The 142,273-nt window shown below is 54.6% G+C and overlaps 1 protein-coding gene across 1 annotated transcript; it reads left to right on the forward strand.

Annotated features, from left to right (window-relative positions):
- Positions 1–22,018: 22,018 nt before the first annotated feature.
- On the forward strand, positions 22,019–84,516 carry NPEPPS (aminopeptidase puromycin sensitive). Its single transcript, XM_038750123.1, has 23 exons — positions 22,019–22,220; positions 32,690–32,774; positions 58,242–58,319; positions 65,216–65,337; positions 66,274–66,381; positions 66,893–67,093; positions 67,447–67,543; positions 67,656–67,689; positions 69,015–69,129; positions 70,328–70,492; positions 71,685–71,789; positions 72,331–72,391; positions 72,587–72,696; positions 74,880–74,943; positions 76,070–76,209; positions 78,241–78,375; positions 80,296–80,515; positions 81,375–81,517; positions 81,627–81,683; positions 82,228–82,335; positions 82,784–82,939; positions 83,755–83,802; positions 84,346–84,516. The coding sequence occupies exons 1-23, from the start codon at positions 22,098–22,100 to the stop codon at positions 84,499–84,501; spliced, it is 2,631 nt and encodes an 876-aa protein (XP_038606051.1). The 5' UTR covers positions 22,019–22,097; the 3' UTR covers positions 84,502–84,516.
- Positions 84,517–142,273: the final 57,757 nt, after the last annotated feature.

Genomic DNA, 142,273 nt, shown 5'->3' on the forward strand with positions numbered 1-142,273 from the left:
GTGTGCAGAGCACTGGACTAAGCGCTTGGGAAGTACAAGTTGGCAACATATAGAGACAATCATCATCATCATCAATCGTATTTATTGAGCGCTTACTGTGTGCAGAGCACTGGACTAAGCGCTTGGGAAGTACAAGTTGGCAACATATAGAGACGGTCCCTACCCAACAGTGGGCTCACAGACACACACACACACACACACACACACACACACACACACACACATGTATTTTCTCTCCTCTCTCTCTCTCTTTCTCTCTCTCTCATCTCCCAGTTGGGCTGATGGTGTCAGGGGATGTTGGGACCCAGAGGGGCCCAGTTGCCGGTTGTTTTAGCCGCAGTAGGACTCCACCCACCCACCTGTCTGACCCCCCGGGCTACGCTGGCTCAGCTCCTGGGGGTCCTGGGAGAAGCCACGGGAAGGGGGTTGTCGGAGCCAATGAGTTGGTGAGGGTTCGGTGGTCGTTGCGCCCTTTTTTTTTAAAAAAAAATGGTATTTGTAAAACGCTTACTATGTGCCCGGCACCATACTAAACACAGGGCCAGATACAAGTTCATCAGGTCAGGCAGTCCCTGTCCCTCATGGAGGTCCCAGCCTTAATCCCCATTTTACAGGTGAGAGAACTGAGGCCCAGTGAAGTGAATTGCGTAAGGTCACACAGCTGAGGAGTGGTGGGGCTGGGATTAGAACTCAGGTCTTCTGACTCCAACCATCAGGCCACACTGCCGCTCAGCTGTTCCAGCAGGGGAAGCGGGCGCGAGAGGTGGGGCCTGGGGAACAAGAGCCTCGATCTGTCAGTGGTATCCACTGAGCTCCTACGGTGTGCGGGGCATTGGGCTAAGCGCTTGGGGGTGGACCGTAGAGAGGAAGAGAAGCAGCGTGGCTCGGTGGAAAGAGCATGGGCTTTGGAGTCAGAGGTCATGGGTTCAAATCCCGGCTCTGGCAACCGTCAGCTGTGTGAGTTCGGGCAAGTCACTTCGCTTCTCTGTGCTTCAGTTCCCTCATCTGGAAAATGGGGATTAAGACTGGGAGCCCCCCATGGGGCAACCTGATCACCTTGTAGCTTCCCCAGCGCTTAGAACAGTGCCTTGCACGTAGTAAGCGCTTAATAAATGCCATTATTATTATAAAGGATCCTGGGCCACAAGGAGTTTGCAGTCTAGCTGGGAGACAGACAGGAGGGAGGAAAAAATGGTGAGTTGGACCAGACGGTGCTTTGCACATAGTAAGTGCTTAATAAATGCCATTATTATTATAAATGATCCCGGGCCACAAGGAGTTTGCAGTCTAGCTGGGGGACAGACAGGAGGGAGGAAAAAATGGTGAGTTGGGCCAGACGGTGCTTTGCACGTAGTAAGCGCTTAATAAATGCCATTATTATTATAAATGATCCCGGGCCACAAGGAGTTTGCAGTCTAGCTGGGGGACAGACAGGAGGGAGGAAAAAATGGTGAGTTGGACCAGACGGTGCTTTGCACATAGTAAGCGCTTAATAAATGCCATTATTATTATAAATGATCCCGGGCCACAAGGAGTTTGCAGTCTAGCTGGGAGACAGGAGGGAGGAAAAAATGGTGAGTTGGGCCAGACGGTGCTTTGCACATAGTAAGCGCTTAATAAATGCCATTATTATTATAAATGATCCCGGGCCACAAGGAGTTTGCAGTCTAGCTGGGAGACAGACAGGAGGGAGGAAAAAATGGTGAGTTGGGCCAGACGGTGCTTTGCATGTAGTAAGCACTTAATAAATGCCATTATTATTATAAATGATCCTGGGCCACAAGGAGTTTGCAGTCTAGCTGGGAGACAGACAGAAGGGAGGAAAAAATGGTGAGTTGGGCCAGACGGTGCTATGCACATAGTAAGCGCTTAATAAATGCCATTATTATTATAAACGATCCTGGGCCACAAGGAGTTTGCAGTCTAGCTGGGAGACAGACAGGAGGGAGGAAAAAATGGTGAGTTGGGCCAGACGGTGCTATGCACATAGTAAGCACTTAATAAATGCCATTATTATTATAAACGATCCCGGGCCACAAGGAGTTTGCAGTCTAGCTGGGAGACAGACAGGAGGGAGGAAAAAATGGTGAGTTGGGCCCGACGGTGCTTTGCACGTAGTAAGCGCTTAATAAATGCCATTATTATTATAAATGATCCCGGGCCACAAGGAGTTTGCAGTCTAGCTGGGAGACAGACAGGAGGGAGGAAAAAATGGTGAGTTGGGCCAGCGGAGCAGTCGGCCAGTCAGTCGTATTTATTGAGCGCTTTCTGTGCCCAGACCACTGCACTTGTGAGAGCGTAATATAAAACACATTCCCCACCCACGGTGCACTTCCATTCGAGAGGAGCAGCTGCGGAGCTTCCCTTCGGGGTGCCCGTGCTGGGGCGGACTGGGCACCGAGCCTGCTTACTGGGAGGTGGTTTGGGAGTGGCATCTTCACCCCCACAAAGTCACAGAGAGCGGTTGGCACAGCGGGCCAATCATCATCATCACCAATCGTATTTATTGAGCGCTTACTGTGTGCAGAGCACTGTACTAAGCGCTTGGGAAGTACAAATTGGCAACATATCTGCCAGATACCTGGCAGAGGGGTCAGCGGTCCAGGTTGGAGAGAATGTCCGCTCTTTCCTCGGCGCCGGCCAGCCTGGGGCTGTGTCCCCGGACTTCTGTGGGTAAAAGAAGATGGGGGTGACCCGCGTCGGCTGGTTATTCATTCAATCGGATTTATCGGGCGCTTACTGTGTGCAGAGCGCTGTATTAAGCGCTTGAAAAAATATAAACGAATGGCATGAAGAGTTTCCTCCCTGCCTGCACCGAGCCGAGTCCCCATCCCTTCCCCACCTGCCAGGAAGACAGGTGGGGCCGGATGTTCCCCATCTGGCCTGAGGATGTGCGGCCCATTTTGGGGACCCCCCCCACCCCCAGGGGAGGCCCCTGAAATGGCCCCGGACAGCAGCGGGCCGGCTTGGCCGGGAGAGGAAGGTCAGCGGGAAGAGTGCGGTGTGGAGGAGGGGGAATCATCATCATCAATCGTATTTATTGAGCGCTTACTGTGTGCAGAGCACTGGACTAAGCGCTTGGGAAGTCCAAGTTGGCAACATATAGAGACGGTCCCTACCCAACAGCGGGCTCACGGTCTAAAAGGGGGAATGGTAGAGCCACCCCCGGTTTCCCCAGGGCCGGTGCGGGGAGAACTGCGGGCATCAGTCGTGGCCAGGGCAGGGGAAAGCGTTGAGGTTTGGTCCATCATCATCATCAATCGTATTTATTGAGCACTTACTGTGTGCAGAGCACTGGACTAAGCGCTTGGGAAGTCCAAGTTGGCAACATACAGAGACGGTCCCTACCCAACAGTGGGCTCACAGTCTAAAAGGGGGAATGGTAGAGCCGCCCCTGATTTCCCCAGGGCCGGTGCGGGGAGAACTGCGGACGTCAGTCGTGGCCAGGGCCGGGGAAAACGTTGAGGTTTGGTCCATCATCATCATCAATCGTATTTATTGAGTGCTTACTGTGTGCAGAGCACTGTACTAAGCGCTTGGGAAGTCCAAGTTGGCAACATATAGAGACGGTCCCTACCCAACAGCGGGCTCACAGTCTAAAAGGGGGAATGGTAGAGCCGCCCCCGATTTCCCCAGGGCTGGTGCGGGGAGAACTGCGGACGTCAGTCGTGTCCAGGGCCGGGGAAAATGTTGAGGTTTGGTCCATCATCATCATCATCATCAGTCGTATTTATTGAGCGCTTATTGTGTGCAGAACACTGTACTAAGCGCTTGGGAAGTCCAAGTTGGCAACATATAGAGACGGTCCCTACCCAACAGCGGGCTCACAGTCTAAAAGGGGGAATGGTAGAGCCGCCCCCAATTTCCCCAGGGCCGGTGCGGGGAGAACTGCGGGCGTCAGTCGTGGCCGGGGAAAACGTTGAGGTTTGGTCCATCATCATCATCATCATCATCATCAATCGTATTTATTGAGCGCTTACTGTGTGCAGAGCACTGGACTAAGCGCTTGGGAAGTCCAAGTTGGCAACATAGAGAGACGGTCCCTACCCGACAGTGGGCTCACAGTCTAAAAGGGGGAATGGTAGAGCCGCCCCCGATTTCCCCAGGGCCGGTGCGGGGAGAACTGTGGACGTCAGTCGTGGCCAGGGCCGGGGAAAACGTTGAGGTTTGGTCCACGTGTGCGGACGATAAGATCCGCAACTGCAGGGGATTGTGGCGGGCCGCATGGGGACGGGCGCGGCCTCCCAGGCTCGGGGGTTCAGAAACCTGGTGAGGGTGGCCGGGGAGCACACCCACCCACTGATCGATCAATTAATCAAGCGGTGGTATCATCATCATCATCATCAATCGTATTTATTGAGCGCTTACTATGTGCAGAGCACTGTACTAAGCGCTTGGGAAGTACAAATTGGCAACATCTAGAGACAGTCCCTACCCAACAGTGGGCTCACAGTCTAAAAGGGGGAGACAGAGAACAAAACCAAACATACTAACAAAATAAAATAAATAGAATAGATATGTACAAATAAAATAAATAAATAAATAGAGTAAAAAATATGTACAAACATATATACATGATTTTTATTGTATGGTTTTGTATTGTATGGTTTTGTATGGTATGTATTGAGCGCTTAGGACCCGAGTTCTACTACTCTCTCTGCCACTTGTCTGCCGGGGGAACTTGGGCAAGTCACTTCACTTCTCTGGGCCTCAGTTTCATCATCCGTAAAATGGGGATTGATTCGTCTACTCGCCACCAACCTCGTATCCACGTCCTGCCTCTGGCCTGGAATTCATTCATTCAATCGTATTTATTGAGCGCTTGCCAACTTGTACTTCCCAAGCGTTTAGTACATTGCTCTGCACACAGTAAGCGCTCAATAAATACGATTGATGATTGATTGATTGAGCGCTTACTGTGTGCAGAGCACCGTACTAAGGCACGCCTCCTCCAAGAGGCCTTCCCCAACCTAGCCCTCCTTCCCTCTCCTCCCACTGGCCTTGTGCATCGCCCCGACTTGCTCCCTTTATTCATACCCTCTCCCAGCCCCACACCACTCGGGTACCGATCTGTAGTTGATTTATTTATTCTTTCAATCGTATTTATTGAGCGCTTACTGTGTGCAGAGCACTGTCCTAAGCGCTTGATTTCTTTTAATGAGCGCTCAATAAATACGATTGATGATGATGAAATGCTGAATAAATATGATTGATTGACCGGCCGTGTGGGATGGGGACTGTGTCCAACCCTATTAGTCAATCAATCAATCGTATTTATTGAGCGCTTACTGTGTGCAGAGCACTGTACTAAGCGCTTGATTTCTTTTAATGTCTGTCTCCTCCGCTCTAGATTGTAAGCTCACTGTGGGCAGGGAACATGTCTGTTATATTGTTATCTTGTAGTCTCCCAAGTGCTTGGTATAGTGGTGTCCACGCAGTAAATGCTGAATAAATACGATTGATTGACCGGCCGTGTGGGACGGGGACTGTGTCCAACCCGATCAGTCAATCAATCAATCAACCGTATTTATTGAGCGCTTACTGTGTGCAGAGCACTGTACTAAGCGCTTGGGAAGTACAAGTCGGCAACATGTAGAGACAGTCCCTACCCAACAGCGGGCTCACAGTCTAGAAGTGGGAGACAGAGAACCAAACATACTGACAAAATAAAATACATATATGGATAGATATGTAGAATATATGTAGATATATAGAATAGATGTGTACAAGTAAGATAAATGTATTGATTTATGTATAGATATGTAGAATATATGTAGATATATAGAATAGATGATATGTACAAGTAAGATAAATGTATTGATTTATGTATAGATATGTAGAATCTATGTAGATATATAGAATAGATATGTACAAGTAAGATAAATGTATTGATTTATGTATAGATATGTAGAATATATGTAGATCTATAGAATAGATATGTACAAGTAAGATAAATGTATTGATTTATGTATAGATATGTAGAATATATGTAGATCTATAGAATAGATATGTACAAGTAAGATAAATGTATTGATTTATGTATAGATATGTAGAATATATGTAGATATATAGAATAGATATGTACAAGATGAATGTATTGATTTATGTATAGATATGTAGAATATATGTAGATCTATAGAATAGATATGTACAAGTAAGATAAATGTATTGATTTATGTATAGATATGTAGAATATATGTAGATCTATAGAATAGATATGTACAAGTAAGATGAATGTATTGATTTAGGTATAGATATGTAGAATATATGTAGATATATAGAATAGATATGTACAAGTAAGATAAATGTATTGATTTATGTATAGATATGTAGAATATATGTAGATCTATAGAATAGGTATGTACAAGTAAGATAAACGTATTGATTTATGTATAGATAGGTAGAATATATGTAGATATATAGAATAGATATGTACAAGTAAGATAAATGCATTGATTTATGTATAGATAGGTAGAATATATGTAGATATATAGAATAGATATGTACAAGTAAGAAATGCATTGATTTATGTATAGATACGTAGAATATATGTAGATATATAGAATAGATATGTACAAGTAAGATAAATAGAGTAGAAAATATGTACAAACATATATACATACATACAGGTGCTGTAGGGAAGGAGGTAAGATGGAGGGGGGATGAGGGAGTGTCTACCCCAGCGCTTAGTACAGTGCCTGGCACATAGTAAGCGCTTAACCAATGCCACTATTATTATTATTTCTACTGTGTGCATAGCAGTGGGTCCAGCTTGGCAGAGCCAGGCCTCGGTGTGGCCGCGTGGGCCCCGCGGGGCCGACGGAGCGCCAGCAGCGGGTGGCGGGGCGGGTTCCCAGGCGCCTCCCGCACCTGGGCACCCGTCCTGGAAAGGTGTGTGAGCACCCCGGGGCCGACACCTGCCGCCCTCCAACACGCCCCGTGCCGACTATCGTTCCCCGGGCCCACAGGCTTGGCAGAGGTTCAGTCCCATCTCGCCACAGACGCTCACTCTAACAAACCCAGATTGAAAGAGTCCCCCTGCCCCGGGCACCCCAGGGCCCCACCCTGCCCGGGTCGGTGGTCGGTGGCCGGCTGGGAGCCGTGGGCCCTTGGGTTCCCACGAGGTAAAAGGGGGCACGGCCCTCGGTGTGGTATCGGCGTTGGGGAGTCCCCAGACGGAAGCCAAATGGGGAAGCAGCGTGGCTCAGTGGAAAGAGCCCGGGCTTTGGAGTCAGAGGTCATGGGTTCGAATGCCGGATCTGCCAATTGTCAACTGGGTGACAGGCAGAAACTCCTCACCCTGGGCTTCCAGGCTGTCCATCACCTCACCCCCTCCTACCTCACCTCCCTTCTCTCCTTCTCCAGCCCAGCCCGCACCCTCCGCTCCTCTGCTGCTCATCTCCTCACCGTACCTCGTTCTCACCTGTCCCACCATCGACCCCCGGGCCCGGAATGCCCCCAATCCCTCTGCCCATCCGCCCAGCTCGCTCTCTTCCTCCCTTCAAGGCCCTACTGAGAGCTCACCTCCTCCAGGAGGCCTTCCCACACTCAGCCCCTTCCTTCCTCTCCCCCTCGTCCCCCTCTCCATCCCCCCATCTTACCTCCTTCCCTTCCCCACAGCACCTGTTTATATGTATATATGTTTGTACATATTTATTACTCTATTTATTTTACTTGTACATATCTATACTATTTATTTTATTTTGTTAGTATGTTTGGTTTTGTTCTCCGTCTCCCCCTTTTAGACTGTGAGCCCGCTGTTGGATAGGGACCGTCTCTAGATGTTGCCAACTTGGACTTCCCAAGCGCTTAGTACAGTGCTCTGCACATAGTAAGCGCTCAATAAATACGATTGATGATGATGATTTATTTTTTTTTGTTAGTATGTTTGGTTTTGTTCTCCCTCTCCCCCTTTTAGACTGTGAGCCCGCTGTTGGGCAGGGACCGTCTCTAGATGTTGCCAACTTGGACTTCCCAAGCGCTTAGTCCAGTGCTCTGCACGCAGTAAGCGCTCAATAAATACGATTGATTGATTGATTGACTTTGGGCAAGTCCACTTCTCTGTGCCTAGGTGACCTCATCTGTAAAATGGGGATTAAGACTGTGAGCCCCCCGTGGGACAGCCTGATCACCTTGTGACCTCCGCAGCACTTGGAACAGTGCTTTGCACATAGTAAGCGCTTAATAAATGCCATCCAAAAAAAAAAATGGGAGGGCCCGGGATAGGGTCTTTCCCTCTGGGGTGGTCCCAGCCCACTCCTGCCCCTACTCCACTTGGTCGTTAGGGTAGAGCGGACCAGGCCGTGGCAGCCGGCGGAGGGAGAAGGAGGCCCCAAAAATGGTTGCCCCATGCCCGCCGCCCTGTGCCTCACCCCTCCCTCCCCATGCCAGCTTGCCTGGAGCGTCGTGGGGGCCGGCTGCACCTGGGCAGCGATCAATCAATCAATCGTATTTATTGAGCGCTTACTATGTGCAGAGCACATAGTACATACTATGTGCAGAGCAGCAGGTGGGAGAGCGTCCGCCCGCCGCCCCCTCCCCTGCGAAACCCTCCTGGCCAGCCCGGCGGCCTAGGGCCCGGCCAAACTGGCTCATCCGGATTTGAAGGATGGCGGCGGGCTGAGGGGGAAGGGAGAAGAGGAGAAGGGGAAAGGGAGGGACCGGCCACCCCCATGCACAGACTCCGTCGGGAGCAGAGGAACTCAATCAATCAATCAATCAATCAATCGTATTTATTGAGCGCTTACTGTGTGCAGAGCACTGCACTAAGCGCGACTCTAAGAGGAGTCAGACCAAGGCTGGAAAGTCAGTCAATCAATCAATCGTATTTATTGAGCGCTTACTGTGTGCAGAGCACTGTACTAAGTGCTTGGGAAGTCCAAGTTGGCAACATAGAGAGCCAGTCCCTTCCCAACAGTGGGCTCACAGTCTTTCCTCTTAGAGGAAAGGCTCTAAGAGGAGTCAGACCGAGGCTGGAAAGTCAGGAGGGTTAGTTAGGGAACAGACGTGCCTCTAATGCAATATCTTCGGACCCTTTGGATAATAATAATAATGATGATGATGACATTTATTAAGCGCTTACTATGTGCAAAGCACTGTTCGAAGCGCCGAGGTGGTTACAAGGTGATCTGGTTGTCCCACGAGGGGCTCATGGTCTTAATCCCCATTTTACAGGTGAGGTCTCTGAGGCAGTGGGAAGTGAAGTGACTTGCCCACACAGCTGACAATTGGCGGAGCCAGGATTTGAACCCATGACCTCTGGCTCCAAAGCCCAGGCTCTTTCCACTGAGCCACGCTGCTTCTCCAATAAATAAATCGAGTAATAAATCCGTACAAACATATATACATATATGCAGGTGCTGTGGAAGTCTGGAGGGTTAGTTAGGGAACAGACGTGCCTCTAGTGCAATATCTTTGGACCCTTTGGATAATAATAATAATGATGATGGCATTTATTAAGCGCTTACTATGTGCAAAGCACTGTTCGAAGCGCCGAGGTGGTTACAAGGTGATCCGGTTGTCCCACGAGGGGCTCACAGTCTTAATCCCCATTTTACAGATGAGGTCACTGAGGCACTGGGAAGTGAAGTGATTTGCCCAAAGTCACACAGCTAACAATTGGCGGAGCCGGGATTTGAACCCATGACCTCTGGCTCCAAGGCCCGGCTCTTTCCACTGAGCCACGCTGCTTCTCCAATAAATAAATAGAGTAATAAATCCGTACGAACATATATACATATATACAGGTGCTGTGGAAGTCAGGAGGGTTAGTTAGGGAACAGACGTGCCTCTAGTGCAATATCTTCGGACCCTTTGGATAATAATAATAATGATGATGATGGCATTTATTAAGCGCTTATTATGTGCAAAGCACTGTTCGAAGCGCCGAGGTGGTTACAAGGGGATCAGGTTGTCCCACGAGGGGCTCACAGTCTTCATCCCCATTTGACAGATGAGGCCACAGAGGCCCAGAGAAGTGAAGTGACTTGCCCAAAGTCACACAGCCGACAGTTGGCGGAGCCGGGATTTGAACCCGTGACCTCTGACTCCAAAGCCCGGGCTCTTTCCACTGAGCCACGCTGCTTCCGGGTCCGGACCCCCCACCAGACCCTCTCACCAGCCCAAGGAGGCCTGTGCTATAATAATAATAATGTTGGCATTTGTTAAGCGCTTACTGTGTGCAAAGCACTGTGCTAATAATGATCATCTGGTATGAAGACTTGACACCTGACCACGTGTTTTATTTTGTTGTCCGTCTCCCCCTTCTAGACGGTGAACCCGCTGTCGGGTAGGGACCGTCTCTCTATGTTGCCAACTTGGACTTCCCAAGCGCTTAGTACAGTGCTCGGCGCACAGTAAGCGCTCAATAAATACGATTGAATGAATGAATGGTATCTGTTAATCACTAGCGTGGTGCCAAGCACCGTGCTGAGCGCTGGGTAGATGCGACACAATCAAATGGGACACAGTCCCTGTCCCACGTGAGGCTCACAGTCTAAGGGAGATCATAACCGTAATAACTGCGGCATTGGCGGGCTTTGGAGTCAGAGGCCATGGGTTCAAATCCCGGCTCCACCGCTTGTCAGCTGGGTGACTTTGGGCAAGTCGCTTCACTTCTCTGGGCCTCAGTTCCCTCATCTGTCAAATGGGGATGAAGACTGTGAGCCCCTCGTGGGACAACCTGATTACCTTGTATCTACCCCAGCGCTTAGAACAGTGCTTTGCACATAGTAAGCGCTTAACAAATGCCATCATTATGATTATTATTATTGTAGCTACCCCAGCGCTTAGAACAGTGCTTTGCACATAGTAAGCGCTTAATAAATACCAACATTATTATTATTATTACTACTACACCTCAGGCACCGAACTAAGCGCTGGAGTAGGTAGAGGATAGTGGAGGAAGACGCAGTCCCCGCCCCAGTCGCTTCACTTCTCTGGGCCTCAGTTCCCTCATCTGTCAAATGGGGATGAAGACTGTGAGCCCCTCGTGGGACAACCTGATTACGTTGTATCTACCCCAGCGCTTAGAACAGTGCTTTGCACACAGTAAGCGCTTAATAAATACCAACATCATTATTATTATTACTACTCCGCCTCGGGCACCGAACTAAGCGCTGGAGTAGGTAGAGGATAGTGGAGGAAGACGCAGTCCCCGCCCCAGTCGCTTCACTTCTCCGGGCCTCAGTTCCCTCATCTGTCAAATGGGGATGAAGACTGTGAGCCCCTCGTGGGACAACCTGATTACCTTGTATCTCCCCCAGTGCTTAGAACAGTGCTTTGCACATAGTAAGCGCTTAACAAATACCAACATTATTATTATTATTACTACTACGCCTCGGGCACCGAACTAAGCGCTGGAGTAGGTGGAGGATAGTGGAGGAAGACGTAGTCCCCGCCTCAGTCGCTTCGCTTCTCAAGGCCTCAGTTCCCTCATCTGTAAAATGGGGATGAAGACTGTGAGCCCCTCGTGGGACAACCTGATTACCTTGTATCTCCCCCAGCGCTTAGAACAGTGCTTTGCACATAGTAAGCGCTTAACAAATACCAACATTATTATTATTATTACTACTACGCCTCGGGCACCAAACTAAGCGCTGGAGAAGGTGGAGGATAGTGGAGGAAGACGCAGTCCCCTCCCCAGTCTAAGGGGGAGAGAGAACAGTTACCATCCCCATTTCACGGATGAGGAAACGGAGGCACGGAGAAGCGAAGCGACTTGCCCGAGGTCACGGTGAGTGACGGAGTCGGGATTAGAACCCAGGTCCCCTGGGCTCTTTCCACCAGGCCACGCTGCTTCATCATCATCATCATCATCATCATCATCATCAATCGTATTTATTGAGCGCTTACTGTGTGCAGAGCACTGGAATAAGCGCTTGGGAAGTACAAGTTGGCAACATGTAGAGACGGTCCCTACCCAACAGTGGGCTCACAGTCTAAAAGGGGGAGACAGAGAACAAAACCAAACATACTAACAAAATAAAATAAATAGAATAGATATGTACAAGTAAAATAGAGTAATAAATATGTACAAGCATATATACGTATATCCAGGTGCTGTGGGGAAGGGAAGGAGGTAAGATGGGGGGATGGAGAGGGGGATGAGGGGGAGAGTAAGGAAGGGGCTCAGTCTGGGAAGGCCTCCTGGAGGAGGTGAGCTCTCAGCAGGGCCTCAGTAGGGCTTCCGCACCTTCCCCTCCATTTGGGTTGCAGTGGACTGTACGTCGAACGAGGATCGGGAGCCGTACGACAGGGTGGACGCCAGTGGCACCGTGGACCCTGGACACACCTGTTGACTTGGACGCAGCAGGCTCGCGTCTCGACGTCACCTCGCACGGGTTACGTGGCAGGACGGTAATCGGACGGAAGTAGGCAGAACCTAGAGCAATCAATCAATCGTATTTATTGAGCGCTTACTATGCGCAGAGCACTGTACTAAGCGCTTGGGACATACAAGTTGGCAACATATAGAGACAGTCCCTACCCAACAGTGGGCTCACAGTCTAAAAGAGCAGACCCCCAGGGGCCCCCGCCACTGTGGCCCTTTCGACCGGGCTCCCGTCAACACGGGTGCTGCGTCTGGACCCCAGGAGCCATGGCGCCCAGGCGTCGAACGTAAAGGTGTCCTTCACTTGTCTGCTGTGGGACCTCGGGCAACTCACTTCACTTTTCTGTGCCTTAATGACCTCATCTGGAAACAGCACCTGTATATATGTTTGCAACAATAATAATAATGATGGCATTTATTAAGCGCTTACTATGTGCAAAGCACTGTTCTAAGCGCCGGGGAGGTTACAAGGTGATCAGGTCGTCCCACGGGGGGCTCACAGTCTTCATCCCCGTTTTACAGATGAGGTAACTGAGGCCCGGAGAATCAATCAATCAATCGTATTTATTGAGCGCTTACTGTGTGCAGAGCACTGTACTAAGCGCTTGGGAAGTACAAGCTGGCAACATCTAGAGACAGTCCCTACCCAACAGTGGGCTCACAGTCTGGAAGGGGGAGACAGAGAACAAAACCAAACATACTAACAAAATAAAATAAATAGAATAGGTAGGTACAAATAGAATAAATAGGTACAAGATAGATAGAGAAGTGAAGTGACTTGCCCAGAGTCACACAGCTGACAATTGGCGGAGCTGGGATTTGAACCCGTGACCTCTGACTCAAAGGCCCGGGCTCTTTCCACTGAGCCACGCTGCTTCTCCAAGATTGTACAGATTTATTACTCTATTGTACTTGTACATATTTACTGTTCTATTTATTTTGTTAATGCTGTGCATTTAGCTTTAATTCTATTTGCTCTGATGACTTGACACCTGTCCTCATGTTTTGTTTTGTTGTCCGTCCCCCCCTTCTAGACTGTGAGCCCGTTGGTGGGTAGGGCCCGTCTGTAGATGTTGCCAACTTGGACTTCCCGAGCGCTTAGTACAGTGCTCTGCACGCAGTAAGCGCTCAATAAATGCGATTGAATGAATGAATGAATGGGGATGGAGACAGTGAGCCCCGTGGGGGACAGGGACTGTGTCCAACCTGATTAGCTTGTACCTATCCCAGGGGTTAGAATAGCGGTAGACCTATAGTAATCGCTTAATCATCATCATCATATTTATTGAGCGCTTACTGTGTGCAGAGCACTGTACTAAGCGCTTGGGAAGTACAAGTTGGCAACATATAGAGACAGTCCCTACCCAACAGTGGGCTCACAGTCTAAAAGGGGGAGACACACAACAAAATAAGTAGGCAGGTGTCAATACTATCAGAATAAACAGAATTATAGCTGTATACTACATCATTACTATGTACACAAAACATCATTACGTACAGAAGTAGCGTGGCTCAATGGAAAGAGCCCGGTGAAAGCCATCATCATCAGAGGAGGAGAAGGGGTTGACCAGCTGGAGACTGTGAGTCCACTCTGTATGTTGCCAACTTGTACTTCCCAAGCGCTTAGTCCAGTGCTCTGCATACAGTAAGCGCTCACTAAATACGATTGATTGATTGATCGGAGATGGGACTGTCACGGCCAACTAAGCCGCAGGGTGGGCCGCCCTGGCCGCAGGCCCTGTTCCCGGCCCGTGGTCTCCCGTTACCGTGGAAATCAAGGTGGCGATTACCTGTTCCTCTCCTTCCCCTTGGCCCAGAAGGCAGCCGATTTCTAGGAAAGGGTCGAGGTGGGAGCCTCGGGGCCTGGCGGGTGCCCCCTTCCCCTTTCCCTCCTCTCCCATCTCTATATGTTGCCAACTTGTACTTCCCAAGCGCTTAGTCCAGTGCTCTGCACACAGTAAGCGCTCGCTAAATACGATTGATTGATTGACCGGAGACGGGACTGTCACGGCCAACTAAGCCGCAGGGTGGGCCGCCCTGGCCGCAGGCCCTGTTCCCGGCCCATGGTCTCCCGTTCCCGTGGAAGTCAAGGTGGCCGATTACCTGTTCCTCTCCTTCCCCTTGGCCCAGAAGGCAGCCGATTTCTAGGAAAGGGTCGAGGTGGGAGCCTCGGGGCCTGGCGGGTGCCCCCTTCCCCTTTCCCTCCTCTCCCATCTCTATATGTTGCCAACTTGTACTTCCCAAGCGCTTAGTCCAGTGCTCTGCACACAGTAAGCGCTCGCTAAATACGATTGATTGATTGACCGGAGACGGGACTGTCACGGCCAACTAAGCCGCAGGGTGGGCCGCCCTGGCCGCAGGCCCTGTTCCCGGCCCATGGTCTCCCGTTCCCGTGGAAGTCAAGGTGGCCGATTACCTGTTCCTCTCATTCCCCTTGGCCCAGAAGGCAGCCGATTTCTAGGAAAGGGTCGAGGTGGGAGCCTCGGGGCCTGGCGGGTGCCCCCTTCCCCTTTCCCTCCTCTCCCCTGCCCCCCGGGCTTCCCTCCCCAAAGGCTGGAGCCGCGCGTCCATCCGGGGGCCGAAAGGGCAGAAGAACTTGCCAGGCGGGTGAGATCTGACAAATCCCTTGCCCGGCTGGTTCTCCAGAGTCTCGGGGTGTCACCGGTTTAAAAGGCCCCTGGGCCTTCCCTCCCACCCCCACCCCCCTCTCCATCATCGTCATCATCATCAATCGTATTTATTGAGCGCTTACTGTGTGCAGAGCACTGGACTAAGCGCTTGGGAAGTACAAATTGGCAACATATAGAGACAGTCCCTACCCAACAGTGGCTCCACCAAGCCACACACAGCGACCTTTTGTTCTTCCCCACTCAGGGTGACCCGAGAGCACCTAGTGACAGTCTGCTTTGTGCCCTCAGTTTCCCTTCTCTTTAAAGCCTCCAACTGATGTTTCCGGAACCTTCGCCAGTAGCTTCCCCTCACTCCCCTCCACACCCCGCTCATCGTCTCGGTGGTATTTACCTTTGGCAGGCAGACCACCGCGCTATCCATCAGTGGTATTTATTGAGCGTTCACTACATGCAGAATATTGTAATAATAATAATAATAATGAATGGCATTTATTAAGCGCTTACTATGTGCAAAGCACCGTTCTAAGCGCTGGGGAGGTTACAAGGCGATCGGGTTGTCCCACGGGGGGCTCACAGTCTTCATCCCCGTTTTCCAGATGAGGGGACTGAGGCCCAGAGAAGCGAAGTGACTTGCCCAAAGTCACCCAGCTGACAATTGGCAGAACAGGGATTTGAACCCATGACCTCTGACTCCAAAGCCCGGGCTCTTTTCCACCGAGCCACCCTGCTTGGGAGAGTACAATACAACCGAAATCGCAGACCCGATCCCTGCCCATAAGGAGCTTACAGACTAGAGGACAAGCACCTGGGAGAGCAGAGTGGCGACGGAATCAATCAATCAATCATATTTATTGAGCGCTTACTGTGTGCAGAGCACTGTACTAAGCGCTTGGGAAGTACAAGTTGGCAACATATACAGTCCCTACCCAACAGTGGGACGGAAGACCCCGACCCTGTCCTCAAGGGGCTAGCGGCCGAGGGACTCTGCTCCTTTCCAGGGTGGCCAACGAGGGTGGCCAGAACTACTGGAAAGGGAGATCAATCAATCAATCATATTTATTGAGCACTTACTGTGTGCAGAGCACTGTACTAAGCGCTTGGGAAGTACAAGTTGGCAACATATAGAGACAGTCCCTACCCAACAGTGGGCTCACAGTCTAAAAGGGGGAGACAGAGAACAAAACCAAACATACTAACAAAATAAAATAAATAGAATAGATATGTACAAGTAAAATAAATAGAGTAATAAATATGTACAAGCATATATACAGGTGCTGTGGGGAAGGGAAGGAGGTAAGATGAGGGGGATGGAGAGGGGGACGAGGGGGAGATGTGCATGACATTATGCATCATGTAACGAGGCAAGCAGCATAACATAATGATGTGATAAGCCCCATTTTGTGGGAGTGTGCTGAGTCCATCTGAACCTCTACTTTTTTTTGTGGGGGGAAGTGGGGGGCTTCCTGACTAAAGAGACGTTCCCTTCCCTTCACAGGCCCTCTCCGTGCCGTCACGGAATTCGCCGGCAAGGAGCTGAGCCGGAGGGAGGGTGGACCCCGGAGGGAAAAGTGCGGGACAGAGAGGCCTCTGGAAACGTGTACCTCAACTGGTGACTGTGGTATAATAATAATTTTGGTATTTGTTAAGCGCTTACTATGTGCAAAGCACTGTTCTAAGCGCTGGGGAGGACACAAGATGACCAGGTTGTCCCATGTGAGGCTCACAATCTTAGTCCCCGTTTTACAGATGAGGTAACTGAGGCTCAGAGAAGTGAAGTGACTCGCCCAAAGTCACCCAGCTGACAGTTGGTGGAGCCGGGATTTGAACCCATGACCTCTGACTCCAAAGCCCCGGATCTTTCCACCGAGCCAGGCTGCTTCTGTATCAACCCGGACCACTGGCCCCCCCGCAAACGGAGGCTGTGTTTGGGATCATGCTCCGTAGCGTGTCCTTGGCGTGTGCTTGCCGTGGGGGTGGGACAGTGATGGGGCTCCTGCAGGCGGTTATTTCTCTGTAGCCTGGGCCTCGTGGGGGCTCAGTTTACTGTGTCTCTCGGTTCAGGGATGGGGATAAGGAGGTCAGTGCTTCCAAGGGGCTTCATGAGGGTGTAATCAATCAATCAATCGTATTTATTGAGCGCTTACTATGTGCAGAGCACTGTACTAAGCGCTTAAGGTGTAAGGGAGGGCTGGTCTGGTACTGGGGTGTAGATGAAGATGAGGGGGGTCGGCGCTCCTGAGGGGCTTCCTGAGGCCTTGAGGGAGGGCCAGCCACGGTAGAAGGTATAAGAAGCGGCGTGGCTCAGTGGAAAAGAGCCCGGGCTTTGGAGTCAGAGGTCACGGGTTCAAATCCCCGCTCCGCCAAGTGTCAGCTGGGTGACTTTGGGCAAGTCGCTTCACTTCTCTGTGCGCCTCAGTGACCTCATCTGTCAAATGGGGATGAAGACTGTGAGCCCCCCGTGGGACAACCTGATCACCTTGTAACCTTCCCAGCGCTTGGAACAGTGCTTTGCACATAGTAAGCGCTTAATAAATGCCATCATCATTATTATTATTATTATTATAAGGGTGGAGGCGAGGGGGTCAGTGCTCCCAAGGGGCTTCCTGAGGCCTTGAGGGAGGGCCAGCCACGGTAGAAGGTATAAGAAGCGGCGTGGCTCAGTGGAAAAGAGCCCGGGCTTTGGAGTCAGAGGTCATGGGTTCAAATCCCCGCTCCGCCAAGTGTCAGCTGTGTGACTTTGGGCAAGTCGCTTCACTTCTCTGTGCGCCTCAGTGACCTCATCTGTCAAATGGGGATGAGGACTGTGAGCCCCCCGTGGGACAACCTGATCACCTTGTAACCTTCCCAGCGGTTAGAACAGTGCTTTGCACATAGTAAGCGCTTAATAAATGCCACCATTATTATTACTTCCCAAGCGCTTAGTCCAGTGCTCTGCACACAGCAAGCGCTCAATAAATACGGTCGAACGAATGAATGACTGAGGGGAGGGGAGGGGCGGGGCCTTCCCGCGCGCCCCCGCGCCGACGTCCGCTCCCGCGCGCGCCGCCGAGGGGGGGCGGCGGGGCCGCGCACGTTACGTAAGGGGGCGGGGCCGCGCACGCTACGGGCGGGCGGCGGGGCCGCGCGCGTTGCGGAAGGGGGCGTGGCCGCGCGCGTTCATTCATTCATTCATTCAATCGCGTTTATTGAGTGCTTACTGTGTGCAGAGCACTGGACTAAGCGCTTGGGAAGTCCAAGTTAGCAACAGATAGAGATAGTCCCTACCCAACAGCGGGCTCACAGTCTAGAAGGGGGAGACAGACGACCAAACAGAACATCTTAACAAAATAAAATAAATAGAATAAATATGTACAAATAAAATAGAGTAATAAATAGGTACAAACATATATACATATATATGGGTGCTGTGGGGAGAGGAAGGAGGTAAGGCGGGGGGGGAGGGGGCGGAGGGGGAGAGGATGGAGGGGGCCGAGTGTGGGAAGGCCTCCTGGAGGAGGTGAGCTCTCAGTAGGGCCTTGAAGGGAGGAAGAGAGCCAGCTTGGCGGATGGGCAGAGGGATTGGGGGCATTCCGGGCCAGGGGATGACGTGGGCCGGGGGTCGACGGCGGGACAGGCGAGAACGAAGCCTGGTGAGGTTCAAATCCCGGCTCCACCACTTGTCAGCTGTGTGACTTTGGGCAAGTCACTTAAGTTCTCTGGGCCTCAGTTCCCTCATCTGGAAAATGGAGATGAAGACTGTGAGCCTGCCGTGGGACAACCTGATCATCTTGTAACCTCCCCAGCGCTTAGAATAGTGCTTGGCACATAGTAAGTGTTTAATAAATGCCAATAAAATAGATATATATATATATAAAGAGGTCATGAGTTCAAATTCCCACTCCGCGAATTGTCAGCTGCGTGACTTTAGGCAAGTCACTTCACTTCTCTGGGCCTCAGTGACCTCATCTGGAAAATGGGGATGAAGACTGTGAGGTCCCCCCCCCCCCCCCCCCCACCGTGGGACAACCTGATCACCTTGTAACCTCCCCAGCGGTTAGAACAGTGCTTTGCACGTAGTGAGCGCTTAATAAATGTCATTATTATTACCAGTTCTCTGTGCCCTCAGTTTGTTTCCCTGTAATAATAATAATAATAATGATGGTATTTGTTTCTGGACTGTGAGCCCACTGTTGGGTAGGGACCGTCTCTATATGATGTTGCCAGCTTGTACTTCCCAAGCGCTTAGTCCGGTGCCCTGCACACAGTAAGTGCTCAATAAATACGAATGAATGAATAAATGAATGAGTGAATTAGCGGCAGAGGAGCAGAGGGTGCGGGCTGGGGTGGAGAAGGAGAGAAGGGAGGTGAGGCCTTCCCAAACTGAGCCCCCTCCTTCCTCTCCCCCTCCTCCCCATCCCCCTCGCCTTACCTCCTTCCCCTCCCCACAGCACCTGTATATATATATATCCATATATGTTTGTACGGATTTATTACTCTATTTTATTTGTACATGTTTATTCTATTTATTTTATTTTGTTAATATGTTTGGTTTTGTTTTCTGTCTCCCCCTTCTGGACTGTGAGCCCTCTGTTGGGTAGGGACCGTCTGTATATGTTGCCAACTTGTCCTTCCCAAGCGCTTAGTCCAGCGCTCTGCACACAGGAGGCGCTCAATAAATACGATTGAACGAATGAATGAAGGAGGTGAGGGGGGAGGGGGCGAGGGGGATGGACAGCCTGAAGGGGGCGGACAGCTTGAAGGGGGCGGGGCCGCGCACGCGCGCCGCGAAAGGGGGCGTGGCCGCGCACGCGCTGCCAAAGGGGGCGGGGCCGCGCGCGTTTGCTGCGCATGGGGGCGGGACCACGCACGTTGCGGAAGGGGGCGGGGCCTCACGCTCGCGCGCTGCGGAAGGAGGCGGGGCACGCACGCGCGCTGCTGAAGGGGCGGGGCACGATCGCGCGCGGCGAAAGGGGGCGGGGCCGCGCGCGTGCTCTGCGGATGGGGGTGGGGCCGCTCGCGCTGCCTAAGGGGGCGGGGCCGCTCACGTGGCGGAAGGGGGCGGGGCCGCTCACGTGGCGGAAGGGGGCGGGGCCTCACTCTCGCTCCGCGGAAGGGGCGGGGCCACGCACGTTGCGGAAGGGGGCGGGGCCGCGCGCGCGCTGCCTACGGGGGCGGGGCCACTCCCGTTGCGAAAGGGGGCGGGGCCTCACGCTCGCGCTGCGGATGGGGGTGGGGCCGCTCTCGGGGCCTTTGGGGGGCGGGGCCGCTCACGTGGAGGAAGGGGGCGGGGCCTCACTCTCGCTCTGCGGGAGGGGCGGGGCCACGCACGTTGCGGGAGGGCGGGGACACGCGCGTGCGCTGCCGATGGGGGCGGGGCCGCGCGCGCTGCCTACGGGGGCGGGGCCACGCACGTTGAGAAAGGGGGCGGGATCACGCACGTTGCGGAAGGGGGCGGGGTCGTACGCTCGCGCGCTGCGGAATGGGGCGGGGCACGCACGCGCGCTGCTGAAGGGGCGGGGCAGGATCGCGCGCGCGGGGAAAGGGGGCGGGGCCGCGCGCGTGCGCTGCGGATGGGGGTGGGGCCGCTCGCGCTGCCTAAGGGGGCGGGCCGCTCACGTGGCGGAAAAGGGGGCGGGGCCTCACTCTCGCTCTGCGGGAGGGGCGGGGCCACGCACGTTGCGGAAGGGGCGGGGACACGCGCGTGCGCTGCGGATGGGGGTGGGGCCGCGCGCGCGCTGCCTACGGGGGCGGGGCCACGCACGTTGCGAAAGGGGGCGGGATCACGCACGTTGCGGAAGGGGGCGGGGCACGCACGCGCGCTGCTGAAGGGGCGGGGCAGGATCGCGCGCGCGGCGAAAGGGGGCGGGGCCGCGCGCGTGCGCTGCGGAGGGGGGTGGGGCCGCTCGCGCTGCCTAAGGGGGCGGGCCGCTCACGTGGCGGAAAAGGGGGCGGGGCCTCACTCTCGCTCTGCGGAAGGGGCGGGGCCACGCACGTTGCGGAAGGGGGCGGGGACGCGCGCGTGCGCTGCGGATGGGGGCGGGGCCGCGCGCGAGCTGCCTACGGGGGCGGGGCCACGCACGTTGCGAAAGGGGGCGGGATCACGCACGTTGCGGAAGGGGGCGGGGACTCACTCTCGCTCTGCGGAAGGGGGCGGGGCCGCACGCTCGCTCTGCGGAAGGGGCGGGGCCACGCACGTTGCGGGAGGGGCGGGGCCGCGCGCGTGCGCTGCCGATGGGGGCGGGGCCGCGCGCGCGCTGCCTACGGGGGCGGGGCCACGCACGTTGCGAAAGGGGGCGGGATCACGCACGTTGCGGAAGGGGGCGGGGTCGTACGCTCGCGCGCTGCGGAAGGGGGCGGGGCACGCACGCGCGCTGCTGAAGGGGCGGGGCAGGATCGCGCGCGGCGAAAGGGGGCGGGGGCCGCGCGCGTGCGCTGCGGATGGGGGGGGGGGCCGCTCGCGCTGCCTAAGGGGGCGGGCCGCTCACGTGGCGGAAAAGGGGGCGGGGCCTCACTCTCGCTCTGCGGGAGGGGCGGGGCCACGCACGTTGCGGAAGGGGCGGGGCCACGCACGTTGCGGGGGGGCGGGGACGCGCGCGTGCGCTGCGGATGGGGGCGGGGCCGCGCGCGCTGCCTACGGGGGCGGGGCCACGCACGTTGCGAAAGGGGGCGGGATCACGCACGTTGCGGAAGGGGGCGGGGACTCACTCTCGCTCTGCGGAAGGGGGCGGGGCCGCACGCTCGCTCTGCGGAAGGGGCGGGGCCACGCACGTTGCGGGAGGGGCGGGGACGCGCGCGTGCGCTGCGGATGGGGGCGGGGCCGCGCGCGCTGCCTACGGGGGCGGGGCCACGCACGTTGCGTAAGGGGGCGGGGCCGCGCGCTCGCGCTGCGTAAGGGGGCGGGCCCGCGCACGCCTCCTTCGTCTCCTTCCGTGCGTGCGTGCGCGCGTGCGTGCGTGCGTCCCTTCCCCCGGCCCCTCCCCCCTCCCCCGGGTCCCCTCCGGCGGTTGCCCGCCCGGCCGGCCCCTCAGGCCCCTCAGGTCGCCATCCCCGGTGGCCGCCTCGTCCGTCGCCCTCCCTCGTCCTCCTCTTCCTCCTCCTCCGCCGCCGCCGCCGCCTTCCGCCCCCCGCGCTCCCGGGGCCGCGCTCCCGGGGCCGCGATGCCGGAGAAGCGTCCGTTCGAGCGGCTGCCGGCCGACGTGTCCCCCGTCAACTACGGCCTCTGCCTCAAGCCCGACCTGCTCGACTTCACCTTCGAGGGAAAGCTGGAGGCCGCCGCCCAGGTACGGGGCGGGGACCCCCTCCCCAGCCCCCCCGCCTTACCTCCTTCCCCTCCCCACACCACCTTTATAGATGTTTGTACGGATTTGTTACTCTATTTATTTTAGTTGTACATATCTATTCTATTCATTTTATTTGGTTAATATAGTTGGTTTTGTTCTCCGTCTCCCCCTTCTAGACTGTGAGCCCACTGGTGGGTAGGGACCGTCTCTAGATGTGGCCAACTTGGACTTCCCAAGCGCTTAGTCCAGTGCTCTGCACACAGTAAGCGTTCATCCCCCGGGCCTGGAATGCCCCCAATCCCTCCGCCCATCCGCCAAGCTCGCCCTCTTCCTCCCTTCAAGGCCCTGCTGAGAGCTCACCTCCTCCAGGAGGCCTTCCCACACTCAGCCCCTTCCTTTCTCTCCCCCTCGTCCCCCTCCCCATCCCCCCCGCCTTACCTCCTTCCCTTCCCCACACCACCTGGATAGATGTTTGTACGGATTTATTACTCTATTTATTTTACTTGTACACATCTATTCTATTCATTTTATTTGGTTAATATATTTGGTTTTGTTCTCTGTCTCCCCCTTCTAGACTGTGAGCCCACTGTTGGGTAGGGACTGTCTCTATGCGTTACCAGCTTGGACTTCCCAAGCGCTTAGTCCAGTGCTCTGCACACAGTAAGCGCTCATCCCCCGGGCCTGGAATGCCCCCAATCCCTCCGCCCCTCCGCCAAGCTCGCTCTCTTCCTTCCTTCAAGGCCCTGCTGAGAGCTCACCTCCTCCAGGAGGCCTTCCCACACTCAGCCCCTTCCTTCCTCTCCCCCTCGTCCCCCCCCCCCATCCCCCCCGCCTTACCTCCTTCCCTTCCCCACACCACCTGGATAGATGTTTGTTCGGATTTATTACTCTATTTATTTTACTTGTACACATCTATTCTATTCATTTTATTTGGTTAATATATTTGGTTTTGTTCTCTGTCTCCCCCTTCTAGACTGTGAGCCCACTGTTGGGTAGGGACTGTCTCTATGCGTTACCAGCTTGTACTTCCCAAGCGCTTAGTCCAGTGCTCTGCACACAGTAAGCGCTCATCCCCCGGGCCTGGAATGCCCCCAATCCCTCCGCCCCTCCGCCAAGCTCGCCCTCTTCCACCCTTCAAGGCCCTGCTGAGAGCTCACCTCCTCCAGGAGGCCTTCCCACACTCAGCCCCTTCCTTCCTCTCCCCCTCGTCCCCCTCCCCATCCCCCCCGCCTTACCTCCTTCCCTTCCCCACACCACCTGGATAGATGTTTGTACGGATTTATTACTCTATTTATTTTACTTGTACACATCTATTCTATCTATTTTATTATGTTAATATGCTTGGTTTTGTCGTCTGTCTCCCCCTTCTAGCCTGTGAGCCCACTGTTGGGTAGGGACCGTCTCTAGATGTGGCCAGCTTGGACTTCCCAAGCGCTTAGTCCAGTGCTCTGCACACAGTAAGCGCTCATCCCCCGGGCCTGGAATGCCCCCAATCCCTCTGCCCATCCGCCAAGCTCGCCCTCTTCCTTCCTTCAAGGCCCTGCTGAGAGCTCACCTCCTCCAGGAGGCCTTCCCACACTCAGCCCCTTCCTTCCTCTCCCCCTCGTCCCCCTCCCCATCCCCCCCGCCTTACCTCCTTCCCCTCCCCACACCACCTTTATAGATGTTTGTACGGATTTATTACTCTATTTATTTTACTTGTACACATCTATTCTATCTATTTTATTATGTTAATATGCTTGGTTTTGTTCTCCGTCTCCCCCTTCTAGACTGTGAGCCCGCCGTCGGGTAGGGACCGTCCCTCGATGTGGCCAGCTTGGACTTCCCAAGCGCTTAGTACACACAGTAAGCGCTCATTAAATACGATTGATTGATTGGACTTCCCAAGCGCTGAGTACAGTGCTCGGCACACAGTAAGCGCCCAATCAATACAATTGAATGAATTGAATTGAATAAATACGATTGATTGATTGGACTTCCCAAGCGCTGAGTACAGTGCTCGACACACAGTAAGCGCTCAATAAATACGATTGATCGATTGATTCCCCTCCCCACACTACCTGTATATGTATATATGTTTGTACGTATTTATTATTCTATTTTATTTGTCCATATCTATTCTATTCATTTTATTTGGTTAATATATTTGGTTTTGTTCTCTGTCTCCCCCTTCTAGACTGTGAGCCCACTGTTGGGTAGGGACTGTCTCTAGATGTGGCCAGCTTGGACTTCCCAAGCGCTTAGTCCAGTGCTCTGCACACAGTAAGCGTTCATCACCCGGGCCTGGAATGCCCCCAGTCCCTCTGCCCATCCGCCAAGCTGGCTCTCTTCCTCCCCTCAAGGCCCTGCTGAGAGCTCACCTCCTCCAGGAGGCCTTCCCACACTCAGCCCTCTCCTTCCTCTCCGCCTCGTCCCCCTCTCCATCCCCCCATCTTTCCTCCTTTCCTTCCCCACAACACCTGGATAGATGTTTGTACATTTTTATTACTCTATTTATTTTACTTGCACATATCTATTCTATTCATTTTATTTTGTTAATATGTTTGGTTTTGTCGTCTGTCTCCCCCTTGTAGACTGTGAGCCCGCTGTTGGGTAGGGACCGTCTCTAGATGTTGCCAACTTGGACTTCCCAAGCGCTTAGTACAGTGCTCGGCACACAGTAAGCGCTCAATAAATACGATTGATTGATTGATTGATTCCCCTCCCCACACCACCTGTATATATGTTTGTACGGATTTATTACTCTATTTATTGATTTATTTTACTTGTACATATCTATTCTATTCATTTTATTTTGTTAATATGTTTGGTTTTGTCGTCTGTCTCCCCCTTGTAGACTGTGAGCCCGCTGTTGGGTAGGGACCGTCTCTAGATGTTGCCAACTTGGACTTCCCAAGCGCTTAGAACAGTGCTCGGCACACGGTAAGCGCTCAATAAATACGATTGAATGAATGAGTGAATGAATGAATGAATGAGCCCGCTGTTGGGCAGGGACCGTCTCTATATGTTGCCAACTTGGACTTCCCAAGCGCTTAATCCAGTGCTCTGCACACGGTAAGCGCTCAATAAATATGAATGAATGAATGAATGTTGGGTAGGGACCGTCTCTATCTGTTCCCGACTTGGACTTCCCAAGCGCTTAGTCCACTGCTCTGCACACAGTAAGCGCTCAATAAATACGAATGAATGAAAGGAGGCCTTCCCAGACTGAGCCCCCTCTTCCCTCTCCTCCCCCTCCCCATCCCCCCCCCGCCTTACCCCCTTCCCCTTCCCACAGCACCTGGATATATCTTTGTACAGATTGATTACTCTATTTTACTTGTACAGATTTATTCTATTTATTTTATTTGGTTAATGTGTGTTGTTTTGTCGTCTGTCTCCCCTTTCTAGACTGTGAGCCCGCTGTTGGGTAGGGACCGTCTTTAGGTGTTGCCGACTTGGACTTCCCAAGAGCTTAGTCCAGTGCTCTGCACACAGTAAGCGCTCAATAAATACGATTGAATGAATGTTGGGTAGGGACCGTCTCTATATGTTGCCGACTTGCACTTCCCAAGCGCTTAGTCCAGTGCTCTGCACACAGTAAGCGCTCAATAAATAGGATTGAATGAATGAATGAATGAAAGGAGGCCTTTCCAGACTGAGCCCCCTCCTCCCCCATCCCCCCCGCCTTACCTCCTTCCCCTCCCCACAGCACCTGTATATTCGTATATATGTTTGTACATGTTTATTACTCTATTTATTTTATTTGTACATATTTATTCTATTTATTTTATTTGGTTAATGTGTGTTGTTTTGTCGTCCGTCTCCCCCTTCTAGGCTGTGAGCCCGCTGTTGGGCAGGGACCGTCTCTCTATGTTGCCAACTTGGACTTCCCAAGCGCTTAGTCCAGTGCTCTGCACACAGTAAGAGCTCAATAAATACGATTGAATGAATGAATGAAAGGAGGCCTTCCCAGACTGAGTCCCCTCTTTCCTCTCCCCCTCCTCCCCGCCTTACCTCCTTCCCCTCCCCACAGCCCCTGTATATATGTATATTTGTTTGTACGGATTTATTACTCTATTTATTTTACTTGTAGATATTTATTCTACTTATTTTGTTAATATGTTTTGTTTTGTCGTCTGTCTCCACCTTCTAGACTGTGAGCCTGATGTTGGGTAGGGACGGTCTCTCTGTGTTGCCTACTTGTACTTCCCAAGCACTTAGTACAGTGCTCTGCACACAGTAAGCGCTCAATAAATACGATTGAATGAGTGAATGAAGGAGGCCCCAGGGGCCCCTTCCTCGTCTCCCTCCCACCCCCCCACCCCAACCAGGCCTTAATAAGAATAATAATAATAGCATTTATTAAGCGCTTACTATCTGTAAAGCACTGCTCTAAGCGCTGGGGAGGTTACAAGCATTGTGGCTCAGTGGAAAGAGCCTGGGCTTTGGAATCAGAGGTCATGGGTTCAAATCCTGACTCTGCCACATGTCTGCTGTGTGACCTTGGGTGAATCACTTCACTTCTCTGAGCCTCAGTGACCTCATCTGTAAAATGGGGATTAAGACTGTGAGCCCCAAGTGGGACAACTTGATCATCTTGTATCCCCCTCAGCGCTTAGAACAGTGTTCTGCACGTAGTAAGTGCTTAACAAATGCCATTATTATTATTATTATTATTATTATTTTATTATTATTATTACAAGGTGATCAGGTTGTGCCACCGGGGGCTCACAGTCTTCATTCATTCGTTCATTCAGTCGTATTCATTGAGCGCCTACTGTGTGCAGAGCACTGGACTAAGCACTTGGGAAGTCCAAGTTGGCAACATAGTTGGTCCCTACCCCACAGCGGGCTCACAGTCTAGAAGGGGGAGACAGACAACAAAACAAAACATATTCACAAAATAAAATAAATAGAATAAATATGTACAAGTAAAATAAATAAATAGAGTAATAAATATGTACAAACATATATACATATATACAGGTACTGTGGGGAGGGGAAGGAGGTAAGGCGGGGGGATCCCCATTTTACAGATGAGGGAACTGAGGCCCAGAGAATAATAATAATGATGGCAATTATTAAGTGCTTACTATGTGCAAAGCACTGTTCTAAGCGCTGGGGAGGTTACAAGGTAATCAGGTTGTCCCACGGGGAGCTCGCAGTCTTCATCCCCATTATACAGATGAGGGAACTGAGGCCCAGAGAATAATAATAATGAGGGCATTTGTTAAGCACTCACTATGTGCAAAGCACTGTTTTAAGCGCTGGGGAGGATACAAGGTGATCAGGTTGTCCCACCTGTGAGCCCCACCTGGGGCTCACAGTCTTCATCCCCATTTTACAGATGAGGTGATGGAGGCGCTGAGAAGTGAAGTGACTTGCCCAAAGTCACCCAGATGACAAGTGGCGGAGCTGGGATTCGAACCCATGACCTCCGACTCCCGAGCCTGGGCTCTTTCCGTTGAGCCACGCTGCTTCTCCTGTTTACTGAGCGCTGTGTGCAGAGCACTGAACTAAGCGCTTGGGAAGTAAAGTTTGACAGCAGATAGAGACGGTCCCTACCCAACGACGAGCACACGGCCTAGAAGCGGGGAGACAGACAGCAAAACAAAACAGGGAGACAGGTGTCAAAACGGTCAGAATAAGTAGAATTATGGCTATATGCACACCATTAACAAAATAAATAGAGTAGTAAATATGCGCAAGTGAAATAGAGTAATAAATCGGTACAAATATATACAAGTGCTGTGGGGAGGGGTAGGAGGTAGGGCAGGTGGGGAGGAGGAGGGGAAAAGGGGGCTTAGTCTGTGAAAAAGGGGGCTCAGGTTGCCCCCAGACCCCCACCGGACCCTGAATCGTCTGCCCAGTGGCCCCCGAACCCAAACGGGAGGGGAGGCTCGGGTCTCGAGGCCCGGTTCGAGCCACGTTCGGTTCCAGCCTGCCTGAGCGCTTAGGACAGTGCTCTGCACACCGTCAGCGCTCACTAAATCCGATTGCCTGAAAGAGTGGGATTTTTAAGCGTGTCACTGGGACTTAAAGGCCTCACCTTCCCCGCCCCCAAACCACCCATCTCTTCCGACAACCAGCCACATCTTTAACGCTTCGGGAGCCGAAAGAGCGGGAGCCCGGTTGTAGATGCACCCAGATTCTCCAGCCCAATTCTCCATTCCCACCGGTGGGAAGGAAGGCCGGAGCGGGAAGATCTGTCCCGGCTCGGGCCGGGATAGCGATTGGCGGGGCGGGGAGGAGAGCGGGGCTTGTTGAACGGCGGCCGGGTCTTGTGACTTGGCAAGACCTGCAGGGAGGTGACCTGTGAGTTTACATCTTGTGGGGGTGGAGGGGAGAGGGGGAAAAACAAAATACCCCCGAGAAAAGCCTCCTCCCTGACCGGCCCCGGTGGGGGTGGGTCTCTAGGTCAGTCGGGGACCCCCCCCCCAAAATGACACACAGATGGTGGACCCCTCCCGGGAAGGGGAGGCCACTGGATCTGCTCCCGTTCCAGCGCCACCGAAAAGCCAGAGAGAGGCCAGAGCCGGGGGCCGGAGAGCCTCTTGACGCCGGACGGCCGAATCCCTCCCGCAGTTCGCGCCCGTCCCCTGGACAAAAGGGAGAGCAATCTGGGGCCCCCTGAGGTTTTGGGGTTCAGGGAGCCCGTGTGGCCTCTAAGGCTAGAGTGGCCGGCTGGCTACTCCTAAGCACTTGGGAGATTTCAGAGGGCTCTGGCCTCTTTTCAGAAATTCTTCAGGGGGAGGGCAGTACACTTTAAGGAGGGCACGGCATTGTTTATTTTTTATTTTATTTTTTTAACGTGCTTCCTCCCTTTCAAAGGACGCTAGGCCCTTCTGCCCGCGCCTTAGCCACCCCCGAAAGAATCGAGGGGGGTAGGTGACCCGCCGTGGGGTTTCAGAGTAAGGAAAATCCCCGAGTTGTCGATTATCCGGCCTAACGCGGGGAAGCCGGGCCCGTGGAATCACCGGCGCTCGTTTCGGCCCGACGGGGATGCGGACCGAATTCCAGATTTATGAATTTTGGGCCCCGCTGGCTGTAGTATTACACGGAGCCCGAAAGTCGCTCCGTCCCTTGGGTTGCAGGATTTTTTGATAAGTGCCGAGTGTTTGTCCAGGTTACTTATTAGAAACCCGGTGGATTTTTAACCTTGTTTTTTGGGTGTGGAGCTATGGGGGAAGGGAGCAAATTAGCATGCGGCCATTTATCTGGTGGACTTTCAGCCAAGTCCCCGCCCAGCGCGTCCTGGCGCAAGCTCGGGCCATGGACCTGCTCGGGAGAACCCGGGGGCGGCCCGGTTTTCTAGGTGGCGGCCCTGGGCTCCGGGCCGGGCCCGGCGCGCTCCGACGTTGTCTCGAGAATTCCCGACCTCCGAATTCCCGACCTCCGCCAAGCAGTGGCGGCCGCCCAAGGTGGATCACAAGTCGATGAGTGTGCCGGCGCTTCCCGGTCCCGGGGGCCCGGGATGAGTCGTCGGCCCCGAGGCCGGAGCCCGGCCGGGCTGGCCCGGGGCCAGGGCAGTCGGGGAAAGCTGGCGACGAGGAAACGTTCTCGCGGGAGTCGGGAATGGGGACTCTCCCGTGGCGCGGGGTGGCGCGTGGCCTCCCGCTCGCTTCCCGCAGGGGCCGTGGGCGAGGCCGAACTCGATGGCCGAAAGCCGGCCCTGCGGATCGGGGGAATCGGGATCGTGGCCGTTCCCAGAGACGGGCCGAACCCCCGTCCCCGGAGCTGGGGCCTCGTGCCTGTCGGCCGCCAGATACGCGGATTGGCGCGTGTATCTGCAGGGGCTGTCCGGGCCCCGCACCCTAGATCGGAAGCGCCTCGAGGGCAAGGGATTTGCCTTGTATTGCAATTGCGTTTGCACAGGCAGCTCAGATGATCGTTTATGTACTGTCCCAAGCAGGTAGTACAGGAAAGGCTAAGCCCCGTCCCGAGACAAAAATGGGAGATAGCGGCGGCATTCCAGTCTCCGGCACCGTCTCACGGAAGAGTGGGAAAGAAGCGTATCAGCGGCCCGGCCCGCCGGAGGGCCCGCTCCGTGTGGAGGAGGAAAATGGGGCTGCCTTCTGAAGGGTTAACGCCCTACACCTCCTCTCTGAGTCTCTCGTCTTGGACTCTATAAGGCGCTTACCGCAGAGCAGTGCACGTAGTAAGCACTCAGTACATGCAGTTGATACCACAGAGAAGGAGCACGGCATGGTGGGTAGATCCCGGCCCTGGGAGTCGGAAGGTCATGGGTTCTAATCCCAGTCCCGCCACTTGTCCGCTCTGTGACCTTGGGCAAGTCACTCCGCTTCTCTGGGCCTCAGTTACCTCGCTCTGTAAAATGGGGAGCATTCTACCGGGAGCCCCGTATGGGACAAGGAACTGTGTTCAACTTGATTTTCCCGCATCCACCCCGGCGCTCAGTACGATGCCTGTCACATTGCGAGCGCTTAGCCAATACCGTTGATGTTATTATTGTCATTATTGTCACTGATTGATTGAGCCCCTTTGGGGCTTTTGCTCCGGGCCACGGTTCCAGCACCGGGACCCGCTGTATGAAATGCCCAGGCTCACGGCGGCCCTTCCTTTGTTCAGTCAGTCCGTCGGCCGTATTTATCGAGCACTTAACTTTGTGCCGAGCGCTGGACTGAATGCTTGGGAGAGGACAATAGAATGATATAACGGGCACGTTCCGTGCCCACAGTGAGCTTACGGTCTAGAGGGGGAGGGTACCACGGGCTTCTGGTGGGGACTCGCTGTCCCCCGCCCCCCAGCCCAGGCCGACGCGGCGGTCTCGGACTTTCCACGGCGGAGTGGCGAGAGGGGCACCCCCGAGACCTGCCGGCTCGGCTTGCTGTTTCCGAGGCCCGGGCCGCCGATCGCCAGCCTTGGCAGCGAAACACGTGTGACTCAGGTGTGGCCGTCTGGGCGACGGTTCGTCACCGGGTGGTGTCACTTCCCGCAGGATGTGAGGCAGGTCAGGGAGCGCGGATGAGGCGGGCCGGGCCGGCCTCTCTCCGGGGACCCGTGCCCGGGCGAGGGAAGTTCCCTCCGCTCCCGGCCCACCCCCCGGGGCCTCTCCCTCGGGCCGGGGGATAATAATAATAATGGCATTTATTAAGCACTTACTCTGTGCAAAGCACTGTTCTAAGCGCTGGGGAGGTAACAAGGTGATGAGGTTGTCCCACGGGGGGCTCACAGTCTTAATCCCCGTTTTACAGATGAGGGAACTGAGGCACAGAGAAGTGACTTGCCCAAAGTCACCCACCTGACAAATGGCAGAGCTGGGATTCGAACCCACGACCTCTGACTCCAAAGTCCGGGCTCTTTCCACTGAGCCACGTTGCTTCTATAATAATAATAATGGCATTTATTAAGCGCTTACTGTGTGCAAAGCACTGCTGTAAGCGCTGGGGAGGTTACAAGGTGATCAGGTTGTCCCACGGGGGGCTCCCAGTCTTCATCCCCATTTTCCAGATGAGGTCAGTGAGGCCCAGAGAAGTGAAGTGACTTGCCCAGAGTCACCCAGCTGACAGTTGGCGGAGCCGGGATTTGAACCCGTGACCTCCGACTCCAAAGCCCGGGCTCTTTCCGCTGAGCCACTCTGCTTCTCTTATGATGATGAGATGATGCGGGCTAGAGCCCATAGAGGAGGGGCCTTCTCACTCACCTTCCTGTCCCAAGCCAGCAACGTCCGGGCGCCCCGAGCTTTTAGTCTTTTAGACTGTGAGCCCACTGTTGGGCAGGGCCTGTCTCTATATGTTGCCAATTTGTACTTCCCAAGCGCTTAGTACAGTGCTCTGCACACAGTAAGCGCTCAATAAATACGATTGATGATGATGAGCCGTGCAGCTCCACATCCTGGCGTCGCGCTGGGGGTGGGTGGCGGCGGTGGCGGCGGTAGCTGGAAGGCCTGAGCCACGAAAAGACTCGGCCGCCGTCGTGCACGCCGCCTCTTTAGTGGCCGTCCCCTCTGCCGTTCCGAGAAGACGCTTCTCTGTCTGCTGCCTACCAGTTTTCCTTCCCTTAATAGTAACGATGATAATAACGACGATAGTACGCGTCATGCACTTAATTCATGCCGAGTACCCTACTAAGCGCAGGCGTAGAGAGGACACAATCAGTTTGGAACAGTTGCTGTCCCAAAGAGAACTCGCAATCCAAGAGGGAAGGAGAAAAGGAACCGAATCCCCATTTTACAGGGGAGGGAGCTGAGGCCCAGAGAAGGGAAGCGACCGGCCCGAGGTCTCCCGGCTAGCCAAGCCGGGATCAGAGGCCACGTCCTCCGACTCCCAGGACCAGGCGCTTTCCACTAGGCCGGTACTCAGTGACCCGCCCAAGGTCACACGGCAGACGAGTGGCGAAGCCGGGATTAGAACCCAGGTCCCCGTGACTCCCGGCCCTGGGCGTTCTCCCGGCGGACGGAGTCGTGGCTAGAGTGTCGGGCCCCGGGAGCCGGCCCGTTCACAGCCCATCCGACTCTTCTCTCGTAGGTGCGGCAGGCCACCAACCAGATCGTGATGAACTGCGCCGACATTGACATCATCACGGCCTCCTACGTGCCGGACGGCGACGAAGGTGAGGGCCGGGCCGGGCGCCGTGGGGGGTTGCGGGGAGGGCGTGATCGGAGCGGGGCCTCCCGCTGACGGCCGTCCCTTCGGGGGACGGGCAGGTCGGTCCCACGGTCCGACCCGCTTCTTCCTGGGAATGGTCGAGGGGCCAGCGGCCACTCCCAGAGTGGGCTGATTGGGGGACTGCCTTTCGACGACCACTGGACCCGCATGTTCTTATCACCCCGGTCTGTAGATTACCTGGGATGTGCGGGGACGTGCCCGCCGCGTGGTCTTTGGGGACCACCCGTCGGCCCACCTCTCAGGCTCGGTAGCAGAGCTGGCAGCGGCCGGTCCCATAAGGACCCGGGGTAGAGGAAACTCGGAGTCGGGGCAGGGGTGCGAGAGGCCCGGCTTTAACAAAGTGGCCCATCTCCCCATCCGTATCGCCTTCATCGCAGAGGGTGGCCTCGACCCACCCCGGTCTGGCAGAAGCCCCTTTATTTCCCAGGGCGGGCGCAAGGGTGCCGTGTGAGCCCCCTGCCCCCGTTGCCCGTCCCACGCTTCCGGGTTCAGTCTCGAAGGGTCCGGGGATCTCGCCAGGGAAGTAACCTTTCCCTTTCCCTCCGGAAGGTCCGGAGTGTTGTGATGACGAGGGAGCGGCTCTGTCCGTCCCAGGGCCTATCGTGGGCGCGTGCCCGTGTCGTTTTCTCACCCAGTCCCGTCCGCCGCACACCTCGCGGTATTTCCTCGGCTTCTGCGCCGGGGAATCCGTTTCGTCCTGGTTTGTTTTGGAGTCGGGATGCCTGTGAAGGGGATTTTCTGGCTGGGGGATTTCAGCACCTGCCGGTGGGACCCAAGCAGTCCCGTTGAACTTGAGCCCTGGTCAGGCAGCGGGGCTCTCGGAGCGAGGCCGCCCTGGAAGGGAGGACTCTTCGCTGGTCCGTCTTGGCTAGGTTGTCGCAGGAGGACTGCTCCGTGAGGGAAATCAAACCGGCATGACTTGTAAACGGGGGCCACGGCCAGGAGGAGAGGCAGGAGGGGTGCTGGCGCTCCCCAAGAGCAGGCCCCCAAAGCGAGTGAGCCGAAAGGGGACCAAGCAGGTTTGCGGACCGGCGGCATGCCGAGGAGGCGAGGACTTGGACCGTGTCTCCCCGACTTGGGACCGTGAGCTCGAGAAGTGTGTCTAACAACTTTGTTGGCTTGGACTCACCCAAGCGCTTAGTGCAGCGCTCTGTACACTGTAAGCAGTCAGGAAGTGCCCTCTTTCAATCGATGGATCTATTGATGTTTGGCCGGCATCCCCCAGCTCAGCATTGGCAAAGGCTCTTTGAAAGGGGCACAGGCTGGAGGGAAGTAGCGCCCAGTACAGCACACTACACCCAACTTGGGCTCTCGGTAAATACCAATAGTACGGCTACTACCACGGAGAAACAGCGTGATGGAGTGGAAAGAGCACGGGCTTAAGAGTAAGGGGACCTGAGTTCTAATCCCAGCTCTGCCTCCGGCCTGCTGTGTGACTGTGGGCAAGTCACTTCACTTCTGGTCCTCAGTGACCTCCTCTGTAAAATGGGGGGGTTAAGTGCTCGTTCTTCTTCCTACAAAGACTTTGAGCCCATATGGGACAGGGATTACGCCTGACCCGCTTATGTGACACCTTCCCCAGCGCTCAGTAGAGTACTTGGCACGCAGTGAGCCCTCAACATTGGCCACGTGCCCAGGTAGACATTACACTTGTCATTTTGGAGTGCACTTAGTGAGAAATGGAAATGTGCACGTTGCTTAGAACAGCCTCTATGTCAACCGTCTAGGTTAAGATGATCGATTTGATTCTTTTTCCTAATATTGTATTTTCTTAAACGGTGCCCCCTCCCCCCCCCCCGCCACGTATCTACGTGGCCACGTGTGGATTCTGTCCTCTTCCCAAAATTGACCTGGAGTGAGGCAACAGGTCTCCCTGGCTTCGGATCTTGGAAGATGTCTGAGAAGCCTGTGACGGAGGTCTCCGGAACGTCCCTCGGGAGCTGGTGGCAGCGGCGGCGTTCTGTCCTCCGCCTCCAAGTTCCCCTTTCGGCCCGAGCGACCGGTTCGCCGTTGCCGGCCCTCGGGGGGTCCGCTGGTGTGTAGACAGCAGCCTAGCAGAAGCCCTATCCGGTGCCTGAGGCCACCAGTCATCATCATCATCAATCGTATTTATTGAGCGCTTACTATGTGCAGAGCACTGTACTAAGCGCTTGGGAAGTCCAAGTTGGCAACATCTAGAGACAGTCCCTACCCAACAGTGGGCTCACAGTCTAAAAGGGGGAGACAGAGAACAAAACCAAGCATACTAACAAAATAAAATAAATAGAACAGATATGTACAAATAAAATAAATAAATAAATAAGTAGAGTGATAAATATGTACAAACATATATACAGTCCTCAGTTGCGGCTCCCTGGCCTTCTCTCCTTGCGTCCCGACCCCGGCGGTCCCTTCCGTTAACGTTTGGGACCCTGTCTCCTTTGCCCACGTCCTCTTTGAAAGCGGACGGTAGGACCAGCCCCGAGCCCCGTGGGGCCCTACTGCCCTGCCACTCTCTGAGGATGATGTGTGTGTATTGGGGGGCATCTTCTCTGGGCCCTAAGGTACCCCACTCTTTCATTCATTGATTCAATCGTATTTATTGAGCCCTGTACTAAGCGCTTGGGAAGTACAAGTTGGCAACGTATGGAGACGGTCCCTAATAATAATAATAATAATAATGATGATGGCATTTATTAAGCGCTTACACAGCTGACAATTGGTGGAGCTGGGATTTGAACCCATGACCTCTGACTCCCAAGCCCGGGATCTTGCCATTGAGCCACACTGCTTCTCTGCTACATATCCCCTCGTCCCGTTACCTCACCTCCATACGATTCTGCTACAACTCAGCCCACACACTTTGCTCCTTTAATAATAATTAATAATAATAAATAATAATAATAATAATGACATTTGTTAAGCGCTTACTATGTGCAAAGCACTGTTCTAAGCGCTGGGGAGGTTACAAGGTGATCAGGTTGTCCCACGTGGGGCTCACAGTCTTCATCCCCATTTTTCAGATGAGGGAACTGAGGCACAGAGAAGTGAAGTGACTTGCCTAAAGTCACACAGCTGGCAATTGGCGGAGCCGGGATTTGAACCCCTGACCTCTGACTCCATAGCCCGGGCTCTTTCCATTGAGCCATGCTGCTTCCCTACCCAACAGCGGGCTCACAGTCTAGAAGGGGGAGGCAGACGACAAAACATATTAACCAAATAAAATAAATAGAATAAATATGTACAAATAAAATAAATACGTACAAACATATATACATATATACGGGTGCTGTGGGGAGGGGAAGGAGGTAAGGTGGGGGGGATGGAGAGGAGGAGGAGGACGGGGAGAGGAAGGAGGGGGCTCAGTCTCACTCTTTCTGTTTTATGGTTCACTGGGACTGACGCCTCTTTTGCTGATGTTCAGTCAATCCGTGGTATTTATTAATAATAATAATGATGGCATTTATTAAGCGCTTGGTATGTGCAAAGCACTGTTCTCAGCGCTGGGGAGGTTACAAGGTGATCAGGTTGTCCCACGGGGGGCTCACAGTCTTCATCCCCATTTTACAGGTGAGGTCACTGAGGCCCAGAGAAGTGAGGTGACTTGCCCAAGGTCACGCAGCTGACAACTGGCGGAGCCGGGATTTGAACCCACAACCTCCGACACCCAAACCCGGGCTCTTGCCACTGAGCCACGTTGCTTCTCTGTAATAATGATGGCATTTGTTAAGCGCTTACTGTGTGCAAAGCACTGTTCTAAGCACTGGGGTAATTATAATAATAATAATAATGGCATTTATTAAGCGCTTACTATGTGCAGAGCACTGTTCTAAGCGCTGGGGGGATACAAGGTGATCAAGTTGTCCCACGTGGGGCTCATAGTCCTAATCCCCATTTTACAAATGAGGTAACTGAGGCACCGAGGGGTTGAGTGGTTTGCCCAAAGTCACCCAGCTGACAAGTGGCAGGGCGGAGAGTCGAACCCACGACCTCCGACTCCCGAGCCCGGGCTCTTTCCACTAAGCCACGCCGCCTGCCACTCTTACTGTGCGCCAGACACTATACTATCATCATCATCATCAATTGTATTTATTGAGCGCTTACTATGTGCAGAGCACTGTACTAAGCGCTTGGGAAGTACAAATTGGCAACATATACTAGGCGCTTGGGAGAGAACAGGTACGGTAGACACGATCCCTGCCCACAGAGAGTCCCAAGAGACGACAATGCCTAGGGAAAAGAACCTGGGCCTACTACCCGGGCCCGACTCTATCATCGGTTGGCAGTGTCACCCGTGGACGAGTCGCTTGACATCTTTGGGCCTCAGTTTTCTCACCCGTCAAATGAGGATAAAATCCTTCCTCTCTCTCCTTCCTTGACGGCATCCCCCTCTTAGGACAGAGAACATGCCCAATCTCGTTCTGCCAACATCTCCTCCCCCCTCCCCACGGTCTGGGAATCCCATGCGGGACAGGGACGGACGGGGTCCCGTCTGACTGGATTGTATCCAACCCGGCACTCGGTGCGATTCCCGACGCATAGTAAGCGCTTACCAAATGCCAGCGTGGTTATTAGTCGTAATACTTAGCACGGGGCTTGGCAGGGAAAGGAGTAAGCCCTTACGAAATACAGTTGTACCCCTACTGTTAAGAATAATTCTGCACAGCTAGTGTGCTTCGTTCTTGGATTTTGTTGTTTGCCTCTTGTTCCCAAGAGCCCTTTCCCTGGAATTTCTTCATCCTTACAACAGCAGCAGGAGCAGAGCGTGGGCTCCGAGAGCAGACGGTAGAAATCGAAGAGCCGGGCCCTGGCTTCGGCCGGCTCGCAGTCCGCTGAAATTCCACCCCGTTCTTGGGGGGCTGTTCTCTTGATCTGATCCGGGTCGCCGGTGGTTGTTCCTGCTTTCCCGGGGTCTGTGTGGGGTGGTCCAGCTGCCGTCGTAGCCTAGTAGTAATGGGAGTAGTAGCGGTGGGAGCAGAGCACTGTGTGACCTTGGGCAAGTCACTTCACTTCTCTGAGCCTCAGTTACCTCATCTGGAAAATGGGGACTGAGACTGTGAGCCCCCCGTGGGACAACTTGATCACCTTGTGTCCCCCCCCCCCCAGCGCTTAGAACAGTGCTTTGCACATAGTAAGCGCTTAATAAATGCCATCATTATTATTATTATTATCCTCTGAGCCTCAGTTCCCTCATCTGTAAAACGGGGACTGAGACTGAGAGCCCCACGTGGGACAACTGGATCACCTTGTATCCCCCCCCCCCAGCGCTTAGAACAGTGCTTTGCACATGGTAAGCGCTTAATAAATGCCATCATCATTATTATTATTACTACGCTCTGGGAAGGAATACACAAGAGGGAATTAGACACGGTCCCTGGCCCTCAAGGGGCTCACGGGCCAAGATTCTCAGATGGGGAGGGGGGCTCGAGATATAAAATCCAGAATTGGCCCAAAAGATGAGGCCAGATACACACAATAAAAAGAAAAACGGGTAGGGGGTGGGGACTTTTGGAGAATTCCCAATTCGGGGGTTCGGAGCCCAAGCGAGGCCCAACCGCAGCCACAACCAGGACTCGAGCGACCGCCAGCCTTCCCGCACGGGTGCTGGTTTTTTTGTAGCATTTATTAAGCGCTTACTGTGTGCAAAGCACTGTTCTAAGCGCTGGGGAGGTTACATAGTGAGCAGGTTGTCCCACGTGGGGCTCACAGTCTTAATCCCCATTTTACAGATGAGGTAACTAAGGCACAGAGAAGTTAAGTGACTTTCCCAAAACTGTTCTCCACCCCGCCTGGGGGCCGGAAGGCAGGACGGGATGGAGACTCCTCGGGGGCGCCGGAGGAGGAGGAAGAGGGATTCCGTGCTGCTTCCCGGGGAGGCGGCGTGGCTGGCCGTCAACCGGGTGTATATGTGCTTAGTGGGGGTCGGGGACGGCGAACGTGCGTGACCCGGTGTGCCCGGAGCATGAGGAGGTCGGGGCCCCGGGTGGCAGAAGTGACCGCTGGCTTTACGTGGCCGGAGAACCCGGCCCCGCGGGAGAGGGATTGGGGACCAGGTGTTGTGGTGCGGAGGATATCATCAATCGTATTTATTGAGCGCTTACTGTGTGCAGAGCACTGTACTAAGCGCTCAATAAATACCCTCCTTCCTTCCGTGCCCTCCCCCTGCACTGTTCCAGGCCCTCCCCGGGAGCCTGAGGATGGGCGAGATGGGGCTGAAGGGGTGTGGGCGTGGAGGAAGAGCACCGAGCCGGGGACGGTCGCGGTGACGGTCCGGTCAGCCGAGTCTCTGCGGCACCCGCACCTGGGCACGGTCGGGGTGACGGTCCGGTAGGCCAAATCAGCACGAGGCCCTGCCTCGGTGCGTCGTTGCCACCGGCCCTCTTAGTGCTCAGCTGGAGGAACGGGGCTAACCTGAACCCGCTGCTTGGGGGTAGTAGAGGCTGGCACCCCGGGGGGAAGGGAAGAGGAGGAAAGGGAGACGGACACATGCCCTGTTTCTCCTGCTGAGCATCATGTTGCTTGGCCGGTGTTGGAAAGCTAGGAGTTCCTCCTGCAGATCGAATGCACGCACACGCACACTTAACACACACGACCCTCTGACAGGTGAATTGCCTTAGGAGAGCGCGTGTGACTGAATAGGCCAGAAAAGGAAGGAATGAACACGCGTGTGCGCTCCCTGTCTCTCTCTCTCTCTCTCTCTTGTGTATGTGTGTGCGATCACCATGTGCCCCACCCAGAACAGCCCTTGGTTTTCCCTCCTCGCCTTCCAGTCGGGAGGCGGCATCATCCCGGGCTTGGTTTTACCGGTTCCTAGAAACGCTTCCTCCGCTCTCCGTTTTCCCGATTTCAGCCCTCCGACCGACAGCCGTTGCACTCTTCTGCTGTGACTCATTCTCCTTGTGTGTCATCCCTCCCCACGAGAGGAGCTGCGCCGCCCTGAGCAGAGAACGAGTCCGGTTTGGGTGTTTTTTATAGTATTTGTCGAGCGCTTACGATGCGCAGGACACCGTACTAAGCGCTCGGGAGAGTATAATGCAATAGAATTTGCAGTCTCGTTCCCGGCCCGCAAGTCCAGTGACTCGCCTAAGGCCTCACGGCAAGCACGTGGCAGAGCTGGGTTTCCAGGCCTGGTCTCTTCTGCTAGGTTGAGACTTCTGGACTCTGCTCTGGGGGTGAGTGGTTTGTGATTCATTCATTCATTCATATTTATTGAGCGCTTACTGTGTGCAGAACACTGTACTAAGCGCTTGGGAAGTACAAGTTGGCAACATATAGGGACGGTCCCTACCCAACAGTGGGCTCACAGTCTAGAAGATCCTTTCCCACCATTTGTGGTGGAGTTGGAGCCCACGTGCGGTAGCGGTTTGGGAAGTACAGGTTGGCAACATATAGAGACGGTCCCTACCCAACAGTGGGCTCACAGTCTAGAAGATCCTTTCCCGCCGTTTGCGGTGGAGTTGGAGCCCACGTACGGGAGCGATGGAGCCGTTGACAGAGCCGGCGGGAGCGGCAGCACGGAGTCCGGCTCTCGCGGACGTGAGGGGGTCGGCCAGCGCTCCGGCTCAGGAGACCTGCAGTTGGGCACTGTCGCCCTCCCTTTGCCACTGCCCCCGGGGAGCTGCCGGCCACCCCGATAACGGCTGGTGCTTCCTCGTCCAGCGCAGCCCCGTCTCTCCCGTATGTGGGCCGGCAGCGGGGAGGGTCGAGAGTGAGTCGGGGGAGGAGCAGGTGGACGGGGCTGCCGGGCAGCCGCGAGACCAACGGATGGGAGTTTTGGTTCATTCATTCATTCATTCAATAATAATAATAATAACGACGGCATTTGTTAAGCGCTTACTATGTGCAAAGCACTGTTCTAACCCCTGGGGGGGATGCAAGGTGATCAGTTTGTCCCACGTGGGGCTCACAGTTTTAATCTCCATTTGCCAGATGAGGTAACTGAGGCTCAGAGAAGCCCAAAGTCACACAGCTGCTAAGTGGCGGAGCTGGGATTCGAACCCATGACCTCCGACTCCAAAGCCCGTGCTCTTTTCCACTGAGCCACACTGCTTCTCGTATTTATTGAGCGCTTACTGTGTGCAGAGCACTGTACTGGGCGCTTGGGAAGTACAAGTTGGCAACGTATAGAGACGGTCCCTAGCCAACAGTGGGCTCACAGTCTAGAAGGGGGAGGCAGAATTTTGGTTGGATGTGAGCCGCGGGTCTGATCCTTTAGCAGGTTCGTGTCTACCGCCGAGCTTGACATGGAGTGGGAGCGGATCGGGTGAAGGGAGATCATAATAATAATAATAATTTTGGCATTTGTCACTGTTCTAAGCGCCGGGGAGGATACAAGATCAGGTTGTCCCATGTGGGGCTCACAATCTTAATCCCCATTTTACAGGTGAGGTAAGTGAGGCACAGAGAGGTCAAGTGACTTGCCCAAAGTCACACAGCTGATAAGTGGCAGAGCCGGGATGAGAACCCACGACCTCCGACTCCCAAGCCCGTGCTCTTTCCACTGAGCCACGCTCCTGGGAGATGGGCTGCTGTCAGGGTTTCGGGGGAAGCGGGGCTCCGTGGATGAGCGGTGTTCGATTCGGGAAGATGATCCGTGCCAAGGTGAGGAGGAGGAGGGACCGAAGGCGGGGCCGGCTGGAGAGCCACGGAGTGCCCAGCTGCCACGGGACCACGGTGGGGGCCCGGTGGACTGGTGAGGGACGAGCGGGCCCAGGATTTAGCAGTTGATCGGAAGACCGTGAGGAGTCAAAATCGATTAATCAATCTGTGGTATTTATTGAGCCCCTGCTGTGTGCAGAGCACCGTACTGAGCGGCTGGGAGAGAACAGGCCGGCACGATAGCTGCCCCCAACGAGCTCACAGTCTAGAGCAGCGCTTAAGGACTAGGGACGAGGGTGGCACCCTGGGTCTGGCCTACCGGGGCCGAGAAGACGGGGGAGTCGGCGGCGGAGAGGAGGGACGGGTTTAGAGAGGGAGAAGGTGCGATCGCTTTTACGTTATTCGAGTCGGAGGTGACAGCGGGACGGCCAAGAGGCAGGAGGAGGCCTCAGGTCGAAGAGCAGGAGGAAAGACGGGGCCGAAGAGAGAGCTTTGGGAGTCATCCCAGGTGGCGGGAAGCTCCTCGACGGAGCTGGGGTACGGAGGGAGAAGAGGAGGGGGGACCCCAGCGGTTGAGGGGTGAGAGGGAGAAGGGGAGCCAGCGGGCGAGGCCGAGGAGCGCGTTCATCATCATCATCAGTCGTATTTATTGAGCGCTTACTATGCGCAGAGCACTGTACTAAGCGCTTGGGAAGTCCAAATGGGCAACATAGAGAGACAGTCCCTACCCAACAGTGGGCTCACAGTCTAAAAGAGAGGGAGAGGGAGGAGGAGGAGCCGGCTGAGGTGACCCAGGCCAGAGGAGGGAGCGTGTCCGTGGTGTCCGAGAGGCCGAGGAGGATGAGGGCAGAGCGGAGCCGGTGGGAGGTGGCGTCCGGCTTGTCGGGTCATCGGGGGACCTCGGACAGCGTGGGCTCAGTGGGGCTGACGGGAAAGAAACCGGACCGTGGAGGGGGTGGCGGTGGCAGGTGTGTCTATGCTCTTCTCGGTCCTGGGGCTCGGGCGGGGATGGGGGCGGTAGCTAATGGGGCCGGGAGATGACCGATAGTTCGGTGCCCGCAGAGCACGGTATCCAGCATTGAGGAAGAGTCCGCAGGTGGGAATTATGAGCAGCAGCATGGCCCAGTGGGTAGAGAGCACGGACCTGGGTTCCTATCCCATCATCATCATCATCATCAATCATATTTATTAAGCGCTTACTGTGTGCAGAGCACTGTACTAAGCGCTTGGGAAGTGCAAGTTGGCAACATATAGAGACGGTCCCTACCCAATAGTGGGCTCACGGTCTAAAAGGGGGAGACAGAGAGCAAAACCAAACATACCAAGAAAATAAAATAAATAGAATAGATATGTACAAGTAAAATAAATAGAGAAATATGTACAAACATATATACATATATGCAGGTGCTGTGGGGAAGGGAAGGAGGTAAGATGGGGGACGAGGGGGAGAGGACATCTCCGACACTTGTCTGCTGTGTGACCTTGGACGAGTCACTTCATTTCTCTTTGCCTCAGTTACCTCATCCGTAAAACGGGGATTAAGACCGTGAGCCCCACATGGGGCGGGGACTGTGTCCAACCTGATTAGCTTGTATCTACTCAGCGCTTAGTACGGTGCCCGGCACACAAGAAGCGCTCAACAAATACCGTGAAAAAACAATCAGACCCGGACCCTGTCCCTCGACTTGCGGTGGCGGGGCGGATCGGAGGCGGGCCCGCGGTGAGCGAGGAAACACTCAGACCATGTAAGGTGCAAGGACGGACGGAGGGTACGTGAAATAGAAACCGTTGTGTAGCGGGTAGGGAGCGGGCCCAACGGGAGCGGGAGGCTTTGTGTTGTGGCCCAAGCTGAACGGGAAGCGTTGCAGGTGGCCCGGAGCGGCTCAGGAGAAGCCCCGGACGAGGGGCCCAGGCCTCGCGGCCCGCTCCAGAGCCGCCTCCTCTCCTCCGCAACCGTCTCCGGTTTCACCCGGTGTGACGGGAGCCAGGGACTGACTGTGTCAGCGGTTTCCGTCCCTCCTGCCACCGCCCCACCCCCCGGGCGGCAGCGATGCCCGGGAAAGCGGGCGGAGGCCCCGTGCGTCTCTCCGCCCCGTGGGAACCGCGGCCGTGAAGGCGAGCGGGTCCCTCCGGCCCGGAGGGCCGGGGGAAGTGGGGCTGGGCCTGGTGCGCTCCCCCACCCACCCCCACCTGTGGGGGCTGCCAAGTCGTGGAACCGATCCAGGGGCCGTGTTTCCGCTGGAAACGGGTGGGTGGCAGTGAGGCCCTGGTCACCGGGTGGGGCTGTGTTTATCCTAGCCCTCTGGACCCGGAGCCCGGGCTGGTGGGGGAGGGTTTTGGCCCACAGCGAAGGAGGACTGTAACGAGATCCCCGATCTCCATGTCCAGGGCACAGGTGCCTGGGCCAACCTAACCGCTCGCTGTAGCCCGGCCCGGCTCACGCCCTCCGACTCGCGTCCTCTCGGGGCGAGCAGGTGGGCCCGTCCTGCATTGGGCTAAACTCTCCAGCGTCCACCCATCCCGCCCATCCTCCTTGTCCACCCTGCCCATCCTGTCTCATGGTTGCCACCCATCCCATCCGTGCTGCCTGCATCCCTCCCGTCCCACTCATCGCATCCCGTCCGTCCCGCCCGTGTCCCTCATTCCGTTCATCCCGTTCTGCCCATCCCACCTGTCCCGTCCGCCCGGTCCGTCTCGCCCATTCGGCCTACTCTGCGGGACCCGCCTGCTGGTCCCGGCTACCCTCCCCTTCCCGCGCAGCCCCGGCAGGAAAGCCCGCTGCTTCCCGTTGCAGTTACATGTTGCCTCGGGCTTTTCTGGGCAGCCGCAACCCCGCGAGGTGCTCGGGGTGACTTAATTTGGGAGGGCTGGAGGGCTGCGTCTTCTTCCCTTTGGTGACTTGCCTAACTGAGCCAAGCGCCCGGCCGGGAGGCTGCTCTTGGGAAGCAAAGAGGAACGCCAGCGGAGCCCCCGATGCCAGCCGGTGTGCGGTGGTTGGCTCATTTCCCCAGGGGGGCTCCGCTCGGACGCCGAGGAGGGGCCTCTTGGAGGCTAAGGGACGGGCCCGCACAGAGGCGGACGGACACGTGCGCCCGCTGAAGCAGGAGGCCCGGCCCGGACCCCGATGGACGGCAGGATGGGCTGGAGGGGTGGGAGGGGCCGGAATGTGGCCCCGGAGCGGCAGCAAGTGCCGTGGAAGGGGGCAGGGCACAGGAGTGGTTTCCTCGGGGACGACAGCGGGGAGGACGACGGCCTCATGGAGGTGGTGGCGTCTAAACAAGGCAGGGCTGGTCGGGACCCGCCCCTAGCCCACCGGCCCTCTCGGCGGACACTGCCACCACCTCCTTCTCTGCCCCGCCGCCGTTTGCGGACTCGTGATTCCATGAGTCGGAAAGCCGATCGTATCTGAGCTGTGCGGGGCACTGTACTAAGTGCTTGGGAGAGTCCAACACAACAGTCACAAATAAAAATAATTTAAAGATACGTGCATAACAAAGCGATGGTATTGATTCTCCCCCTCTCGACCGTGAGCTCGTTGTGGGGAGGGGACCTGTCTGCCAACTTGGTTGTATTGGACTCTCCCAAGCACTTAGTGCAGTGCTTTGCATAAAGTAGGTGCTCAGTAAATACCATCGACCGAGCTTTTAATGTACGCAGAGCACGTTACTAAGCACTTGGGTGAGTACGACGGAGTCGGCAGCCAGGATCTCATGGAGTCGGCAGTCAGGATCTCCGTCCTCGAGGAACTTAGGATCAGACAGGGGGAGACAGACCTCAAAGGAGAAGTGCTTAACAAATACCATTTTTTTTTTTTAAGAAAAAGTGGTTTTGTATCCGACTTGGGCAAGTACTGTCTCTATATGTTGCCAACTTGTACTTCCCAAGCGCTTAGTACAGTGCTCTGCACACAGTAAGCGCTCAATAAATACGATTGATGATGATGATGATGAAGTAGGCACCGAAGAGCTGTGGTGGTGCACTCTGTTAGTGGAGAAGGAACGAGGTAGCAGTTTGTGGGGGTTTGGGATTTGAGGTTGGGACATCCATTCAGTCGTATTTATTGAGCGCTTACTGTGGGCAGAGCACCGGACTAAGCGCTGGGGAGGCTACAAGGTGATCAGGTTGAACCACGGGGGGGCTCACAGTCTTTAATGCCCATTTTATAGATGAGGGAACTGAGGCCCAGAGAAATGAAGTGACTTGCCCAGAGTCATCCAGCTGACAAGTGGCGGAGCCGGGATTTGAACCCATGACCTCCGACTCCAACGCCTGGGCTCTTTCCACTGAGCCACCCTGCTTCAAGAAAGGGGGGCGGAGGCGGGAGAGTGGAGGAGGAGGCAGAGTGAGGCGGTGCGTCTGAGGGGAACAAAGAAGGCGAGATGTGGGGTGGTGAGAGCGGATGGACGGAGGGCCTGAAGGCCTAGGGTCAGACATTTCTGCTTCATGCCGAGAGAGGCGGGGAACTTTTGGAAGGCGCTTAGACTGGAAGCCCCCTGTGGGACAGGGACTCTCCTCAACCTGATTATCCTTACGCTTATATTATGTTGCCGACTTGTAATAATGATAATGATGGCATTTGGTAAGCGCTTACTGTTCTAAGCGCTGGGGGGGGATACAAGGTGATGAGGTGGTCCCACGAGGGGCTCACAGTCTTAATCCCCATTTTACAGATGAGGTAACCGAGGCTCAGAGAAGTTAAGCGACTTGCCCAAGGTCACACAGCTGACAGTTGGCGGAGCTGGGATTTGAACCCGTGACCTCCGACTCCAAAGCCCGGGCCCTTTCCACTGAGCCACGCTGCTTCTCCGTACTTCCCAAGCGCTCGGTACGGTGCTCTGCACGCAGTATGTGCTCAATAGATACGATTGATTGAAGGTGGCTGAGGGGTCAGAGCAGCCCCACCATGCACCCACCCACATTTATGACATTTATTAAAAGTTTACTATGTGCAAAGCACTGTTCTAAGCACTGGGGAGGATACAAGGTGATCAGGTTGTCCCACGAGGGGCTCACAGTCTTAATCCCCATTTTACAGATGAGGTAACCGAGGCCCAGAGAAGCTAAGCGACTTGCCCAAGGTCACACAGCTGACAGTTGGCGGAGCTGGGATTTGAACCCGTGACCTCCGACTCCAAAGCCCGGGCCCTTTCCACTGAGCCACGCTGCTTCTCCGTACTTCCCAAGCGCTTGGTACGGTGCTCTGCACGCAGTATGTGCTCAGTAAATACGATTGAATGAATCTTGTGCCCACTCCGGCGTTTAGTACACTGCCTGGCCTTTAGTAAGCGGCACTTACCGAGTACCACAGTTGTCGTTATCGGTGTAACGTCTGCAGGAGGTCTCTCCCCCTTCTAGACTGTGAGCCCGTTGTGGGGTAGGGACCGTCTCTAAATGTTGCCCACTTGTACTTCCCAAGCGTTTAGTACAGTGCTCTGCTCACAGTAAGCGCTCAATAAATACGATTGAATGAATGAATGAATAAATGAATGAAATAAGTCTTCACTCATTTTCCTGGAGGAGGGAGGCTACTGGCCTTTTTTTATATAAAGATATTAGAGGTTGGTTGTGATATTGCCGCGGGGGGTCTGATGAACGAGACTTTGGAGGCACTTTTCAGTGATGGGACCGTCTGTAGTCGTGAGGTAGTAATGATAATAATAATAATCATCAATCGTATTTATTGAGCGCTTACTGTGTGCAGAGCACTGTACTAAGCGCTTGATAATAATGGCATTTGTTAAGCGCTATGTGCAAAGCACTGTTCTAAGTGCTGGGGGGGGATACAAGGGATCAGTTTGTCCCCCGTGGGGCACATGGTCTTAATCCCCATTTTACAGATGAGGTAACTGAGGCTCAGAGAAATTACGTGACTTGCCCAAGGTCACTCAGCAGACGTGGGGGAGTGGGGATTTGAGCCCGTGCTCTTCCCATTGAGCCACGCTGCTTCTCATAATAATAAAAAGAATAATAGGTGTTGGTTAAGCGCTTACTACGTGCCAAGCACTGTTCTATACGTGGGAGTAGTTACAAGATAATCAGGTTGTCCCACCTGGGGCTCACAGTCTTAATCCCCGTTTTACAGATGAGGTAACTGAGGCACGGAGAAGTTAAGCGACTTGCCCGAAGTCACCCAGCTGGCAAGAGGCGGAGCCGGGATTAGAACCCACGCCTTCCGACTCCAAAGCCCGGGCTCTTTCCAGGCTGCTTCTCTAGCCTCGGGCCTTAAGACGCTTCCCCGTCCTGTTCCCCTTGGAGCGCAGGAAGGTGCCGGAAAGCGCCTTCAGCCGAACTCCTGGCCGCGTACCGGCCCTTTGAAATCGCTTCCTTTCCTGGGATGTGTAGTGACTCGCCCAAAGTCACACAGCTGAGAAGTGGCGGAGCCGGGATTTGAACCTGTAATAATCATAATAATAATGGCATTTATTAAGCGCTTACTATGTGCCAAGCACTGGTCTAAGCTGGGGAGGTTACAAGGCAATCAGGTTGTCCTATGTAGGGCTCACAGTCTTAATCCCCATTTTCCAGGTGAGGGAACTGAGGCCCAGAGAAGTGAAGTGACTCGCCCAAAGCCGCACAACTGACAAGTGGCAGAGCCGGAATTTGAACCCATGACCTCGGACTCCAAGGCCCGGGCTCTTTCCACTGAGCCATGCTGCTTCTAGACTGGAAGCCCGCTGTTGGGTAGGGACCGTCGCTATATGCGGCCGACTTGTACTTCCCAAGCGCTTAGTACAGCGCCCTGCACACAGTAAGCGCTCAATAAGTACGACTGAATGAGTGAATGAACTGCTTAGTTTAGCGCTCTGCGCAGAGCTGGTGCTCAATAAATGGGACGACCTGATCTCCTTGTAACCTCCCCAGCGCTTAGAACAGTGCTTGGCACATAGTAAGCGCTTAATAAATGCCATCAGCATCATTATCAGCGCTTAGAACAGTGCATTGCACATAGTAAGTGCTTAATAAATGCCATTATTATTATTATTATTATATTTGTATCAAATAACTATCACCTGTCCTCAAGTTTTGTTTTGTCGTCTGTCTCCCCCTTCTAGACCGTGAGCCCGCTGTTGGGTAGGGACCGTCTCTAGATGTTGCCAACTCGTACTTCCCAAGCGCTTAGTACAGTGCTCCGCACACAGTAAGCGCTCAATAAATCCGATTGAATCAATGAATCAATGTGTCCGTGTTTGGAGGGGGGAACGCGTGGCATCGTATATGTGCCCGCGCTTTTCGGACAACCTGTTTGTGGGCCAACGCCCGCGGTTTCCCCGCAGCTTTGGGGGACAGTGACGGGATCTCACCTCTCCCTGTGGCGCTTTGACCCGTTCAGCGGTTTCCAGGCCGCGCGGAAACGGAATCACGAAGGCCCGCGGCCCCTTGGTCCCGGGCTCCGGACTGAACCGAAGGCCGCCGGAGCGAAGCCCGGCCCCTCTCCCGCTCCCCGAGCCGTTCCGCCGGCATCGTTTCTCAGAAGCAACGCGACTTAGCGGAGAGTGCCCGGGTCTGGGCATCAGAAAGACCCGGGTTCTAATCCCAGCTCCGCCGCTCGCCTTGCTCCGTGACCTTGGGCGAGTCCCTTCACTTCTCCGGGCCTCAGTTACCTTATCTGTAAAATGGGGACTAGGACTGGGAGACAGGGTGGGACAGGGAGCGCGTCCAACCTGATGACCTCGTATCTACCCCAGCGCTTAGAACGGTGCTCGGCACATAGTAAGCGCTTAATAAATGCCGTTATTATTAATATTGTCATTGGAGTCGGTAGGCACGACCCCTGCCCACAAGGCTTAGAGGGCGAGACGGGCCGGAAGGTCAGTTCTCATGAAGGGGAAACGGAAGAGAGTGGGGATATGGGGCTGGGGGGCAGGGGGACCTGTCTTCATCCCCATTCTGCAGTTGAGGGAACTGAGGCCCAGAGAAGTGAATAATAATAATGGTATTTGTTAAGCGCTTACTATGTGCCAAGCACTGTTCTAAGCGCGGGAATAGATACAAGGCGATCAGGTTGTCCCACGTGGGGCTCAAAGTCTTCATCCCCATAGGACAGATGAGGGAACTGAGTCCCAGAGAAGTGAAGTGACTTGCCCAAAGTCACCCAGCTGATAAGAGGTGGAGCCGGGATTAGAACCCACAACCTCCAACTCCCAAGCCCGGGCTCTTGGAAAGTGTCTGCTAACTTATTTATTTATTTTATTTGTACATATTTATTCTATTTATTTTATTTTCTTAATATGTTTTGTTCTCTTGTCTCCCCCTTCTAGACTGTGAGCCCACTGTTGGGTGGGGACCGTCTCCATGTGTTGCCAACTTATACTTCCCAAGCGTGTAGTACAGTGCTCTGCGCAGAGTGAGTGCTCAATAAATACGCTTGAATGAATGAATGAATCAATCATATTTATTGAGCACTTACTGTGTGCAGAGCACTGTACTAATGAATGAATGAATGAATTGTACTGTCCAAGTGATTAGTTGTTGATCAGTGTTTTCTTTAACTTAGACCACCTCAGCTTGTTTCAGGGCATTGTCATATTTTTACGGGAGGTAGAACTCGGCCACTACTATGCTGATCCAAGCAAACACTTATCCTATCCCGCCCCTTCTACTGTATTTGCCTCCTCGCTGTCTTCCAGCCTCTCCCTTCTCCAGTCCATACTTCCCTCTGCTGCCCGGATCATTTTTCTACAAAAAACATTCAGTTCACGTTTCCCCACTCCTCAAGAACCTCCAGTGGTCGCCCCCCGCTTCCTCTCCCCCTCCTCCCCCTCTCCACCCCCCCCCGCCTTACCTCCTTCCCTTCCCCACAGCACCTGTATATATGTTTGTACGTATTTATTACTCTATTTATTTTACTTGCACATATCTATTCTATTCATTTTATTTTGTTAATATGTTCGGTTTTGTCGTCCGTCTCCCCCTTCTAGGCCGTGAGCCCGCTGTTGGGTCGGGACCGTCTCTATATGTTGCCAACTTGGACTTCCCAAGCGCTTAGTACAGTGCTCTGCACACAGTAAGCGCGCAATAAATACGATTGATTGGTTGATTGATTGACCTGTGGGGCTGGGGTGAGGAGTAAGGCATTGAAGGGACGCCCCCAAAATTCGGGATCATGCCAGTTAACTCCGGGTGACTCTGTCCCGCGCTTGGGATGGTGCTAGGGTGACACCGTCCAGGACGGCAACGGGCAGGGAGCGCCGGACCAGCAGCCCCGTCCCCTCTTCTGTCTCCCCAGGGGTTCCCCGTTGTCGGCGCCGGTCTCAGCAGCCGCGGCATCGCCGTGACCCGCGATTGACACTCAGCCTGACCCGACGCTTCCCTCGGGCGTGCGGCGCGGGTCTGGAGCCGGGAGCTCTTCAGGCCGCCCAACTGGGTCCACGGTTCAACTTATTTCTCCCCCTGGGGAATGGCCCCCTGGGCCAGTTCCATTAATTATAATAACAGCAATAGTAATAATAATACCGCTACTAGTGGCGTTTGTTAAGTTCTTACCAGGGTAGAGGAAAAAATAATCAAGGTGAACACCGTTCCTCTCCCACCTAGGGTTCAGAGGCTAAGGGGGAGGGAGGAACAGGTATTTAATCCCTGTTTTACAGATGAAGAAACTGAGACTCAGGGAAGTGACTCACCCGAGGTCACACAGCGGGCGTAGGTTGCAGCAGCTGGGATTAGAACCCAGATCCCGTAATTCCCAGGCCCAGGCTTGATCCACTGGACCGTGCTGCTTCACGTCTTTCCCAGCCCGAGAAAGACATCCCTTAATCCTTCTTTTCTTCCTCCCCCTTAGACCGGGAGCCCCACATGGGGCAGGGACCAAGTGTGTTCTCATTGCCTTTTCTTTTTTTTTTTACCTCAGTGCTCAGTGCAGTGCTTGGCACACGGTAAATGCTTAACAAATCCCACACTTGCTATTATTATCGGTATTATTATTACCTCTGTGGTTGTCCCTTGTGGCTTCTCCACGGGGCTCAATCCGGGTCCCCCACTCTTCTCTCGAAGAGCTCCTCGGGGCCTCTCCTGGGCAGGAGACGCCCAGAACTCGCGCCCCCGGCTTTTCAATCCCATCGCTCTTCCCGCCTACAGAATCCGTCGATCGGTGGTATTCATTGAGCTCTTAAGGGGTGCGGAGCACTGTAGTGAACGCTTAGGAGGGTACCGTGGCGTCGTTAGAACCAATCCCGTCCCTCGAGGAGCGTGCCGTCCGGTGTCGGGAGCGAGGGGATGGACACGAAAATAAAGTCTAGGTCGGCTTAGGATCGGGTACCTCAGTGGTCTGGGGGGATAAGGGGACGGCCTCGAGAGCGTCATCTCCTTACCTTTCCCGCCTTGCCCTGCCTCGCCTCAGTTTACACTCTCGCTCCTCCCAAGCAGATGGTGTCATGGGGCCTCGCCGTTCCCTCTCCGCCCGATTACTCACGCCTTCCCCACCGCCTGGCACGCCCTGCCCGCTCCCTCTCGACTGATCACGTACCTTGTCCTTTCCATCAAGAGCCCCTCCCCGATTAATCCCCACCTAATCTCCCCTCATCCCCCTCAGTCCTGCAAAAGCTGCCCCGGCCCGGGTCCCGCGGTCGTTGGGCCCGCCCTTCCCCTCCAGACCCGAGCCGACGGTGCCCCTCAGCTCTTCAAACCAGAATCAATCAATCAATCGTATTTATTGAGCGCTCACTGTGTGCAGAGCACTGTACTAAGCACATGGGAAGTACAAGTTGGCAACATATAGAGACGGTCCCTACCCAGCGGTGGGCTCACAGTCTAAAAGACGATCCCGGTTGCGACCCGCACGCGTAGATGGCCCCGTTGTCGGTCTGTAGGCCGGCATTTGTTCCTTACCGCTGGCATCTTATTATTTCACTGGCATGTTTGGCAACGGGCATCAAACTGCTCCTCTCCCCAGCGAGAGCGTGAGGTCCGTGAAAGCGGGGATCGGGCCCGTCAATAGTAATGATAATAATAATGATGACGATGGTGTTTGTTAAGCGCTTATTATGTGCCAGGCACTGTAATAATAATAATGTTTTAGACTGTGAGCCCACTGTTGGGTAGGGACCGTCTCTATATGTTGCCAATTTGTTCTTCCCAAGCGCCTAGTACAGTGCTCTGCACATAGTAAGCGCTCAGTAAATACAATTGATGATGATGATGGCATTTATTAAGCGCTTACTATGTGCAAAGCACTGTTCTAAGCGCTGGGGAGGTTACAATAATAATAATAATAATGATGATGGCATTTATTAAGTGCTTACTGTGTGCAAAGCACTGTTCTAAGGTCTGGGGGGGATACGAGGTGATCAGGTTGTCCCACAGGGGGCTCGCAGTTTTAATCCCCATTTTACAGATGAGGCAACTGAGGCACACTGTACTGAGCGCCGGGGTGGATACAAGCAGATCAGTTTGGCCGTAGTCCGTGTCCCACCTGGGGCTCACAGTCTCAATCCTCATTTTACAGATAATGATAATAACAATGATGCGTGGCTCAGTGGAAAGAGCCCGGGCTTTGGAGTCAGAGGTCATGGGTTCGAATCCCGGCTCCGCCACATATCTGCTGTGTGACCTTGGGAAAGTCACTTAACTTCTCGGGGCCTCAGTTGCCTCATCTGTAAAATGGGGATGAAGACTGTGAGCCCCCCGTGGGACAACCTGATCATCTTGTATCCCCCCCAGTGCTTAGAACAGTGCTTTGCACATAGTAAGCGCTTAACAAATGCCATCATCATTATTATTATTATTTGTTAAGCACTTACTATGTGCAAAGCACTGTTCTCAGTGCTTGGGAGGATACAAGGTAATCAGGTTGTCCCCTGTGGGGCTCACAGTCTTCATCCCCACTTTACAGATGAGGGAACTGAGGCCCAGAGAAGTGAAGCGACTTGCCCAAAGTCACACAGCTGACAGTTGGCGGAGCCGGGATTAGAACCCATGACCCGGTCTGACTCCCAAGCCCGGGCTCTTTCCACCGAGCCACGCTGCTTCTCGAAGGTAACTGAGGCCCAGCGAAGTGAAGTCCCTTTCCCAGGGTCAGAGAACAAACAGCAGACAAGTGGCTGAACCGGGATTAGAACCCATGACCTTCTGATTCCCAGGCCTGTGCTCTTTCCACTCCACCATCCCGCTTTGGATGGTGGCGGGATGGTGGTGATGGTCGATGGATTCTAATTTCTGTAATTTAATTATTTATTCAAATGAGTGTCTGTCTCCCCTCCTCTAAACTGTAAACTTGTTGTGGGCAGGGATTGTGTCTGTTTATTGTTATATTGTACTCTCCCCAGTGCTTAGAACAGTGCTTTGCACATAGTAAGTGTCTAATAAATGCCATTATTGTAATCTTCTAGACTGTGAGCCCGCTGTTGGGTAGGGACCATCTCTGTATGTTGCCAACTTGTACTTCCCAAGCGCTTAGTACAGTGCTCTGCACACAGTAAGTGCTCAATAAATATCATTGAATGAATGAATGAATGTTGCCAACTTATACTTCCCAAGTGCCTAGTACAGTGCTCTGAACACAGTAAGCACTCAATAAATATGATTGAATGAATGTTGCCAACTTGTACTTCCCAAGCGCTTAGTACAGTGCTCTGCACACAGTAAGTGCTCAATAAATATGATTGAATGAATGAATGAATGTTGCCAACTTATACTTCCCAAGTGCTTAGTACAGTGCTCTGAACACAGTAAGCACTCAATAAGTATGATTGAATGAATGAGTGAATGTTGCCAACTTGTACTTCCCAAGCGCTTAGTACAGTGCTCTGCACACAGTAAGTGCTCAATAAATATGATTGAATGAATGAATGTTGCCAACTTATACTTCCCAAGTGCTTAGTACAGTGCTCTGCACACAGTAAGCGTTCAATAAATACGATTGAATGAATGAATGAATGTTGCCAACTTGTACTTCCCAAGCGCTTAGTACAGTGCTCTGCACACAGTAAGTGCTCAATAAATACGATTGAATGAATGACATGGACTGTGTGCAACCCGATTAGCTTGTATCACCCGTCTACATGTTTTGTTTTGTTGTCTGTCTCTCCCTTCTAGACCGTGAGCCCGTTATTGGGTAGGGACCGTCTATATGTTGCCAACTTGTACTTCCCAAGCGCTTAGTACAGTGCTCTGCACACAGTAAGCGCTCAATAAATACGATTGAATGAATGAATGAATAAATAAGATTGAATCATGGGTCTGGCTGCAGCCATTTGGGAAGACTTTTCTGGGAAGGGAGAGTCGGCTCGGCTTGCCTCGGGAACGTTGTGCGAATGGCCGGAAGCCTTCTGCCCCAGGGACTGTCTCTCTATGTTGCCAACTTGTACTTCCCAAGCGCTTAGTCCAGTGCTCTGCACACAGTAAGCGCGCAATAAATACGATTGATTGATTGATTGGCGGAGCCCCCGTGGTAGAGCCCGCGTGTCCAGCCGGGCGGCCTTGCGAGGGACCGTGGGTGTAGCGGCTGTGGGGTTGGGTGTGGGCTGTTGATGTCAGCGGGGCCGGAGAGCTGGAAAAAATGCGGCAGCGGCAGCTTCGGAGCCAACTTTCCGAAGTCGGGGATTTTCTGGAGCGCTGACATCCCGTGGGCCCGCGGAGGACCCGGCCGCCAGCCTCCTGCCAGGAGCTGAAAGCTTGGCTCCAACGGGGGCCGTCCGGGTTGGGGGTGGGAAGGGTGTGCATGCGTGTGCGTGTTTGCTTGCACTCGTGTGCCCGCGCGTGGCGGAGGGGTGGCCCGTTCGGGAGTGATCTAGACCCAGAGGGAGGGAATGGGAATCTTTTCCTCGGCGGAGCGGGCCTCGAAAAGCAATCTAGACTTCAGCGAGCCGGGGGCTCTTACAGGGGCGATTCAGGCCGGGGGCCAGATGGGATGCAGATGGGATCCAGGCGTGAGCTCCTTGGACCGTAAGCTTGCTGTGGGCAGGGAACGCGTCTACCGGCTCCGTTCTGTTGGACTCAATCCCTTAGTACGGTGCTCTGCAACAATCAATCAATCGTATTTATTGAGCGCTTACTGTGTGCAGAGCACTGCACTAAGCGCTTGGGAAGTCCAAGTTGGCAACATATAGAGACAGTCTCTACCCAACAGTGGGCTCACAGTCTAGAAGGGGGAGACCGAGAACAAAACCAAACATACTAACAAAATAAAATAAATAGAATAGATAGGTACAAGTAAAATAGAGTAATAAATATGTACAAACATATATACACATATACAGATGCTTTGGGGAAGGGAAGGAGGTAAGGCGGGGGGGATGACGACGGGGAGAGGAAGGAAGGGGCTCAGTCTGGGAAGGCAAGGGAGTAATAATAATAATAATAATAATGGCATTTATTAAGCGCTTACTATGTGCAAAGCACTGTTCTAAGCGCTGGGGGGATACAAGGTAATCAGGTTGTCCCATGGGGGGCTCACAGAGAATCAATCAATCAATCAATCGTATTTATTGAGCGCTGACTGTGTGCAGAGCACTGGACCAAGCGCTTGGGAAGTCCAAGTTGGCAACATATAAGATGGTCCCGACCCAACAGTGGGCTCACAGTCTAGAAGGGGGAGACTGCACACAATCATCATCATCATCATCAATCGTATTCGTAATCGTAATCGAGTCAGTGCTCAATAAATGCCTTTGAAGGTGCCGATGATGTTGATGTCTGCAGCGAGTGGGGGGTTCATACGGAGGGGGAGCAGATTCGGCTCCAAGGTGGAGCCGCTGTGAGTGCGGCCGAGTGGGCACCCCGACTAAAAGTTCTGGGGTACGGCAGGGCCGCCGGATGAGACCGAACAAACGAAAACGCTCCCCACGCTTCTGACTCCCAGCCTCGTCCCGGGATTTCAGCCTCCGGTTGTGTAGTGGCAGGGGGGTGAACTGGACACGTGCCCGGGCCGGAATGGTGTTCCCCGCCGGAGGAGGAAGTGGGGGCAGGGGTGGAAGTGGCGCCGGGATCCCATGCGGGGCGATGGGCCGAGCGGCCTTCCCTCTGGGGCCGAGAAAATGCCTTCTGCCTGTGCCCGGAAGCCATGCCCGCAGCTGATGCTTGTTTGTGTTCGCTACTGTCTGTAAGGGGTGACTGGGTGCCCACTGTGGGTGGCAGCTTGTCACCCTGCCCCAGTCATTGGGGAGAAGCCTGGAAACCCCTACTCGCCAGCAACTCCACCGGTGTTTCCTCAGTTTCGTGTGGTTTGAGAGCGCTCGGGGAACCAACCCGTGCGTATAACCTCGCCGAGCTGCCAGGAGTCCCCCACCGTTGGCTCCGGCAGGCACATTTTCCCCAGGGCGCCGCGGCCCCCCACCCCGAGCCCGGGTGGGCCCTCAGAGGGCCCATGTGGCTATGCAGCCGGGCACGTGTCGTTCGGGGCGGCGCCCGGAGACCGTGCCATCAGGCCCGTGGAGCCAAACGCAGCCAAAGCGGCGGTCGGCGGCTGCAGCGTTCCGGAACTTTCCTCTCCCGGATTTGAGAACGGGAACTTGTTCTCCAAGTGAGAAGGGGACCCTCGAACTCCAGCCCGGCCCAGCCAGGGCTCTTCTCGCTACACGCTGTTAGACAGGCGCCTTCCTGGAGCCAAGGGCCGGGGCGGAGCTCTAATCTCAGCCTGGACCCATCAATCAATCAATCAATCGTATTTATTGAGCGCTTACTGTGTGCAGAGCACTGTACTAAGCGCTTGGGAAGTACAAGTGGGCAGTCTCTACCCATCAGGTGGTCAGACTGGCATCCTTGCCGGCCGGGGCCCGCGAGGCGGGTGGTGGTTGCAGGGCGGGTGTACCGAGTGCCGAGGACTGGGCCCAGCACCTGGGGCCGCAGGGAGCGGGTGGAAGCCTGGGACACGTGCCCTGCCTGCAGGGAGCTGCCACTCTCCCATTAAGACAGACCTAGACAGGTGGTCGGAGTGGTGTTCTGGGTCCGGAGATGGGCTTGGGTTGGGTAAAGGGAAAGTGAGCCGCCTGCAGGGCTGGGTTTCATTTGGAGCGATCCAGTCGGTCCCGTCCACACCGCCAAAGCAGGCCTCTGCCCACCACCGGAGACCTGCCCCGTACCAAGAGGAGTGGGCAGCCACTGGAGGTTCTTGAGGAGTGGGTCGGGTAGTGTCAATAACATTAATGGTAACAATAAGAAGAAGAAGAAATTGTTCCCTTCTGAAATGGCACCTCCTCCAGAAGGCCTACCTTAATGATTGTCTGATTGGCTCTATTTTATTGTACTTCCCAAGCGCTTAGTGCAGTGCTCTGCACACAGTAAGCGCTCAATAAACACGATTGATTATGGTGATGTCTTCCATGTCTCGCTCCAATCCCAGTTGAGCCCTCTTGCGCCACTAGACAGTCAGTTCCTTGAGGGCAGGAATCGGATCCACCATCTGGATTGCACTGTACTCTTCTCAGCTTCCTACTTGTACTTCCCAAGTGCTTAGTACAGTGCTCTGCACACAGTAAGCGCTCAATAAATACGATTGATTGACTGATTGATCGATTTAGGGCAGTGTTCAGCTCACAGGAGGTGCCCGGGAAATACTGCAGCGTGAACGGTGGATCGGACAGCTGAGTAGGAAGCAGACCGGAGGGCGGCCATGCGTTGGGCGGGAGAGAGAGCGGGCCCGTGGCCGAGGGAGAAGTCACGGGGCCCACGATGGCTACGGCCGAGTGTCGGGGAGGATTTGGTGGCCGGAGACATTGCCGACCGTGGTTTTGGAGTAGGGACGGGGTCGGCGACCTGACGGACCCCGACGGGCCAGTCTCAGCCGTGGGATGAGTGCGCCGACCCCTCCCCCGGGCGGGTGGGCCCGGGTCCCATGTTGGCGCGTGTGAGCGAGGGCGGGAAGCTCAGCCAGCTCTCTGACCGCCTGCTCGTTCCCTTTCAGAGATCCAAGCCACAGGGTTCAACTACCAGAACGAAGATGAGAAAGTCACGCTGTCTTTCCCCAGCATGCTCCAAAAAGGTAAGCCTTTCCGGGCCTTCCCCGGCCGGCTGGGACCCTGGGGCCGCCGCACCGCGGACAGGGACGGGACGTTTGGCGAGAAGAGATTACGTCCGAACGTGCACGGCTGCTCAGGAAGCTTACGTTCCCGTGTCCGGGTTCCGTCTTTGACCGGACCCCGGGAAACTCATCCAGGTGACGGCGGCCCCCATCCGTTCTCACCTGGGGTCCGCCTTTCCCAACAAACTTCTCCCGAGCCCCTCCCTCCTGCTCTTCCTCCGTTCAGGGAGTCTGTCCACGCACCCTCAAGCCCGCCGACGTACCTACCGTGTGCCGACTGCGTGCCTTCCTCCTGTCAGCCCCCCCTGTACCCGAAGTGCTTCCGTGCGTTGGTTTCTCAGCAGGCACCCCTCTTGGCGGGGAGGGCCCTTCTGCGGGTTCTCGTGGCGGCCTTCTCGGGATCCATCTTTCCCGACTAGATCCCGACTGAGAATCTCTCGTTGGGGGAGCTGCCCCCGTCCGCCTCGCCAGCCTGGCCGGCAGCGCCGTCGGTGCCGGCTCCAGCCCCCGGGCCCGTGGCCGAACCGGGCCTTCTCCTTTCGTGCCCAGTGCCCGCGGGATGAGGCCTCCGCCCTCCTCTCCCCATCCTGCCCCCATCCTAGCGGGCCCCTTGCGCTCTCCCTTTCCCTGATCCCCGACTGGTGGGTGGCTGTTGGGTGGGGGATGTACGTGTGTGTTTGTTCGTGTGTGTGTGTGTGTATGCGCCCGTCCTCGCCTGTCCGCATGTGCTCCCGCGGTCCCGCTGTGGGATCGCGGCAGTGTTTTCCGGTGCCGACCGAGGCCTTCCCAGAGCCTCGGGGCCGGCCCGCCCACCCAGTTCCCTGCCGTTTTCTGCCAGAGATAGCTTTCCTCCTTTGGAACCCACCCTGTGGGAAAGGCCGCCTGGAGGTGGTGACGTCGAGAAGGTTGGCACCGTGGGATGGCGAGGGCCGGCGAGGCCCCGCTCTAGAGCCTCGGCCTGGGGACGGGCGAGTGACCCCGACCGACGAGCAAGTGGGCGTCAGCCGGGGTGGTTCGCGGGCGGCGGTGCCGAACCGGCCGGCACCCGCCCAAACTGGGCCCCGCGTAGGGCAGCCAGTAACCATGTTGTGGGTGGTTCGGTGATACTGTGTGCCGAGGACCGTGCCAGGTGCTGCTCTCATACTCAATCATCAGGCCCGGGTACCCTCCCTGCTCCCTTTCGGCGGCACGGGGACTAAGTGGAAGGGGGCTACGGTATTTAGTTCCCATTTTACGCACGAGGAAGCCGAGGCCCGGAGAGGGCAAGTGACTTCACTAAAATCGTCCAGGAGGAAGTGGTGGAATCGAGAAGCTGGGTGGCCTGGGAGTCAAGAGGACCTGGGTTCTAATTCCGGCTCTGCCAGTTGTCCGCTATGTGACCCTGGACAAGTCACTTCACTTCTGTGGGCCTCAGTTCCCTCACCTGTGAAATAGGGGTGAACCCCACATGGAACATGGACTGTGTTCAACCTGATTAACTTGCATCTGCTCCAGCATTTAGAACAGTGCCTGGCACATAATAAGTGCTTAACAGCTACCATTTAAAAAAAGAAAAAAGAACCAAGGCTCCTTGTCTCCCAGTCCCAGGCTCTTTCCCATTTACCACGGTAGTGGATTCTCCGGTTTCCCAAAGGCTTCCTGGGAGCAGGTTTCTGGATTGTCTTCATGGTGCTGTTTCAGCTCCAGGTGGGTTGCCGAACCCAAGGAAATGGTCAGTGGGGCTGGCGGGAGGCTTGCGATCCCAAAATATTGCCGTTTCCAAGGGAAAATAGAAGATGGGTATCTTCGCGTGTGGTAGTTGAGTTCAGACAGGACGCTGCTAGGGAACTGGATGGAGTGTGGTCGTGCACACTTCCAGGCCGTCAGACTCGGCCTCAGTCCCGCCGCCCGACTGATCCTTAAAGCGACCTTCCTCCTGGACGCCGGCGGGACCCGAGGCCGTAGCCCGGAAGGCCAGCGTGGCCCCGCGTTGGAGCGTCCCACGTTCGTCGATGCCAAGGGATGGCAATGCCAGTGCCGGAAGCGAGTCCCTCGCCCTGAAGAGAGGCATCGGGGCCGCGTGGGGCTCTGGTTCGGCTTCGGCTGGGTGGACGCGCCTGGCCCCACCTCGTCCTCGCAAGCCCCCCCGAAAGAAAAGCGTCGGGCAGCGCCATCCAGTTGATTCCATCTCAACCCAGCAGAGGAACCGTCACGAGGTTCAGCTCCCGGGAGTTGGGCCGGGGCCGGGGGGCCATCCTCCGATCCCATCCCCTGATCCCGTCCTCCGATCCCAAGACGGGCTCGCCGCACGTGACTCAGAGAATAAGGTCCTCGGGCGGACACGAGGCTTTTGGAAAGGGACATCGCCACACGTAAATCCAGTCAAGGAGCCTGCTTGGCGGGTGTCGGGATGACAGAGTGGAGGAGATCCGGGGTTCGGCGGACCACCACGGAGTCGAAAACTTGTAGTCGTGGTTCAAGGCTCCCAAGGCCCTCCCGGACCGGGCTACCGTAGCAGCCCCGCAGAGGGAAGGGGGCTCCAATCTCGCCCCGGACCAGAGGCGACGGTGCCGACGTTCCCGTGTTGTCCCGGGCAAGCCCGGGCACGCCTGCCTCTCGGGAGGACGAGGCCCCGCCGAGCCTAGATGACCTGCCGACCCGCGGTGGGCTGCCATAGGGGAGTCGTACGGAGGTCAGAGCCGCGGAGATGGCCGCACCCCTGGACCCAAAGTCAACCACCCTCTGCCCAAGTCCCCGAACGAGGTGGGGACCCCCGCCCCCCGACCCGAACGCCGGCCCGGCCTTTGTTAGTCCTCAAACAGTGGAACGCCGAGGGGATGCCACGGGGTCCCAGAGATGGCCCCCTCATCTCCATCTTCGAGAAGAAAGGTGAAAGGTCAGACGGCGGCGGTTATTGAGGCATCTCATTCCTCTCCGTGACCGGAGTCCTCCCGAAAGACCAGGCGCCCCCGGACTCCCAGCGTGGCGCAGCAGGTGCTCAGTACAGTGTCTGGCAAATAGCGCTTAGCAAATACCATCAGTATTATTATTAGTATTATCTTCGCTGTGCATCAGGCCCAGGGGGAGCGCGCCAAACAGCACCGAGGCCCTCAAAGAGCATTCCGGGCTCTCTCGAGCCAAAGTTTCATAGCAGTCGAGAGCCGCGGCGGCCGAATGGAGCGTGTGGGTGCTCAGCGTGTGGCCGGGACCGACGGTCCGCATCTTCTTGTCACACGGTTTCTCCCGGGTGAATTTCCCTTCAGGCGTGTCTTCAGCCTGCCTATGTGAGAAGCAGGGAGTCAGGGAACCTGGGTTCTCAGCCCCGCTCTGCCACAAGGCTGCTGAGTGGGCAAGTCACTTCTGTGCCTCTCTTTCCTCATCTGTAAAATGGGGAATTCAGTACATGTCTCCCTCTCCCTTAGGCTCTGAGCCTAAGTGTGTGGGGCACAGACTGTGCCCGACCTTATTGTCTTATATCTACCCCAGTGTTTAGTACAGTGCTTGGCACATAACGAGTGTTTAACAGATACCACTGTCATTATTGCTTATTGTTATTACTTGTTAGGCGCGTAGGAAGCGCTTAACAAATGCTACTCTTATTATTGTCATTATGACCCGAGCAGTGTCTGCTGAAGAATCCTACCTTGTGATTGAGCCAGCCAGGAGGATTTGAGGGCGCAGAGGTGGCACCGTGCCAGCTCCCCGCCGGTTCGGGGAGCGGTTTTCAGGACTGCTGGCCGTCCCAGTTTGTCCACGAGCGTGGAATGCCTTTCCCGGGGCAACACAGTAGCCGTTGGAGCGGATCTGTGGCCACCTGAGACCGCTTCTGTCAGCTAGAGATGGAAGCAAAAAGTTTCATCACTGGAGTTTCCCAGTGTTCCCCCCCTTTCCCTTTGCACCAGACTGAAATTCCCTACCACCGGCTCCAACTCCAACTTAAGGCTTAAGCGCTTAGTACAGTGCTCTGCACATAGTAAGCGCTCAATAAATACGATTGATGATGAACTGCTGCTGCCCCCCACCTCCCTATCGCTGCTGTTTCCACGCTGTGGCCCGGCCAACCCCCTTCGCTCCTCCCAGCTCACCATTTCACTGTGCCTCGTTTTCCCCTCTCTTGCCTCCATCCCTTTGCTCACCCCTTTCACCCGCCTGGTCTTCCTTCCTCACCCAAAAAACCCTGCCAGGCCATAGCATCCCCAGCTTCCAGGCCCTGTCGACTCCCACCTCCTCCGGGAAGGCCTCCCCGATCAACTTGAACCCGCCTCCGCACATCCTCCGCTCCTCCCCGGGCCAGCAGCCGCCCCCGTGTCAGCATCCGAGCTCTCTAGGCCCTCGGCCGATTCCTCGGTCAGACCGTCAGCCGCATCTACCGTCCCTAGATGTGGTAAACTTGGACTTCCCAAGCACTTAGTCCAGTGCTCTGCACACAGTAAGCGCTCAATAAATACGATTGATTGATTGATTGATTGATCTACCGAGAGCACGCCATAGCTGGAGCAGTGCACTCAGTGCTCACGAGCGAAAGACCCCAGTCTCTGCTCTCAAACAGCCGACAGGCTAGTGGGGCAGCTAATTTGTCTGCCAATTCTGTTGTATTGGACTCTTCTGAGCACTTATTACGGTGCTCTGCACGTAGAAAAGGCTCAATCAATACCATTGATTCATTGATTGGGGGAGGTGGATGGGCACTTGTACATATTCACTCTTCTATTTATCTTGTTAATGATGTGCATCTACCTTTACTTCTATTTATTCTGACGACTTGACACCTGTCCACATGTTTTGTTTTGTTGTCTGTCTCATCAATCGTATTTACTGAGCGCTTACTATGTGCAGAGCACTGTACTAAGCGCTTGGGTAGTACAAATTGGCAACATTATAGAGACAGTCCCTACCCAGCAGTGGGCTCACAGTCTAAAAAGTCACAGTCACCCCTTTCTAGACTGTGAGCCCATTGTTGGGCAGGGACCGTCTCTATATGTTGCCGACTTGTACTTCCCAAGCGCTCAGTACGGTGCTCTGCACACAGTAAGCGCTCAATAAGTGCGATTGAATGAATGAATGAATGAGTGAGCATTGGCAAGCAAGAGCTGGAAGTAGCAGGAGTGAAGGGGCAGAGTAAGGGATGACATCCACTCAGTTTTTGCCTGATTTGGAGAGTGAGCCGGGGAGAGAGAGAGGCTGGAGCCAGGGAGGTCAGCCAGGAGGCTGATGCCACGGTCAGGTGGAAGCACGGCGAAACCGGGACCGACCCGGACACGGAGGGGGCGGATCTGGGAAATGTTGGGGTCGATAAACGAGTATCAAGTTGAACGTCAGAATCCAGAGGGAATGAGGATTGAAGGTGACACCGAGATCTCGGGCTTTGGGGGCGGGGAGGGCAGCGGGGTGGCCGATTGTGATCGGAAATCAATCAATCAATCGTATTTATTGAGCGCTTCCTGTGTGCAGAGCACTGTACTAAGCGCTTGGGAAGTACAAGTCGGCAGCACGTAGAGACAGTCCCTACCCAGCAGCGGGCTCACAGTCTAGAAGGGGGAGACAGAGAACAAAACCAAACATACTAACAAAATAAAATAAATAGAATAGATATGTGCAGGTAAGGTAAATAAGTAGAGTAATAAATATGTACAAACATATATACAGGTGCTGTGGGAAAGGGAAGGAGGTAAGATGGGGGGATGGAGAGGGGGAGTGAGCCGGAGGAAGGGGTCAAGGAGGGAATGATCCTAATTGCGGTATCTGTTAAACGCTTTCTGTGTTCCAGGCACTGTACTGAACACAGGAGTGGAGATACAGGCGTATCAGGTTGGACAGAGTCCCTGCCCCACATGGGGATCAGAGTCTCAATCCCCATTTTAGAAAATGAGGTGATTGAGGCACAGAGAAGTGAAGCGACTTGACCAGGTGCACACAGCAGACAGGTGGCGGAGCAGGATTAGAACTCGTGCCCTTCTGACTCCCAAACCCGTGCTCTGTCCACTACGCCACGCTGAGTCCTGTGTGGGACCCGTTGCGCTCGAGCTGCCGGCGAGGCGTTCGGGGGGCCAGGAGGACATGCCAGGTGGCAGAGACGGAGGGGAGCCGGGGCTGGCGAGATCAGTTTGAGTGTCCTCTGGGTCGCGTCCTCTGCCGTGGAAGCCCACCTTGAGAAGAGAAGAAGGGGAGGCGGCCCGGGGCCTTGCGGCATCCCCGCCACCTTCCAATTTCTCGGGCCCCGAGTAAGATTTAGCCCGCCCAGAATGAATCGTACAAAGGGTGTGAGTGTTTTTGATGTCTCTTTGTGGGCCTCGTGGCTTTTTTCCTTTGCATGGCACAGTGAGCTTTCGACTCTCCACCGGGCGCTCTCCGGCCACGCGGACCTTTAGCTCTTCCCCCTGGACGGGGTTTTCCCCAGGCTGGGGGAGCCCTCGCGGTCGGGCCTCCTCAGAGCCGCTGGGCTGCGTCGGCCCTTCCGAGTTGGGCCCCGACACGGACTCGTACCTCGTGGACCATCTCTTGTCTGCCCAGCGAAGGGGTGGGAGGTTCGGGCCCTGGGACACGAGAGGTTTTGCATGGGCAGCTGGGCGGGCGGGGCTCGCTGGCCCCTGCCCATCGTCGTCCAAACCCTGCCCGGCCGCGGCTCCGCCCGGGGTCCGCTTTCGGCCTCGGTTTGGGCCTCACCCCGACCACGATGCCAGGATGGGGGGCTCGAGGCTCCGTTTGACCCTCCCGCGGGCCGCTCGAGGCCATTAGTGGGGTAACTAGCCGAGTCCGGGTGGGCAACTTCCGGGGCGTGTAGGGCCAATGGGTCCGTGGAGGGCTGGCCCTCCTGGGGTAATGTTGGGCTTGAGACAGACGGACTCTCCCCTCCATTTGCCTCTTCTTCTCCCCCCCAGGCAGCGGCACCCTGAAGATCGATTTTGTCGGCGAGCTGAACGATAAGATGAAAGGTTTCTACAGGAGCAAATACACCACCCCGTCCGGAGAGGTGCGCTACGCTGCTGTCACTCAGTTTGAGGTACCGTTTGATCCTCCGGAACTTCGGGACCCTCAGGTCCCAGGGATGGGGGCGAGTGGGGTTTGTTCTTCCGTGGTGATGGGGGGGCCCGCTCTCGAGCATTCCCCATTGGGTCTTCCAGACGTTCAGCTGGTGCCCGGGAGCCTGACCCACCGAGGGCCCCCCGTGCGGGCCCACTCCAGGACTGGGAGCGAGGCGGCGGGTCCAGCTGGGGTGGGATCCTCCTCGGAGAGGCCCTCAAGGTCCAGAGCACGTTTGGGTTCGGTCTCGGGAGCCGGGTCCTCCCAAAACCATCACCCGACCGAGGGCCCCTGAACCCTGACACCTTGGGATCGACCCTGTCGGGAGGAGACCACTGCCACGATACCAGCTGGTGGCCAGGGAGTTCATCTCGGGGTGCCGGGCACCGAGAGCGGTTTGGTTGCCCGTCATGGGTGCTTGGGACTGAGGGGGAAGGGGAAGCCTCTCTTTCCCGGGGCTGAAGCCTGGACACTCCTGCATCCAGACCTGGCGGGGACCCTTCCTTCACATTCCTGGCTGCCTGCACCTCCCTCCCCTCTCCGCCTTGGAGTGAGCAGGCCCGGCTCCCTGGGCCCTGGGAGTCGAGGCTCCGGCTCCCTAACGGGGACTGACCTTTGGAGGGCAATGGGGAGGAGGAGGCTGGGACTTTGCACAGGAGGAGGAGGAGGAGGAGGCAGTGAGAGGTAAAGGTTGATTGGCGGGTGCCTGTAGCCAAATAGCTTCCCCGCTGGGTGTCCACCGAACCGAGAGTCCGGTAGAATTCATGGACGTGATCTCTGACCGCAGGAGTTGGCGGCCTAGCGGATTTCGGCGGGGTAGGGCATGGCAGGCGGGTTTGGGAGCCACGGGTGACCTCTCGCGATACGAAGGCCACCAGTGGATGCCAAACGCCCCCGGGCCCCTCGTTTTCTCCAGGCCACGGACGCTCGGAGGGCTTTCCCCTGCTGGGACGAACCTGCTCTGAAGGCGACTTTCGACATTTCTCTGGTGGTCCCTAAGGACAGAGTGGCTCTATCCAACATGGTACGTGCTGCTGCGGGCCATCAGGGTCGACGGGCCCCACTCCCTTCCCTTCCCTCCCCTCCTCCTGAACTCCACGGCGGCTCTGGGTCCCCCGGCCAGCGGGAGCGTTGGGCTGGAGGGGGCCGGCTGGCCAAGGAAGTGGAGGGGCAGCGGCGCTCCGGCCAGCGGGAAAGGGTCGTGAGCCGGGCAGGGCTCCGTGCTTCCTTCGCCCGTGCCCTCCGGGCTCATCCCTGGCCTTCTCTCCGTGTGCCCCGGGGTGGGGCTGGCTCAGAGGGACCGAGAAGGACCCTCTCTCCTGTCCCAATCTTAAATCCCTGACTTGGAACGGCTTCTCCCAGGCTAGAGGATCGGGCTTGCCTCTCCCTTCCCGGGGTGGCCGAACCCCGCGGCCCCACGTCATTCCCGGAGCGGGACCGGCTGGCTCCTCCCGGTCGTTTGTGGGCACGGCCCGCCCGGGGGTGTGGAGGGATGACCGCGGTCAGCCAAGCGGGTCCTGCTCGTTGTCGCCCAGAACGTCATCGACCGGAAGCCGTACCCCGACGACGAGAACCTGGTGGAAGTGAAGTTTGCCCGCACCCCTGTGATGTCGACGTACCTGGTGGCGTTTGTCGTCGGGGAGTACGACTTTGTGGAGAGCAAGTCGTCTGACGGGGTGTGCGTGCGTGTCTACACGCCCGTGGGCAAAGCCGAGCAAGGAAAATTTGCATTGGAGGTAACCGGGCTCAAGCGGGCCGTTCCCAATACGCTCCAGAGCAGCAGACGGGATTGGGGTGAGGGTGGGCGGTATTCCTTCCCCGCTAGATTATTTGCATGGGCGTCTGTGGCACGGGCACTCACCACACGGCTCAGATTTGACTTCCGTTAGCCGCTTTCAGAGCCCCTTGGGCTGAGCGGGGGGCCACACCGCCCTTTCACGGAAGGGGCGATGGGCCCAGGGAATCTCGGGGTCCCAAACCACGCAGGGTGTGCACATCCCAGGGACCGGCTCGCAAGGGATTCCGACAACCAGAGGGGCTGCCCGCCTGTCCGTACCTCCGCCCGTCCATCCCTTCTTGCTGTTTTCAGGTGGCCGCTAAGACCCTGCCTTTCTACAAAGACTATTTCAACGTCCCTTACCCCCTGCCGAAAATCGATCTCATCGCCATCGCCGACTTTGCAGCTGGTAAAGTAAAGATCCCTTTCTGGCGGCCCTGCGTCGGTCTGCTCGGGGTCTGGGCCTCTGGAAAAGGTGCAGTCCGGAGAGATCAGCGCTCTTTTCTGTTGGTCCTGTCCAGGTGCCATGGAGAACTGGGGCTTGGTGACTTACAGGTGCGTCCATCGGTGATGGGGGACAGCCCCCTCGGCCGCGCGCGCTGGACCCCAGCCTCACTGTCCCCAGCTCTCCGACCGACAGGGCCTGAGAATTTCCAGTCAGGCCTCTGATGATGACTCCAAATTGGTGGCTTTCTGACCTCCTAGCTCTCTGAAGCTTCCTCATCCCCGTCTCCCCTCAACCCGCAGGATCCTGCCCCACTGTACACATGCTCACAAAGCACCATTGGCCCCTCTACAAACATGGTCTGTCCCCAGCCCTGTCCTGTGCTCGGGCTCGCTGGTTTTCGAGTCAGCCGGGCTGCCCTCCGGGGCTGTGAAGTGCAGGCTTCTCACCCATTTAAGGTTTGGTAACTTGGGTACGTCTCTTCTGTCATGGGACACTGTCTGATGCCACTGTCCAGTGCCCAATCCCGGCGTTTGCCGTCCGATGTGGGGGTAAAGTTAAACCAAAGGATCATGAACGGTGCCGTGGGCCCGGCCGGAATGGGAGGCCGCAGTGCTGGGCCGTGGGTGGTGCCTTGGACCCAGCCGTGCAGACTGTCAGCTGTGGCGGGGTCTTAGGCATTGCCTCGAGGAGAGGTGGCAGTGCTAGGCTGTGCGCCCTGCCGTGAGGCAAACTGTCAGTGGTGGACCACGGACCGGACCGTGAGGCGGGGTGGCACCCGTGGGCCGTGGGCGCGGCCTTGAGGAGAGGTGGCAGTGCTGGGCCGTGAGGCCGGGCAGCGGTGCTGGGCCACGGGCCGGGCCGTGAGGAGAGCCGGCGGTGCCGGGCCGTGGGCCAGTCTGTGAGGAGAACGGACAACGCTGCGCTGGGCCTTGAGCGGAGCAGCAGCCGGGTCCCTGGACGGGGCCGTGAGGAGAGGGAGCAGGGCTGGGTCAAGGGCTCAACCACAAGAAGAGTCGGTAGCGCTGGGTGGTGAGGAAATGGCAGCTCTGGGCCACGAGTGGGGCTGTGGGTCAGTCAGGAAGTTGGCACCTTATTTTTCAAAAAGACCGTCTGCCCCGAGACCTTCTGGGCCCGGGGTGATTTGGTTTGGTTTGTTCCCTCTCCGACCCCGGGGGAGGCAGAAACCCCTCCAGCGCACAGCTTGAGGCAGGCCCACCACTCGCCGTTGGGCTGCCAGGGCCATTTGTGGCCATTCCCTCTCACAGTGGTTGCTGCCCACGGAGCGGTCGCTGCCGTGGGCCCCGCGCCCGTTCCGTCCCCTCAGCGGGGACCCTTGAACCTCCTGTGTTTGTAGTGGCCAGATGGGATTTAATTTGTTTGCCTGAGCTGGTCCGCCTGAGTTGATGAGTTGTCTGTGCGTTTGTCATTGCAGGGAGACCGCCCTGCTCATCGACACCAAAAACTCATGTTCTTCATCCCGCCAGTGGGTCGCTCTGGTTGTGGGACATGAACTTGCCCATCAATGGTTTGGAAATCTTGTTACTATGGTATCTAATCCTTTTAAGTGTTTTTAATATTTGACTTTCACCCCACTGCCGACTGAGGCAGGGTGCGGGTGGGGGACGCGGGCCGGCCTTAGGGGCATGATGAGTGGGAACGTCCTGGGGACGTGAGGGGTCGGTGTCCGGGCTGGCTGAAGTTTGACTCCGCCTTGGGGACAGAAGCAGCCAGGGTTGTCTCGCAGCAGTGACCGGTGACCTCCCAGCCTACAGCCCGGAAAGGCTTGTTTGCTGAGACGTGGGCAGTGATTGTGCTCTGGGCTCCTGTCCGGTCCGCACTCTGCCCTCACCACGCTTCACAGATACGGTCCGGGGTGCCCACGGTGCCAGTGGTTCAGATGAGCGGGACAAGAGGGAGGGAGAGGAGGGGCGCAGGTGTGGGGCATCGCTCCGGGAGCAATGGGGCCGGTCCCAGCTGAGTGGAAGCGCCGGAGAGGGGACGGAGCCAAGCCGGGGCGCCCGGTGGAGGTTGGAAGCCGCCCAGCTCGGGGCCCCGGAACTAACGCTTTCTCGCCTCTTGCTGAACCGATATTGACGAAAAGGCTCCTTGACCTCCTCCCTGGTGGCTCCCGCCTCCACCCCTGTCCCCGCCCCGCACCTCGGGAATTAGAGGGCAGAGCTGCAGCGTCTCTGACATCTGCCCGTTGCATAACGCGTGGGCAGCCGTCCCGCGTTGCCCTGCCGCGTCTTGGCTCTGAACACGGAAGCGGCTTTAATCCCAGTGGCCACAAAGGAGATGGAAATGGGATCGCTACTCGCATCAAAGTTGCTTGGACCCAAGTTCCTCCCTGACCACAAGCCACAGAGCATTTCCAGGCCTATCCGGGGCATTCCCCCGCCCTCCAGCTCTCAATCCATTAATTGTATTTATCGAGTACTGTCCTGAGCACTTCCCAGAGCAGTTCTTCCCTTCTTCCGCTTTCCCGGGGTAGAACATCCCGAATGCCAGCTCAGAGCAGCTGGGTGCCCTCCTCCGGTTTGCTGGACCCCGGTCTTAATAGAGGGAAACGTTCCCGTGGTGGCCTCGTCAAGGTTGGCAGTGCCCCGGGACTCCCTGAGCGGGCACCTGCTGAGGTCCCGGGCCGGAGGTCCGTCCCTGCGGATCTGTGGTCAGTGGGAGCCGTCCTGCCCCCGGCTCAGCTCCCGTGATGATGATGATGATGATACTTCTCTCCTCGGTTTGCAGGAGTGGTGGACTCACCTGTGGCTGAATGAAGGTTTCGCCTCCTGGATCGAATACCTGTGCGTTGACCACTGTTTCCCCGAGTACGACATCTGGACGCAGTTTGTCTCCGCCGACTACACCAAAGCCCTGGAGCTTGATGCCTTGGACAACAGCCACCCTATCGAGGTCAGTCCGGCCGCCAAACGTGAGCACGCTGGGCTCGCTGGCCGGTAGAGGTGGGCCAGGGCTTATGGCGGTGGTGTTGGGCCGGGGCTTCTGGGATCGGAGGCAGGCATGGATTTACGGGAAATTTCCTCCGGGCCACCAAGTAGATGAGAGGCCATCTCAACTGTCTACGTTTTAAGCCCTGCTTTCAAGTCTTTCAGAATTTCCCTCATGATTTGGGCTGCGCCTGACAGCTGGGGAGGGATCAGTTTTCGGTTGGTTGGTTGGTTGGTTGGCAGACTGGCAGACAACCTTGAGAACACCTCGGCATTTCTGAACCGAGCGTGACCCTTCAGGGAAGGGCGCTGACTATTGGTGCCGTGCCCCTGTGGGATCCTACCCAGAGAAGTCAGCCTTGCCCAGACTGGCCCTAGTTCTCTTGGTCTCCCGTCCCTGTCTGCCTGCCTGTCTGTCTCTCACCCTCTCCCACCCCACCCCTCTCATCATCATCATCATCAATCGTATTTATTGAGCGCTTACTATGTGCAGAGCACTGTACTAAGCGCTTGGGAAGTACAAATTGGCAACATACAGAGACAGTCCCTACCCAACAGTGGGCTCACAGTCTAAATGGGGGAGACAGAGAACAAAACCAAACATGCTAACAAAATAAAATAAATAGAATAGATATGTACAAATAAAATAAATAAATAAATAGAGTAAAAAATATGTACAAACATATATACATATATATATATATATATATATATATATATATATATATATACACACATCCCTCCATCTGTCCCCCCTCTCTCATCTCCCCTCTTTTCCCACTCTTTCTCTTTTCCCACCGTCTGCTCCTCCCTCCCTCTCTGAAGAAAGTCCTGCTCGTTCCCATCAGCCTAAAAAGATCCCATCTGAACAACTGGATCTCATTAATGACAGCGACTTAGTCCAGAGTAAAAATGTAGGGCTCCCTTGGTTTGTTCAGGAGCACTTTGTAGGCGCCGTCAGGTGCAGTCTGAGTGCCGGGGAAGGGATCAGCGGAGGCTGATTTGAACAAGGCCGCCAAAGGCAGAGCTCTGTTTGGACAAACCAGAAGGCTCTTCTCTCTTCTCTTGAGCCGTTCGGTGGGACTCACTCCCTGAAACCCCGTCTGCTTGTGTTTGATTTTCCCGGGGCGGACTGTGGTGTGGTGCCGGCCTGCCAGGTCAGCGTGGGACATCCCGCCGAAGTCGACGAGATCTTTGACGTGATCTCATATAGCAAAGGCGCCTCGGTCATCCGGATGCTCCACGACTACATCGGGGATGAGGTAAAGCCCTAACGGTGGCATGTTAGGGAGTCGTGGTGGTGGGAGTGATAATGATCATCATCATCATCATCAATCGTATTTATTGAGCGCTTACTATGTGCAGAGCACTGTACTAAGCGCTTGGGAAGTACAAATTGGCAACGTATAGAGACAGTCCCTACCCAACAGTGGGCTCACAGTCTAAAAGGGGATGGTAATGATGGCGGTGGTAAGGAGAAGCCTTGAATTGTTCTGGGAGATGCCCTTTCTTTTCTGGCCATCCAAACTGCCCTGGGCATTGTTTGGTTAAAAGAAGCCCAATTTGTCGTTGACGCGGTTCCAAGAGAAGAGAGGGGCCCCGTGAGCCCATCTGGAACGTGGGCATTCTTGGGTAGGTGGCAACCCCAGGCCAGAGGAGGGGCAGGACGTGTAGACTGTTCACATCTGCGATCCCTCCACCACTACCACCACCTTCAGCCGGAGCCATTGACCGCCCGGCAGCAAATCCCTAAAGTGCGAGGGTCGGGGATGGTCGGGTAACTGTTCCTTTTTGCTTCCTCAGGACTTTAGGAAAGGAATGAATCTGTACTTAACCAAGTTCCAGCAGCAGAATGCAGCCACAGGTACCCGGCCTCGGGGTCCCAGAGGAGGCAGGAGGGCAGGGAGGAGGGTAGGTGGGTGGGTGGCCTCTCCCTTCCCTCCCACATTCGCATCCAGGTTCTTGCTTGGGGAGTGTGTCTTGTGCTGCTTCTGAGAGAGTCAGCGTGGCCCCGTGGAAGGAGCGTGGAACTGGGAGTCGGGTTTGTGTCTCTTGGCAGAGGATCTCTGGGAGCACCTGGAAAAGGCCAGCGGGAAGCCCATAGGAGCCGTGATGAGTACCTGGACCAAGCAGATGGGTTTCCCTCTCATTTATGTGGAAGCAGAGCAGGTAAACGAATCCAGTCCCTGGTCCGAGTGGCTTGTGAGGCTGCGGCGGGCCTCCAGGCGTGACGCGTTGCCCTCTGAGTGCCAATCACTGCCTTCCCAAGCCCTCTCCGACCTCTCTAGGTCCCCCTGTTGTGTGTGGCACGGTGGGGTACCAGGGACGGGGCCCGGCGCCGCTAGCCCACAGTGGGCCTGAGGATGGACATCCAGTCCGAGTTTCTCTGTCGGCGGGGGCCGGCACAATGTGGCGGGGAGAGCCGTGGGACAATGACCTGGCACACCAGCCTGCCCGCCCTCCCGCTGCCATTCCATGAGGCCCAAGACTCCTCCTGCACAGGCACGCTTGGTTGCGTGAAGCCTGAGGATAATAATAATAATAATAATAATAATGGCATTTGTTAAGCGCTTACTATGTGCATCCCTTCTTCCCGCGGGATGCCCTTGTAACCTGCGTTTGTGCCCGCCGCAGGGCCGGGGCCTGGCTCCAAGGTGGAGGGTGATTTTTTCACCTGGGGAAGCCCCAACCGCCAAGGTTGGAATTCAGTCAATCAGTCGTATTTATTGAGCACTTGTTCTGTGATCAGAGCATTGTACTGAGCACTTGGGAGTGTACATTGTAACAGTTGGTAGGCACGTTCCCCGACCACAATGAGCTTAGAGTCTCGAGGGGGAGACAGACATTAATATGACTAAGGTGATGACAGATGGATGTGTACATAAGGGTTGTGGGACTGAGGGAGAGGTGAATAAAGGGAGCAAATCCAAGTGGAAGGGCAACCCAGAAGGGAGTGGGAGAAGAAGAAATGAGGGGTTAGTCGTTTTCTTCTTGGTCTTCTCTCTCAACCAAAGCCTAGTTTCCATCTGACTTTTAGGGCAGGGAGGTGGGTTGCGGAGAGCTCAAGCCTGGGAAGCCAGAGAGCCTGAAAAAGCGCGGTCCCTCCCAGGCTGAGCCCGTGCTCCTCTGCTCCTCTTTAGCCCCGGTAGGGCCTAGACTGTAAGCTGATTGTGGGCAGGGAATATGTCCGTTTATTGTTATATTGTACTCGCTCAAGCAGTTAGTACAGTGCTCTGCCCACAGTAGGTACTCAATAAATAGGATTGAATGAACAGGCCCATTGAGGTGGTCTGGCAACCGTCACCAGGCCTTCCGGTTTCCAGGCCCACGGGGTCTGCTGCCACACAGTAAGCACTCAATAAATACGATCGATGACCCCCCTCGACAGAGGGTCTGGGCCACTCGGAGGTTTTGCGGGGGTCGGCCTGGCCGCTTGAGGGCTGGTTGCAATTGGCTCCGCTTTGGTAGGAGACTCAGTGCTCACTGAGTACTCAACTTGTACTTCCCAAGCGCTTAGTACAGTGCTCTGCCCACAGTAAGCGCTCAATAAATACGATTGATTGATTGACTGATTGCTCACAAGTGGCCCTGGGGGCTTCCGCCCCTCTGATATCACCACTGGGCACCTGGGCAGAACCTGCTTGGGAAGGGAGGAGTTGCAGTGAGCACAGCTAGCCTCGTGGGCCTCCTGTCACCACCATCCTGCCCCAAACTCTCCGCTCCGCCTCCTGCCCCAGGAGTGCAGTTTCCGTGCCAGGCCTGCTTTAGCCCTCCAGCTCGGGACCGGCCTGGCCAGGGCTTCCAGAAGCCCGATTCTCCCCAGGCCGCAGCGGGCCGGCCCTCTCTTCTCCTGCCGCATGGGTGTCCTCAGCCGTGGCCGGTCCCACCCTGCTGCCGTTGCCTCGAGGCTGCGGGTGGGTGGGGATGGTGTCACCCGGCTACATGGTGCCCGGCTACTTGGGCCCTCCCCGGGCACCCCTTCCTGCCGGCTGCTCCGCTTTGGCGCTGCAGGTGCTTCGCTGCTGTCTGGGCACAGCCTGATTTAGCAGCATCCTGCCCAAGGACAAAGGAGTTTGGATTTTGTCCTCGGCCCGGGCTGATCCGGGGCTGGGCAAGGTCTCTCCCTCCCCGCTGCCCCGATGCCCAGGATTGGGCTCCACATCAGCAGGTGCTCCGCGGCTGGGCTGAGAAACGGCACAGGCGAGGGGGGCCCGCCGAACCCACCTGGCGGCTGCCGGACTGGGCCAGACCGGACCCCGGGCGTCATTTGAGGTCGGAGATGAGCTTTGGGGCCAGAGCGCTGCCCCCCAAAATGTGTTAATGCTATTATAGCGGTGGGTTTATACTTCCAGCAAGATGACGACCGAGTGCTGAAGCTGTCCCAGAGGAAGTTCTGCGCCAGTGGACCGTTCCTGGGTGAGGCTAGGGGCTGAGCATCCCTTGCGGAGTTCCGGGGCCCAGCACCGGCCCGACTGGAACTGCCTGGCTTTGGAGATTGGTCCGTTTACCGGAGCTTGAAGTGGCCGCGGCCAGGGAGTGGCCCGGCGGGTGACCGCCCCCCACCCCCGCCCTCCCGCGCCTCGCAGGGTCCCAGACAGGAGGAAGCTGACGGCCTCGGCCTCTCTCCTCCGACGCGCTCAGCCCCGGGTGCAGCACCTGCCACTCTGCATCCTGGGTCCCGACCTTGGGGTGTCCGATGGACACCTTGTCGTGCTAGACCCTCCCCGGCTCCCGCCCCCACCCACCCTCGGCCTTTCAGCGGGCGTTTGGGCTCCCTACCCACTCCGGCCGCAAGCCAGCAGGTTCCAGCCACCCCGACGGCCTGACTTCCACCTTCAGTATCCCCTCCTCGGGCAAGGGCCAGGGACGGGCGGGCGGGTGGCGGAAATGGCAGCGAGACCCCTGGGAAAAGCCGACTGGCCAGGAGTCTGCTAGGCAGACCCTGCGGCCTCCTGCCGCCTCTCCCGGCGGCCCAGGCACCCGTGCCTGGAGGAGCAGAGGAGCATGGTGTCGTGGGGGTGGGGGCGGTGCCCGAGAGAGGGGCAGGAGCAGCTGGGGAGAGGGGGCAGGGGGCACGTGAGATTGCCCATCCCTGGCAGGTTCTCGACCTCATCCCATCAGGCACCGAATGATCTCATTTCCCCCAGTGACCTGGGGCCAGGGGCGCCTGCCCTCTTTGGCTGACCCGTTGCCCGGGTCCCCGCCCGGAAAGGATTCCATCTCTTCTCTCAGATGCCTTCTGGGTCCCAAGCCCCGTTCCAAGCCATTCCACTTCCAGAAAAGCTGCCGCTTCAGAAAGCTTCGGGGAAAATTGGGTTCCAGTCGCTCCCTCTGCTTGACCCCTCAGGGCACCCTGTTCCATCGCCGGCTCGGGTCCCTCGTGTCTGAGAGCGCCACCGACCTCCCAGCTTGCTCCCAGCCCGGCTCCTCGTCCCCAGGGCCGGGCCTGAGATAGGCCGGCCAGCAAACCGGCCGCTCCACCCTCCCCGCCCCGCCATGTTCCCTTCGCTCAAGCTCCCCTGTTGGCTGTTTGGTCACTCAGGGGAGGAGTGTCCTCAGTGGATGGTTCCAGTGACAATCTGCACAAGCGACGACCCCACCTGTGCCAAGGAGAAGCTGCTGATGGACCGCTCGGAGATGTCCGTCACCTTGAGGAATATCAGACCGGACCAGTGGGTGAAGGTGAGGGTCCCCCTCCCCGCCGCGGATGAGAGTCCCCCTGCCCTTGGGTCTCTGGAGCCGTCGACTTCTGCCAGCTTCTGGTCTGTCCCTGTGGCGGCCTTAGCGTACCCAGAGTCTGTCCTGGTGAGATTGGGCCCCTTCTTTCCCATACCGATCCAGGTCTCTTTTGGCCAGCTCGCCGTCTTGTGAGGTTTCTGACCTTGCCTCCACCTCGCAGGCGGGGGTCGGGTGGTCCCACCGGCCGCCGGCTGCGATTCTGAGGCGCTTCTGTTGGGTCAGTTCCTCTGTCCGTCCCTAGCAGCCCACTGTGTCATGAGTGCCGACGGTCACGAGGCCAGGGCAGCGGCAGGGGATTTAAGGCCTGACACCGAGTGTGTAGAGAGAATGGGAATTCCCACCATCCTCTGGGACTCTCCTCCTTGCTTAACCAATGGCACAATCGATATTATCTTTGAAACAGTTGCCTCCAGGCCAGAGGGAACCTTCCTGGTCGCCCTCGAGGGCCACCGGGAACCTGCCTGCTCCCTCTCCGGGGCCACCAGTCACCTCCTGGGCCACCGGGGAACCTCCCCCTACCTCTCTGCGGCCACGGGGAACCCACCCATTCCCTCTCCAGGGTCACTGGGAACCTTCCCGCTCCCCCTCCGGGGTCACCGGGAACCAACCCTCTCTGTTTCTGGGGCCATTGGGAATCCAACGGTTCCCTCTCCGGGGCCACTGGGAACCTGCCCACCATCTCCCTGGGACCACCTTTTAGACTGTGAGCCCACTGTCGGGTAGGGACTGTCTCTACATGTTGCCAATTTGTACTTCCCAAGTGCTTAGTACAGTGCTCTGCACATAGTAAGCGCTCAATAAATACGATTGATGATGATGACCACGGGGAGCCTGTCCAGTCACTCTCCTGCCTGCTCCCTCTCGGGGTCCTTGGGAAACTGGCCAGCCAGTCCCTCTTGTTCTGGCCACTCAGGTGGCCTTCTGAGTCTATTTGTGTGTCGCTGTGGTTAACCGGTTCCGGAAATGGGTGCAGAAGCTGAGCCATTGAGAAGACTTGGTTCTTTGGCCTTGCTTCTCCACCAAATAACCGTTCCCCATGGCCGGGGGGTGGATTTTGGTGTCTGTCCCATGCCAGTGTGAAGGCTGCACCAGCTGAGTCCAGGTGGTTGTAATAATAATAATAATCATAATAATGATGGTATTTGTTAAGCGCTTACTATGTGCAAAGCACTGTTCTAAGCGCCGGGGGGATACAGGGTGATCAGGTCGTCCCACGCGGGGCTCACAGTCTTAATCCCCATTTTACAGTTGAGGGAACTGAGGCCCAGAGAAGTGAAGTGACTTGCCCAAAGTCACCCAGCTGACAATTGGTGGAGTCGGGATTTGAACCCATGACCTCTGACTCCAAATCCCGTGCTCTTTCCACTGAGCCACGCTGCTTCTGTAGCTGCTGTAGCTTGTTTACCGTTTGACTCGGCTTCCAGATTTCTGGCCTAGTGGAACGAGCCCTGGGTTCTGACCCTGGCTTTGCCACTTGCCCGCGGTATGAGCCGGGGTAGGTCGCTTCACTTCTACGGGCCTCAATTTCCTCATCTGTAAAATGCGGGATTCAGCACCTCCCCCCTTAGATTGTGCGCTCCGTGTGGGGCAGGGATTGATCGTGTCGGATTTGGTCGTGTCGCTTCTCCTCACTTGTTCGGTCCAGGGCTTGGCGTGCGGTAAGCCCATAAATGTTATTGTCGTTATTATTGATATCAGAAGAGCCTCACTGGACCTCACGGGAACAAAGCCTCCTGATTTTCCTTGCCTTGCGCCTGCCCTTTTTTGATTACTGCAGAAACCGGTGACGGCCATTCAGAGCCCCGGGGCCCGGGCTGGTTTCGCACTCGGGGGACGGGGGCGACCGGGGCCAGCGGCCTCGGTTGCTTAGAACCGGCTCCCCCCGGCCGGGTCGCGATGGCCCAAACCCCCCCCCAGGGTGGGGAGCCGAGGCCTGACCCCCGCCTCCCACGCCGGGGTGGGATATCTTTGCAGGTCAACATGGGAACGGTCGGCTTTTATCGCACACAATACAGTGCTGCCATGTTGGAGAACTTACTGCCCGGGATCCGGGACCTCTCCCTGCCGCCCGTGGATCGTCTCAGCCTGCAGAACGACTTCTTCGCTTTGGTGAGCGGTGGGAAGAGTGCGGGGGTGGAGGAGGGGCGGCGGCCGGGGGCCAGGCTGCGGGCTTCCCGGGATTTGCGGCTGCATGGGCAGGGGGAGGGTCCGGCCCTGCCGGCCGGTCCCGCGGCGAGCGTTGCTGCGGTCCCCATCTGAGCCTTCCTCGGGCCTCCGTCTCCGGGTTCAGTTGCTCCCCGGGTGGGGCGGGGTCCTCGAGCGGCCTCAGGACTCCCTTTGCGGTCCGGTCCGAGTCCAGGCCTCACACCGGCGGGGCGGGGCCGAAAATGATTGTCATCCTCCGCCATGGGACTGGTGAAGGCTTCTGGGGACCTTCCCTGGCCCTCCTCATCCGTGGGGCATCCGAATCTCACATCATGGAGTGCTGCGGTCGGGCCCTGGGCATGCTTGGGGGAGAGCGGAGGCTGGGAAAGCCGGGATGCCTCACCTTGTCTTTGGAATAGTCTGGGTCCCTCCCCCCAGTGCCCAGGGTGGAAGTGTATATATGTTTATATATATACACATATATATATATATATATATATACACACACACACATATATGTTTGTACATATTTATTACCCTATTTATTTATTTATTTTGCTAGTACCTATCTATTCTATTTATTTTATTTTGTTAGTATGTTTGGTTTTGTTCTCTGTCTCCCCCTTTTAGACTGTGAGCCCACTGTTGGGTAGGGACTGTCTCTGTATGTTGCCAATTTGTACTTCCCAAGCGCTTAGTACAGTGCTCTGCACAGAGTAAGTGCTCAATAAATACGATTGATGATGATGATGATGATGAAGTGGGAAGCAGCGTCGCTCAGTGGAAAGAGCCCGGGCTTTGGAGTCAGAGGTTGTGGGTTCAAATCCCGGCTCCGCCACTTGCCAGCTGGGTGACTTTGGGCAAGGCACTTCACTTCTCTGGGCCTCAGTTCCCTTATCTGTGAAATGGGGATGAAGACTGTGAGCCCCGCGTGGGACAACCTGATCACCTTGTATCCCCCCCCAGCGCTTAGAACAGTGCTTTGCACATAGTAAGCGCTTAACAAATGCCGTCATTATTATTATTATCATTATTAAGTGCCCTGGGACGGGGAGGTCCTGCATGATAGAGATTGGTGCCACCCTTGCTCTCTGTTCAGGGACAAGCCAGACCCCCCACCCTCACCCTCTCCTCCCCAGGGTGGGCTCTGGACAGCTGGCTGCCCCTTCCTGGTTTGGTTCATCGCGGTCAGTCCCGGAGGGAGCGCTCCCAAGTTCGGCACTCACTGGCCCTGTGGCTTGGGAGTCAGAGGTCATGGGTTCAAATGCCGGCTCTGCCACTTGTCAGCTGTGTGACTTTGGGCAAGTCACTTCACATCTCCGAGCCTCAGTTCCCTCATCCGTAAAAATGGAGATTAAGACTGTGAGCCCCACGTGGGACAACCTGATCACCTCGTATCCCCCGCCAGTGCTTAGAACAGTGCTTGGCACGTAGTAAGCGCTTAACAGATACCGCCGTCATTATTATTATTATTATTATTATTAAGGGCCAGTGGGCCGGGCCCTCGTGCAGTTGGGCCGGATTCCAGGGCCGTGCAGCCTAAAAAGGGAGCCTGTCGATAGGCCGAGCGAGGTCCACGGATGAAATGGAAACACGCGGGTGGATCCGTTTTCTCTGTGAGAGCAGAGAGACTGAGCTGGTGGAGTTGGGCTTTTCCTCATCAGGGCTGTTGACCAGGTGCTGACCTGGGAGGAGGAGACGGTCCGGTGGTGACCGGCCTCTTGGCCTCACAGGGCCTGACCTCCACCAGCCACAAAATGCCGCCGGCCGGCAGGATTTGGTGCCGCCGGCCGTCAGGCTGGGGCCCCGGTGAGCCGTGTCCACGCTTGTTCTGTGCCGGTCGTTGCCTGCGGTGACCCCGTCCCTCTCCCGCCTCCCCTCCAGGCCCGCGCCGGAGTCGTCAGCACCGTGGACGTCCTGAAAGTCATGGAGGCCTTCGTGAACGAACCCAACTACACGGTGTGGAGCGACCTGAGCTGCAACCTGGGGACCCTGTCCACCCTCCTGTCCCACACCGACTTCTACGACGAAATGCAGCTGTTTGTCAGGGAGATCTTCACCCCCATCGGCGAGAAGCTGGGCTGGGACCCCAAACCCGGAGAAGGTGAGCGGGTGGGCCCTCCCGGGACCCAGAGGAGGCGAGGGATGGGCTCTCCCCGAGGGAGTGCTTGACAAGGGGAACCACGACCGCACCTGGAGCTGGGTGTCGGCTCTCTGAGACCACGACGGTCACGTTCTCGCAAGACTTCGCTGGAGGAAAGGCTGCGCTGCCTGGGCGTGGGCGTGTGTCTGTGTGTAAATGTACCTACGCACACACCCTGGCATTTCCTCGGGGAGCCGAGCCTGCCAAGCCCAGACAGGCTTGTGCTGTCCAGACGCTCCCTTCCCCGCTGCCGGTGTGGCACTTGGGCGTCGCCCCCGCCCTTGGACCCCGCGTGTCCGTATCTCGGTTCCCATCCCTTCAGTTCCCCTCCGACTTGAATCGGCCTCGGCGTCCATCTCCGCGGCTGCTGGCTCCCACGCTCGGTCGGCCAAGGGCGTCGCTCGACCGCTCACCGTGAGCGAAGCGCTCAGCTAAGTGCGGACGATGGTTCGGTGCCGTAGAGTTTGTGGATGCTTCTCCTGCCCCTCAGGAAACTTAGAGTCTCTAGTGGGAGGAGCTCCCAGTTCCCCCAAGCGCTTAGTACAGTGCTCTGCACACAGTGAGCGCTCAATAAATGCGATTGATGATGATCGGGGCGGGGCCCAGCTCAGACTGTAAGCTCCCGGAGGGCAGGGGCCGGGTCAGACCCACAGCCTTTGGAGACAGTCCCAGAAAACTAGCATTGTCATCACCGTGATTATCGTTCCTCTCACCACAGTCGTCACGAAGTCCCGTTGTAAGAACTGGGGTTAGGTGTGCGATGAGTTAGGTCACAGTCCCCGCGAGAGCGTGAGGGACTCCTCCCTCTGTCCCTTTCCAGGCCACCTGGACGCCCTCCTGAGGGGCCTGGTGCTGGGCAGGCTGGGGAAAGCCGGACACAAGGCCACGGTGGAAGAAGCTCGCCGTCGCTTCAAGGACCACGTGGACGGGAAGCAGCCGCTGTCCGCCGACCTGCGGAGTCCCGTAGGTTCCCTGGGGGGCGGCCCCCGGGGCCCCCGGCGCCCCGTGACCCTTCACTGAGTCCCTCCCCGCTGTGTGTGTGTGTTTGTGTGTGTATATGTATGTCCCGCAGGTGTACGTGACGGTCCTGAAGCACGGGGATGGCACCACCCTGGACACGGTACTGAAGGTGAGCGGCGGGGCTCCCCGGGGCCGTGCCGACCCAGCGGCCCGCGAGCGGGTGTGCGGTCGAGGGCGTCGAGGGGGGCCGGTGGACCGGGGACCTGAGCGATCGTGCGGGATCTGGCCCCCGCCATCCGTGTCCGGAGACGGGCGGCGTCACCGCTTGGCCCGCCCGATCCCCCGAGCTCCGGTTCCCCTCTGGGAACATCCCGGCCGAGGCCCGGGAGAGCGGCGGCGCTCGAGGCCCTCACGCCTGCAGAGAGGCTCCACGGCGGCACCCGGGAGCCGGCAGCGAAACCGGGTCGGGGAGAGACCGCCCCAGAGGCGGCCGACGATTCCCGACTCATCCCGCCATCTCCCTTATGGGGCCCGGTGGGGCGGCTCTCCCGCAGCTCACGTTGCCCTCGGGGTGGTGGCTCCTCGTAGTTGATTTTTTCTCGTCGGAGAGAGCGGGTATTGGGCTGGGCTCAACCGAAGTGCCGGGTGGGAAGAGCCCGGTGCCCGGCCCCCAGCGTCCGGTGGGCGCTCACCCTGGACCGCGCTCCCCGCAGCTGCACAAGCAGGCGGACATGCAGGAAGAGAAGAACCGCATCGAGCGGGTCCTCGGGGCCCTGGGCTCGCCAGAACTCATCCAGAAAGTTCTCGCCTTTTCCCTCTCGGTGAGTGCTTGGGGAGTTGCCCTGACCCGGTCGCGCAGGCTGTGGGCTCCCCCCTCGGAGCTGCCCACTGCTCCTGGCCCTGCCCTGCCCTGCCCGCCCTCTCCGGGACAAGGGGCAAGGAAATAATAATAATAAATAATAATGGCATTTATGTGTGCGTGTGCCCACTGCCCCGCCCTCTGCCCCTCTGCTCGGGTTGGTGTGGCCTTAGGGCGGGGGGTGTGGGGAGGAGGTTGGATGTGTCCATCCCCGCAGCCCCCTGCTCCCCCATAGCCCAGTCCAGCCCTCCCCGAACCCCAGGCCGGAGGCTCCACTCCGCTTCTCCCGGCCCCGGGTCTCCCGCGGTCACGGCTGTCTCTGCGGGGATCCCGGCCTCCCGGGCACCCGGGGGCCCCGGGCGGGCCAAGGGAGCCGCGGCCTGAGCCTCCGCCACCCGGTGCGTTGGCAGGATGAAGTCCGTCCGCAGGACACGGTGGCCATCATCGGCGGTGTGGCGGGGGGCAGCAAGCACGGGATGAAAGCCGCCTGGAAGTTCGTCAAGGACAAGTGGGAGGAGCTGTATAACCGCTACCAAGGAGGCTTCTTAATAACCCGACTAATAAAGGTACGTCAAGCCACGGCAGTTGGCTTCGCCGCCCCTTCCTCCCCCTCCGCACCCCGCCCGCCCCCAGCCTGCTGCCGTGCCCAGGGTGTTCTCTTTCCTGGGTGGGGGATGAGGGTGGGTGGGAGCTGAGGGGTGGCCGGGGTTCAGGATCAGGGGGTCGTGTTCGTTCCCCTCAGTGCCGGCACCCCCCAGTGCCCAGGAGCAGGGTTAGTTCTGCCCGCCTCTTCATCATCATCAATCATCAATCGTATTTATTGAGCGCTTACTGTGTGCAGAGCACTGTACTAATCGCCTCTTCCACTCCCCGCTCGGCCTAGGGGCATCTCACCCCCATCGTCAAGGGGCAGCCGAGCACCAGCCGAGAGACCGGTTGTGGGGGTGGCTGCTCTGGAGTCTGGCACCCTAAAATCGCTGGCAGACTTCCTGGCAGGAACACAGCGGGATGAAAAGCAGAGTGGCCCGGTGCATAGAGCACAGGCCTGGGAATCAGACGGACCTGCGTTCTAATTCCGGCTCCCCCTCTTGCCTGCCGTGTGACCCTGGGCAAATCGCTTCACTTCATCCCTAAAATGGGGATTAAGACTACGAGCCAATATGTGGAACAGAGGCCGTACGTAACCAGATGACTCTGTATCTACCCCAGCGCTTAGTTCAGTGCCTGGCACGTAGTAAGTGCTTAACGAATGCCATATTAAAAAAAAAAAAAGCCCTTCAGGGCCCCAAGTCACCTGAGCGAGCACTGGAGCTGGCGCCGTCCCCTGATTTCCCCAGACGGGGACTGTCACCCCCCACTGACCCACTCTGCCCCCTTTCAGCTCACCATCGAAGGGTTCGCCGTCGACAAAGTGGCCGCCGAGGTTAAGGTACTACGGACTCTGGTGTGCAGGCGGGGGCCGGGACTACCCTTTAGCCGTCTTCACGCGCTTGGCCGGGGAAAGAGGGGACCCGGGGCTCCCCAGGAGACCAGGCTGGGACCACGCTTGCTCCCTCTTGCTCTCTTGTGCTGTCTGTCTGTCTCTCCCTGCTCTGGAGGGGTGTCCCCTACCCCCTTACAGGTTAGATGAGGCCCACCTGCCCCGGGCGGTTAGGGAGCAGCCTCCTCTGCCCTTTGGGGTCCCCTCCAGCACCAGGCCCACCCTGAGGCTCTCTCGAGCCCTCGGATTCCCAGCTCCCACTTGGCTCGTGGCTCCCCGTGGACGCCGGCGGGGCCGGTACCAGAGGTTGACCATCCCCGGACTGACCCCTCTGGGCCGCTGTCCGTCCCCTCCCCCGGCGCTTCTGTTCTCCGGCGAACACGTCACCCCCGCTCCTGTCATCTTGGCCATCTCGATTCCCTGCCCTGCCGCCCCCCGCCTCGGCCCCACCCCACCCCCAGGCCCCCCGCCCGATGCTCTGCTCTGCCGCAGGCCTTCTTTGAGACGCACCCGGCCCCGGTCGCCGAGCGCACCATCCAGCAGTGCTGCGAAAACATCCTGCTCAACGCCGCCTGGCTCAAGCGGGACGCCGAGAGCATCCACCAGTACCTGCTGCAGCGCCGGGCCCCGCCCCTTCCCGCCCTGTGAGCCCCCCAACCCCCCCGCCCCAGACCGCCGGGCCGCCACGGCCCCAGCGCCTCGACGCGGGGCTCGGGGCGGGGGCCGCCGGCCGGGTCAGATGCCAAGGGCCAAAGATCGGGAGTCTTTGGGCCAACCAGTGGGGTCGGACAGTGAATGTAGTTCAGTGGTTCCCACTCACACTCCAGAACTAAATTCTCTGAAAAAAGAAAAAAAATCAATTCAGCAAAAAAAAAAAACCACAAAAAAAAAATCCCACCACCATGTAAATATGATAGTAATAAAATAGAGCATAATGAAACTGTGAAACCTCCCAGAGCCGTGTCAGTGGTGAAAAGTATTTAACACTTCTCCTGGGCGGAAAAGGAGACGGGGCACCGGTTTGATGTCGGCCCTCCGGCCTCCTGCACCCTCCCCTCCTCTCCCCTTCCCTGCCCCCCTCTCGGCGTGGCTGCGGTGCCCGGTCCCGGGGGAGTGTCGGAGGTGCCCGGCCGGAGCCGGATCCCTTCTGGGGACCCATCGGAGCCAAGGGTCCTCGTCCTCCGTCGGGGTCCCTCTGCCCCCCCGCCCGGGGTGGCCCTGCGGCCCGTGTGTCTTCCCCAGGCTCGGTCCCCGCCCGCCCTCCCGGGCGATGGAGGAACGTGGAGAGGAGGCGTGTCGCGTCCGTGGCCACGATTCCCGACAGTGGCGGCCCCGTGTTGGTGTGTAAAACCCTTCTTCCTTCCCCTGCCGTCGGCTGGAGGTGTGCGTTGGCCCGGCGAGAGCCGAGTGTCGGCCTGGATGCGGGCGCTCCTCTGCCTGGGAGGGCGGGCCGGGCCGTCCGGCCGGGAAAGGCTGGGGGTGGCCGGCGGGAAGAAGCAGCTGCCCGCTTACCCGTCCTCCCGCGGCCCGGGGCTGCACCTTGGCCCGAGTCGTCCCCCCCCGCCCCCCCCCCCGCCCCCGCGTTTCATCCTAACAGGAATTCTTAGTCGGTGTGGCTTAACTCGGTCTCAGAAAGTCCTCGGATAACCTGTCAGACTGCTTCCTTCAAACAGTTTTTGTGCTATTGTTTTAAAACGATAATAATAATTCAAAACGGTTGGGCGGTAATAAAAATGTCCACGGGGGACACGTGTGCTGTCTTCCTTGTCCTCTCGGGAAAGGCCGGGCCCACGAGGGAGGGGCGGCCCGCGGGAGCTCGGGGAGAGAGCGCTTCCCGCCCTTCCCGCCCGCGGGGGCTTGGAGACGGGAGAGCTTCCACGCTCACAGGAGGGAGACGGGCGAGGGACCGACTGTTCACAGAGCGATCAAAGAACATCACAGGATGGACACTTGAGTAGCCTGTATAGAATGTGGAAGCGGGGTATGAGTGAGTGTACGTAAGAGCTGGAGAGTGCCGGTGGATCTGTGGGCCTCACGGGGTGACGAATCGTTTTGGCAGGACGTGTTGGAGGAAGTGGGAGCGGAAGACGGGGAGTGCCGTGGTCTGGCACATTTTCGGGAGGGAGCGAGTCCCGGGCTGGGGCTAAGGCGTGAGCGAAGCGGGAAAGCCTCGTGAGCTCCGTTTCAGGCTGGCCGGGAAGGAGATCGGGGAGTTGAGGAATAGCAGGGGAAGGGGGCTGGTAAGGAAGATGGGGGGCAGTCAGTCGGTAGAGAGCCTCGATGCTTGGGGTGAGGAGTCTTTACTGGATGCGACGAGACTGGGTCGAGTGACGCTTCGGCAGGACGATCCCTGAGTACGCCGTATTGATTGGATGCGATCGGTCCGTCGGTATCTATTGAGCACTTGCCGTGTGTGGAGCACTGGGCAGAAGCTTGGGAGAGTACCGCGCAACAGTTGGTAGAAACGTTTCCTGCCCAAAAGGAGCTTAAAGTCTAGAGGGGGAGAAAGGGGCAGATCCGGGAAGTGTAGAAGAATGTGGAGCAGGAACTGAGTCCAACCCGATCATCTTCTATCCACCCCCGAGTTTAGTACGGTGATTGGCACTGTGTGCTGGGCAAGTGCCATTATTAGTCATAAAAGCCACCCGGGAAGGACGAGCCCGGGCCTGAGAGTCGGAAGGACCTGGGTTCTAATCCCGGCCCCACCACAAGTCTGCCGTGTGACCTTGGCCAAATCACTTTCAATTCTCTGGGTCCCAGTTCCGTCATCTGTAAAATGGGGGTGAGTGTGAGCCCCGGGTGGGACGGGGATTGTGTCTAACCTGATTAACTAGCATCTACCCCAGTACTGAGAACAGTGCTTGGCACACAGTAAGCACTTGACTACCATTTTTTTTACGTTAGCTTTGAAAGACAGGAGTGGAGGACATGAAGGATGTGGACTTCTGGGAGGAGGAGGAGGAGGATGGCGTCTGGAGGTGGGGAGGGAGAACCATGGGGTTCCCGGAGGAGCCGGGCACCCGGGCCTCCCTCACCAGGATGTTACGCCTCAAGTTCGCTCCACCCTCTGCTCTTCCCGGTTAGGCCACTGTCGCCCCTGGCCGTCCGCGTCCTTCCCGGCTGGAGGCCTCCACCACTTGGCCTGGCCTCCTCTGGGGCCTGGACCCGGAGACGGACTGCGGGGTCCCGGGGGCCGACGGCCGGGAGCCGGGGGGAGCTGGGGCTCAGGGATGCGGGGTGAAGGGAGTCGGGGAGACGGAAAGGGCGGTACATGCCGGAGGGACCCCCGAGCGCTCCCGAGCTGCCGGTCAGCGGTCGCGGGGAACCGGCCGCCTGCTCCCCCGCAGCCTGCGCAAGGCCTTGGTTTCCTCCTCCAGTTCAAGGAACAGCAGTCCGAGCTGGGACACGGATGGACGGGTGGACACGCGGACCGTCAGCCCCACCCTGCTCAGGGCCTGGTGGCTGAGGACGCGTCCACCTCCGCTCGGAGCCCGTCGATCCTTCCCCTTTCACCGCACCTCCACCCTCCCAGGTATGGAGAGGGCAAGACCCAGAGACCGGCTTCGGGGCCCTCTTGGATCCACGGGTCATGTCCCCGTGGCCCCGGCCGCCCGGTACCTCGTCCTCGGCCCGGCCCAGCGATGCCGTCACGGACCGCGTCTGTCGGAGCGGGACTCTGAAGAAGGCGTCTGTGTCGAAGCCCGCGAGGTCCAGCCAGTCCTCGGGCTCCGGGCTGTGGCCTAATGCCACCTCTGCCACGTCTAATGTATGACCTTGGTCAAGTGACGGCCCTTCTCTGGGCCTCAGTTACCACATCTTTAAAATAGGGTTTAAATATGTGAGTGGGACAGGAACTGGGTCCAACCTGATTAACTTTTATCTCCCCCAGCGCTTAAAACAGTGCAGCGTGGCTCAGAGGAAAGAGCCCGGGCTTTGGAGTCAGAGGTCTTGGGTTCAAATCCCGGCTCCACCAATTGTCAGCTGTGTGACTTTGGGCAAGTCACTTCACTTCTCTGGGCTTCAGTTCCTTCATCTGTAAAATGGGGACTGGGAGCCCCCCTGTGAGACAACCTGATCACCTTGTAACCTCCCCAGCGCTTTGAACAGCGCTCTGCACATAGTAAGCACTTAATAAATGCCATCATTATTAACAGTGCTCAGCACATAGTAAGCGCTTAACAAGTACCATCATTATTACAAATACAAGTACTGTAGTTATTTTAATGAATTATTATTAGGAGGGGGCATGGGGGCTGGGAGGTGTGGGGGCCCTGCTGGCACTCACGCATCGTATTGAGGATAGTGAAGGGCGGACAGGAGGAAGGCAAGGGAATCGTTGGCATCGTTGGCGCAGACGCAGGCCGTGGGGTTCAGGAGTCCGGAGGGTTCGGGGGGCGGCTGCTCGTCGCCGTCAGACGCTTCTGAGGAAGGGAGCGGTAGCGGGGTCGGGGGTGAGGGGCGAAGCCGGTGGGCAAGTCACTTCACATCTCTGGGCCTCAGTGACTTCATCTGTCAATCAATCAATCAATCGTATTTATTGAGCGCTTACTGTGTGCAGAACACTGTACTAAGCACTTGGGAAATACAAGTTGGCAACATAGAGAGACAGTCCCTACCCAACAGCGGGCTCACAGTCTAAAAGGGGGAGACAGAGAACAAAACCAAACATACTAACAAAATAAAATAACATACTAACAAAATAAAATAATACTAAGAGTGTGAGTCCCATGTGGGCTAGGGACCTAATTAACTTGTTTGCACCCTAATGCTTCGAACAGTTATTTGAAGGCGCATCTCTTCCAAGAGGCCTTCCCGATTGAACCCTCCTTTTCTCTTCTCCCTCTCCCTTCTGACTTGTCCTGACTTGCTCCCTTCCTGCATCCCCGACTCCCAGCCCCAAAGGACGTGGGTTCTAATCCCGGCTCTGCCACTTGTCTGCTGTGTGACCTTGGGCAGGCCACCTCACTGCTCTGGGCCTCAGTGACCTCATCTGTTAAATGGGGACGAAGACTGCGAGCCCCACGTGGGACAACCTGATTACATTGTATCTACCCCAGTGCTTGGAACAGTGCTTGGGACATAATATCAGAATTATTAATGATTATAATTATGGCCGGGGCTGTGGCTAATCTGATGGGCAGGGCGAATGTACTGAGCGGCGGGGCTGATCTGGTGGGCGGAGATAATAGGTTGGAGGTGTGAACAGGGGCGGGGCTGTGAGCAACAGTGGGCTCACAGTCTAGAAGGGGGAGACAGAGAACAAAACATATTAACAAAATAAAATAAATAGAGTAGATATGTACAAATAGAGTAATAAATAGGTACAAACATATATACATATATACAGGTGCTGTGGGGAGGGGAAGGAGGTAAGGCGGGGGGGGGAGGAGGGGGAGAGGGGCGGGGCATCCATTCAATCAATCAATCGTATTTATTGAGCGCTTACTGTGTGCAAAGCACTGTACTAAGCGCTTGGGAAGTACAAGTTGGCAACATATACAGTCCCTCCCTACCCAACAGTGGGCTCACAGTGTAGAAGGGGGAACAAAACCAAACATACTAACAAAATAAAATAAATAGAATAGATATGTACAAGTACGATAAATAGAGTAATAAATATGTACATACATATATATCTGGTGGGCGGATCTGATCTATGGCTCAGTGGAAAGAGCCCGGGCTTTGGAGTCAGAGTTCATGGGTTCAAATCCCGGCCCTGCCGATTGTCAGCTGTGTGACTTTGGGCAAGTCACTTCACTTCTTTGGGTCTCAGTTCCCTCATCTGTAAAATGGGGATTAAGACTGCGAGCCCCACGTGGGACAACCTGATCACCTTGTAACCTCCCCAGCGCTTAGAACAGTGCTTGGCACACAGTAAGCACTTAATAAATGCCATCATTATTATTATTATATTGCCAACGTGTACTTCCCAAGCGCTTAGTACAGTGCTCTGCACACAGTAAGCGCTCAATAAATACGATTGAAGGAATGAATGAAGAGGTCGAGGGGTGGGGCATCCGTACGGGGGCGTGGCTAGTTTAGTGGGCGGGTCTGATAGGCTGAGGGGCGGGGCATCCATGCAGGGGGCGGGGCTAATCTGATGGGCGATGATAGGTTGAGGGGCGTGACCAGGGTCGGAGCTTCCGTGCAGGGGGCGGGGCTAATCGGATGGGCGGATCTGATAGGTTGAGGGGCATGGCCAAGGGGCGGGGCACCCTTGTTGGGGGCGTGGCTAACCTGGTGGGCGGTTGATAGGTCGAGGGGCGTGTCCAGGGGCGGGGCATACGTGCTGGAGGCGGGGCTAATCCGGTGGGTTGATCTGATAGGCTGAGGGGCGTGTTCAGAGGTGTGGCGTCCGTGCAGGGGGCGTGGCTAATTTGGAGGGCGGATCTGATAGGTTAAGGGGCGTGTCCAGGGCCGTGGCGTCCGTGCAGGGGGCGTGGCTAATCTGATAGGTGAATCTGATAGGTTGAGGGTCGTGGCATCCGTGATGGGGGCGTGGCTAATCTGGTGGGCGGGTCTGATGGTTGAGGGCCATGCGTGGCTAATCTGGTGGGTGAACCTGATAGGTTGAAGGGCGTGCCCAGAGGTGTGGCGTTCGTGCAGGGGGCGAGGCCAATCTGGCCGGTGGACCTGATGGGATGAGGGGCGTAGCATCCGTAATTGAGGCGTGGCTAATCGGCCGGCCGACCTGATCGGCTGAGGGGGGCGTGTCCAGGGTCGGGACATCCGTGTTGGAGGCGTGGCTAATCTGATAGGTCGATGGGCGGGCGTGTCCATGGGGCGGGGCATCCGTGAAGGGGGCGTGGCTAACCGGAAGGGCGGATATGGTAGGATGAGGGGCGGGGCATCCATGCGGGGGCGTGGCTAATCTAGCGGACAGATGAGATAGGTCGAGGGGCGTGTCCAGGGGCGGGATATCCGTGCGGGGGCGTGGCTAATCTGGAGGGTGGGTCTGATGAGTTGAGGGGCGTGTCCAGGGGCGGGGCCTCCATGCAGAGGGCGTGGCTAATCGGATGGGCGGGTCTGATAGGTCGAGGGGCATAGCCGGGGGCGGGGCTAATCTGGCGGGTGGATCTGGTGAGCGGCTAGAGAAGCAGCGTGGCTCAGTGGAAAGAGCCCGGCCTTGGGAGGCGGAGGCCGTCGGTTCAAATCCCGGCTCCGCCACTTGTCAGCTGTGTGACTTTGGGTAAGTCACTTCACTGGGCCTCAGTGACCTCATCTGGAAAATGGGGATGAAGTCTGTGACCCCTACGTGGGACAACTTGATTACTTTGTATCTACCCCAGCGCTTTGAACTCCTCACCTTGGGCTTCAAGGCTGTGCATCCATCCCCTGGCCCCCTCCTCCCTCCCCTCCCTTCCCTCCTTCTCCAGCCCTGCCCGCACCCTCCGCTCCTCTGCCACCGCTAATCTCCTCCCCGTTAGGCCTCGTTCTCTCCTGTCCTGCCGTCTTCCCACGTCCTCCCCCGGGCCCGGAATGCCCCCAATCCCTCTGCCCATCCGCCAAGCTGGCTCTTTTCCTCCCTTCAAGGCCCTACTGAGAGCTCACCTCCTCCAGGAGGCCTTCCCACACTCAGCCTCCTCCTTCCTCTCCCCCTCTCCACCCGCCCGCCTTACCTCCTTCCCTTCCCCACAGCACCTGTATATACGTTTGTACGTATTTATTACTCTATTTATTTTGCTTGTACACATCTATTCTATTTATTTTATTTTGTTAATATATTTGGTTTTGTTCTCTGTCTCCCCCTTCTAGACTGTGAGCCCGCTGTTGGGTAGGGACTGTCTCTAGATGTTGCCAACCTGTACTTCCCAAGCGCTTAGTCCAGTGCTCTGCACACAGTAAGCGCTCAATAAATACGATTGATTGATTGATTTTACTTGTACATATCCATTCTATTTATCTTATTTTGTTAATACGTTTCGTTTTGTCGTCTGTCTCCTCCTTCTAGACTGTGAGCCCGCTGTTGGGTGGGGACCGTCTCCATATGTGGCCAACTTGGACTTCCCAAGCGCTTAGTACAGTATTGTGCACACAGTAAGTGCTCAATAAATACGATTGATTGATTGATTTTACTTGTACATATCTATTCTCTTTATTTTATTTTGTTGATACACTTGGTTTTGTTCTCTGTCTCCCCCTTCCAGACTGTGAGCCCACTGTCGGGTAGGGACCATCTCTCTTTGTGGCCAACTTGGACTTCCCAAGCGCTTAGTCCAGTGCTCTGCACACAGTAAGCGCTCAATAAATACGATTGATTGAGTTTATTTGTAAATATCTATTCTGTTTATTTTATTTTGTTAAGATGTTTGGATTTGTTCTCTGTCTCCCCCTTCTAGACTGTGAGCCCACTGCCAGGTAGGGGCCGTCTCTCCATGTGGCCAACTTGGACTTCCCAAGCGTTTAGTCCAGTGCTCTGCACCCAGTAAGCGCTCAATAAGTACGATTGATTGATTGATTGATTAATAAACGCCATCATCATCATCTGATGGGTCGAGGGGCGTATCCAGGGGCGGGGGTGATGTGGTGGGCAGGGCCTAACTCCCCTGCGGCCCGGCCGCGGAGGCGGAGCAGGCCCTGGAAGCCACGGGCTGGAAGGGCCGAGTCGGGGGTCGTGGGGCATTTACCGTCGGTGCCCACAGTGCTCTGCACACAGTAAGCGCTCAATAAATGCGATTGATTGATTTCTAGACTGTGAGCCCACTGTTGGGTAGGGACTGTCTCTATATGTTGCCACCTTGGACTTCCCAAGCGCTTAGTACAGTGCTCTGCACACAGTAAGCGCTCAATAAATACGATTGATTGATTCTAGACTGTGAGCCCACTGTTGGGTAGGGACCGTCTCTGTATGTTGCCAATTTGGACTTCCCAAGCGCTTAGTACAGTGCTCTGCACACAGTAAGCGCTCACTAAATACGATTGATTGATTGATTGATTCTAGACTGTGAGCCCACTGTTGGGTAGGGACTGTCTCTATATGTTGCCAACTTGGACTTCCCAAGCGCTTAGTACAGTGCTCTGCACACAGCGCTCAATAAATACGACTGATTGATTGATTGATCGACAGAGACCGATCGGCGGCGGGGACTGGGATGGACAAGCCGCCCCCTCCCCTCGTCCTCCCTTTCCCTCCTTAATAATAATAATGATGGCACTTATTAAGCGCTTACGATGTGCCAAACACCGTTCTAAGCACCGGGGTGGGGATACAAGGTGATCAGGTTGTCCCCCGTGGGGCTCACAGCCTGTATATCTGTTTGTACATATTTATTACTCTATTTATTTTACTTGTACATATATCTATTCTACTTATTTTATTTTGTTAATATGTTTGGTTTTGTTCTCTGTCTCCCCCTTCTAGACTGTGAGCCCACTGTTGGGTAGGGACCGTCTTTAGATGTTGCCGAGAAGCAGCGTGGCTCAGTGGAAAGAGTCCGGGCTTGGGAGTCAGAGGTCCTGGGTTCGAATCCCGGCTCTGCCACTTGTCAGCTGTGTGACCTTGGGCAAGCCACTTCACTTCTCGGTGCCTCAGTTCCCTCATCTGTCAAATGGGGATGAAGACTGTGAGCCCCACGTGGGGCAACCTGATCACCTTGTATCCTCCCCAGCGCGTAGAACAGTGTCTTGCACATAATAAGTGCTTAACAAATGTCATTATTATTATTATTATTAATTATTATTATTACCCAGCTCCTCTATTGCCACTCTACTGAGCCACAGTGCTACCTGCTGACCTCTATTGTGGTTGGCCTCCTTCTCCAGAAACAGTGTCGGGCCTAGGTTTATTCCAATGAAGCTAGGGGAAAAAAAAAAGTCCCATCTTAATTCCTTTTCCAAATCGAGGGGCCCATAGTCTCAAATAAAATGTATACCAATCATTAATACGCGATCCTGAAATCAGTCTTTGGCCAGTATTTTTTTATGACATTTGTCAAGTTCATTCATTCAATCGTATTTATTGAGTGCTTACCGTGTGCAGAGCACTGGACTAAGCGCTTCGAAAGTACAAGTCGGCAACATAGACAACCGACAATGGGCTCACAGTCTAGAAGGGGGAGATGGACAACAAAATTAAGCATGTAGACAGGTGTCAAAGTCATCAGAATTTGTACATATTTATTACTCTATTTATTTTACTTGTACATATCTATTCTATTTATTTTATTTTGTTAGTATGTTTGGTTTTGTTCTCTGTCTCCCCCTTCTAGACTGTGAGCCCACTGTTGGGTAGGGACTGTCTCTAGATGTTGCCAATTTGTACTTCCCAAGCGCTTAGTACAGTGCTCTGCACATAGTAAGTGCTCAATAAATGCGATTGATGATGATCAGAACAAATATAATTATAGCTATAGGCACATCATTAAAGTAGAATAGTAATATGTGTAAGTAAAATAAATAGAGTAATAAATCTGTACAAATATATACAAGTGTTGTGGGGAGGGGAAGGAGGTAGGGTGGGGGGAGTGCTTGTTATGGGCCAGGCAGTGTACTTAAAGCTGAGATAGGTACAGGTTGGACACCCTCCGTGTCCCACATGGGACTCACAGTCAAAATCCCCAATTTATAGATGGGGTGACTGAGGCAAAGTGAAGTGACTTGCCCAAGATCACATGGCAGACGCGTGGTGGAGCTGGGATTGAAATCCAGGTCCTTCCAACTCCCAGGCCCGGGCTCTACTCACTAGGCCACGGTGCTTCTCATTTATTTATTCGAATTAAACTAGGAAAAAAAAATCACATCGGAATTCACTTTCCAAATAAACAGGCTATTGTCTCATATAAAATGTATTCCTATCATTAATATATGATCCTGAAAGGTCTTTTATCCTAAGGTTAGCTGCCCGATATATTGGTGAGTTAAACCTTTCCCAACCCTGGTAGGGATCCAATCCATGTCTTTTGAGGAAAGAAAAATGATTAAATGCATCCAATCCGTTGACTCGTTCAGAAGAAAATATTGGCCTTGAGGGATTAGGCATGTGAGAATTAAGATCCCCTGTTAGTTACTCTCCTTGTACTTCCTAAGCCAATAAATGGAATTTCTCCCACTGTTTCCCTTTAATGGATCAAGCCTAGATGAATCGTGGCTCAGTGGAAAGAGCACGGGCTTTGGAGTCAGAGGGCGTGGGTTCAAATCCCGGCTCTGCCACTTGTCAGCTGTGTGACTTTGGGAAAGTCACTTAACTTCTCTGGGCCTCAGTTACCTCATCCGTAAAACGGAGATTAAGACTGTGAGCCCCACGTGGGACAACCTGATCACCTTGTAACTTCCCCAGTGCTTTGAACAGTGTTTTGCACATAGTAAGCGCTTAATAAATGCCATTATTATTATTAAGTAGGCAGCAAGGCCTAATGGATAGAGCCTGGGCCTGGGAATCAGAAGGACTGGGGTTCTGATCACGGTTCTGCCACTTTCTGTCTGCTGGGTGACATTGGGCTAGTCACTTCACTTCTCTGGGCCCCAGTTACCTCATCCATAAAATGGGGATGAACACTGTGAGCTCTGTGTGGGACAGGGACCGTGTCCAACCTAATTAGCTTATATTTACCTTAGTGCGTATAGTACGGTGCCTGGCACATAGCCTGGACCCTTTCCACTGTGCCATGCCGCTGAATGAGACAGAAGCAGGGAGGAGGGAAGCAGTGCGGCCTAGTGGAAAGAGCCCGGGCATGGGAGTCGGAGGACCTGGGTTCGAACCCCAGCTCCGCCACCCATCTGCTGTGCGACCCTAGGCAAGTAGCTTCACTTCTCTGGGCCTGAGTCACCTCATCTGTAAAATGCGGATTGAGGCTGTGAGCCCCACGTGGGACAGGGACTGTGTCCAATCCGATCTGCTTGTATAATCATAATAATAATAATAATGTTGGCATTTGTTAAGCGCTTACTACGTGCAAAGCACTGTTCTAAGCGCTGGGGGGATACAAAGTGATCAGGTTATCCCACGTGGGGCTATCAGTCGTAATCCCCATTTTACAGATGAGGTAACTGAGGCTCAGAGAAGTTAAGTGACTTGCCCAAGGTCACACAACAGATGTGGTGGAGTGGGATTCGAACCCATGACCTCTATCCGCCCCAGCACTTTGTACAGTGCCTGGCACATAGTTAAGCACTTAACAAATGCCGTTAAAAAAAAATCAAGGGTGCAAGCCCCATGTGGGATAGGGACCTTGTCCAACCCGGCTATCAATCAATCAATCGTATTTATTGAGCGCTTACTGTGTGCAGAGCACTGGACTAAGCGCTTGGGAAGGACAAGTTGGCAACATATAGAGACAGTCCCTACCCAACAGTGGGCTCATCTTATATCCATCGTGGTGCCCAGCACAGAAAGCGCTTAACAAATACTATTAAAAAGGAAACAAAAAACCAAAAGGGGAGAGAGAGCGGAGTGGACAGTGGGGACTGGGGCGGCCTCAGTGAAGAGCTTGAGTTCATTGATTGATTGATTCATTCTTATTTATTGAATATCCCCGTGGGTGCAAAGCACTGTACTAAGCCCTGGGAAAGCCCTGGATGAGAAGTAGACCTGATCCTCCCGGAGTATGTGAATGGATTGCAGGTTTCTGCAATTAAAGATGTTTTTCCAGATCTTTTTAATGTTGAGCAGCTGCAAATCCTCTTCTCCTTAATAGCCCCGCCCCTAGAAACCTAGTCTTTCCACTAGGTGCTTTTCAGTGTGCATCAGATTGTACTTTCCAAGCGCTTAGTACAGTGCTCTGCATACAGTAAGCGCTCAATAAATACGATTGAATGAATGAATGACTATAGCTGTAATTCTACTTATTCTGACGGTTTTGACACCTGTCTACGTGTTTTGTTGTCTGTCTCCCCCTTCTAGACTGTGAGCCCGTTGTTGGGTAGGGACCGCCTCTCTCTGTTATGGACTTGTTCTTCCCAAGCGCTTAGTCCAGTTCTCTGTACACAGTAAGTGCTCAATAAATACGATTAAATGAATGAATGAATGAAAGTGGCACTGCCCCTTTAAAGCCCCAGATGCTTCTGGCCCTTTCCCTACCCCAAATGCGGCCTGTGGGGCTACTTCTTGTATGCTGGGGAAAGTTGATGGAGTATGTCTTCTGGGGGTTTGGTGAGTAGGGGCTGTGATGCTCTCTTGGTCTGTTTATCTTTTGTTTAGCTGTGTTAATTGATACTTATTGAATTGGTTGTGCAACTTGGTTTTGTAGAGATAAGTTGGTTTTTCATGGCTCAGGAGTGACGTGGGTTGGTGTTTTGGGGGGCAACTTAAGGCTGGGCTTATTAATATTGTCTGCAGTGGTGATGGGGTGGCTTGTGGGGGGAGTTGGTTTTCTATGAGCGACTCAGAAGTGAGTTGCATGCTCATGTCATTGGTTTATGGGGGTTCCTAGGGTTTGGATACTTGGTTATTTTATTGATTGTGATGATTAACTGTGAGCCCACTGTTGGATAGGGACTGTCTCTATATGTTGCCAGCTTGTACTTCACAAGTGCTTAGTACAGTGCTCTGCACACAGTAAGCGCTCAATAAAAACGATTGATTGATTAAGGGGGTTGAGGAATGGACTAATCCCAAGGGTTTGAAGTTGAGGGGAGGGGAGACCCAAATCTGGGGTAATTGAAATAGTGGTGATGACACCTTGGAGCGCAGGGGTGTGTGTGTGTGTGTAAGGGGCTGCAGTTGAGAGTTATATTCTCCCAAGTGCTTAATACAGTGCTCTGCCCACAATAAGTAGACCATCAAGATGATTGAACGGCTCACTGGAAAGAGCACGGCTTTGGAGTCAGAGGTCATGGGTTCAAATCCCGCCTCCACCAACTGTCAGCTGTGTGACTTTGGGCAAGTCACTTAACGTCTCTGCGCCTCAGTTACCTCATCTGTAAAGTGGGGATTGACTGTGAGCCCCCCGTGGGGCAACCTGATCACCTTGTAACCTCCCCAGTGCTTAGAACAGTGCTTTGCACATAGTAAGCGCTTAATAAATGCTATCATTATTATTACTGAGTTAGTGTGTGCATTGATATACGTGATTTGGGTTGATACTCTAGAGCTGGAAAAACGGATATCCAGGAGGAGAAAGCTGGGAGTTGGTATGTGGGGGACACCCATGAGGTGGGGGTGGGACCAGGGCTGGGTGTCAGTGTCGGCCCAGTTTTGTTTTGCCCCCCCCCACCTCCCCCCGGAGAAGTCTCCCAGACAATCCTACTTAGAGGTAAGACCTTGGGGAGCTGGGTATGAGGGTGTGTTTGGGGAGGGCGTCGGTATTTGTTAAGCGCTTACTATGTGCAAAGCACTTTCTAAGCGCTGGGGTAGATACAAGGTAATCAGGTTGTCCCAGATTTTGCACCTCTCGGTTGGTCTTTTCACAAGACTGGGGAGCTTGGGGGTTCAATCCCGGTATTATTGTGTTATATATTTGCTTCCCCCTCGTCCCCCTCTCCATCCCCCCCATCTTACCTCCTTCCCTTCCCCACAGCACGTGTATATATGTATATATGTTTGTACATATTTATTACTCTATTTTACTTGTACCTATCTATTCTATTTATTTTATTTTGTTAGTATGTTTGGTTCTGTTCTCTGTCTCCCCCTTTTAGACTGTGAGCCCACTGTTGGGTAGGGACTGTCTTTATATGTTGCCAATTTGTACTTCCCAAGCGCTTAGTACAGTGCTCTGCACATAGTAAGCGCTCAATAAATACGATTGATGATGATGATGTGGGGGCAAAGACTCTTATTGTGGGAAACTGACTGCCTGGAGTGTCCTGCCTTGAGGTGACAGAGCCAGCCAGGGCCTCACCTGTAGGGAGTGTGAGTGGTGGCCTCTCGGCCTAGCTGTGGCTCAGTGGGGGTGTCTCTTTCTCTCTCTTTTCTCCTCTCTCTCTCTCTCTCTCTCTCGTCTTGGTACTTCCCAAGCGCTTAGTACAGTGCTCTGCACACAGTAAGTGCTCAATAAATACGATCGAATGATTGATTGATCGACAGAGACCGATCGGAGGAGACGGAGACGGACAAGCCGCCCCCTCCCCTCGTCCTCCCTTTCCCTCCATAATGTGCCAAGCACCGTTCTAAGTGCCGGGGTGGGGATACAAGGTGATCAGTTTGTCCCCCGTGGGGCTCACAGCCTGTATATGTGTTTGTATGTATTTATTATTCTATTTATCTTGTACATATCTATTCTATTTATTTTATTTTGTTAATCTGGTTTTGTTCTCTGTCTCCCCCTTCTAGACTGTGAGCCCACTGTTGGGTAGGGACTGTCTCTATATAATAATGATGGCATTTGTTAAGCGCTTACTATGTGCAAGGCACTGTTCTAAGCGCTGGGGGGATACAAAGTGACCAGGTTGTCCCACGTGGGGCTCACAGTCATCATCCCCATTTTACAGATGAGGCAACTGAGGCTCTGAGAAGTTAAGTGACTTGCCCAAGGTCAAAGCCCAGGCTCTTTCCACTGAGCCACGCTGCTTCTCTGTATACGTCTCTCTCTACATGTTGCCAACTTGTACTTCCCAAGTGCTTAGTACAGTGTTCTGCACACAGTAAGCGCTCAATAAATACGATTGAATGAATGAATGGGAGCCAGCACACCTTGACCCAAACAGGGGGGCAGAACAAGATTGCCCTGAGACCTGCCAAGGTGTGTGCTTAGGGCTGAGGAAGAAACGTGAGCCCCAGATGCATCATAAATGAATCAGTTGTACATAAGTGACTTGCTGTGTGACTTTAGGGGTGTCCCTCAATCTCTCTCAATCTCTGTTTTCCCCTCCCCCTTGTCTAATAATAGTAATCCCCCTGGCCTGGAATGCCCTCCCTCTGCACATCCTCCAAGCTCGCTCTCTTCCTCCCTTCAGGGCCCTACTGAGAGCTCACCTCCTCCAGGAGGCCTTCCCAGACTCAGCCCCCTCCTTCCTCTCCCCCTTCTCCCCCTCCCCATCCCCTCGGCCTTACCTCCTTCCCCTCCCCACAGCATATGTATATATGTTTGTACGTATTTATTACTCTATTTTATTTGTACATACTTATTCTATTTTGTTAATATGTTTTGTTCTCTGTCTCCCCCTTCTAGACTGTGAGCCCACTCTTGGGTAGGGACCGTCTCTATATGTTGCCAACTTGGACTTCCCAAGCGCTTAGTACAGTGCTTTGCACACAGTAAGTGCTCAATAAATACAATTGAATGAATGAATGAATCATGGTAGATCCAGCCATGCCAGATTCTAGAGCACTATCAATCAGTCAATCAATCAATCGTATTGAGCGCTTACTGTGTGCAGAGCACTATGCTAAGCACTTGGGACAGTTCAGGGAAGGGATCCTTATCCCCCGCTACACCTACCCACAGTCCACTGCATCCTTATAGTTCACTAATTAGAGCAGTGACCAAGTCCCACTTGGCCCAGTAGTGACCCCTGAGCAGGCTCCCACCTAATAAAACTTCCTGCTTCCTGGCTGGAGGATTGGGCTCCCCAGTGCTTGCCTGCCTGGGCTCTGTAAGGCCAATTTTTATCTGGAATAAAATGTTTACATTCTTCAGCACTCCTGAGTCTCCTTGAGCCACTGGTAGCTGGCCCGGCCCCACACAAGAATGGTAATTTGGGGGTACCAGCTGTGTATTCACAGCAGGAGCGATGCCACCAGCTTCTAATTTACAGATTGGCAGCCTAGCAACCTCATTCCTCCTGCCCAACTCCTAGATCTCAATCCTTCAGTCTCACCCAGGCAGGGTAAGGGGGCTGGAGTCTTGAGAGTTTCAAGAGAAGGGGGTGATGACACCCTCTTTTTCTCCTTCCCTTTCCCCTTACCCAGCCTGAGGGTCTCCAGAGGAATGGCTCAGAAGAGTGTGGCTCTCATGGGTGGGAGAGTCTCAGATTTCTCCCTGCCCCTGTCAACTTTTCTAGGCTAGGATGGGAGGCAGGATCCTGTAGGCCCAAGAGAGGGGGTGGGTAGTGGCTAAGACAGGAGGTTTTTCCAGGTTCCACTACCCAGTCAGCCAATAAATCATTTGTACATAATCAGTCAATCAATCAATCGTATTTATTGAGCACTTACTGTGTGCAGAGCATTGTACTAAGCGCTTGGGAAGTACAAGTTGGCGACATAAGTGACTTGCTGTGTGACTTCAGGGGTGTCCCTCAGTCTCTCTCAATCGCTGCTTTCCCCTCCCCCTTGTCTAATAACAGTAACCACAAAAACTGTTAAGTTCCAGGTTATCCGTCGTTTATTTATATTCATGTCTATCTTATGTCCGTATCTGTGATTTATGTATTTATATTAATTTCTGTCTCCCCCTCTAGATAGTAAGCTCCTTGTGAGCAAGGAAAGGTTCTTCCAATTCTGTTGTATTGTACTCTCCCAAGCCAATAGCATAAAAATAGGTAAGTAGAATTATATTCTTTTAGACTGTGAGCCCCCTTTTAGACTGTGAGCCCACTGTTGGGTAGGGACTGTCTCTATATGTTGCCAATTTGTACTTCCCAAGCACTTAGTACAGTGCTCTGCACATAGTAAGCGCTCAATAAATACGATTGATGATGATGATGATGATCTCCCTTCTAGTTTGTAAACTCCTTGTGGAGGAGCAAGAGCGGGAGCCTGGAGGGATAGAGAGCAGAGGGTGGGCGAGGCAGGTGAGCAGATGGGGCTGGGGGGCAGGCAGATGGGTTGGAACAGATTGGGTCCGGATAGTCCCCTGGGGGCTCGCAGGGGTGAGCAATGTGAAAAATGTCACTCGAGGGGATGTCACTGGAGTGCAGGGCTGTGCCACCGTGCCCCCACCCAATCCCTGGGGGGATCAATCAGTCAGTCGACTGCCCCACCCTGAACCTGGTTTGTAGGGTGAACACAGTGATGGTGACCGTCTCGCCCGCTTGCCCCCTTCTCCTGCTGCGCCGATGCCGGAGCTGGAGCCAGAAGCGGGTGCCCCAGGGAGGACGACAGAGACCCAGGGGCCGAGTGGGAGACCCCAGGCCGCCCTCCAGTCCTCACATAGCCCCGGCTGTGGGCTCCACTAGGCGAAAGAGGAAGGGAACGGCCCTCTTTGGAGGTTTCTGTGGCCTACTTAATCAATCAATCAATCAATCGTATTTATTGAGCGCTATGTGCAGAGCACTGTACTAAGCGCTTGGGAAGTACAAATTGGCAACACATAGAGACAGTCCCTACCCAACAGTGGGCTCACAGTCTAAAAGGGGGAGACAGAGAACAGAACCAAACATACCAACAAAATAAAATAAATAGGATAGAAATGTACAAGTAAAATAAATAAATAAAGAGTAATAAATATGTACAACCATATATACATATATACAGGTGCTGTGTGGAAGGGAAGGAGGTAAGATGGGGGGATGGAGGGGGGACGAGGGGGAGAGGAAGGAAGGGGCTCAGTCTGGGAATGCCTCCTGGAGGAGGTGAGCTCTCAGCAGGGCCTTGAAGGGAGGAAGAGAGCTAGCTTGGCGGAGGGGCAGAGGGATTGGGGGCATTCCAGGCCCGGGGGATGACGTGGGCCGGGGGTCGATGGCGGGACAGGCGAGAGCGAGGTACGGTGAGGAGATCAGCGGTGGAGGAGCGGAGGTTGCGGGCTGGGCAGTAGAAGGAGAGAAGGGAGGTGAGGTAGGAGGGGGCGAGGTGATGGACAGCCTTGAAGCCCAGGGTGAGGAGTTTCTGCCTGATGCGCAGATTGATTGATTGGTAGCCACTGGAGATTTTTGAGGAGGGGAGTAATATGCCCAGAGCGTTTCTGGACAAAGATACTTAACACCCCCCGTACTGCCTTTTAGCCCTGCCCGTGGCATCATCTTGTTTTTCCACCTGCCCTGTAACAAGAATGTCATGTGGTGGGCATCCTGCTTAGAATTTTTTTTTTGCGTTCCAGCACTGCCACACTCACACATCCGTACGCTGACAGCCAGCCAGGTTCTTCCTCTCCGCTGACACTGCCTCCTTCTCCCTCAGGGACAACCAGTGTCCGGCCTGGAGGGATCCCTTCTCCCGGGACTGAGGATGTGCAGGTTGACTCTGCAGACGGGACCGCGGGCCCAGGGAGGTTCGACTTGTCTGTAGAATTAAGGTCCCCGGGTCTTCTCAATCCCACAGTCAACTCAGACAGAACCTCCCCTCCTCACATCCCATTCTGCATGTATGTGCAGACACACACCCCATCAGTCAGTCAGTTATTCAGCCACTCAGCCCAGTGATAGGAGGAAGACATAGAGAAAAGATGAAAGTTCCCGGGCCTGGAAGTTCTCATCCCAGCCCCGCCATTTGGAGAAGCAGTGTGGCTTAGTGGAAGGAGCGCGGGCTTGGGAGTCAGAGGTCATGGGTTCTAATCCCACCTCTGCCACTGCTCTGCCACTTGTCAGCTGTGTGACTTTGGGCAAGTCACTGAACATCTCTGTGCCTGTTACCTCATCATCATCATCAATCGTATTTATTGAGCACTTACTATGTGCAGAGCACTGTACTAAGCGCTTGGGAAGTACAAATTGGCAACACATAGAGACAGTCCCTACCCAACAGTGGGCTCACAGTCTAAAAGGGGGAGACAGAGAACAAAACCAAACATACCTCATCTGTAAAATGGGGATTAAGGCCATGAGCCCCACGTGGGACAACCTGATTACCTTGTATCTATCCCGGGGCTTGACAGATAGTAAGCAATTAACAAATGCCATTATTATTATTATTATTCATCTGCCGTGTGACCCCAGGCAAGTCGTTTTACTGTGCCTCAATCCCCTCAGCTGCAAAAGGGAGATTCAGTCCCTGTTCTCCTCCTACTTCGATAGTGAGCCCCAGGTGGAACTTGATTATCTTGCATCTTCCCCAGCTGTGCTTGGCGTACGGTGAGCGCGACCACGATTATCGTGAGAGAAGCAGCGTGGCTCAGTGGAAGGAGCCCGGGCTTGGGAGTCAGAGGTCATGGGTTCTAATCCTGACTCCGCCACTTATCAGCTGTGTGACTTTGGGCTTCTCTGGGCCTCAGTGACCTCATCTGTAAAAACGGGGATGTAGACTGTGAGCCCCACGTCGGACAAACTGATGACCTTGTATCTACCTCAGCGCTTAGAGCAGTGCTTGGCACATAGTAAGCGCTTAGCAAAAACCATCATTCTTCTTCTTAGAGAAGCAGCGTGGCTCAGTGGAAAGAGCCCGGGCTTTGGAGTCAGAGGTCATGGGTTCGAATTCTGGCTCCGCCCAATGTCTGCTGTGTGACCTTGGGCAAGTCACTTAACTTCTCTGAGCCACAGTTACCTCAGAAGCAGCATGGCTCAGTGGAAAGAGCCCGGGCTTTGGAGTCAGAGGTCATGGGTTCGAATCCCAGCTCCGCCAAATGTCTGCTGTGTGACCTTGGGCAAGTCACTTAACTTCTCTGAGCCGCAGTTACCTCAGAAGCAGCGTGGCTCAGTGGAAAGAGCCCGGGCTTTGGAGTCAGAGGTCATGGGTTCGAATCCCGGCTCCGCCAAATGTCTGCCGTGTGACGTTGGGCAAGTCACTTAACTTCTCTGAGCCGCAGTTACCTCAGAAGCAGCGTGGCTCAGTGGAAAGAGCCCGGGCTTTGGAGTCAGAGGGCATGGGTTCGAATCCCGGCTCCACCCAATGTCTGCCGTGTGACCTTGGGCAAGTCACTTAACTTCTCTGAGCCGCAGTTACCTCAGAAGCAGCGTGGCTCAGTGGAAAGAGCTCGGGCTTTGGAGTCAGAGGTCGTGGGCTCGAATCCCGGCTCCGCCCAATGTCTGCTGTGTGACCTTGGGCAAGTCACTTAACTTCTCTGAGCCTCAGTTACCTCATCTGGAAAATGGGGATTATGACTGTGGGACAACCTGATCACCTTGTATCCCCCCCAGCGCTTAGAACAGTGCTTTGCACATAGTAAGCGCTTAACAAATGCCATTCTTCTTCTTCTGCTTCTTTTTCTTCTTCTTCTTCATTATTATTATTATTATTATTATTATTATTATTATTACTAACACCAGTGGCCCGGCGAGGCCCGCGGGAGAGACCTGGCCGAGCGGCCAGGCACGTGGCGGCCTCTAGGTGGCGCCAGTCTCCCGGCAATTGCGGGCCGCCGCCTGAGGTCGCCGGTCAATCAATCAATCAGTCGTATTTATTGAGCGCTTACTGTGTGCAGAGCACTGTACTAAGCGCTTGGGAAGTACAAGTTGGCAACATGCAACATATAGAGACAGTCCCTACCCAACAGTGGGCTCACAGTCTAAAAGCCTGCGGTGCCCCAGGGGACCACAGAGGGGCAGCTGGGCCTGCGGTCATTCATTCCATCGTATTTATTGAGCGCTTACTGTGTGCAGAACCCTGGACTAAGCGCTTGGGAAGTATAAGTTGGCAACATAGACGGAGTGGGCTCTGCTGGGGAGCGGACACAGGAACATAGGACCCCATTCCAAGGTGTCCACTGCCCTAGTCTAACCCACATCATCATCATCAATCGTATTTATTGAGCGCTTACTGTGTGCAGAGCACCGTACTAAGCGCTTGGGAAGTACAAATTGGCAACATATAGAGACAGTCCCTACCCAACAGTGGGCTCACAGTCTAAAAATAATAATGATGGCATTTGTTAAGCGCTTACTATGTGCAAGGCGCCGTGGTGGGGCGGTTACAAGGTGATCAGGTGGTCCCACGGGCACATCTGTCCTGCTGCGGCTTGCCCGGCCGGGTTGCCCTGGGACAGGGCCGCTCCGGCCAATCTCATTCCCAGGCCGGCCCGTGCCCGGCCAGGCTGTCCACGCTGCGTCGACTGTCCCACCCCCGTCCAAAGCAGCTGCGGCTTCCTTCATTCCTTCCTTCAGTCGTATTTATTGAGCGCTAACTGTGTGCAGAGCACTGTACTAAGCGCTTGGGAAGTACAAGTTGGGAACATAGACAGTCCCTACCCAACGGTGGGCTCACAGTCTAGAAGGCTAGAGGCTTCCTTGTCTCTCAAGTGACTTTGGGCAATCAATCAATCAATCGTATTTGAGCGCTTACTGTGTGCAGAGCACTGGACTAAGCGCCTGGGAAGTACAAGTTGGCAACATATAGAGACAGTCCCTACCTGACAGTGGGCTCACAGTCTAGAAGGGGGAGACGGAAAAAAACCAAACATACTAACAAAATACAATAAATAGAATAGATATGTACAAGTAAAATAAATAGAGTAATCAATCAATCAATTGTACTTATTGAGCACTTACTGTGTGCAGAGCACTGTACTAAGTGCTTGGGAAGTACAAGTTGGCAACATATAGAGACGGTCCCTACGCAACAGTGGGCTTACAGTCTAGAAGGGGGAGACAGAGAACAATACCAAACATATTAACCAAATAAAATAAATAGAATAGATAGGTACAAGTAAAATAAATAAATAGAGTAATCAATCAATCAGTTGTATTTATTGAGCACTTACTGTGTGCAGAGCACTGGACTAAGCGCTTGGGAAGTACAAGGTGGCAACATATAGAGACGGTCTCTACCAAACAGTGGGCTCACAGTCTAGAAGGCAAGTCACTTAACTTCTCTGTGCCTCAGTTACCTCAACTGTAAAATGGGGATGAAGACTGTGAGCCCCTCTTGTAACCTCTCCAGCGCTTAGAACAGTGCTTTGCACATAGTAAGCGCTTAATAAATGCCATAATTATTATTATTGTAAGAGAAGCAGCGTGGCTCAGTGGAAAGAGCACGGGCTTTGGAGTCAGAGGTCATGGGTTCAAACCCCGGCTCCGCCAGTTGTCAGCTGTGTGACTTTGGGCAAGATACTTAACTTCTGTGCCTCAGTTACCTCATCTGTAAAATGGGGATTAAGACTGTGAGCCCCCCGAGGGACAACCTGATCACCTTGTAACCTTCCTAGCCCTTAGAACAGTGCTTTGCACATAGTAAGCGCTTAATAAATGCCATTATATTATTATTATTATTATTATTATTATTACTATGGGGCGAGGGGCGGCGGCAGAAGCTCTGGGCTGTTTGACTGGTTGGCTGGGGGTGAGGGCTGCACCCCGATACTCCAGAAGCCCCTGGCCCTAGCCCTTGTGAGGCCAGGGACCCCTCCCCTTTGGAAGCACTGGGTGGGCTGGGGGAGACAAGGCGCTCCTGTCCATTCATGCAATCGTATTTATTGAGCGCTTACTGTGTGCAGAGCACTGTTCTAAGAGCTAGGAAGGTTACAAGTGCTTGGGAAGTACAAGTTGGCAACATATTGAGCCAACAGCGGGCTCACAGTCTAGAAGGAGGAGACAGACAACCAAACAAAACATATTCACAAAATAAAATAAATAGAATAGTAAACATGTACAAGACTCCCAGGCGGTGCGTGATCCCCTGGACCCCGCTGCCTCTCGAGAACGCTTTGAAAAACTGACACGCCGAAATGGCGACCGAGGGCTCGGTGCCAACTTACTGTCCCCCTCCCAACCTTCGTCCCCACTGCGTCTTTCAACAGTGGGCTCACAGTCTAGAAGGCTAGAGGCTTCCTTGTCTCTCAAGTGACTTTGGGCAAGTCACTTAACTTCCCTGTGCCTCAGTTACCTCATCTGTAAAATGGGGATGAAGACTGTGAGCCCCTCTTGTAACCTCTCCAGCGCTTAGAACAGTGCTTTGCACATAGGAAGCGCTTAATAAATGCCATTATTATTTCCCGACTGGAGGCCGGGGGTGAGTTGGGGAGTGGGAGGGTCTGCGACCGGGCCACGGTGCAGGGGACGGAGGGGGTCCCAGTGGGCACTGCCTGCTTTCGGCCCGCAGTGACCACGCTCTGGGATTCGGAGAAGTTGAGAATCCCAGGTCCTGGAGAGTTGTCCCTCAGCCCTGGAGGTCAGGGGTCATCATCATCATCATCAATCAGATTTGTTGAGCGCTTACTATGTGCAGAGCACTGTACTAAGCGCTTGGGAAGTACAAATCGGCAACATATAGAGACAGTCCCTACCCAACAGTGGGCTCACAGTCTAAAAGGGGGAGACGGGGAACAAAACCAAACATACTAACAAAATAAAATAAATAGAATAGGTATGGACAAGTAAAATAAATAGAGTAATAAATATGTACGTCATCATCATCAATCATATTTATTGAGCGCTTACCATGTGCAGAGCACTGTACTAAGCGCTTGGGAAGTACAAATCGGCAACATATAGAGACAGTCCCTACCCAACAGTGGGCTCACAGTCTAAAAGGGGGAGAGGGGGAACAAAACCAAACATACTAACAAAGTAAAATAAATAGAATAGATATGTACAAGTAAAAGAAATAAATAAATAGAGTAATAAATATACATATATACAGGTGCTGTGGGGAAGGGAAGGATTGTATTATTGTATTATTATTACAATACAACAATAAACAGACACATTCCCTGCCTACAAGGAGAATCTTCCAGCCGCAGGAGCCAGTTACCTCACAGGGTGTCCCATCTGATTAGCTGGTATCTACCCCAGTGCTGGGCACATAGTAAGCGCCTAAATGCCCCAGCACTTAATGTACATCCCTTTAAACCGCGGACTGATCATTGTAGGTAGAGTAAGTAGGCCCTGGGTCGGAGCAGAGCTGGGGCCAGCAGGAAGGGGCCCTTTGGAGAGTCTGGGATGGTGTCGGGGAGTACGGAAGGTGAGGAGACCAGGCCTCAGGGGAGCTAGATGAGGAGGGGGAGGCAGCCCCCTTCCTGCTCCTGAACTCCTTAGAGAAGCAGGCTGGCTCAGTGGAAAGAGCCCGGGCTTTGGAGTCAGAGGTCATGGGTTCGAATCCCAGCTCCTCCAATTGTCAGCTGTGTGACTTTGGACAAGTCACTTAACTTCTCCGTGCCTCAGTTCCCTCATCTGTAAAATGGGGATTAAGACTGTGAGCCCCCCGTGGGGCAGCCTGATCACCTTGTAAACTCCCCAGCGCTTAGAACAGTGCTTTGCACATAGTAAGCGCTTAATAAATGCCATTATATATAAAAAAAACCCTCCTGGTGTTGCCACTGTCTCTGTCCTGGCAGAGAACTCTGGTTAGATCTGGTACATATCTATTCTATTTATTTTATTTTGTTAGTATGTTTGATTTTGTTCTCTGTCTTCCCCTTTTAGACTGTAAGCCCACTGTTGGGTAGGGACTGTCTCTATATGTTGCCAATTTGTACTTCCCAAGCACTTAGTACAGTGCCCTGCACATAGTAAGCGCTCAATAAATACGATTGATGATGATGATGATGATCTGGCTGGGGTCCCTGCCTCTGTCGCCTTGCTGCCTCCCAGGGCTGCTCCCGAGTCGGGTGCGGGGTTATTCATTCATTCATTCAGTCGTATTTATTGAGCGCTTACTGTGTACAGAGCACTGTACTAAGCGCTTGGGAAGTACAAGTTGGCAACATAAAGAGATGGTCCCTACCCAACAGGGTTATCTTCCCTGGTACCGTGTCCGTCGGGCAGCTCATCATCATCATCATCAATCGTATTTATTGAGCGCTTACTATGTGCAGAGCACTGTACTAAGCGCTTGGGAAGTACAAATTGGCAACATACAGAGACAGTCCCTACCCAACAGTGGGCTCACAGTCCACAGTCCATTGATGATGATGACGTACATATTTATTACTCTATTTATTTTACTTGTCCATACCTATTCTATTTATTTTATTTTGTTAGTATGTTGGGTTTTGTTCCCCGTCTCCCCCTTTTAGACTGTGAGCCCACTGTGGGGTAGGGACTGTCTCTATATGTTGCCGATTTGTACTTCCCAAGCGCTTAGTACAGTGCTCTGCACATGGTAAGCGCTCAATAAATATGATTGATGATGATGACCCCTGACCTCCAGGGCTGAGGGACAACTCTCCAGGACCTGGGACTCTCAACTTCCCCGAATCCCAGAGCATGGTCACTGCGGGCCGGGGGAGACAGAGAACAAAACCAAACATACTAACAAAATAAAATAATAAGGAGCTCATGAGTCCTTGTGCCCTGCTCTCTCCGTGACCCTCCCTGTCGGTCACTGCTCGCTGTTGTGGATCTGGCTCCCCAACCCGCTTCCCTGCTTGGAGTCCCGGGAGTCAAGGCTGGGCCTGTGGTCCCTCGGGCAGGCCCTGACAGTGCAGTCACCCGGCATTGGTGGGTGGCCCTTTGACACAGGCCAACCTCTGCCCAGACCCTTATTTCCCACCCAGAACCAGTCATGGCCTAGAGCAGGGGCCGGCTGGGAGTGGTCTGGGGGATGAGGAGGAGCCGTGGGGGCCCCAGGGCCTGGCATCTGGGTGGCGAGATGTGAGCTGAGCCGCAGGGGACAGCTTGGAGGTCTTGGGACTCAGTTTCTTTGACCGAGAGACTCGGTCCCTGCTGAGCCCCCATGCTCCCAGTGCCCACCCACCTGGCCAGAGAGATACCTGCCCCTTGCTTGGGGCTTGGTCACGGTAAACCATTCATTCATTCATTCAATCGTATTTATTGAGCACGTACTGTGTGCAGAGCACTGTACTAAACGCTTGGGAAGTACAAGTCGGCAGCATAGAGAGACGGTCCCTACCCAATGCCGCCCGTCACCAGTCCCCCAGAGGGGCCTCCCCACAGATACTGCATCAGCCAAACCGCCAGCCGGACATGGGTCTCTAGGGTGGCACTGGCCCCTGGAGCGGAAGGGGCAGAGGTGCTGGGAGGAGGTGGGGTTGGGTGGTGGCTTGTGTTGGCTGTCTATAATAATAATAATGGCGCTTATTAAGCGCTTACTATGTGCTAAACACTGTTCTGAGCGCTGGGGAGGTTACAAGGTGATCAGGTTGCATGGTGGCAGTAGTGTTGGTGGCAGTGGTGGTCTGTAATGGGCATTGGGAGGAGGTGGGGTTGGGTGGTGGCCTGTGTTAGCTGTCTATAATAATAAAATAATAATAATAATAATAATGGCGTTTATTAAGCACTTACTATGTGCAAAGCACTGCTCTAAGCGCCGAGGAGGTTACAAGGTGATCAGGTTGCATGGTGGCAGTAGTGTTGGTGGCAGTGGTGGTCTGTAATGGGCATTGGGAGGAGGTGGGGTTGGGTGGTGGCCTGTGTTAGCTGTCTATAATAATAAAATAATAATAATAATAATAATAATAATGGCATTTATTAAGCGCTTACTATGTGCAAAGCACTGCTCTAAGCGCCGAGGAGGTTACAAGGTGATCAGGTTGCATGGTGGCAGTAGTGTTGGTGGCAGTGGTGGTCTGTAATGGGCATTGATGGCAACACTAGAGATGATGATGTGAGTTGGTGGCGGTGTATGGTGGCAGGAAGTGTTGATGGCAGTGAGTTGGGGTGTGTTGGTGGCATATGGCGGCATTGAAGTAACAGCGTGGCTCAGTGGAAAGAGCCCGGGCTTTGGAGTCAGATGTCATGGGTTCAAATGCCGGCTCCACCAGTTGTCAGCTGTGTGACTGGGCAAGTCACTTCGCTTCTCTGGGCCTCAGTTCCCTCACCTGTAAAATGGGGATTAAGATTGTGAACCCCCCGTGGGACAACCTGATCACCTTGTAACCTCCCCAGCGCTTAGAACAGTGCTTTGCACATGGTAAGCGCTTGGAGCAGTGCTTTGCACATAGTAAGCGCTTAATAAATGCCATCATTATTATTATAGAGAAGCAGCGTGGCTCAGTGGAAAGAGCCCGGGCTTTGGAGTCAGAGGTCTTGGGTTCAAGTTCCGACTCCACCACTTGTCAGCTGTGTGACTTTGGACAAGTCACTTCATTCATTCATTCAATCGTATTTATTGAGCGCTTACTGTGTGCAGAGCACTGTACTAAGCGCTTGGGAAGTCCAAGTTGGCAACATATAGAGACGGTCCCTACCCAACAGTGGGCTCACAGTCTAGAAGGGGGAGACAGAGAACAAAACAAAACATATTAACAAAATAAAATAAATAGAATAAATATGTACAAATAAAATACTTCACTTCTCTGGGCCTCAGTTCCCTCATCTGTCAAATGGGGATGAAGACTGTGAGCCCCACGTGGGACACCCTGATCACCCTGTAACCTCCCCACCGCTTAGAACAGTGCTTTGCATGTAGTAAGTGCTTAAGAAATGCCATCGTTATTATTATATTATTATTGTCATATGGTGGTAGTGAATGGCATATCTGGGCAATGATTGGCGTGTGTTGGCAGCAGGCAGGACACAGGCTGGTGCGTTAGACGGGTTCTATGCACCTTCGTCCCCCTCTCCATCCCCCCCATCTTACCTCCTTCCCTTCCCCACAGCACCTGTATATATGTATATATGGTTGTACATATTTATTACTCTATTTATTTATTTTACTTGTACATATCTATCCTATTTATTTTATTTTGTTGGTATGTTTGGTTTTGTTCTCTGTCTCCCCCTTTTAGACTGTGAGCCCACTGTTGGGTAGGGACTGTCTCTATGTGTTGCCAATTTGTACTTCCCAAGCGCTTAGTCCAGTGCTCTGCACATAGTAAGCGCTCAATAAATACGATTGATGATATGTTTTTACATATTTATTACTCTATTTATTTTACTTCTACCTATTTATTCTATTTATTTTATTTTGTTAGTATGTTTGGTTTTGTTCTCTGTCTCCCCCTTCTAGACTGTGAGCCCACTGTTGGGTAGGGACTGTATATGTTGCCAACTTGGACTTCCCAAGCGCTTAGTCCGGTGCTCTGCACACAGTAGGCGCTCAATAAATACGATTGATTGATCTGATCCGTGGGGATGCTGCAGGTGTGCCTGCTCAGCCAGCCCACCCTGGCCAGCGGGGCCGGGCACAGAGGAGAGGGGGCCAAAGCCAGGCCGCTTTCAGGTGGGAGACAAAGGACCAGTATTTGTTTAGCGTCGGAGCAGAGGCCCGACCCACTGCCAGGGTAGGAAGGCTTTGTGTGAAGCAGATTAAAGTTTAAACTTTGCCGAGGAGGCTCGGGCCATTGTGTACCCGGCGTTGTGGCCGATTATATGCAAATGCCCCCGGGGGCCCGGCTGGGCAGGGCCGGGCAAGCCTGGGGGGGAGGAAGGGGGTGACCACAGGGGCTGCCCCAGGGCACTGCCGGAGGGGGGGGGGGGGCTAGTGTTCCCTTAGCCTTTCTGACCCGTCTTTAGACTGTGAGCCCACTGTTGGGTAGGGACTGTCTCTCTATGTTGCCGATTTGGACTTCCCAAGCGCTTAGTACAGTGCTCTGCACATAGTAAGCGCTCAATAAATACGATTGATGATGATGATGACCAGGTACTAGTCACCTCCACTCGGGGTTCAGGTCGACACCGCCATCCCCATCGCCGCCTTCTGAGCCAGAAGCAGCGTGGCTCCGTGGAAGGAGCCCGGGCTTTGGACTCCGAGGTCATGGGTTCAGATTCCGACTCCGCCACTGGTCAGCTGGGTGATTTGGGGCAAGTCACTTCACTTCTCTGGGCCTCAGTGACCTCATCTGTCAAATGGGGATGAAGACTGTGAGCCCCCCCGTGGGCCAACCTGATCACCTTGTATCTCCCCAGCGCTTAGAACAGTGCTTTGCACATAGTAAGAGCTTAATAAATGCCATTATTATTATTATTATCTCCACTGTCACCACCACCACTGTCATCACCATCACTGCCACCATCATCATTGCCACTTCCCCTACCAACCATCTCTGCCACCATCCCCAGCTTCATCGTCACCGCCACCTCCACCACTACCATCACTGCCACCTCCACCATGGTCACCATTACCACCACCACCTCCGCCAACATTGCTCCCTCTACTACCACCACCACTGTTCCCACCACCACCACCATCTCTAATAATAATAATGATGGTATTTGTTAAGCGCTTACTATGTGCGAAGCACTGTTCCAAGCGCTGGGCCACTTGTACCGTTGCTGTCACCATCATTGTCGCCACCTCCCCTGCCATCAACCTCTCAAAAACCAACAGAGGGCAGGGCCGGCCCCGGGCCCCCAGGCTCCCAGCACTCAAAGCCAGTGTAGCCCTCATCCTCCGCCCCATGGGGGACAGACTCATCAGACGGGGAGAACTAGAACAATCAATCAGTCAATCAATCGTATTTATTGAGCGCTTACTGTGTGCAGAGCACTGTACTAAGCGCTTGGGAAGTACAAATTGGCAGCATATAGAGACAGTCCCTACCCAACAGTGGGCTCACAGTCTAAAAGGGGGAGACAGAGAACAAAACCAAACATAGAACAGATAACAGGGCAGGCCCGCACTGCGGAGGAAGTGCTCTGTGACCTTGGGCAAGACACTTAACTTCTCTGGGCCTCAGTTACTTCATCTTTAAAATGGGGATTGAGTGTGACCCTAATGTGGGACAAGGACTGTGTCCAACCTGATTAACTTGTATCTGTCCAGTGTTAAGAACAGTGCTTGGCACACAGTAAGCACTTAACAAGTACCGTAATAATTATTGTTACTATTATTATGTGTTTTCCCCACTGTTAGTTCTGAACCTGCTCCCCAGGGAACCCTCATGCTGGTGGGGTGGGATTTAGGGAACAGCAGTGCCATGTTCTCCCTGTCCACCCCCTTCCTGGTTCCAAGTCTTCCTGCCTTGCCTTAACTCAACCGGCATCGGTCTGGGGTGAAGAGTGCTGACCCTTTCGGTCTACCCCGTGGCCCCTATCCTGGGAATCTCTGCTGGCAGGATCCACCTGTTGACCTGTGATCCCTCCTACCTCCTGGGGCCAGCATGGCTTTTCTGACCAGGGACCAGTCCCTGCCTCATGGCACTTATGAACATATCTGTAATTTATTGGTTTACATAAATGCCTGTTGCCAATTTGTACTTCCCAAGCACTTAGTACAGTGCTCTGCACATAGTAAGCGCTCAATAAGTACGATTGATGATGATGATGCCTGTCTCCTGCTCTAGACTATAAGCTCATTCGTTCCTGCATTCGTTCATTCAGTTGTGGGCAGAGAACATTTCTATTATAGTGTATTAATTCATTCAATCGTATTTATTGAGCACTTACCATGTGCAGAGCACTGTACTAAGCGCTTGGGAAGTACGAGTCGGCAACATATAGAGACGGTCCCTACCCAACAACGGGCTCACAGTCTAGTGTACTCACCCAAGCACTTAGTACAGTGCTCTAACATGCAGTAAGTGCTCACTAAATACTATTGACTGGCTGACTGAGCGACTGAAATTCTAAGCCCGTCCCCTCAGTGCTGTGATCAGAAGGGTGATCCCCAGGGTGCTGGGATTTGGAGGGATGGCAGGCTCTGGAGGGCATTCCCCATCATATCGTGTTCTGGAGGATGACCCCTGTGACGCTGTGATCTGGAGGGTGATCCCCGTGTCGTCGGGCTCTGGAGGGCCGTCCCCAAGGTCTTGTGCCCCAGAAGGCATTCCCTGGGTCCTTGTTTTCCGGGGGGTGTTCCCTGCAGCAGTCAGCTCTGGAGGGCATACGGCGTTCCCCGTGGAGTTGTGATGCGTAGGTCAAATGCCGTGAGGTTGGGATCTCGGGGGTGCTTCCTACTGTGGGTGACCAGGAGGGCATTCCCTTCGGCTCTGTGATCTGGGGGGGATCCCCGATGGTGTTGTGACCTGGAGGGCCCTTCCTGGGGTTTGACTTTGCATGTGCTCACACGGTTGGTTTCCTGCCATTGCCCTGCCCAAGTGTCCAGTTCTGAGGGCCTCCAGCGTCTCCCCTCTGGTGAGCACTTACAGGCCAGGGCGGGGGTCAGGGGGACGATGGAGGGGGTGCACTGGGGCACCGGTGAGCCAGATTATGTGAACCCTGGTTTGGCCCTGTCTCCCTCAACGGTATGTTGGAATGGTTTGGCTAGGGGGAGAACAGCATGGGGGTTGGAGTTGCCTCCTTATTGCCACAGCCCAGTGCCATGCAAAGTGAAGTTGGTCACCAGGGGCCCTCAGCCCTAGCAGTTTGGGTTTGCCCCTGAGCCAATTCCCTTCCTGGCTCTAGGTCTACTGGGGGCAGTGAGAAAATGAGTGAGTCAGCCACCTCCTCAACCAGACCTTCAGCAAGGGAGGCTGGGGGGGCCCTACCTCAGGGGGCATGGAAGAAATCAGGCTGTGGGCAATCAAGAACTAGAATGAAAATGAAAATTGTGTCTATAGGCAATCAAGAACTAGAATGAAAATGGAAATTGCATCCCCAGGCTGGACCTCATCATCTGTCAGCAGAGCAGGAGGGTTCAGACAGATCCGTGGGCAAATATCCCTACTGGACCACTGGGGAGAGTCAGGGAAGGAATGGGGAGAGTCGGGGGCGTTGGATGGTCCGGGCTGGGTCACTGGGGAGAGTCAGGAATGGAGTCGGGCAAGTCAAGGTTGTAGGATGGTCTGTGCTGGGTCACTGGAGAAGAATAAGAGATGGAGAGAGGAGAGTCAGGGGGATTGGATGGTACCTCCATAACCACGGTGGTGGGTGTCTAGGGGCGGGCCTGGACAGGGCCAGGGCTAGGGTACGGCGGCCAGGGGCAGGGTGGCTTATTTGCTTTTCCCAGGGGAGGGAGGGAAACCAGTCCCGAGCAGTGGCCAGTTTTGGTTTCTCGCCTCTCGAGTTACAGAGACAAAGGTGGCTGCTGGCTCCCTCCTGGCCTCATGCCCGCGGGTCCTGGGCTCTGGAGCCTGGCATTGGCAGAGTGCAGAGGGGTCTCTGGAGAGCATCCAACCCCATCGGCCGGCCACGTGGGTCAAGGTGGATGGGGCGACAGTGGAGGCCTTCTTTGACTAAGCCCTCCTTTCCTCTTCTCCCACTCCCTGTCTGCATTGCCCTGACTTGCTCCCATTATTCATACCCCCTCCCAGTCCCACAGCACTTACGTACAGATCTGTAATTTATTTATTTAGATCAATGTCCATTTCCCCCTCTAGACTGTAAGCTCATTGTTGGCAGGAAATGTTGCCTGTTTGTTGTTCTACTGTACTTTTCCAAAAGCTCGGGACCGTGCTCTGCACACGGTAAGCACTCAATCAGTATGACTGAACGAGTGAATTCATTCACCCAACTGTATTGATTGAGCGCTTACCGTGTGCAGAGCACTGTACTAAGCGCTTGGGAAGTACAAGTTGGCAACATATAGAGACGGTCCCTACCCAACAGTGGCCCCTCTGGCCCCTTGTCCAGGATCAATCAATCAATCAATCGTATTTATTGAGCGCTTACTATGTGCAGAGCACTGTACTAAGCGCTTGGGAAGTACAAATTGGCAACATATAGAGATAGTCCCTACCCAACAGTGGGCTCACAGTCTAAAAGGATCTCCCTTCTAGACTGTCGGCTCATTATGGGCAGGGAACGTGTCTGGTAACTCCGTTGGATTGTTCTCTCCCAAGCAGTTAGTGCAGTACTCTGCACATAGTAAGTGCTCAGTAAGTGCCATTGACTGATGGTTTGATTGATCTGGGGGCTGGAGAGGGTGGTGGGGCTTGGGGTTCCGGGTGCCCAGATGGAGCCCGCAGCCCCGAGCAAAGTGAAATAATAAAATGCAAATGAAGAGCCCCCCCCCACTCCCCCATGGCCCACACTTTCCTCTGCCCAAGAATTGATGATCAGCAGATGTAAACCCGTGGTGTGTCCCACGCTTGGGATGGGAGAACTGGGTTGGTTTGGTAGCGGGTTCCCAGCAAGACTGGACCCATTCCGAGTGACAGGGGGTAGGATGTACTTTATCAGTGTCATGTGATGGAGGTCAAAGGTGGCTGTGATGTCCTGTGCCAGAGCCTGAATCTGAGGTGGTAGGTGGCTGGGCAGAGCAAGGGAACCAATTCCAGCCAATCGGGTGACTCCCATCCATGTCCCTTCTTGGGGTCAGACTGAACTTGGCGTGGGGTCCCTAGGAGGACCCCCTCCACCCTTCTGTGACTCCGGATCACTGGGCTGGGCTCACGAGTGCTGGCCACGTAAGTTCTGAGTGGGTGAGCTCTGGGCCCAGTTGCCCCAGAGTCCTGGACTGGTGTGGGGAGGAGGGATGTGGGCCCCTGGCCTGGGGTGGGGGGGGGGGAGGGGGGCAGTCAGACTCTAGGCTAATTGGATGTGTATATGGGGGAGTAGACAGGTTCATGGCTGGTGGGCCCTTGAAGCTGGGTGTTGGGAAGGGGGTTTGTCGGTCCATGGGCTGGCCCGGGTTAGGCTGTAGGACAGAGGGGTGTGTGTGTTTGTATGTGTATGTGGAGGGTGGGGGAGAAGTGAGTGGACATGTTCATGGCTGGCTGTCCCTGAATCTGGGAGTAGGGGAGGGAGTATGTGGGCCCCTGGGCTGGGTCCGGTCAGGCTCTGGACTAGAGGTAGGGGGTTGTTGGTGGAGGGGTGATGGGGGCTAGTGGCTATCCAGCCTCTGGAGCTGGGAGTGGGTGAGTGGGTGTGTGGGCCCCTGGGCTGGGTTGGGTCAGGCTCTAAGCTGGGTGTGGGGCGGGGGGAGGTGCTGGGACCTCCTTTGAGTGACAGGGTAAAAGCTGTCTGTGCCCCCCACCCCGCCAGCCCCTCCCTTTCCCCTGAGTCCTCCGAGATGGGTCCAGCCGCCTGGGGAAGCTGGGTCTTGGGAGTGAGGTGGGGCCGGGGCCGGGGGTCCGGACTCCGGCGTGATGGAGGTGTGGCCGCAATAGTGGAAGCAACGTCCCCGTCACTCACCCTGCCCGGCCCGGTCCGGCCCGAGGTGGCCCCCCGGGGGTCAGGCTTTCCCTGGAGAGTTGGGGCCCCGCGGTGGACAGGGTGACTGGCCTCCCATCCCCCTGCTCCCATGCCGCCCTTTTGCCTCTCGTGTGAAGCGCTCACCAGATGGCCCACCCTGCCCCGCTCCTGGACACCGGGAGCCCCTCTGGTAGCCGGACCCTTGGGGACCCCTGTCAGCTGGCACGGGATGGGTCTGCCCCCTCCCTCTCCCGGGCCCCTCGCCGGTCACCGGGCGGGCGCTGGGGCAGGGGCGAGCCAGGCCCGGGCCCGGGGGGCAGAAGAGGGGAACCTAGTGCCCATGACGTGCCCGGCTGCAGGCATCAGGCCAACGGCGGCCTCGCGTCCCACACCTCCTCCCCTGCATGGGACTGAGCCAACAAGGGCCTGGCTGCCCCGCTGCAGGGGCAGGGGGTGGGACGGACAGACGGAGGGACGCAGAACACACACAGGACAGGGCAGGTGAGGGGCACGGTTGAGTCATTAATGGAGACCCTGCGGGGGAGAGACCATACCCTGCACAGAGATCCCGCATAATAATAGTAATAATAATAATAGTGATGGCATTTTTTAAGCGTGTACTATGTGCCAAGCACTGTTCTAAGTGGTGGGATAGATACAGGGTGTCCCACAAGGGGCTCACAGTCCTCATCCCCATTTGACAGATGAGATAACTGAGGCCCAGAGAAGGGCAGTGACTTGCCCAAAGTCCCATAGCTGACAAGTGACGGAGACGGAATTAGAACCCGTGGCCTCTGACTTCCAAGCCCATGAAGCCACGCAGCTTCTCTGGGCCCAACACCCCCCTTCCCCATTTAACCACGCAAACCGACCTGAGGCTGCGGGAGGGCCCAGGCCCCAGCACCCCCTCCCCTCCCTTCTCTTCCTCTCCCCTCCCCATTCCCTCTCATCATCAATCGTATTTACTGAGCGCTTCCTGTGTGCAGAGCACTGTACTAAGCGCTTGGGAAGTACAAGTTGGCAACATACTTCCCCCCCAGCCCCCACAGCGCAGGTTTCCCGCACGCAGAGGTGGTGGGTTCGAAGCACAGTGGGGCGGGGAAGACTGCGTGTGTTTATTCTGCTTCACTGAGAGACTCCTCGGGCGCAACAGCCTTGCCCAGCCTGGCATCCACCTGCCCGGGAGCCCGCCGGACCCTCCCCTCCAGTCTCCTCCCAACGGCCTTCCGAAGAGGAAATCCCCTGGGTTCCCAGTGTTTAGCCAACAGGCCGCTCCCGCTCCCCGACACCCCCCACCCTGGCCCGATGCTGCTTGTGGGGAGCATGAGGAGCGGCTAAGGCCTCGGGGAGGCCCTGCTCTGCCCCATAATAATAGTAATTATGATATTTAAGTGCTTACTATTAATAATAATAATAATAATAATGGCATTTGTTAAGCGCTTACTATGTGCAAAGCACTGTTCTAAGCACTGGGGGGGGATACAAGGTGATCAAGTTGTCCCACGTGGGGCTCACAGTCTTCATCCCCATTTTACAGATGAGGTAACTGAGGCTTTGAGAAGTTAAGTGACTTGCTCAAGGTCACACAGCAGACATGTGGTGGAGCTGGAATTCGAACCCATGACCTCTGACTCCAAATAATAATAATGGCATTTATTAAGCGCTTACTATGTGCAAAGCACTGTTCTAAGCGCTGGGGAGTTTACAAGGTGATCAGGTTGTCCCACGTGGGGCTCACAGTTTTAATCCCCATTTTATAGATGAGGTAACTGAGGCACAGAGAAGTTAAGTGACTTGCCCAAGGTCACACAGCTGACAAGTGGCGGAGCCGGGATTTGAACCCATGACCTCTGACTCCAAAGCCCGTGCTCTTTCCACTGAGCCACGCTACTTCCCTATTTGCCAAGGACTGTTCATTCAATCAAACCATCAATCAGTCGTATTTATTGAGCGCTTACTGTGTGCAGAGCACTGTACTAAGCGCTTGGGAAGTACAAGTTGGCAACATATAGAGACAGTCCCGACCCAACAGTGGGCTCACAGTCTGAAAGGGGGAGACAGAGAACAAAACCAAACATACTAATAAAATAAATAGAATAGATATGTACAAGTAAAATAAATAAGTAGAGTAATAAATATGTACAAACATATATACATATATACAGGTGCTGTGGGGAAGGGAAGGAGGTAAGATGGGGGGATGGAGAGGGGGACGAGGGGGAGAGGAAGGAAGGGGCTCAGTCTGGGAAGGCCTCCTGGAGAAGGTGAACTCTCAGTAGGGCCTTAAAGGGAGGAAATTCATTCATTCATTCAATCATATTTATTGAGCACTTGCTGTGTGCGGAGCACTGGGCTAAGCGCTTGGAAAATACACTTTGGCAACAGAGACAGTCCCTCCCCTACAATGGGCTCACAGTCTAGCAGAGACTGTTCTAAGTGCTGGGGTAGATATGAGGTAATCAGGGTGTCCCACGTGGAGCTCACCGCCACCGCTTAATCCCCATTTTCCAGATGAAGGAACTGAGGCCCAGAAAAGTGAAGTGGCTTGCCTAAGGTCACCCAGCAGACGTGGCGGAGGTCGGGGGCGGCCCCGGGGAGGGGGCGCTGACCCCTCCGTGTCCATCTGCCTCCTCTGGCCCGCTCCAGGAGCGGTGCCCACCAGGGCCCGGACCCCCGACCCCAGGAATGACCCTCTTGGGGCAGGCGGGGAGACCAGCCTAGAATCAGCCGTCGCTGCTTCTGGCAGGTGGACCCCAGGAATCATCATCATCATCATCATCAATCGTATTTATTGAGCACTTACTATGTGCAGAGCACTGTACTAAGCGCTTGGGAAGTCCAAATTGGCAACATATAGAGACGGTCCCTACCCAACAGTGGGCTCACAGTCTAAAAGGGGGAGACAGAGAACAAAACCAAACATACTAACAAAATAAAATAAATAGAATAGTTATGTACAAATAAAATAAATAGAGTAGTAAATATGTAAAAACATATATACATATATACAGGTGCTGTGGGAAAGGGAAGGAGGTAAGATGGGGGGGATGGAGAGGGGGATGAGGGGGAGAGGAAGGAAGGGGCTGAGTGTGGGAAGGCCTCCTGGAGGAGGTGAGCTCTCAGCAGGGCCTTGAAGGGAGGAAGAGAGCCAGCTTGGCGGATGGGCAGAGGGATTGGGGGCATTCCAGGCCCGGGGGATGACGTGGGCCGGGGGTCGATGGCGGGACAGGTGAGAGCGAGGTACGGTGAGGAGAGGAATGACTTGGGAAGGCCGGAGTTGGGCAGAAGGTGAGGTGCGCCTGGAAAGGTGGAGATTTCCCTCAAACAACACCCTCTCCCCCTCCCCATCCCCCCCGCCTTACATCCTTCCTCTCCCCACAGCACCTGTATATATGTATATATGTTTGTACGGATTTTTTACTCTATTTTATTTGTACATATTTATTGTATTCATTTTATTTTGTTAATAAGTTTTGCTTTGTTCTCTGTCTCCCCCTTCTAGACTGTGAGCCCACTGTTGGGTAGGGACCGTCACTAGATGTTGCCAACTTGGACTTCCCAAGCGCTTAGTACAGTGCTCTGCACACAGTAAGTGCTCAATAAATACGATTGAATGAATGCATGAATGAATGAGGACCCCTTCGATAGTACTTTCAGTTACTGATTCCCCTACTTCATTTACTCCTCCCCCTGGCCTGGAATGCCCTCCCTCCGCACATCCGCCGAGCTAGCTCTCTTCCTCAAATCCCTCCTGAGAGCTCACCTCTTCCAGGAGGACTTCCCAGACTGAGCCCCCTCCTTCCTCTCCCCGCCCTACCTCCTTCCCCCACCAACAGCACCTGTATATATGTTTGTACAGATTTATTACTCTATTTTACTTGTACATATTTACTATTCTATTTATTTTATTTTGTTAATATGTGTTCTTTTGTCGTCTGTCTCCCCCTTCTAGACAGTGAGCCCATTGTTGGCTAGGGACCATCACTATATGTTGCCAACTTGGACTTTCCAAGCACTTAGTACAGTGCTGTGCACACAGTAAGCGCTCAATAAATACGATTGAATGAATGAATGAATGATTCTGATATTTTAGCCTGGCAAATTCACCCTACTCCCGATTTGATTCCTGTTCTTCCTGCCCTCCGTATCTGTAAGTATGATTTGTCTGTCTGCCTCTCCCATTAGACTGTGAGTCCCTTGAGGACAGGGGTCATGTATTTTACCCCTGCTGGACTCTCCCAAGGTCATTACACTCAGAAAGGCCCTGGAAATACTGTTTATTGATGACATCAATTCTCTCTTCCCCGGGCTGAACTTGGACCACAGACTGAAAGCTCCTTGTAGGCAGCGAATGTGTCTACCACCCCTGTTTTAGTGTATTCTCCTAAGCTCTTAATTCCATGCTCTGAGCACAGTAAGTGCTTCATAAATATCATTGATTAGTTCCTTGATTGCCTGAAAGCTGTCATTCAGTCCTCCTCTCAGCTGTGAATGAGGTCGTAACTATCAACTGGGGTTTTGATGGTAATTTTCCCCATTAGGGCTTACTATGAAGAAAGGCAATCAGGGTGGGTTCGCAGGCTAAATAGGAGGCACAACTGGTATTTAAACCCCGCTTTACCGGATGAGCAGAGGGAAGCCCAGAGAAGTCAAGGGACTTACGCAAGGTCACTGAGAAGCAGCGTGGCTCAGTGGAAAAGAGCCCGGGCTTTGGAGTCAGAGGTCATGGGTTCAAATCCCAGCTCTGCCAATTGTCAGCCGTGTGACTTTGGACAAGTCACTTAACTTCTCTGGGCCTCAGTTCCCTCATCTGTAAAAATGGGGATGAAGACTGTGAGCCCCCCGTGGGACAACCCGATCACCTTGTAATCTCCCCAGCGCTTAGAACAGTGCTTTGCACATAGTAAGCGCTTAATAAATGCCATCATCATTATTATTATTATTCTCTGGGCCTCAGTTCCCTCATCTGTAAAAATGGGGATGAAGACTGTGAGCCCCCCGTGGGACAACCTGATCACCTTGTAATCTCCCCAGCGCTTAGAACAGTGCTTTGCACATAGTAAGCGCTTAATAAATGCCATTATTATTATTATTAAGTGGCAGAGTTGGGATTAGAACTCGGGTCCTGCCTCTCCGGCCAGGGGGTCTTTCCACTGGGCAGCGCTGGGAAGTGACCTTGGCCGGGTGGTGAGGCGGATACCGCCAGCCCTGACCCTGGCCAGGGGAGAGAGGGGCACCAAGTCCTGTCCAGGATCTGGCACGCGAAGGGCGCGCTTGGGCAGCACGGCCCCCACCCGACCCAGGACCTGAGGTTGGAGGCACTGCGGCCCGCAAATCCCAGGGAAGAGAGAGCAGGGGCCGAGTTTCCAGTCACTATCTCCCACTCCCCACTTTGCCTCTACCTCCCCACCCCTCCTTCAGTGTTCCCGCTGACTTCCGAGTAGCAGCATGGCTCAGTGGAAAGAGCCCGGGCTTTGGAGTCAGTGGTCATGGGTTCGAACCCCGGCTCCGCCAACTGTCAGCTGTGTGACTTTGGGCAAGTCACCTCACTTCTCTGGGCCTCAGTTGCCTCATCTGTAAAATGGGGATTAAAGACTGTGAGCCCCCCGTGGGACAACAGCGCTTAGAACAGTGCTTTGCACATAGTAAGCGCTTAATAAATGCCATCATCATTATTATTATTATTATTATTATATCAGAGCTGAGAAACAGAAATGCGGTGTGGTGAATACGTCTCTCCCTTCCCCCCCCAAACCCCCTCCCCGCTTACCCAGCCCGGGCCTCGAGGTGCCACCCCCGACCCAGGAGGCCTTCCCAGACTGAGCCCCTTCCTTCCTGTCCCCCTCATCCCCCTCTCCATCCCCCCCATCTTACCTCCTTCCCTTCCCCACAGCACCTGTATATATGGATATATGTTTGTACATATTTATTACTCTATTTATTTTACCTGTACATATCTATTCTATTTATTTTATTTTGTTAGTATGTTTGGTTTTGTTCTCTGTCTCCCCCTTTTAGACTGTGAGCCCACTGTTGCGTAGGGACTGTCTCTATATGTTGCCAACTTGTACTTCCCAAGCACTTAGTCCAGTGCTCTGCACACAGTAAGCGCTCAATAAATACAATTGATTGATTGACCCCGCATCCATAGCGCCCCCGGACCATCACCCTCTCAGTTCAGCTGCCCTCCCCCGGCCTCGCCCTCCCTGGTCCCAGAGTTGGCAGGGGCGCCCATCGGTTTGGCCCCGGGAGTTTCCAGGAGAGAACCCTCGCAGGCAGCGGGCAGGAGTGAGTAACCTGGTGCGGGGGCGGCATGGCCTCCATCCCCCGGGGGACCGCAAACCTGCTCTGCTCCGGGGATTTGGCAGGTGGCTGGGAGGAAGGGGATGGGGGCCGGGGCTGGCTCCTCACGCGGCACCAGAGTTGGTTCCCACGGTGCGGAGTGGTCAGGGGCCGGGGGTCACAGCCTGGCCGGACAGTGACTCGCTGGCTTCTCACTGGCTCATTTTCTCGCCCAAATGCCCAGACCCATTCCCTCATCGCCAGCCCTGATCTAGAGTCCAGTCTGCTGAACCCTATCCTCAAGCCCTTAATCCCCTTTTCCCCTCTTACTCACCTCGCTACTTTCTACAACTCGGCCCGCACACTTCTTTCTAATGCCAGCCTTTTCACCATCCCTCCCTCTCGTCTATCTCACCGCCGACCTCTCGCCCATGCCCTGCCTCTTGCCCAGAACGCCCTCCCTCCTTGTATAATAATAATAATAATGGCATTTGTTAAGCGCTTACTATGTGCAAAGCACTGTTCTAAGCGCTGGGGGGGGATACAGGGTGATCAAGTTGTCCCACGTGGGGCTCACAGTCTTAATCCCCATTTTACAGATGAGGTAACTGAAGCTCAGAGAAGTTAAGTGACTTGCTCAAGGTCACACAGCAGACATGTGGCAGAGATGGGATTCGAACCCATGACCTCTGACTCCAAAGCCCGTGCTCTTTCCACTGAGCCACACTGCTTCTCTTGTATCCTACAGACAGTGACTCTCCCCATCTTCAAAGCTTTGTTGAAGGCCCATCTCCTCCAAGGGGCCTTCCTTTCCTCTCCTCCCACTCCCTTCTGCGATGCCCTGACTTGCTCCCATTATTCATCCCCCTGCCCAGCCCCACGGCACTTATGTACATATCCGTCATTTTATTTATTTATATCAATGTCTGTCTCCCCCTCTGTACTGTAAACTCGTATGGGCGGGGAATGCGTTGAATTGTACTCTCCCAAATGCTTAGTAAAATGCTATTGAAGCAGCGTGGCTTAGTGGAAAGAGCACGGGTTTGAGTGCCTACTATGATGAAGATGCTGGTATCTTTAAGAACGTATTCATTCATTCAGTCGTAATTTTTGAGCGCTTATTGTGTGCAGAGCACTGTACTAAGCGCTCAGCATGAGCCCAGCACTGTTCTAAGCGCTGGAGTAGATACAAGGTCGTCGGGTTGTCCCACGTGGGGCTCTCAGTCTTCATCCCCATTTTACAGATGAGGTAACTGGGGCACAGAGAAGTTAAGTGACTTGCCCAGAGTCACCCAGCTGACACGTGGCGGAGTCAGGATTAGAACTCATGACCTCTGACTCATTCATGCATTCATTGATTCACCCATTCAGTCATATTTGCCCACGTCATCCCCCGGGCCTGGAATGCCCTCCCTCTGCCCATCCGCCAAGCTAGCTCTCTTCCTCCCTTCAAGGCCCTACTGAGAGCTCACCTCCTCCAGGAGGCCTTCCCAGACTGAGCCCCTTCCTTCCTCTCCCCCTCATCCCCCTCTCCATCCCCCTCATCTTACCTCCTTCCCTTCCCCACAGCACCTGCATATATGGATATATGTTTGTACATATTTATTACTCTATTTTGCTTGTACACATCTATTCTATTTATTTTATTTTGTTAGTATCTTTGGTTTTGTTCTCTGTCTCCCCCTTTTAGACTGTGAGCCCACTGTTGGGTAGGGACTGTCTCTATATGTTGCCAACTTGGACTTCCCAAGCGCTTAGTCCAGTGCTCTGCACACAGTAAGCGCTCAATAAATACAATTGATTGATATTTACTGAGCGCATACTGTGTGCAGAGCAAGCCAGTGCTCTTTCCACTAAGCCAAGCTGCTTCTGTGGCGAGGCGTGGCTCCGAGGAGGGAGGTGGTTTGGTGTGTCAGGGCCTGGGGCTCCTGGTGGGTCCAGGGGCCAGGGTGGGGCGTGGGGGCCTTGGGACGGGCAACCGAGTGGTTTAGCGGGGGCTACTGGGCTGTGGCTTCTGCCCGCCCGGTGGTGGTTCCGCAGCGGAGCCGTTTGGGGTGTGTGAGGTGAGCCAAGCTGGGTAAACCTGTCGCTCACAGCCTTTCTTTTGTTTAGCAGAGCCCCTTCCCCAGATTGTCACATGTCCCCTCCCCTCAATTCCCCCGACGTGTCCCCGAGAATATACCAGTAGTAGTAACAGACTAATAATTGAGCAACCCCAGAGCACGAGCTTGGGAATCAGAGATCATGCGTTCTAATCCCGTCTCCGCCGCTTGACAGCTGTGTGACTTTGGGCAAGTCACTTCACTTCTCTGTGCCTGTTACCTCATCTGTAAAATAGGGGTGAAGACTGTGAGTCCCAAGTGGGACAACCTAATAACCTCGTATCTACCCCAGCGCTTCGAATGGTGCTTGGCACGTAGTAAATGCTTAACAAATATCAACATTACTGTCACTAGTAGCAGTGGCAGTGATATTTACTACATGCCAGCTGTTCAAAGCGAATTACTAAAGTCTGGGAAAGAAATCTTCAGGGGCTCATTGTGGGCAGGGAATGTGTCTGTGTATTCTGTTGTACTCTCCCAAGCATTTAGTGCAATTTAGTCAGCGGAGAGAGGCTGCCTTGCCGGCCTCGGGTTCAGCTCTGACTATCTATTACATATCTATTCTATTTACATATCTGTTCTATTTATTTTATTTTGTTAGTATGTTTGGTTTTGTTCTCTGTCTCCCCCTTTTAGACTGTGAGCCCACTGTTGGGTAGGGACTGTCTCTAGATGTTGCCAGTTTGTACTTCCCAAGCGCTTAGTACAGTGCTCTGCACACAGTAAGCGCTCAATAAATACGATTGATGATGATGATGATGATGCTCTGCACACAGTAATAGCTCCATAAATACGAATGAAGGTCTCTGTGATCCCTGGCCCCCACAAGGAACTTACTGTCTGGAGGGGGAGTCAGACATTACAGCCAATTGCAGGTGTGGACATAAGCTTTGTTGGGCTGAAGATTTAAAGGGTACAAATCCAAGTGCAAGGGTGATGCAGAAGGGTAAGGGCAGATCAATCAATCAATCAATCGTATTTATTGAGCTCTTACTGTGTGCAGAGCACTGTACTAAGTGCTTGGGAAGTACAAGTTGGCAACACATAGAGACGGTCCCTACCCAACAGTGGGCTCACAGTCTAGATGAGAAAAGGGGAGGGAAACCCCCTAGGAAGAGATGGGATTTTAATAAAGCTTTGAAGGTGGGAAGAGACAGGGGGAGGGGTAGCAGTCTGTCGTTTCTCCAGTCCATACTTCACTCTGCTGCATGCATCATTTTTCTTAAAAAGGGTCCCCGTCTCCCCACTCCACAGGAACCTCCAGAGACGACCCATCCACCTCTGCATAAAACCAAAACTCCTAACCATCATCTTTGAAGCACTCAATCGGCTCTCCCCCTCCTACCCTTTAGACTGTTCATTCATTCATTCAGTCGTATTTATTGAGCGCTTACTGTGTGCAGAGCACTGTACTAAGCGCTTGGGAAGTACAAGTTGGCAACACATACCTACCCAGCAACGGGCTCACAGTCTAGAAGGGGGAGACAGACAACACAAAACATATTAACAAAATAAAATAAATAAAATAAACGTGCAAATAAAAGAGTAATAAATACGTACAAACATATATACATATATACAGGTACTTGCATCCGTGACCTTTGGGTGTTTGATAGCCACTCCATCCTCAACCCCACAGCATTTAGCTGCCTATCTATACATTTTATATTATATATTATTTATTTATATTAATCAATCAATCATATTTATTGAGCACTTACTATGTGCAGAGCACTGTACTAAGCGCTTGGGAAGTAGAAATTGGCAACATATAGAGACAGTCCCTACCCAACATTGGGCTCACAGTCTAAAAATGTCTGTCTCCCCTCTAGATTGTAAGCTCACTGTGGGCGGGGAACATTTTTGCCAACTCTATTGCGTTGTTCCCACCCAAGTGTTTAGTACAGTGTTCTGCATATAGTAAGTGCTCAATAAATTCCATTGCCGACGATAGAAAGGGGGAAGGCAGATGTGGGTGAGGCTCTTGGGGTTCAGACCAGCCGTTGCAGAAGTCACAGCTACGGTGGTGGCCTTCCGTGCGTTCTAGAGGTAGACCAGACCTAGGGATGCTTGACCCGTGTTTGAGTCTTTACCTAAACTGTACACGCAAATTCGTGAAGCGTTCCATATATTTCCAAGCTAGCTCTCTTCCTCCCCTCAAGGCCCTACTGAGAGCTCACCTCCTCCAGGAGGCCTTCCCAGACTGAGCCCCCTCCTTCCTCTCCCCCTCGTCCCCTCTCCATCCCCCCCGTCTTACCTCCTTCCCTTCCCCACAGAGCCTGTATATATGTATATATGTTTGTACATATTTATTACTCTATTTATTTTACTTGTACATATCGATTCTATTTATTTTATTTTGTTAATATGTTTGGTTTTGTTCTCTGTCTCCCCCTTCTAGACTGTGAGCCCACTGTTGGGTAGGAACTGTCTCTGTATGTTGCCAACTTGTACTTACCAAGTGCTTAGTATTTATTCATTCATTCAGTCATATTTATTGAACGCTTACTGTGTGCAGGGCACTGTACAGTGCCCAGCACACAGTAAGCGCTCAATAAATGCGATTGATTCTAGACTGTGAGCCCACTGTTGGGTAGGGACTGTCTCTATATGTTGCCAACTTGTACTTCCCAAGCGCTTAGTACAGTGCTCTGCACACAGTAAGCGCTCAATAAATATGATTGATTGATTGATCGATTAAACTGTTGCAGGGGCTGATGGGAGCCCCGGTGACTTAGCGATGGCGTTGCTTCTCTCCCACATCGGGAGCACATTCTGTAGCCACGAGAAGTGGAATTCCCATCTACTGTGGGGGGAGACAGATAATAATAATAATAATAATGGCATTTATTAAGCGCTTACTATATGCCAAGCACTGATCTAAGCGCTGGGGAGGTTACAAGGTAATCAGGTTGTCCCATGTGAGGCTCACAGTCTTCATCCCCATTTTCCAGATGGTGGGAACTGAGACCCAGAGAATTGAAGTGACTTGCCCAAAGTCACATAGCTGACAATTGGCGGAGCCAGGATTTGAACCCATGACCAATGCAAGAATACATATAGGAGAAGTAATCAAAATAAGAATTTGAAGAAAAATTTATATGCAAGTGCTGAAGATGGGTAGAAATAATAATAATAATAATAATAATGATAATGGTATTTGTTAAGCACTTCCTATGTGCAAAGCACTGTTTTAAGTGCTGGAGTAGGTACATGAGTGCTAGAGATGACTGATGGGTTTATGGGATTGAAATGCTGGGAATTAATCAGAGAAGACTTGTCGGAGGAGGTGGGCTTTTAGGAGGGCATTGAAGAATTTGAATATAGGGAGAGCTGGGGCCTGGCAGGTTTGAGGAGGGAAGGAGTTCCAAGCTCAGATAACAACATAAAGGAGGGGAAGCATCGGGGCCTAGTGGAAAGAGCATAGGCGCTGGGAGTCATAGGACCTGGGTTCTAATCAATCAATCAATCAATCGTATTTATTGAGCGCTTACTATGTGCAGAGCACTGTACTAAGCGCTTGAGAAGTACAAGTTGGCAACATATAGAGACAATCTCTGCCCAACAGTGGGCTCACAGTCTAGAGGGGGGAGACAGAGAACAAAATCAAACATATTAACAAAATAAAATAAATAGAATAGATATGTACAAGTAAAATAGAGTAATAAATATGTACAAACATATATACATATATACAGGTAATATAATCCCTGCTCTCCTACTTGTCTGCTGCGTGACCTTGGACAAGTCACTTCCCTTCCTAGGCCTCAGTTTCCTTAAGTGGAAAAAAAAGGGGATTCAGTCCCCGTTCTCCCTCCTACTTAGACTTTGAGCCGCATGGGGGACAGGGATTGTGTCCGACCTGATTGACTTGTATCTACCCCACTGCTTCAGACAGTGCTTGACCCATAGTAGGAGCTTAATGAGTACCATTAAGGGAAAAAAAAAAAGATGGAAGTGGTGGAGTCAAAAGCAAGGTCCAGTTAGGTTTGCTTGGGAGGAATGAAGAGAATGGCTGATGAAAAGAAGAGCTATGTAAAGTGGAGAACCGTGGAGCTGTTTGTAAGCTATGTCTCATTCATTCATTCATTTATTCTGCTGCTATTCTCCTCACCGTACCTCATTCTCGCCTGTCCCGCCGTCTACCACCGGCCCACGTCATCCCCCGGGCCTGGAATGCCCCCAATCCCTCTGCCCACCCACCAAGCTCACTCTCTTCCTCCCTTCAAGGCCCTAATGAGAGCTCACTTCCTCCAGGAGGCCTTCCCAGACTGAGCCCCTTCCTTCCTCTCCCCCTCGCCCCCTTCTCCATCCCCCCCCATCTTACCTCCTTCCCTTCCCCACAGCACCTGTATATATGTATATATGTTTGTACGTATTTATTACTCTATTTATTTTACTTGTACATATCTATTCTATTTATTTTATTTTGTTACTATGTTTGGTTTTGTTCTCTGTCTCCCCCTTTTAGACTGTGAGCCCACTGTTGGGTAGGGACTGTCTCTATATGTTGCCAACTTGTACTTCCCAAGCGCTTAGTACAGTGCTCTGCACACAGTAAGCGCTCAATAAATACGATTGATTGATTGATTGATTATTCAATCGTATTTATTGAGCACTTGGGGGAGTACAAGCAGCAATAAACAGATACATTCCCTGCCCACAACAAATTTACAATCTAGAGGGCGGACAGGTGTTAATGTAAATAAAGAAATTACAGATATGTACATAAGTACTGTGGGGCTGGGAGGGGGGAAGAACAAAGGGAACAAGTCAGAGTGAAGCAGAAGGGAGTGGGAGAAGAGCAAAGAGGGGCATTCAATAAGGCATTGATCCGGGTAGAGTAATTGTCTGTTGGATTTGAGGAGGGGGGGTGTTCCAGGCCAGAGGCAGGTTGTGGGCGAGGGGTCAGCCATGAGATAGGATACATCGAGGTGAGAAGGTTAGCATTAGTGGAGCCAAGTGTAGTAGGAGTAGTACTCGCCTGTGTACATATTTATTACTCTATTTATTTATTTATTTATTTATTTATTTTACTTGTACATATCTATTCTATTTATTTTATTTTGTTAGTATGTTTGGTTTTGTTCTCTGTCTCCCCCTTTTAGACTGTGAGCCCACTGTTGGGTAGGGACTGTCTCTATGTGTTGCCAACTTGTACTTCCCAAGCGCTTAGTACAGTGCTCTGCACACAGTAAGCGCTCAATAAATACGATTGATGATGATGATGATAGTAGGAGAGTAGTGAGGTGAGATAGGAGGGAGGGGTCAAGGCGATTGAGGGTTTCAAAGCCAGTGCTGAGGAGTTTTTGTTTAATGCGGAGGAGGACGGGCAACTACTGAATGCAGAGTCAGGCATTCAGTTGTATTTATTGAGCGCTTTCTGCCACTTGTCCGCTGTGTGGCCTTAGGTAAGGCCCTTAACTTCTTTGTGCCTCAGTTACTTCATCTGTAAAATGGGGGTTAAGATTGTGAGCCCCATGAAGACAGGGACTGGGTCCAACCTGATTTGCTTGTATCCACCCCAGTGCTTAGTACAGTGCCTGATACATAGTAAATGCTTAACAAATGCCATTATTATAATTACCGTGTGCAGAGCGCTGTACTAAGTGAAGCAGCGTGGCTCAGTGGAAAGAGCACAGGATTTGGAGTCAGAGGCCATGGGTTCAAATCCCTGCTCCGCCACTTGTCAGCTGTGTGACTTTGGGCAAGTCACGCCACTTCTCTGGGCCTCAGTGACCTCATCTGTAAAATGGGGATTAAGACTGTGAGCCCCACGTGGGATGACCTGATCACCTTGTAACCTCCTCAGCGTTTAGAACAGTGCTTTGCACATAGTTAGCGCTTCATTCATTCATTCAATCACATTTATTGAGCGCTTACTATGTGCAGAGCACTGTACTAAGCGCTTGGGAAGTACAGATCAGCAACATATAGAGACGGTCCCTACCCAACAATGGGCTCACAGTCTGGAATCATTATTATTATCATTATTATTATTATTAAGTGCTTGTGAGAGTACAATCCAACAATAAACAGACGCATTTCCTGCCCACAATGAGCTTACAGTATAGAGGGGGATGCAGACCTGAATATAAGAAGCAGCGTGGCTCAGTGGAAAGAGCCCGGGCTTGGGAGTCAGAGGTCATGGGTTCAAATTCTGCCCCGCCAATTGTCAGCTGTGTGACTTTGGGCAAGTCACTTCACTTCTCTGTGCTTCAGTTACCTCATCTGTCAAATGGGGATTAATACTGGGAGCCCCACGTGGGACAACCTGATCATCTTGTATCCTCCCCAGCACTTAGAACGGTGCTTTGCACATAGTAAGTGCTTAATAAATGCCATTATTATTATTATAGAAATAAATAAATGACAGATATATTCATAAGTGCTGTGGGGCTGGGAGGGGGCGATGAATCTAGGGTGCAATTTAGGGCAATAAAGAAGGGACACGAGGAAAGGAGGGCTTGGGGAAGGCCTCTTGGAGGAGAGAAAGAGACACAGGGAGCCAGAAGTTGCTGTGTCCCTGGGAATGAAGGAAGCTGCTATGGGACAGGGGAGGGGGCGTCAAAGGGGAAGGGAAGCAGAACTTGGTGGGACTGAGGGGGAGACAAAGACTGCACGGAGCTAACGGGATGGGCCCAAAACACACAATCTGGGGACTTCCCCGATGGAGCTCTCAGGTCTGATTGGAGTCCTGGGGTAAGCGAGGCTGGAATGTGGCCCAGACAGCTGTCGGGGAAAACTGGCTTTGTGCCCACAGCTGGAAGTGACACCGGCCCCCACAGTCTCTTCAGCTGAGAGCCAGGGGGCCCCGATCCCCTTGGCCCCCACAGCACTGGCCCTATGGCTCAGAAACTCACAAACACAGAGAATTTTGCCTGGGGGCCGGTGCAGGGGAGTAGAATCTGTTTTCTTGTCTGCTTCTGTCTCATCAGCGTTTTAATGAGTCTTGGGCATATCAAAAACTTGGAAGCCGGAGGGCGGAGGGTTCAAAGGTAACAGCAGGAAACACTTCTTCCCCGACAGGGGAGCGAACCGGAGAATCTGTTCCCATAGGAAACCCTGCAACTGGAAACACCCGCTGGTCCCAGACGGGTCTGGGGAGAGCCGTGGGAAATGGGAGAGTTAAGGGTGTCACTTAGTCTGTGCTGGATGCCTGGAGGCAGGGTCAGGGATGGAGAGGGGAGAGTCAAGAGAGTTGGATGGCCTTTTTTGAGTCACCGAAGGGAGAGTCAGGGGTGTTAAGTCGTCCAGTTTGGGCCAACCGATGGATCATTTTTCTTCAGAAATGTTCAGTCCGTGGTTCCCTTCCCAGAACATCCAGTGGTTACCCTTCTACCTGCACATCAAAGAGAACCTCCTTACCATTGGCTTTAAAGCCCTCAATCAGCTCGCTCCCCTCCTGATGTTCTTCTGTACGCTTTGATCCCCTAACGCCAACCTACTCGATGTACCTCAGTCTCGTTGATCTTGTCGCCGAGGCCTCACCCACGATTGCCTCTTGCCTGGGATGCCTTCATAGCCAACGTGATCACTCTCTCCGCATTCAAAGCCTTATTAAAAGCACATCTTCTCCAAGTGACCTTCCCCAGCTAAGCCCACATTTCCTCGTCTCCCATCCCCTTCTGCCCTACATTTGGATTTGCACCTTTTTTCACTCCTCTCTCAGCCCCACAGCAGTTAAGTACATATTCATAATTTAATTAATGTATTTATATTAATGTCTGTTTCCCCCTCTAGACTATGAGGTTGTTGTGGGTAGGAAATGTTTCTACCAGCTCTGTTTTATTGTACTCTGCTTAGTGCTTAGTACAGTCCTCTCCACACAGTAAGTGCCCAAAAAATATGATTGATTGATTCAGAGTTAGTGATGGAGTTGGGAGAGTCAGGGTGTTGGGTGGTCCGGGGTGGTTCAATCGCGGGAGAGTCAGTGTTGGTGAGGCGAGAGAGGCCATTGGGAGTGAGTCAGGTGGAATTGAGGGGAGGAGGGGTTGTTGGAGGGTCCATTCTCTAGCCACAAGTAGGGAAGGACAGGAAGGCAACCGGTATGTGATTCCTCCGAGCAATCCAGTCCCCCCATCAGAGACAGAGTCCTGATCTGCATCAGCACCGGACTGATCACGATAATGGTGGTTGTGGCCTTTTGTCCTTCACCCTTTGAAATTCCTGTGAGAAATGGGATCGGGAGCCCTGAAGGGACCGCCAGCAGAGAGTGTTCCAAGTAGCGGGGGTTAATCAGGGAGGGCTTCATGGAGAAGATGGACTTTTAGGAGCCTTAGTAGCGGGTGAAGAATATGCTTTGGGGAAGCTGAGTTGGGGAGAGTTCCTGGCAGAGGGAATGGCGTAAGCAAAAGGCTCAAAGACAGGAAGATTGAGGGTGAGGGACAGGAGGAAGTGAGCTGGGAAAGGTGTGGGAGAAGAGAGTGGCCTGGGAATACGGAGGGCCTGGAAGTCAATGGTCAGGAGTTCTCCCCTGGACAGACGTGGGCAGCTTTTGGAGAGTTGGAGGGAGATCCTGGGTTTTAGAGAGATGAACTGAGCAGCTGAATGGAGGAGAGTGAAGAGAGGAGAGACCGGAGGCGGGGAAGAGCTGACCGGGATGTGGGGAGACCAAGGACCAGGACCGTGGTTGCAGGAGTGGAGGGGAGCGCAGATCCATGGAAGGCTGGAGAGGTAAATCTGGGGAGTTCTGGCAGCCAATGGGCCATGGGAACTGAAGGACGGCGAGGAGCCGAGGGCCACACAGTGGAGGGTGGCGTTCTCCACCGAGATGGGAAAGTTAGGAAGAGCGGGGGGTTTGGGTGGGAAGATGAACGGTGACGGTTTAGATGGGTCGAGTTGCCGGCGGAAGGAAATGCGGGACCGCAGGGATCGATCTGGGAGTCGTTGGCACAGATGAGGAGGAGGCTACTGGAGCCGTGGGAGTGGCCGAGCTCCCCGAGGGAGTCTCCCGTCACCAGGCTCCCATTCGCCCTCTCCGGGGAGCCGGTTCTGGTGCTCGCGCTCTCTTGGCACACGTGAAGCACACATGTGGGTTTTTTTTATATATTAGGGCTCTCCCAAGCACCAAAGTGGCTGTGCATGGTGAGGGAAGTGGGAGGACAGTGGGAGGCCAGCCACAGAGCCATGTGGGACAGACACAGTTTTGGGATGAGAGGTAGAAGGGTGGCTGATGAGTGAGACTGAGGAGGACTGGCCAGAGAGGTAGGAGGAGTCCCAAGAGAGCCCAATATCAGCGGAGTCAGCCGGGGGCTTGAGGTAAAGGCTGCAGCCTCCGGCGAGGTGACCAAGGCCAAGTGGGGGCCCGGGAGTTCAGATCCGATTTGGCCGAGCGGGAGCAGCCTTGGGGTGATGTGGGCAAGATCTACACTGGAGAGTCTGAGTCCCAGGCCCAATGTTGGCCGATCTGGCCCAGGAGGCCGACCTGCCTGGGTTCCTCCCGCTACCAGCTCCCACGCTCTCTGACCTCAGAATGGCCTTCTTGGCAGCTGGAGTGGGGGCTCAGGCCCTTAGCTCTGCTGCAGGCGTTCAGTGGGGGACCTGGGGCTCCCCTCAAGGGCCCAGCCTGCACTCAGCCCATGAGACTATAAGATCCTTTTAGGCAGGGGTGGTACGTTACCAACTCTCCCAAATGCTTAGTACATTGCTTTGTGCTCAGGAAGTGCTCAATAAATACCTTGGATTGATTGATTGATTGATCCCAATCCCTTAGTAACAGTGCTGTGCACACAGGAAGTGTTCAGTAAATACATTCAACTGAATGAGCTGGCAGTCCAGACAGTTTCCATTTTCAGTCTGTTCCAGCCCTGATGGGCCAAGCTCTCGGGCCTAATGGGAGAAGTGGGATGAGCAAGCCTGGAGGTCTGTCACCCTTCATCCCCATCCATACCTCGGGTCCCAGGGCTCATGGCCGGGCCCGTGATGATGAGAGACCAGATGAGGGGGAGGCCTCTCCCCCCGAGTTGGGGTCCCATGGGGAGGGAGGAGGAGGAGGCCGAACTTTTGAAGGCCGTGGGTTCTCAGCAGTGGAGTAACTAAGAGGCCCCTGGACCTCACTGCTCTGGGTGGCCGAAGTGAGTGAGCCAACGAAGCGGGCCAACTGCTTCCACTGCCTGGAGGCCAGAAGAGCCCATCCATCTCCCCAGGGGCCAGTCCCTCCACCCCCTGCCGGCCCCCCCCATCTCCCCGGCTGTGCTCAGAACGGTCTGATCAGGGCGGTGAAGCGAAGCGCGGAGGGGAGGATGTACCGTGAGGCCTGACGGGCTCCAGGTGTTTCCTCCTGGGTCCAGGGGGGTGCTGAGTGCTTGGGGGCTGGGTGCCGGGAGCAAGGCCTTGGGGGGCTGGGGACTTGGGCCCCTGGGAGGCTGAGCCTCGGGACAGGGCGCTGGGGTCTAGTAGGGGGTGGGGGGCTGAGGGGAGGGGCTGGGGGCTGGTCCCGGGGGCCTCGCTGAGCTGGGGACCGCGGCATGTCAGACACCCCCATGGGACCCTGAGCCTGGAACCCATGGGGCCCAATCGTCTTCCCTGGGGTCCCCGCGCCAGGCGGGGGGCCGGATTCTCGTTGGTCCCAGATTGGCCCCCGCCTTGTGCCACCCGAATGGAGCCCACCCAGAGAGGAAGAGGCGCGGTGCCACGCAGTGGGAGGATGTGATGACGTTGCCGCGCCCCATGGCGGGGACCTGGGGCTTTTAAAAAGCAGAGGAAGCGTCCGGGCCCCGCGCCCCAGGGCGGCAGGGCAGGGCGCGCTCACAGCTCGACCGACAGTCCGGCCGCCTACCAGCGGAGCCCAGCGACGCCTGCCAGGCGGACACGTGCCACCCGGCCCGCAGGATGCTCTGGCAGAAATGTAAGCCACTTGTCGGTCGCCCCCCAGGCTTGCGTGCTGACCCCTGCTTGGGTGTTCGACCCTCAGGAGCTTTACCAAACTGACCCCGGGGTCAAGATGGAGGCGGCGTGCGGGGCATCCGTCATCCTGCCAGGGCACGGGGCGGGGGCCGGGTCCCCGGAATGGCAGCCGTTTGTGGTGCCAGGCGGGGGTGGCGGGGGGCGAGCCGGGCTGGGCGGGAGAAGAGCGGGAGTGGGGCGAGGATGGGTTTTGAGCCCCTCAGGGTCTCCAGCAGTCACCCCCGGGACCAAACAGTCAGTTTATGATTCACGAAAACAGGTGCAGCCGTTCTCCCCACCCTGCCCCCCTCTCACGGAAAATGTGCTGTCATTTTCGTGGGAAGCTTCTTTGCCCGGCTCCTCCGCCCTGCAGCCCGGAGTGGAAAGGGTTAAAGTCTGTCACTGTTTTAATTCCTTTGACTCCGGTGGAAAAAAAAATGTGAACCTTAATTTCCATTAAGTGGGAGAGGTCAGAGGTCAAGCCACGGCCAGTAGAGCCTCTGCAGCTTGGCCTGGCTTGGGGTGGGTGATCAGGGGCCCTGGGGAACCTGCCGAGGATTCCCGATGAACGAGGGGGTTTGGAGTCACCCCAGAGTCCCAGAGTGACTTGGGTGGCGGTGGCCGCAGGGGAGGATGCAGAGCTGAGCCTCTTCTTCAGGTGCCTGCGACCAGGCCGCCGGACTGCCGCCTCGAGGATCTCGTGACGGGACTGGGGTGGGCTCGGTGCCCCTGGGGAAGGTGACTGGGGTGGCCGAGGAGTCGGTTGGTCGCCTCCAATTGCCTGTTGCTGCGGCCTGGTTTTCGGGCCAGGCCTGGGGGTTTGGCGTTACCTAGTCTGTAGCCGGACCCTGCCCGTCCGCCAAATCCAGGGATGCGGTCCCAGGCCGACTCGATTCGGACGGGTCAGCAGAGGAGACCGGGACAACGGAGTCTGCGCCCTGGGCCTCCTGATTCCTGTTCCTGGGATCGGATCGATTCCTGGCGATGGGTTGGGAGGGTTTGGGATTTGGAGTCGGGGAGAGGGAGGTGCAGCCCGAGCCTTCGAGACTCCATCCTGGGACAGTACGGTCTTTCCGTGAGGGCGACTTGGGCCGGGCTGGACCCTGGGTAGGAAAGGCGAAGGGGAGGCGGCGGCTCGTGGTTCCCTCCCCACTCACCCTGGGCCTTCCCCGCCGACCCCGCCAGCCGCGCGGAACTGGGCCGCCAAAGACGCCGCCTCCAATAGCTGCCGGTGGACGGGAGCTGAGGTGACTGAGCCGCGCCGGCCGGCCTGAAAACAAAATGAGTGAGTGATTGAGGTAGGTGAGTGAGTGAGTGTGTGCGTGCGTGTGTGTGTTGGAGGCCCAGCAGACAAAATGCAGAATCTCACGAGAAGGGGCGGGGTGGGAAGAGTCGGGAAAGGTGGCGGGCAGGTCCGATTAGGAGTGGGGATGAGCTGTGGCGAGAGGGATAGAGCTGGGAGGGGTGGTGGGCAGCACTGGTGTGGAGGGGACAGATGTGGGAGCTGAAACCGCAAGGTGTCTGCAGGCGGGAAGGGGAGAACAGAGCAGAGAGGGCCCGGCCCCAGGTGCCGAGACCAGGGCTGGCCGCAGGGACCCGGTGGAGCAGAGAGGACCGGGCCCCAGGTGCTAAGATCGAGGTTGGCCGCAGGGATCCGGCCGGTCAGGGTAAAAATAAGCCCGAAAGGAGGAAATGGGCGGGAACCCGGGGCAGGACGAGGCCCGTGAGCTTGCACGTGCAGCCAAGCGAAGGGCCGGGGGGCCGGCTGGCCAGCCGGAGGGGCCGAGGCGGGTGACGCTCCCTCGGGTCTGAGTCTCGACAGGCTAGAGGAAGGGTTGTGTGGGGATCTCGGAGTGGTCGGGGCTGTTCTCCCTGCGTCCCCTCGGGGGCTGTTCTCCCTGCGTCCCCTCGATAGAGTTTTGTGGGTGGACAAAGTGAAAACAAGATTGCTGTTCCCCAAATTCCCCTCCTGGAGCTGGAGGACAACATGTTCAGAACAAACAGCGGAAACACTGCCGTCCTAGGGGCAGGGAGTGCGGAGCGATGAGTGAGCACAGGGAATCCATTCCCACAGGTTGCTGGGAACACCAGGAGGTCCAGAGGGCTTTGGACAGACCAGTGACCAGCGTCCGTGTTGGGTTACTGCGAGGGGAGAATGAGGGGCGTTGGTGGTCTGGGCTGCGTCCTTGGGGAAGAGCCAGGGGACTTTTTTATGGTTTTTGTTAAGCACTTACTATGTGCCAAGCACTGTGTCTTGAAGGGTCCATGCTGAGTCCCTTTCGGGGGCATCAGGGAACAGAGAGGAGAGAGTCCAAGGGGCTGGATGGTCTGTGCTGGGTCACTGAGGGAGAGTCAGGGATGGATAGAGAAGGGTCAAGGAGGTTGGATGGATGAGGAATGGTCCAGACCCAACCATGACTGTGAGAAGGCAGTCATCACATAACTCTTCCCAGCGTCCCGAGGGCTCTGTAGGAGTCCACTCTGGGCGGGACAGACCCTGGGAGCTGACCTACTAATTACGGAGCATGCACAGGGTGCAAACCCAACAGGTGACACATTTCCTGCCCACCAAGAGCATGCAATCTTACTGGGGAGAGAGACCTAAGAGTGGAGTCTTTACAGCTAGAGTAATCGGAACAAAATAATGGAATGTACAGTTGATTAAACATTTATATACTCGTGCTGAGGATGGGTTGAAATAAATGTGAATGCTAGAAGTGGCTTGTGGGTCTGCACAGCTTGGGATGATGGTGACTGGGGAAGGCTTCCTGGAGGACGTGGGGCTTTGAAAGTCTGCCTGCTGTAGCAAGGGAGGGAGTTCCAGGCTGGGAGAACAACGTGAGTGAGAGGAAAGAGGCGGGAGAGTCAAGAGCGAGGTACAGCTCGAAGATTGGCTTGGGTGGTCCTAAGGGAGAGCATTGGGTAGCAGCAGGTGAAAATAATATTAATAATAATGATGGCATTTATTAAGTGCTTACTGTGTACAAAGCACTGTTCTAAGCACTGGGGAGGTTACAAGGTTATCAGGTTGTCCCACGGGGGGCTCACAGTCTTCATCCCCATTGTACAGATGAGGAAACTGAGGCACAGAGAAGTGAAGTGACTTGTCCAGGGTCACACAGCTGACAATTGGCGGAGCCGGGATTTGAACCCACGACCTCTGACTCGAAAGCCCGTGCTCTTTCCACTGCCTCTCTGAGAACAGAACAGAGAGGAAAGGTGTGGCGAGCCTCAAAGCCAGGGCTCGGTTTAGTGGTTTTTTTAACGTTGCAGAGGGACATGGGGATCCAGTGGAGGGTTCTGAAGAGGGTAGAGATGTCGGCCAAGCAAGGCTTCAAAGAAGTTGACCCGGGCAGCAGAGTGGAATAGAGAGGCCGGAGGTTGAGAGAGCAGCAAAGAGGCCGATGCAGCCGTCCGGCCGCGGTGTGATCGGCACTTGGGCTAGGGTGGTGGCCGTGAGGGTGGAGAGGAAGGGGTGGAAACGGGGGATCTCACACTGGAAGTAGACGGAATTTGGGAGTTGGAAGAGAGCCAGGAGTCAGGGGTGACGTCGAGTTTTAGGTCAGTAGGATGAGGAGGATGGTGGTGTTCCTCACTGAGTTGGTAAAGTTAAGGGGAGGGGTGGGTTGAGGCACCAAAATGAGCAGCTGGACATATTACTTTTGAGGTGCCAGCCGGATGTCCAGGCGGAGGTGCCCTGGAGACCAGAGGAGATGGGGGTTTTTTAGTTCGGGTGAGTTACGTGACCCCCGAGCTCGCCTGTCTCATCGCCGACCCCTCGCCCACATCCCCCCCATCTTACCTCCTTCCCTTCCCCACAGCACCTGTATATATGTATATATGTTTGTACATATTTGTTACTCTATTTATTTATTTTACTTGTGCATATCTATTCTATTTTATTTTGTTAGTATGCTTTGTTTTGTTCTCTGTCTCCCCCTTTTAGACTGTGAGCCCACTGTTGGGTAGGGACTGTCTCTATATGTTGCCAACTTGTACTTCCCAAGCGCTTAGTACAGTGCTCTGCACACAGTAAGCGCTCAATAAATACGAATGATGATGATGATGATCCTGCCTCTGGCCTGAAACTCCATTCCCTTTCATCATCATCATCATCAATCGTATTTCATGTATTACAGACCACCACTCTCCCCTCCTTCAGAGCCTTATGAATATCCCTTCTCCTCAAAGAGGCCTTCCTTGACTAAGCCCTCATTTCCCCTACTCCCTTTCCCTTCTGCGTCACCTTTGCACTTGGATTTGTACCCTTTATTTACCCCACCGTCCCGGCACACACGTCCGTGTCCATAATTTATTTTTACGTCTGTCTCCTCCTTCAGACTGTGAGCTCAGTAATGATAATAATAATCTGGTAATTGTCAAGTGCTAAGTACCTACCGAGCACTGTACTGAGCACTGAGGTAGATACAAGATAATCAGATAAATACATGGGGTTCACAGTCTAAGTAGGAGGGAGAATAGGTATTGAATCCCCATTTTGCAGATGAGAGAACTGAGGCTCGGAGAAGTTAAGTGACTTTTCCAAGGTCACTCAGAAGCAGCGTGGCTCAGTGGAAAGAGCACGGGCTTTGGAGTCAGAGGTCATGGGTTCAAAT

Source organism: Tachyglossus aculeatus, chromosome 8 (assembly GCF_015852505.1).
Source record: "Tachyglossus aculeatus isolate mTacAcu1 chromosome 8, mTacAcu1.pri, whole genome shotgun sequence".
In the NCBI taxonomy this organism is placed as follows: Eukaryota; Metazoa; Chordata; class Mammalia; order Monotremata; family Tachyglossidae; genus Tachyglossus; species Tachyglossus aculeatus.

Excerpts from the sequence above, each read along its gene's own strand:
- NPEPPS (XM_038750123.1), top strand. The coding sequence starts at position 22,098 with ATGCCGGAGAAGCGTCCGTTCGAGCGGCTGCCGGCCGACGTGTCCCCC. Across the intron at positions 70,493-71,684 it reads ACAACAGCCACCCTATCGAG|GTCAGCGTGGGACATCCCGC; the intron begins GTCAGTCCGGCC and ends CCGGCCTGCCAG. Across the intron at positions 76,210-78,240 it reads GACCGGACCAGTGGGTGAAG|GTCAACATGGGAACGGTCGG; the intron begins GTGAGGGTCCCC and ends ATATCTTTGCAG.